This window comes from Tympanuchus pallidicinctus, unplaced genomic scaffold, assembly GCF_026119805.1.
Source record: "Tympanuchus pallidicinctus isolate F22 unplaced genomic scaffold, pur_lepc_1.0 scaffold3, whole genome shotgun sequence".
Classification (NCBI taxonomy): Eukaryota; Metazoa; Chordata; class Aves; order Galliformes; family Phasianidae; genus Tympanuchus; species Tympanuchus pallidicinctus.
This window is the reverse complement of record NW_026294747.1, coordinates 85,680,416-85,808,759: the sequence shown is the minus strand read 5'-3', so window position 1 is coordinate 85,808,759 and position 128,344 is coordinate 85,680,416. Positions and strand designations below refer to the sequence as shown.

The 128,344-nt window shown below is 36.8% G+C and overlaps 1 protein-coding gene across 5 annotated transcripts; it reads left to right on the top strand.

The window, feature by feature from the left end:
- Nucleotides 1–12,721: 12,721 nt before the first annotated feature.
- On the top strand, nt 12,722–78,036 carry ETV1 (ETS variant transcription factor 1). Of its 5 annotated transcripts, none has more exons than XM_052695395.1 (13): nt 12,722–12,922; nt 13,428–13,561; nt 14,341–14,428; nt 16,138–16,185; nt 25,966–26,019; nt 45,960–46,089; nt 47,593–47,781; nt 51,433–51,680; nt 63,178–63,246; nt 65,659–65,727; nt 68,758–68,927; nt 72,479–72,580; nt 75,099–78,036. In XM_052695395.1, exons 2-13 carry the CDS (start codon nt 13,517–13,519, stop codon nt 75,318–75,320), a joined length of 1,434 nt encoding a protein of 477 aa, XP_052551355.1. In that variant the 5' UTR covers nt 12,722–12,922; nt 13,428–13,516; the 3' UTR covers nt 75,321–78,036. The 5 variants fall into 5 exon arrangements, with proteins under 5 accessions (XP_052551355.1, XP_052551357.1, XP_052551356.1 ...); XM_052695397.1 differs by having other exon boundaries at nt 12,905–13,013; XM_052695396.1 differs by lacking the exon at nt 12,722–12,922 and adding an exon at nt 13,145–13,273.
- Nucleotides 78,037–128,344: the final 50,308 nt, after the last annotated feature.

Below are 128,344 nucleotides of genomic sequence, written 5' to 3'. Positions count from 1 at the left end.
TCCCAGAAATTCTGAAGTATATACTGTGTAAAATTCTGCAGTATATATGTGTAAATTTTAAGCAAAATTTCTGACCAAAAATTTTAAGTATGTTTTATTTTTGCCACATCCATTCTGTCAGACTGCCTAAAACTGTAGTGATAATGCTTATTTTTAACTGCGCGCTCTTTCTTTTCCAGCAAGATAGGAAAAACAAACATGTAATTCCTGTAAATTGACTCCTTAGGTGATATTCTCCCACTTATCCATTTTGGAATAACTTTATTCCTCTTCACTGTTTTACCAAATTTAATGACTACCAAAAATTTAAAGATTTGCCTATGTCACTCAGTACAAGACTAAATATATGCCTAGAACAAGTATATGCTTTTCTAGTTCTGTCTCAAGACCTTCAGAGCCTGCTAGCATTAGCTATGCTGGGCATTACCACGGACAGCATAATTGTCATCTCTGTGGAAATTTTCAGAACAACAACAAAATTAATAAGAGTTAGGCTAAAAAATCAGATTAGTATTGATAATCAAAATGAAAATCAATGCTGTTGTATCAAATTTATACTGAGAAGGAAAATGTTGATTTTAGAATAATGAAATGTGAGGCATTTCACAAAAAAAGACCAATTAAAACAACAACTTTCTTAGCCTCTTTTTCTGAGTTAGAGAATCATTACAGATGATACCAAAAGTTATCTATCATCTGACAGTCTATGAGGTCAGTTGGTTATTATGGTTTTTCAAATATCTTCTCAGAGTTGCTACATGTGGCTGATTATATATTTAACATTTTTGATAGCTCTTTCTAGAGAACAGTTTCTCTACTACTGCTTAAAAAAGAGACCTTCTATTAATAAGCAACATATGACACTGTCGTCATCACTCTAAGTAAGCAAGCCACATTTTTTTTTGTCACTGTCATTGTCATATTTACTAATTTATCTTAACAGTGATAAACAGGATGAATATGGTTTTGTGTTCGTGCTGAGGTGAGTTGTGTTTGCTGTTTCGTTCTTTAGTTTTATGTAGTATTTTTGTAATTGCTTATTCTGGAGATGTTTGTACAGATAAGAGGGCTTTTTAGCATGTTTCTGCATGCTTATATTCCACCATTAAACATTCAGAACAGCAGATGATATCCATATGGAAAGCATGACAAATATAAAAAATGCTATATTCAGACAGAAAAAATAAATTATGTTTAGTGGTCTTGCAAAACCACCACTACAGTTGGCAAGAATGCTTTCCTTGTTGACAGTCTTTGCTCAGAAGCCTAAGTGTAAATGCTCATAAAAACTCAACACTTTTGCCTCTAGAAGCTGAGGGATATTTGTCAGACACTACTGGCAGCACAAATTTCTCTGCTATATTAAACCTAATGTAAACATGCTATTCTTCAAATGCACAATATAGATACTTGGAGTTGCCATTCCAGTGTTTCCCTAAAGCTCCCAGTTTCTTACAGGCAGATGTGTTTTTGCTGTTGTTTTGAAGTAAATGAATGACAGGAGTATTTGATGCCTCTGTTTTTAGCGTGGAGGTGCTTGTGCTTTCAGAATTCAAAATTTATCCACTGATAAGGGATTTGAGTGAGCTTGCAGAATTTCATATACTGTACAGCCCTGTAAAATACATTTATCTCACTGCCTCGCTTTCAGTAAAGGACCTTTTGCTAAAAAAAGCCACAAAATAAGTAAAAACTATTTGGAAGTTACGACAAATTATCCCTAATAGGCTTGATTTACTATGCTGTTGCAGTTAAGTGGCATAGAAAGATTATTGAAAAGCCTAAGCTAGTTTATGTAGAAGCTAGTTCTGAATTATCAAACAGCTTTTGGAGAATCAAAAATCACTGGAAGAAACCGTTAGCTGGAAAATGGTGAATAGCACGGACTCATCTTACATTGCATTAAGGTATAAAAAGTGGTTTTGATAAGAATAAAAGTCAACAGTGATAAATAAGAAATTTGGATGACCTCCTAATGAGTCATGATTACTATTACTAGCATTTTGCAGAACTGTACATTTTACGAGAGTGTTTGAGACTGCAGGGAAAAGAAAAAAAACAAAAAACAAAACAACAACAAACACAAAACAAAACAAAAAAAACATTTTTTTAATAAGAACTTAAAAAATGGAAAAAATTCTTTTATAAGCTCTAACAGCATAAGTAAATCTCATGGACTGTAGGGTTCCTGACAGATCTTTGAGGAAACAAACTATGTAAATATAAAACACTAGAATTTATGGAAAGAGGTTTCATAGGCCTAAGCATTCAACTATTCAGCAATTTCAAACATTCCAAATTGTCAAATATTTGGTTTTTTTTCCCACTTTTTAAAGGTTTTTCTTCCTTCTTTTCTGTATTTTTTTTCTGTATGTCTTTTACAACTGGAATCAGGAAAATTTAATTTGGATATATCTATTCTAGAAGTTTCTTATGGGAAGATTTCAGTTCCGTGTAGTAATAGAAAGGTATTAATCTATTCCTGTGAGAATAAATGTGAAGATTATATGAAATACTGGGGGACATTTTCCCCTGCTTTCATAATAATCATTTATCTGTTTTTTGGGTTTTTTTTTTGTCTTTGAGTGATGACACTTTTTAAAAAAAGAATGTTTTTTAATTTTACTTTTTGTACTTTTCAAGTGTTTATCTCCAAGTCTTAGAGTTCTGTCCTTGCTTTTACTGAGACATATTGTTATTTTACCATAAGTTATTGACTTTTTAGAACTACTTTGGTTTCTTGTGCATAACTGTGGTGTATTGTCAGTAGTATGAGTTGAGACGAATTGTACATCACTCTAACAATTGCCTCATTCCCTAAACTTTTGAGCACAGTACAAAAACATTCAGCAAACTGAAAATTATATGTCAAGTGCACCATTTTTATTCTCTTAAGGGTGTAATTGTTAACAGAATATTTACTTGAATAATTTTACATGTCTTTCCATATAGGTGCATCTAGTGTATATTACTGCACCTTTATACCCAGGTCATCCAAAGAGCTTGTATCAAAAATGGTATCTTTATGATGATGTGACATAAATGTCCCTGGGATTTTGGACGTCCTATAGAGAGAACTTTGATAGAAAAAATAGGATGTAGTCCAAGAAATGAAACAACTAATTCATTATATCAACTAAGAAGAGTGTAGGTCTTTGGAAGAATTTTTTTCTGGCTTGTACTCCTCCAACAATCAATACACAGTCTTCTAATGAATTACTTTTACAAAATGTAATGTAGTAATTACTGTTGATAAAACAATTAAACATGAAGAGAAAGCAAGCAACCTATAGTTCAGGTATGTTTTCCTTTGCATTCTCCCTGTTGGTGGAAAAAAAAAAAAAAAAAAATTACATTGGCTCAGGGGACTGTGCTTGAGTTTTGTTTTGTAAGACATGAGCAGAAACCAACTTTCTCCCTTAGGCCATCGTCAATAGCATAGTGATGACAATAGAAGGAGTCAACAGTTTGTAATTGGAACACTGAGAATAAAGTCCCAGATTTCAAATACTCTAGCCTTTGATATAAGAAGTTCTGCACTCTCATAGTTTTCCCAAATTTATTGTCTGAGGAGCCTTATGCCAACTTGAACTTCTGTTCTTCTTTGCACTAGATCCTAACTGAATGAGAAGAGTTAGTATTAGTATTATTTTATATTTCTTTAAAGATAGCCTGGCCCTGTTCACAATGGGATTTCCTGTTAGAATGTGATTTATCAGGAATTTAATTAATCTCCAGTTCAAACGGTACTGCAGGCCTCTAAAATTAAAAAGAAAAATAAACATAGCAATTAACAATGAAAGAGAGGTAAACTTAGCACTTGAAATTAAAATTACAATAAAGATGAACCCAAACCAAAATTTGAAAAAATGAATGCACGTGAAGACCATTATGTACAGAAGACAAAAAAAAGTACCATTACTGTATTCTACATCTTAGGTTAATAAATAAAAGAGATTGCGATACGATTGGCATAATGTAATTGTATTATCTGAATCCAATCAAACATAAAGTGTACTTTTCATATTGCTGTTTTTCGTAGAGGTGTTTATTTCTTCTCTTTCCCTCTTTCTCAACCAAGATGTGATTTCGAAACACAAGCAAATAAATGTCAAATACTTCTGTCTCTATTCTGCCATTCAATTTCTGAAATTCTGCCAAATTGAAAATTTCCATTCAGTCTGACTGGCATTTGTTGAACTGATTTTGTTATTATTTTATTTTAACACTCATTTTCAAAAGTAGTGGAAACTTTGTGCAACCTTTTCTGTGTCTGTCCACGACATTTCAAGAGCAGCTGCCTCTTTTTCACAATAATACATTTTCTTCTGCAGGTGCTCTGAAAAGTCCTCAAAAAAAAAAAAAAAAAAAAAAAGAAAAAGAAAAAAAAAGTATTTGGTGTTTTCAAATACGTATGTAGAGCAGGTGCCAACAATTTAACACCACATCATGCTGAAAATACAGAGTCAAAATAAAAATCTACAGTAAATAATATCAAGTGATATCTCTACTTCTTCCTTTTCCTCAGAAACAAAATAGAGATTGTACAGATTTTGGATTCAAAATCTCTAATCTGCTACTCAGTTACACCTTTTTTCTAATGATAAAAATGAATTGTCAGAATAATAAACACAAGGAAATAGCTGGAGCAGAGTGGCTTATAAGGAATTCCTTATGTAAAAAGGCTTTTAATATTTACAGTAGATTAATTTCTCCAGTCTGCAATGTGTTAGAAAGAGACATAAGACCATGAAATGTCACTATGCTACAGGAATCTTTCTCACTCTTTATGGACCATACAGACTGCTCATTAGGCAGCAGACAGTTCTCTGAAGATGTACGTTTTTAGCTAGAACCATTTTTTTCTTTCATAAAATAATGGAAAGCTACAGCTGAATTCTTCCAAGGTTGTGCAGACCTAAAAAAACAAAACCAGTTTTGTGTGAGCCCATAACAAGATGTTTCAGAGAGCAAAATACTCATTTTCTGATCAGATTCTCTTACACTGCAGTCATCTTCTCCTGTTTACTTCCCTGCGGTGAAGTTACGCATAGCTGTAACACCAGAAGTAGGCAGGTGGGACTAGAACATGTTTGCTCTATTTGGAAAATGGAGATTCAATTTCACCTCCTGCTTTCCAGTTCTTATTTTGTGTTTGAATGAAGGAGAATTTTAAACATAATTTACTCTTTGAATCAGATAAAAAAAATGATAAAATGAAATCTAATATAACTAATAATTTATAGAAAAAAATGCCTTATTAAAATAAGATAGTTAAAGAAAAATGAAATTCCTAACATTCAAAGACAGAGTTACATGTCCTTTCCTTCTCCCCTCTTTTTCAAACACTGAAACCTAATGAATTGCAAAGTTCCAAATAATGGTAACCTTGTGCACTCTGTATGGAAGAAGCCTCTGAAATCAGAGCTGAGTTTGCTGACCCAATATTGCTAGGTTAGAGAAGCAATGAAGTCCTTGAATATGACTGAAATCCTCCCAGCATGCAACATCTGTCCCTCTTATTGATCCTTGGTGTACTTACAGGAGCCTCATTTTCCTTTTTCAAAAAACAGAGGTAATTATGCTTCCCTGTCTTGCTAACAGATTTAGGGAGGTGCAAATGAAAGGTTTTAAGCACATTAAATTCACCAGATAAAACTTCCTGCTTCTATATGTTCTGTGCCTGCTTTGTTTTGTAGTTCTGAGGGTTTAAGAGTTATTGTGTTGGTATATCCACTGTGACGTTTGTTATTTTTATGAAGTTTTGCACAACCCCTTGTGGAGTGCTCTACATCTTACACCTTGCTGTAAGACTCCATGTCTGACTCAATTTTTAGGGGATTTCACCTCACCTGGAATCCTTTCCAAATTAAGAATTTACTAGTCATATGGCTAAAAGTGTTGTTTATGCCTCAATATAAAGCTTCCTTACAAGAAAACATGATCTTTTCCTAGTCACTACTTGCTAGCAGATTTAATACCTCTGAACTTCTTTTTTTTTGAGGCATCTCTGCCTGTACACAACCTGTAGTGCTATCTTGCCCATTTTGCCATCCTTTTCTTGTTGTCCCTGGCCCTCATGCTCTTCTCAATTGTCTTTCTTAGGAACACTTCATCTTTGGCTCTTGACAATGCGGTTTACCCTCACTGTGAATATTCTCTGCTATATAGCTGTCTAATAGATATAATAGCTATTCAAGCAATAGTGAATGCTCACAGTACTATGCATTTTCCATTTATTGCTTTGTATGCAGAAAGTTCCCATGGAAATCTCAGGAACCTCTTTGTTCTCTTTCAAATTCTTCCTTCAACCTGTGGTAAAAATGCTTCTTTTTGGTGCTGGTAGAAACCATATGTTGCTGCTACCTATTTTATTACCTCTGACTCTTAAGAGTACCAGTATGGGGAGAACAAGGGATGCATAGTTTCATTTCCTTGATGAAAGAATAGAGAAAGGTATCTTTATTTAGTATCTTTACAGTAACAACAAAGTCCTGCTGCAAGGCTGGCATTCTTAGTAGCTGTAAATTATAGAACACATTCAATACAATAAAATGGAGAAATTAATCTGTATGATCTGATTATCCTCACAGAAGTTAACATTGTACTTTTCTCTCACGTTTAGCCCTCTATAACAAATATATATGCCCTAATGCAAATAGACACACAAAAATTAATTCACCACCTCAACACAAATGGCAATACACACCTCTTGTCTTCTTGCCAGCAAAACAGATTCCCAGTTTAACTGGACATTGGGTCAGTTTGTCTCTGAAACAGATTTTATTATAAATATGTACTTCAGCTAATGGTTTATCTAGTCTATATGTTTTGTTTCTGCTGTTGAGATGGGTCTTGTTTCCTATTTATGAAAGCATAAGCATACCATATTTTCCAAATTTTACATTTTTCTTTCTCTTACTAATCTTTACCTGTTTTTCAGTGTATTGTTATTTTTATGTGCTTGGAACTGGGCTTAGATTTTGTACTTTCTTTGTCACTAGCATTATTTTTCTTTGAAAACGCAGATGTTGTCGTCAAACAACTGGGTTTAAGGCATGCAAAGGCAGAAGGTTACATCTTAATGGCTGTAAGTGTTTTTAATTTCACAGGTGTAGTCCTCCAGATGGGGAGACTAGAACATGCAAAAGAGAAAGTCACAGACAGTTGGTACATTAATAGTGCAGGTGCAGCCATATCAGTAATATGATGTAATATCAGCACAGTCATTGCCTGCTGGTAGTAGTAGTTTTGATCACTGCTGTAACTGACAAAATTTATGGAGGAACGTCTATAGGGAGGTGCATCTACAAAAAAAAAAAAAAAAAAAAAAAAAAAAAAAAAAAAAAAAAGAATGCATAGCAAATCTGTAAAAATTGCTATCCGGATTTGTTGGGACCACCAGCCTTGTTGAATCTTCAGTAGATGTCTGTACATGTAAGTAGTAGATGGATGAAAATATCCACCTAGGCCTGATATAGGGCTTAAAAATGTAAACTGTCCCATAAACAATGTCTCTGGATTGTCATTTAATCAATGAATGTAGTTTATTAGTTGGCCCTATAGAATCTTTCTTCTCCATGATATATTTCTCTTCTTCTAAACTTAAGGCACACTGGCCCTCCTTTGAGTCCAGTGCTTCTTCTTTGTTTGTTGTTGTTTTGTTGGTGGGTGTTTTTGGTCATTACAGCCATTCATATAGTAAATGACATTACATTTTTTCTGCAAGCCTCTTGCTCAAGTCTGTGCTCAAGCTCTGGGCATGTCTGATAGTGATCTTGAGTGAGTCTATAATTCTGAAAGTGCTTTTTACACTATTCTTGTGTCTTCAGGATTTCAGGCTGTCAGGAAGGATGAAATCACAACCAAACTCCCTTAATGTACACTGAACAACTTCTGAATAACAGATTTTCCAGCAATTTAGCAAACACAGCTGATAAACTTTTCTCTTCCTTATCTTTCTTCCGTGTTTGTCTTAGACTATAACCACATAAGGAGATTTGAGGTTTTCTATCTCCCCCATGAGCTATAATGGGGCAAAAATCTCACATAAAATATGCAAAGGATTCTGAAGTGTTTGCATGATTTTCTCTCAGTATTAATAAGGGAGGATATGCAGATTAAAGCCATCTGTGAGATTAAGGTTTGTGCACAAATTCTTTGTCTCGCCTGATATCCAAATGACTTCTAGGCTACTTCATTGTGGCTGGCCATTTTGTGAGTGTAAGGCAAGGAAGGGCAGCAAGCTAGGAACTTCAATGAGCTTGCAAGAAACCCATTACAATTCATGTATGTGTGTACGCTTTTACTTGGTTCTACCAGAGACTCATATATTGCCATGTTAAGTTTGAGGCTAGTAGCTTTTTTATTTTGATTTGCTCAGTTTGTCAGGAAATGAGTATCACTAAGATAGTGACAGTTTATACAGGCCAATCAAACTGCCATTTCACTTGTTCTCTGGTATTTTGTGGCAGAAGATTGCTTACTGCTTTGGTTGTGATATGGTGCAGAGCTGAATGTTCTCTCCTGAGCATCAATTCAGAGGTCTGATTGACCCACTTCTGTTGTGTAGTGTTATTGAAGTTACTATGCATGTGTAGCATGACTTTTGTCCTCTACAAATTCAGAGAGAGATAGATAATGGAAATTCAAGGTGCTAGTTGCAGCCAGGATACACTTTCTATTAATAGGCTTCCTATTATTTTCAGTGATAAATCTCAAATGAAGAGAGAATCATTATCCCTTTTCATAGGAATAAAAAAGAGGTGCAGTGACAGGGGCAGCCTGTGTGGGGATTACATAGCAGACTGCCAGCTGAGCTGGAACCAGACAGCTTTCTGAGCTGCTTGTTGCTCTAGGACAGTGCTCTGACTACAAGAATAGACATCTTTCTCTTTTTGAAGGCTCCTGTGATCAACTCTAAGCTAAGATGGAGGCTGAAAATTTATTAAACTGGGTTCACTTTTCACCTGTAATAAGAAAAATGTTTGGGCTTTTTGCTTCTTGCACTGCATGTGGAATATATCTTAATTTTTGTTTTCCTGACTAGCATAAGTTTCTAGTACATAAATGTTAATCTGAAAATTACCTTGCATTGCATTACCAGGTAAATGGGCATTTAAATGCAGTTACCTAAGGAGGCCTCTAGGTTAGAGCATTGTTGACTCTAAACTACAGTGATGTATACAGTGTGTTATTAATCCATATGTTAAGTACCATTTAACTGGGATTACTTCTTTGTTTTCTTTCCTTCTTTCTTTGAAGACACTTGTTTGCATGCACTGTTAGTCCCACATCTGATAGTTTACCATATGGATATAATTATTGTGTGTTTCCTTCCTACCAGTACTTTCCTTTTTTTCTAACTTAAGGTTCAGTCTTGGATGCTGCATCTGAACCAAAGACTTTATGAAAAGACAGGCTGCCATATTCATTTATCTTTGTATTTTCTTTTTAGTTTTGTTATTATGTATTATTTGTTTGCCAATAGCATTATGATAAAATAAACACTGTTAGCATGCTGGGAGATTCAGCATCAGTAGGTTAAAAGGTGGCCAAGGGTTAATTTGTTAAAGAGAAATCTTGTTGGGATGTCATGGTTTTGCTGTAGTCGCATACTTACTTGTTATTTTATTGAGTCTGCTATAGACTATGCTTTAAATATTGCTGCTCAATAGTTGCTTAATTGATGGCATTCCTTTGTTGTACACCAGGTTCAGAAGTACATCACATTTACTGGGAACAATGCTTAGAAGGAATGGTTCAGATAACAATTTTAGAGAACAAAGTAAGATCTTTTTTTTTTTAAGTATTTTTTCGTATTGTTTTAAAATTTACTTGGTTAATATATTTCAGTTGTGACTATGGTTTTTGTTTTTGCTTTTGTTTTTGTTCCCTGAAGGATTTTATGAAGATTTCCAAAAGGGTCCTTATTTTCTGCACAAAGTTTTTTGGTGTTTATCGGATCTTCTCTTCATTCTGCCTGCCTGGATTTACTTTGATTTTTTAAGTTACAGCAATGATTTGTAGTGCCAGTGTGTGTCAAATCAAGCAAGAAATATATATTTCATTGTTCTCTTTCAGATAACTGTGTGAAGTATACGTTGCCATTATGATATGGGAATAATATGTATTTTTCAGTATATAGTGAGGGTTTGTACTGTAACTGAGTCCAAGTTTCTAAAAGAAAACAAATATCTTACTTACCAAGCACTGCTAATAGGAAAGCTGAATTATTTTAAACAATTTTTAGCAAAATAAGTTCAACACAGTTTTCTAGAATACATTCAACTTGATCAAATCTGTTGTCTTTTCAATTTTTTTTTTTTTTTTTTTTTTTTTTTCCAGAAATAGTAGTTAAAACATTAAAAGTTTATTACATAAATAAAGCAAGGTTGCAGGAATTTTTGACAAGAATTCAAAATAGCAAAATTACTAGTGTGGCTACACTAGCTTACATATAACACAAATATGACTTGTAATAGTACAAGGCTACATTTCTGCATATAGAAATTGGAGTGACTTGATGGCATATATGTTAAGGTTTTTAATACTTAATGACAATTTCCCTCAGCACAGTGGATGAACGGGGAGGATAAAGAGGTCTTCAAAATAGCTTTATTCCTTCCATTCCTCCCTAGCATGTGCAAGGGCCAGAGATGAGAAGGAGAAAGGGGAGAGACACACAGTATGAAGAAGAGCAGCAGGCACGCAGTGTGTCTCCAGCTGGGACACTTGGTCTTCTCCTGGAGACACAGCCCACCCTGGCACACTGAATACAGCCATTGCAGGTTGCTAGAGCACCAGTGAGGTGCAGGCCTCCTCCAGCTCCACTATCACCAGCGAGGTGCAGGCTCTTCCAGCTCTGTAAGCAACCAGTGAGGTGCAGACTGCAGTACAGGGAAGCACAGGATGGGATCAAGTTGTGCCAAGTCTACAGGAGGTTATGAACACCTGACATGACTGAGGTCCCTCAGGAACTTCTGCTTGGGAAACATACACACCAACAAACTTTAATGTGTTGTTTAAAGAAAAAGCCATTCATCATGATTTTGATTTAGACTAGAGAGTCCCATATTCTGGGGACTGGTTGTTGAGTAGCTCAGACATGCACCCAGCAGGAGAGCTCCATCAGCTTTGCAGAAGGCAGCTGACCTGGCAGGTCTGTAGGTTAAGACATGAACTCCTGGGGCCAGACTCTTCCAAGCCCATCATGTCCCCCCCAGCTGCTTATGTCTGGGTATACATATAAAAAAAAAAAAAAAAAAAAAAAAAAAAAAAAAAAAAAAAAGGAGTAATTATCCAGGAAACTGCATAACGTAGGGTTTTATTTTTTTATTTCCCTATTACATTACAGAAGTGTTGTACAGAAATAGCAGCTCCGAGATTTAGCCAAGAAGACATTACAATTATCATTGGGATAGTGTTTAAAATTTAATCCAATACACTCCTGTAATTCCAGGTGTCCTGGGGAATCGAAACAGCAAGAGCAAAGAAGCTAGCAGCTGGTGGAGGGCATTTACCCTGACATGGCAGCAAGGGAAGGATGGCCTGGTGAGAAAATGAGGCTGTCTTATGGACAAGACAAGTAGCGTGTGAGTGTGAACAGCAAAACTGGAATGGAAGGAGAGGGGAAAAAGTTGTAAGAGAAAGAAATATACATTAGAATAGCAAAATAACTGGAATTATCAATATAAACTAGTCTAGAAGAAACCTGAAAATTTTTAATGCCCTGCAGGCAATTTACTCAAAAGTGTTGTTATACCCTTAGGTGTGATGAAAGCCCTCAGAAAGGGCTGAGGGCAAAGCTGGATTTGGTCCCTCAGGGATCTGCCCGTTGTTGTGGAGCTGCAACAGATCATAAGAATCTGAAACTTTGTATCTCACAGCAGGTCATGAATACCCAAGTATGCCACCTGTCTGCTGCGCTATCTGCTGTTCTGTTCCCAAAGCCTGGACAAGGATGGATGCTTTGTAAAACCAAACTGCTGTTTTGCTGCGTGTAGGCAGTTCAGAGTTTTTAGGCCTTCTGTCATCCACTCTCTGCAGAGAAAGAAAGCAAGTTGGCTTGGAGAGTCTGTCAGAAATCCTGAGCTTGCACATCTTGCCACCAAAAAGACAACCCCTGTGTCTAGTGCCTGGCTGCTGACCCAGAAACTAAGAAATTGTAATGAAAGTAAAAGCAACAACTGATTTCTATGATTCAGCTAAAACAACAATAATAGCATCACAAAACAAAACAAACTTGGATGCCACCGGATCGTGGCAGAGCAGCATGAAGCCTGAGCTGTGGTCAAAGTCTCCGGGTGCCCTCATCTCTGGTTCCTGCAAAGTTTGGTGGGACTGCTGTGCCGCCAGAAAAAGGATGGTGTACATGTGTGGGGATGTTCTTTCCCTGCTTTTCTGAAGCCAGAGAGACAAAACTTGTTCAATTTCTTATTTTCATTTCATTATTTATTTTCATTTATTTATTTATTTATACTTATTTATTTATGGGGGATTGGAGGAGGGGGGGGGGGGGAACCGGGGGTGTAGGATCGTCGCGGGGTCGGTGCGGTGGCACCGTGCTGCGTATGACTGCTTATCCCCCACCCTCCCCCCCGGCCGAGCTGCCGCGGGCTGCGGTTCCTCCTTCGCGCCGGCAGCGGGGCCGGGCCGGGCAGGGGGGCGCGGGCCGGGGCCGGGGCCGGGCGGGCGGGCGGCGATCCGGTGATCCGGCGGGGGGCGCGGGGAGCCAATGGGCGGCGGGGATCCGCCGGCGCGGCTCGGGGGCCCCTGGAGGAGGAGGAGAGGAAAAACCACGGGATTGAGCTCTGTCAGTGGCGCTCGCTGCTTCCGAGGGGGAAGTGCCGGGGAATAATTAATGTTTTTATTAAATTTGGAGGGAATTTTTTTGCAGCCGATCGCCGTGCGTGGCCTTCAGGTGGGTCTTCCCCGCAACTTTGTCGGGCGCCCTGGAGGATTGCGTGGTGGCGGGGGTTGGCCAGAGCGATCCCCGAGGAGAAGGCGGCGGGGTGCGTGCTGTGTGTGTGCGTGTGTGTGTGTGCGCGTGTGGGTGTGCGTGGCCGTGGCCGGCGGGCGCTGCCGCCGCTGCCGTGAGGTGCCGATCGCCATTACAGCAGAGCACACGGCCCCAGCCGGGGCTGCCAGTAGCGCGGATGGCCCGGGGGGATCTTGCGGGAGGGTACATAAACCCCTGCCTCTCGCCCGTCTTTCGGCTGCTGCCCCGAAGTGCTTTTGCTCCGGGTTTTCTCGGCAGAAGCGTGTAGCCCAGGTGAAGGCAGAGAAGGGAGGGTTGTTTTTATGAATGGGACTCTTTGAGGTTAATTAGCTATGCAAATGCAAGCAGTTCATTCATGTTTTTTTTTTTCTTTCTTTTTTTTTTTTTTTTTTTTTAAATCTAAAAGCCATCTTGTATTCCCCTCCAGGCTGATTGGAGTCTAGATTCCGAGGAAATCTCCAGATCCAATGCCCAGTAAATAAAACACTGAGCTCAGACTCTTGGAAGAGCCACAGAATGGATGGATTTTATGACCAGCAAGTGCCTTACATGGTCACCAATGTGAGTGATCATCTTAAAGTTGGTGTTTATAAACTTGACTCCGACTTATTTATGTGGGGGAGTTGTGCAGGCAGAGTATCTGCTTTGTTGCCGCTGTAGGGGTGACTCTTCATATGAGAGCTGTGCCTGCGAGACAAGCTTATCTTCCCATTATTGCAATAAACATAATGTTCTTTTAAAGGCAGTTTAAGGATGATTAAAAAATCCCAAACATAATCATTGGATCAGAAAGGCAAGAGCAGCAACTGCATCCAAAGTTTCTGGCTGTGTTTGCATCCACCACTCAGAAGAAAGAAATTGAGTCAAACCTTCTTTTTTTTTTTTTTTTTTTTTTTTTTTTTTTTTTTTTTTTTATTTGCTTTCAGGACTTTGCAAACAGTTTTATAAGTGACAGAGGAGGGAAAGACAGAGCAGTCGGTTATAGTCTTGTGTTTGGATTCTCCTGTGTATATTATGCAGAGAGGATCTATATGCTATTGTCTAGGTTTGTGTACTTTAGATGCTAAAAAATACATGGTTAGTATTGCGTTGCTTACATATTTGTCTGCACAAATAGAAATCTTCATGGATAGCTAGAATAATATTGCATTTAGACACAGGAATCTTTAGGAGGATGTTAGGTGCTCAGCAATATCTTCTGCTAGAAGCTTGAGGCTGTAAGAAGATCATTTTCTTGTTTGAAAATGTAAAGAATTCGTGCTGGCTTTGAGTATTCTTGATTAAATGTAAAAAAAAAATACCCTCAGATTTCTAAAGTAACTGATCTTTCCTGTTTATAGAATCCGCGTGGGAGAAACTGTAATGAGAGACCGACAAATGTCAGGAAAAGAAAATTCATTAACAGAGACCTGGCTCATGATTCAGAAGGTGAGGGCTTATTCTTCTTCCCCCCCCCCTTCACTTACTAATGCAGAGAAGCTTTCTTGAGAGCTCTTTATTTATTTATTTTGGAAATATATTTATCTAGATCTATCTGAATAAACAAGACAAGAAAATCGCATTTACCGTTGCAAAACAAACTGGCAAAGGCAATAAACTGATAAAGCTGATATTCTTTCCTTGATTTACCCTGTTGCATTTTAGGTATTGCTGCGCATGCGGCACATGAATGTCATGCACTGAGGCCAAGACTTTGCAGCATCTCAGACAAGTCATGGACAGAGTGCACCTGGTTTTATCTCCTTCAGGCCTCATGAGATTCAGAGCTTTCCATGTTCCCTCACTCTTTTCCGCTGGTGTATGCTCACTGGTGAGAGTAGGAACAGAAATGCTGGTGTGGAGATGCACTTTTGCCTTGTGGTATAGCTGCTGCTGTTGTGCCAGCATAACAATGATAGGGTTAAAAACCCTGGTAAGTTCAGTTAAGGAAGACCAAGACAGAAGATATTTTGAGAGCCAAAGTTTTGTAACTTGTTCACATCGGTAGCTGACATAACCAGGGCTTGAGATCTGTAGTCTGGTTGTCACTTCTCTAGGTTACAAGGTCAGTAGACATGCTCTCTTACACCCCTCTGAGTATGATAGGCATATAGGAGAGCACTCAGGGGCTAACAATACCCCCATATAAATCGTAGCAGGGTGAGGACTCGCTGAGATACTTTTTAAAACCCTACTTATTTGCTTAGAAAAGTTTTTTTCTGATGCAAATTGAAAAGAAAACAGCTTCCTGATTTTCAGTTAAAAGATTTCTAACATGAGGTATCAATCGAGAGGAAAAATGAATAGGCTCTGTCATTTAAGTGTATGTAAATAGTAAACTGTCAGCATTCAGAAAAGAGGAAGTCACTTTCAAAATACTGTAAATTAAAAATAAACCATTTGTCAGTTCAAATATCCTACTCGTTGTCTGTAAACAGAATTTTTGTAACTGTGTTTCAGGGCTTTGCAAATGATCTGAATGCTGCTCTTGTTTGCACCTTTATAAGCGACCAATTTCAGTGAACTGCAAAAAGGTTTTTCTTCTGCAAAATGCAGTCTTGGGAGAAAGTAGTTTCACTTTAAATAAGTGTAGTATGCAGGAAATAGTGCTAGTTCTCTTGTCATATAAAGTAAAACATAAGGCGAAGTACAGAAAGAAGATTTTCCATTTCTCTTTGCTGTTGCAGCTCCTCAGGCCTTTGCTTCAAAATTTTTATATGATAGTTACAACCCTACTAATAAAAATATTCAGTCTGGACAGGGAGAACGTGTGCTGAATTCCAAGAGAGCTTTATCTGGATGGGTATTGCAGGAGGAGGCCTGGGTCATATAAGTAGAAATAGTTCACCTGTATTAGAAAGACTAGCAGACTAGCAGTTTTAGCCTCTCTGTGTGTTGCTGAATAAGCCTACAGCACTGTAGAACTTGGTTAATATTCTGTTATTATTTCAAGAACTGATAAAATAATACAGTAAGTATTATAGAGGTGTAGAGAAATCATTAACTGCAACCCGAAAATATCTTTGTCTATATGTTTGACTACCAAAATAGAATTCACATACGCTGTTCTTCAGGAAAAAGATATTTTTGAGTATATATTAATCTTAGGAAGAGATTAAAGGTATGAGTCTTTTATCCCTGTCTTCATCTTTTTGCAGAACTCTTTCAAGATCTGAGCCAATTACAGGAGACATGGCTTGCAGAAGGTAAGGGAAAAAACTGCTTGTAAAAAGAGGAAAAACAACTCTGAGGGGAAGAAGGGAGAAAAAAAAAAAAAACTCCTGAACTTGCTGTCTTAATGTTCAGCCCAATTAATTGAGCTCTAAAAGAGCCACCTCATGTGTCATGCATACATTAGAGCCTCTGATGAGTTTGTCTTTGGGGACTCTGGGGCTGCTCTACCCAGTGTCATCACAAATTACCAGGAGAAATTGCTTCCAGCTCACAATCACATCTGCTTTTGGCAAGAACTAATGCACCAAGACTTCAAGTTCTAAGCCTCTGTTCAGATTTTAATTGCAATTGATCAGGTTTATATTATTGTACCTCGAGAGACTACATACAGCCAGAACTGGGCTTGCTGTTTCCTTTAGAGCAGCACATATAATTATTTGGTGTTCTGGTGGAGTACTTTCTGATGGCAGAAATTAGTTTCTCTGGGTTCATCGGGACGGGATGCTTCAAGATTTAAGTGCAAGTGTCTTCTTTCCACCTTGTTCACAACACAGAACATTAGGTGTGTATGGAATACTTAAAAAGTATTATTTCTTGCTTTTTTTTTTTTTTTTTCTTTTATTTGCTTTTAAATATTTTGCATGCTTTTCTTCTGATTTGTAGTTACGAGATTGTGTATTGGGTGATTAGAAAACTGACATCGGTCTTTTTTGCACCTGTTTCTGCTTTTAAGTATTTTGAATAATCTTTCAGAGCACATTCTGCTGAAGAGAGAAAGCTTAAAAACAATAATTTAGAAATCTGAATTTAGAGTAGCTGTTGAAAGATTAATTTACCCAGGAAAAAAGATGAGCTGCTGTTATAAGAGAACTTTAACAAAATGCAAGGGAGCTTTCTGCTTATAAGAGCATTTGTTCTCATCTGCAATGCTTCCTGATTTCTTTTTTCCTTTATATTTACAATAAATATTTATTTATTTATTTCAAGCATAAAGATTTTTATGCATTTTCTCTTCTGAATATCACTGGATGAAATTTTAAAGTAAACTTCTGAAATTGGATTTTAATGCAAACTAAGATAATTTTTCCAAATTTATCCTGATAAAAATGGATATGGATATTCACATATGTTTCATTTTTATTATGCACTGGACTATGCATAGTTGTTTATAGAATAGATGCTCAGATCCTTTGGAAGGGAGAGACGGTGGGGTGAGCTGCTTGCTGCTGCTTTTCATAGAAAGAGGGAAATGTTGCTGGTGATTACTTGGTTTCAAACTGTTTTTGTCTTTTTTTTTTATCAGTAGCTTTATATGTGGTTAGTCAAGTTCTTAACCTGCAAATAAGGTGTGGGGGACTGTTTATTCTGCTGATGTTTTTTTTCCTAGCATTATTTTTAGCATGTAGCTATTTGGTATGTAATTAAAAAGTGCTTTTTAAATTTGTGGAGCAGACGTTATGTTTCTATGAATTAGTAAGATTCTTTCCCAAACATTGAAAACAGAATGTCCTATAAGAAGATAGGTTTTTCTAGTATAATGATCAACTACAACTGTATTTGTCTTTGTGGTAATTTTAAAAGGCTCTTTTTATTTTATATCAGCTCATTCATTTTAATTAGCCAGAAGTAAGTTAAAATGCTATTCAAAAGATATTATTTTTTGAATGGAGGGAACTTTTAGCTTGATTTTTTTAGTGGGATGAACATTTTTGTTTCTGAAAATGATTAGATTTCTTTGATCGTAAATCAGAAAAATACAGACAGATTCATAAAGCATGTGCAGATAATAATGTAAGTTTGAAAAATAATATGGAATTTAAAATTGATTTAATCATTTCTGTAGGTACATAAATTACCGTAATGGCAGTTTTTATTCTACAGGCACTGCCTACTTTAGTCTAGAATGAATTGTATCAAAGCCTTTTTTTTCCCCTTTAGTTGAGTGTGCCTCACTTAATAAATTTAGATAGGATTTGGGAGAGAAAGGTGTCTAGATCTATGTCAGCTAGGTGGAGGAACCTTTAAATGCAGGTAGCGTCATCTGGTAAGTACTTGAAAATAAAAAAAAGAAACAGAAAAAGGTTTTGTTTTCGTGTAGCAGCATTAATGTGTAAAATGTTATAACTGTGTTTTTTGACAACATCTTTAAATTAAAACTATTACTGACTTTTCTTACTTAAAGAAATTTGTATGTTTAAGGCCACGCCATGTTTTTTATCTCTTCCATAAAACTTTTCACAGCTTTCCTAAAGGGTAAGCTAAAATCCCAAAAAATCAACATCAGAAAATCAAATATTGGTTTCTTAACTTGAGCATAACAATTTATTGGAAAACAAACAAACAAACACACACACAAACCAACTAGTTTTGATAGTCTTTATAACATATTGGTGTTTGAGAATATTGTGGCTCTGCTTAAATGTCTACATGGTTGAGCTTAGCCAGGAAACCAATTTCAAAGTCAGACTTGTTTACCCCTTGTTAGATGTGTCCATTTATGTTCTTCTGGACCTTCATAGGCTCTTAGTCTGCCAATTTGGCAGAGTCAATAATGTTTACATATTTCTTTTCATAATGCTCTGGAGCCAGGGAAATGACCATGAAATTTTAAAACATCTTGACCCTTTTTAAGAAAAGCAGTGGCAGCTGACCAGGTTTCTCCCACGAGTTCAGATCCCCACTGGGGAGTAACCAGGTCAAACATCTACTTATTAGTTAGGAGAAGAAAGTGAGCTGCATTTTATTACATGCAAAGAATGCTTGCTGCTTTTGTTTTTTGTTGCTTGTTTGTTTGTTTGCTCTTATTTTTCCTGAAGTTACCCGTACTGTAACACATAATTTAGCCTGGAGATCAGTTAATGTCACCTGTGTTTACTGTTACTGTCATATGTGAAAAGTTGGTAGCAAACACAATAGAAATGTATTCTTTTCTTACTGAAAGCGGTCAAGGTTCTCATATATTGAAGAATTAATGCAAAATGTAAACAATCTAGTAACCTCTTTAATATTTTATTACTCCATAATTAACAAGCTGAATGCTATTTGCAGAAAACTTAGAGGCATATTCCACTAGCTGCATAGATCTTTATGGAAGTGAGTTTTGCATTTTACATTGTAGTATTAAGTGTGCAAGTAAGAGTCAAAATTATTTTTATATAAAACTTACTCTAAATAAGGTTTCTTCATGTTGATTGTTATTCAGGACTGAATATAGATAGTAAGTGATTTCTGATGCCAGAAATGTGAAGTTGGAAACCTTTAATAATTGCTTCAACCTTCAAACTTGAAAGGAAATAGTTAAAATTGCCTGTTGCTAACCAAGACAAATATTATTCAGATATTATCTTTAGTTTTATGTTTAAATAACTTGATGGCAACATTTTGTCATGATAAAATTAGAAGATGACTTTATTGATTTCATGTATTTGGAATTAGATTGGGTTTGTCAGATAGCAATTGTTCAGTGATTTGAAAAAATTCGTTGAAATATTAATCTAATGTTATTTCATCGTGGTAGCTGTTAGTTCTGATTCTGGAACAAAAAGAAGAGAGGAATGAAATTCTTAGTGAGTGAAAGCCTCCTTTGCATGGTAAAAGCATCTAGTTTTGGGAGAATAATAGATTAAACAAGAAACAATTTTTTTTTATTAAAGATTACTCTTTCAGATACAAGTTCCTCCTACACTGCGTTAAAGATATGTAAAAAGCATCCCAAGCAAATAAGAAATGTATGCAGTAGATCTGCTTCCTAAAGTGGTAGATAATCCATTCCTCAGATGGTAGTAAACTGAAAAAAAAAAAATAAAACTTTATGTTGCATGGCTTGAAAAAATACAAAAGGCTTAAGTGAAAACTAAGTGGTTTGAAATAATAATAGCTACAGTAACGGGTTCATGTCTCTACAACAGGCTACTGCCGGCTACCAGGATTTAAGCACTGTTTCTTGGTATCTGAAAATGAATTATTTCTCCCAGATAACTAATTCCTACATTTGAGCTGGACTTTAGGAAATGAGTTTCTGCCCTCTGGTCGCCTGTGGAGGATGCACCAATGTTGTGGTGATGTCTAATCTTGTGTTGACGTCTAGTTTACTGCTTCAACTAGGAGGTATGAAAATAAACAGTTTCTAGTTCTCAAAGCATCACTTTTAATAAAAGAAAGTTATCAAATATTTGTGTAGTTAAAATGGTTTATTTAAGTCAATGAAGCTGTGTAGTGGTTTACTATGCCTAAGTTGTTTTCTGTCAGAAAGTTGTAAAATGTAGCCAGCAAATACAACAGAGCCATATTTGGGAGCTATCCATGTTTTCCTAGGAGTAAAAAATACTCAAGAAAGGATGCTTTAATGCAGATAATAATAATAGCAGAGATCTACCCGAATGGGCATACTTTAAAAAGCAGTGAAAAAATTTTCATTTTGGGATTTGTGATTCAGAGAATAGCTTCTTTTATAGATTCTAGTAGTCTGACAGATTTGGCTTTCAGAAACTCATAACTCTTAAGTACTTGTGGACAAAAAACGGGGAAAAGTGAGATTAAGCAAAATGGGATGGGTGTCTGTGTTTTCTTTTAATAAGAAATCCAAAACAAATAAAACCACCAGAAATCTACAAGTCTAAAAGTTTGTATAGTAATAAACATTCTAAGATTTTTCTTGTTTGCTGGAAAAGTAAATTTCTTTTATTCAAAATAATAATTTTCAAAGGCGTAGTGGGATCTGCAAACTATGAGGAGATGTAGCACAGTGTTAAATGAGAGTGTTCCTCATAAGCTTTTTTCTCATTTTTAGTATAGTACCAAATGAAGAACAGATTCTGCAAACCCATCTTCATATTCCTAGGGATTATTCACATAAGGAAGAATTTTGAGATCTGGAGCTAGTTTTGAACTGCATTTAAGTTTATTAGTCAGAGCATCTCACTTATGTAAAAAGAGTTTGGGGTTGTTTTGACAGTAAATCCAGTGCTTATGGGAAATATTTTTTTTTTTTTATCATCTTGAAATTTGTCACTGTGCTGCTTCTGAATGCTCCTTTGTTAGAAACAGTTGTTCCTCTGGAAAAAAAAAAAAAAAAAAAAAAAAAGAAAGAAAGAAAGAAAAAAAAAGAAAACAAACAGCAAAACCCAAAAGGCAAACCACCCCTCTCTACCACCCCATTATTTCAGGAATATTAGAATGTATATAATCTTTCAAATACTGAGAACTGACAATCAAAGAAAACTGAGAACTAAGTAGACTCATTACTTCTGAGGCCTGAAAGTCTTATTTTAGCTCCAGCTAAAACACTACTGGCTATGTATAATTTCCTGTCAATTTAAATTTCTTCTGGCACTTTGAATAAATCTCTGATATTTTAAAACAAATGGCTCTTAGCTCTAAAAGTGTAGCTTGAGGTCAGAGAACACAGCACCAGAGGAAGTGTCATGATACTCAAAATAAAGTTTTAAGTGAAGCAAGGAGGTTTGCAGCTCCTTGTTTTCTTTAAAAAAAAAAAAAAAAAAAAGTTGATGTTTTTAAACAAGAACACCTTTCCCTGGAGTGCAGTTCTGCTTTACAAAGCTGTTTGTAATCAGGAGAAGGAAGAGTTAAATTTAAGCCCTTTGTAGCTCGCTTAACTTTTCATTTATTAAATATGTTCCTCGGCAGGTCTGTGCTACGTCTTGAGACAAAGCAGTGAAATCAGTGTGTTTATGCCTAAAGTTCAAGTTTACTTTGCTGTAGCTTTCTGGAAGGGTGTGACATGAAAAGCTTGTGGTTGGGGCCACATGGTTCGTGCTGGACTGTGTTTTTGTGAATGGAGGCAGAACTCCAGTTCTGACTGCTTGTCTTGAGGAATTGCTTCGGAGATCAGCTGTCTCATTCACTGGCAGAAAGAATGACTCATACATCTTCTGCCTTGTTTGGCTCCAGGTCATTGTTACAGTGGATAGAGCTGTTTTTAATTAAATATTAACTCCTTTTGTCCTGGATGCTTGTTCATGGGGACTTTTTATTTTTGTTTACTTGCAGGGAAAGCAAGGTAACAGGCCCTAATTTAAAACTTCTTTTTTTTTATCCCTGTTTTTGAACGTCATTGCCTCTGCAAAATGTGCCACAGTTCAGCTTTTTAAAGGCTTTTTAAAACTCTGAAAACTACAAACAAATCTTAAGCATTTTTGTGCTACAAACATTTGTTTTTCACAAACTGAATTTAACTGAGTAGATAGTGAAGCTGTAAAATCTAAACTGATAATGTCCTCGAGATTATCATTAACATTTTTCTACACTTCCCGAGTGCTCTTGAGACATTATAGCTTTAACAAGAGGAAAAAGAAAACTTTTGGTAATAGTCTAGACAGAACTGGATAGCTTGCTGCAGATGTTGTCTGCTCCAGGATTGTGAGACTTTCTGACTTTGAATGTGGAATGAACTGATGTTGCTGCTTCTGCTATTAGCAGTAAAAGCCACGTGCTTAATATCCTTCAAAACCTTTTATTACTCTTTTGGTATATGCTTCCCTTCTCAACCCCCATAATTAGGTAGCTCAGGGAATGAGCTCAGTTAGATGATTGTTTCAGGTATCTTTTTCAATTTTCCTCTGAAAGACAAAGTAGAAGAAAAAAGTTTTGGTGATTTATGCATCGTGTCCTGTACTGAGTACGTTAACAGAAGTCCAATGAAGATTTTATAGCAGTCTTGCTGAATTGCAGTATTTGTGAATAAAAGAAAAGAGGAAATGAATGTCATGCGTATATAAATGTGCAGACAGTTGCAACGTTGCAAGTTACATTTTCCTTTCAGACATTCATGTTAAAGTGTCTTTACCTGTCCTTTTAATTTGCTGCAAAGGCTGTGTGTAATTATCCAAACTGAATGTATAAAAGCCCTCTTCCCTTTGAGTAATGGGATGATGTATCCAGACCGTTTGGCTTCTCACAGCAAGATGCTGTTGGAAGAAGTCTGTGTTTTGGGCTGATGGTCCTTTGCATTTCTGCAGTATGATTATGTGTGAGTTGCAGTTTTTCTATTTAAAAAAAGGTTAACCTGATACCAGGTTAACTGAAGGAATAATTTAAGTTCTCGTCTTTAACAGATAGTGGGTCCTTTTAATTTCTGTGTTTAGACTTGCTGGCTCAGTTTAATACCATCGGTACCTCAGAAATAGATTCTGGTAGGAAACATGTTACCAGGTTGAACATTTGGACGTTATGCTTTGTTTTGTTTATATTTGGCATAGTTTTAAACACTTTTGTCTTATTGTAGTCCTCGTCCTACAGAGACTTCTAAGGCTGTGTCAATATTGTATTTAAAATACATTTTGACAGCAGTCTCCATCTCTTTCTAGAGCACTGATAAAATGATGCGCCTTAATCTCTGTTAAATATGTCTTCATAATTTTGGAGGATCAATGAAAAAAGTATTTTTCTTGTTTAATCCAGACCTCATTTACTAATATATTAAATACAAGATTTACTTGAAGTAAGTCAGGTTAAACTGCTGGAGACACAATAAATCACTGTGAAGCAGTCCAGCACACAGAATATGCTCTAGAAAGTTATATAAGATTGCTGTCCCAGTTCTGCAATCACTAAACGAAGCTTCTTGTTTTCAGCAGCATTTTTTTTGTTTCATTTAGCCTTTTTCAAATATCCCGGCTTCACAAATTGACGTACATGTATATATGCTCTTGTGTTCATATAATAAAATTAGAATCATTCTAGCCTCCTTGCTGCATGTGAAAATGATAGCTGGCTTAAGAACAATGTGTGGGATGTGCCTTCTGTAAACAAGAAATTACTTGATGGAATTACTTTTAACTGCGAATGTATGCACAAATCTTTTGAAAACAATTGGAAATATGAAAAATCCGAAACTTGATTTCATAATTGGATTCTTCAGTGATGGTCATATATTTGGCATTTTTGTTAGGAAAGTGTCTAACATTCACATGTAGTGAATTGCATGAAATGTCAGAAATTTCATTGTATTACTATTTGGGCTTGTATTGTCCTTCAGTTAATTTCTGGTAAAAGTCCAGTGTTTTCCCTATTGGAAAGAGAAATTTAATGCATCAAAAATACTAGAAATATTTGGTTTGGTAAATTACATACACAACTTCAAACTTTGAGGAGCTAACGTGGCCTCCGAGACAGACTTCTGTTAGGAGAGTAGATCACAGTAAGTTGACCGCAAAAAACTAACAAAACAACAATAGCAATGCTTTTTTTTTTTTTTCTTCTTCTTCTTCTTTTTTTTTTTTTTTTTTCAGGTAATATGAATTACTCTTCATATATTTATCTTACCTTCACTTCCTTTAAAGTCAGTGTTTGCAGAGCTCCCAAGGCCATTTGTTCTTACGCGATATTTGCTACAATTAAGAAACTAAGACTTTAAACATTTGTTTTAAAATTGAGAGCAAATAAATTTTCAGTATGATGAACCTGATTCTGGAGTCTTTACCCAGGGATATAAACCTCCCAGTTAGGTGATTAGAGCTATTTCCTGAGTAAGAGACCTAGTCCGAAAAGAGTACTGAAGAGCACAGTGAAAATAATTGTAATTAAATATGTATTTTTAATTTAAATAAATGCTGTTCAAGCTAGTAGCAATTGCATAAATATAAAGGAGAACTTACGTACCTTAAACTGGAAAGGGCTCTCTAAGGCATTGAAGTTACATTTTATCATTTACCATTTTTATTGGTTTGATAGCTACTGTTTCAATAAATTATTGTACGACCTGTATTTACCTTTTGAATCTTATTGGGTAAGCACATCGTGGCAGATGCTAACTTTTAATTAAGATCATGTGAATTATTTGCTTCTCTTTAGACAAGAAGTGTGTAAATTAAAATATGTTCTAGCAGATAACTTTATGAAGATTTGCAGCCATGAATGTAATTAGTGTGCATTGAGCAAAAGATGACGGAGTTCAGACACGGTAAGCTGGATCTCTGTAGGAAGTAGCAAGGGCCAGTTGTGCTCTGAGGATGCCACTCTCCAAATGTACTCACCTATGATATACACTTAGTGGTGTTTCAGCTTAAATGCTTCTAATGAGATTACAAGACACTACAGCTAATGTCTTAGGTACACAATGAGAAGGAGGCATGATACCACAGAAGCAATATTATGTATCAGCAGACCATGAAATGATCGTATTTTATGGCTCAGATTTGTGATGAAAGTTTCTTAAAAGCTAAGATGATCTCAGAAAAGTTGAATGGATGTTAATAATGATTCTTGTTTAAATAAGTATGGTTTTTTTCAGTGTCTGAAATGTTGTTATTGAACCAGCAATTCTGCGGTCTGCTAAAATAGCTCTTTTTGAGTATTTAAAATAATAACAAAAAGAACCCTACTGAGTTGGCTGGCTGCCATGAAAAACTGGAGTCATTTTTAAGTTTGCCAAAGATGCAGTAGCTTGGGGTTAAAGATGCATAGGTGTTAAACACTAGAATTTGGTGCTTTCCGTGCAGACGTTTTTGCAAATGAGCATGGCAGGATTTCGGCAGGTGCAGAGCGTGGTGCCAGCAGCAGCCTTCCCATCCCCAGCATCCCTTAGCAGGGCTGCACCACGCAGCTTCACCCTGAGCTTGTCAAGTACGGAACCAAGCCGCTTGCCTGATTTTCATGCCTGATTTTCATGGCCAACAATGAGAGAAACAAAAATTCTAATTTTAATCTTGGCTATGCTTCAAATTAAGCACAAGAATCTTTATTTATGCTTTAATGGCTTCTTTTAATTCTTTCCTCATTTTTTTGTTTTGTTTTTTGTTTTGTTTTGTTTTGTTTTGTCTGTTTGTTTCTCGTTTTTGTTTTCCTTTCTTCAGCTCAGGTACCTGACAATGACGAGCAGTTTGTGCCAGACTATCAGGCTGAAAGTTGTAAGTACAGAATGAATCATCACATCATGTTCTTGTATATTTATATTTGGCTCTTTGTATTTGTTATTTATTGTGTCATCCGCGGTCATGTGGTGGTGCCTTTTGCCGGGCAGTGACATCAGCGTGAGGAACAGATAAAGCAAGTGGCAACTTGACACGCAGCCAAAAAGGACTGCTTGGGCTGAAGGTTTAACCTTTAGCAGGGTCCAGCTCCTGTCCTTCCCGACCCCAAGGAAGCGAGGAACAGGTCCTGCCTGAGGGCAGAGAGGCTCTTTCTTTCCCTTGGTTTAAGGAGAAGGATGCTGGGCTGGGGGGATGTAGCAGACAATTGTCCCAGGCAGAAATCAGGCTGCTCAATAGATTTCGTATATGAATAAATAAAGAAAAGTCTTCAGATAATCAAGCACAGCCACTGCTGGGGCATTTTTAAGTCATTCTAACGTGGTATTTTGTTACTCAGATGAAACTTTGCCTTGAATCAAAAGGAGAAAGCAGTAGTTATGTCAAGCTGGATGCTCTGTGTTGGTTACTAGTTCACTTAAAGTGTGTCTACAGTTTTTTTGTTACTCCATACCCCTCAAATCTTGCTTGTTACCTATTGAACTGCTGCTGATATTCTGTTAAACGCTTGCTCTCCTTCACTGTACCTGCTGGTCTGTGTAACTGGGTGGTTGCGAGGGCATTAAAAATACGGAAGAGAAATGCTGTATGACAAAGTCACAGACTTCTTATGACTCTTCGTGCTCATCTTTCCTTGCGGCACTACTTCTCTCCATCATCAGATCTTTTCTCAGCACTGTCTGCTGACTGCAGTGGAATGCGTGGTAGCTTTCCATTTTGCTAAATAACTTAAATAATTTATCCCATCAGAGTAAATTACTGCATTTTGCTAAACCAGGTAGCTGTTAAATATAGTTGTGTACTGATATGTTGGAATTAAAATTAGAGAGATCTGAAACAATTGCATTACAATAGTATTTAACCTCTAAAAAATAAAATCAGAGCTGTTGAGTTTTCTTATAAATCTTGTATCAATTTTTTTTTCCAGTTACTTAAATATATACGCTGAAAAAAAATATTCTTAAAGCAATATGAAAATGTTTTGTAGAGATAATATATAAATATGACTTCTCCTGGATGCTGATAGTATACCTGCAGAAGAACAATTTAGTTTTTGTTTTTCTCTACAAGTTCCTGTACAAATACCAACCAACAAGTTTAATCACTATTAGGGTTGCCCTTTATTACATTTTTTTCATCTGTGCCTTCACAATTAATATTTTTTTTTATTCTATAATCTGAAAACTTAAACTGTTTCTATGTTGAAAATTAATTACCTTATCCTACATATGGAGCTGGGTTCAGATATAGTCCTGTATGCATACATCCTTTGTGTAAGAGTACAAAGTACAGTTAAGGGCTTCTATTAACCCACAATTATCGTTACAAAACAAGTCAATGATTCTTGGAAAATAATTTGTGGACTGTGAATGAAAAGCCCCATTGAAGCTTGTCATTGCTTTTGGCGATAAAGAAATTTTCCTAATATGGCTATTTCATTAATGCTGTTGTATTTCAAAGTTCCTTAGCCACAGCTTACACAGTATTATCAAAGGAACATTTATTTCTTCATTTCACTTACTTTCTTTATCTTAAGTAAAGGTCAGAAGAGCTTCCTGGAGAGTTACTCTGGCAAAGGTTATAGAGTTTCAGACATATACATGGATATAATGTATATTGCTGTGGGCTCTGCTAAACAGGAATGGAGATGAACATAACAAAAGCCATGGGGAAATTACTGTTGCAGAAGTGTCACGGTAGTGACTGTTTTCTCTAGCATCTAAACCTGCCTTCAAACTGTATTATAATTACTTACTATATAGAATCTATAAGTCTATACAGTGCACACCCTGTTACTGGCAAGAGACTGGCAGGAACATTTGGTTTTTTCATTTAATATTTTATTTTATTTTATTTTATTTTATTTTATTTTATTTTATTTTATTTTATTTTATTTTATTCCCTTACTGCTTTTTACTTTTTTGCTTTTTAACAGAGAGAGGATGGGTGAGTTTTCATTGCAAAATGTGCACCTGCATAGGCTTTATTACAGCCAATTGAGCCAAAAAATGGTGATGGACACAAATGTTACACCAGTGTTGTGGTCATTTACAATTCCAGAGGCAACCAAATTGTGGTCCACCAGCATTTTTGGTGCATTTTATTTCTCTAGCCTCATTTAAATTTTCTGGACAAAGCTCACTTATGGTGTTATGTACAGATAAGGTGTGAGTGTGGTTTGCAGAATATATAAAGAAAACTGATGGGCTCCACTATGGGCTCAACTATAGCCCAGGAACAGTCTTAGTGATACGACACTTCACTTCTAACTTCATTCCTTGCTGAATGGGCTTTACAACTAAGTTTGTGGTCTTAAATTGAAACTTGCAACACTGAAAGAAGTAAGAAAGTCAGAAAGATTGTAACAGTGTCAGTGTTGGGAAACTGTAGTTAAAATCTTGCTTAGAAATCACTCTGTCAAATCTTGAAGCAAAGATGGGGAACATAGTGGAGGAGCTGTTACTGCCAAGAACATGTACTGTGTCCTGGCAATGAGCAGGATTAAATGCCCCTTAATGTGCTGTGGGCTTTGCATTTCTTCTCTGTAATAATGATTTTAACTAGTGAAACTTCACTGGTATTAGTAACTAAGGGAAACATTTAGTTAAGATTAGATATACAGTCCACTTTATCCACTTAAGTATTTAACTTCAAAGCTAACTTGTGTCCATGAATATTTCAAATATAAGTTGTTATTAAGCTTCAATCAGTTTTTAAAAAGCAAACATAATTCATGTATTTATGGTTAGGTGTGGGCTCTAGATGTTATGAGTGAGATCAACAGCTAGCATAACTTCATGTCATATTATTGACATTGCTGAGATTACATATATTCCTACTAGCTAGGATCCAGCTAGTTGAGGTTCTCCTTAATGCTTTAAACTTAAGTTTACTTGTTTAAAGTTATTTTGTTACTCTATTATGCCTTTGGAAAGAGAAGTGAAATATGGCTTCCTCACAGAGAAATATTAGGCATGTTTACACTTCCAACCTTTCATTTTTCTCAGTGTCCAAAGACCTATCTTGTATTATCTTCTTACTATACAACTTCTATCCTTGAGTATGTATTACAAAGAACTGTTTTGTAGTTTAGATCAGTGAGTAGAATGAAGAATAGGTAATAACCACCCTGAAGTTCTGCTGAAATTTGAAAAACAAAATCACTGTTTAGGTTCTTGTAACCTTCTGCTTTCTGTAGCAACCAAACTTTGTGAGTTCTATAGGAGAGAAATGGGTTTCAAAAAGATGTTTTCAGCTTGCAATTACACAAGAAAAACTTGTGTAATGAAAATTACATATTAAATAGTGTAATAATAGTGTAATTTTCTTACTCTTTCATGTTTTTTCTTTAAAGAAATGCAAAGTCCACTAAAAGACGTGTATGTTTTGTCTTTCTGAATCCACTGCAGCCACCAACCTGTTTGCTGCATTGTTGAGTGACTTCCTCATGACTCCTCTTTTAGCAATTATGTCAAAAGTTTGATAAAGGAAAAATGTAGTTTGTTTCTCAAAAAAAAAAAAAAAAAAAAAAAAAAAAAAAAAAAAAAAGCTTTTTCTTTTCTTTCTTTCTTTTTTTTTTTCTTTTTTTTTCTTTCTTTTTTTTTTTTTTTTTGACGACATTTGTGTTTGATACTTTTTCTGAATTCTTATCTCATTCCTAAGACTTAGTTAAGCTGTTTTTTGTCTGTATAAAGTCTCTATTTACATGTCAAGAAGGATAACCTGTGTTAACTTCCTCAGATAAGGTTTCCTATTGTTGCCAGTCCATTTTCATATACTGAGGAGGAGCCAGATATTGAACGGGCTGGCATCTATGGCAAAGCTTTCAGATATTGTGGAACTGCAAGGACATTGCGATCTGGGAGTAAAAATGAATAAAAGGTTCAGTTTGCTTGAAGTTAATAGCTGTTGAGGTGAAGATTGCTTGCTCACAGTGTTTGGATGATTTCTTTGACAGACACAAGAGGAAGTAGGTAGGATTTGCTGATGTCTAAAGGATGTATCTGGCAGAGAAAACTTGGTATTGTCAACAGTACACTGATTTGTAATTTGACTTTGGTGCTACTGGTAATAAGCAGCGATTCCCTGCACTGAACCAGATTGTCTTGTGTCTTCATCGTGTTTTGTTATTTTAAAATAATTTGTATCTGTTCTTTTTTTTTTTCCTCCTTCCTTTTTTGCCCTAAAATATAGGTTACCTATTTGAAATTCTTGATAAACTCTAGCTTTTTATATTTATTATTGAATTTTTTTTCATCAGGGTTTGCACTGTGCTTCATGTTCTTGATCAGTGTCCTTCCTGCTCTTTCATTTGGTATCTATATTATTTCCCTGACCATCACAGTCTTAGCACTGCCAGGTGGTAAATGTTAATGTTACACCATAGCCTGTTGACAATAAATGGGAAGGGCTGGCTGCAAAATCCCTTCTCCTTAATGTCTGATTAAATTTTAAGATAGGGAAAAAAATAGTTTTTAGTAGTAAATTTGTTGCTGATCTTTCAAGACCTTTATTCTTTCTCTTTTTTTTTTCCTTTCCCTTTCCTCCAAAAGAGCTCTTTCAATGTAGATGCCAGGAGCCTTAAATTATTCAGGCATGTGCTTTTTAAATGCTCTGGCTTGCAATCTTTAAAAGCCTGTTAAAGAGAGATTCTTTACATAGGCTTCAGGTAGCTGTATTCTTCTGTCATTTTAACTAATGGCTTAGGATATTCCAAATGCAGTTTAAATGAGGAAAAGCTTTAATATTTATTTACGTGTTTGCAGCATGCAAAATCATGTGCAGCTTTTTCACACTATGAAGTGAAAAATGCTGTTTGTTTTCTTTCTCCCTGTGACTTAAATTTCAAAAATGAATTATACTATCTGAAAGAGCACTTTGTATCTGCTTCAGTACAACAAGAGCTGGTGAGCAATTGGCAAAGGGTAATTTTCACATATTTTGACATATTTTGAGGGGAAAAGTACACAACTAGAATGGAGTATAAAATACTAGAAAAAATGTAAGTTCTGATGTGTGTATTGAAGTCAGAAGAAGATCTGTTTGCTGGGTTTTGTTTTTGTTTGTGCTATAGAATAGTTTGATTTTGCAGCGTCTTGGAAGAAAAAAAAGTGGACTGAAAAACCCGTCAACATTTTTAACGTGATGATTCAGTACATTGGCATCTGGTAGTCATATCTTGGTAGTGCACAATGTCCTAGAAATCACAGTTGGTAATGTTTTGGTTTTCTGTATGTGGCAAGTTGCACAAAGCCTATGTGCCTTCAGGATTTGTTTTTTTCTGCTGTTCTTTTTTCTTTAGAGGCTGCTGGAATCACCTTTCCTTTAAGTTATTTCTTCAAGTGAAGTACTGCAGAACACAGTCTGACAAATATCCTGCAGAGTGATACTAGCTCTTCTTGGTGGTCAGCTGGTAGTGCTTTCTGCTGCAGCTGTGCTTTGTTTCTTGCCACTCGACTTTAAAACTACTTCCTTTCATAGGTCAGACGTTGTCAAATACACATACATTTATTTATTTGTTTAAGAGTATGCTCCGCTAAGAGATTCTTCTTAAAAGGCTGTGAGAGTTGCAGTGCTGTAAGTTTGCATGACCTTGGGCATGCTGCTTAACATCTCTGTTTCTTGGTTTGAAGTATGTGCAGGAATGCATGTATCACTCTGCTGTGAGGCACACAGCTTTCTTAATTATCACTTATCTAGAGATCTCAAAAGCATTTCACAAAGAGAGTCCAATGCAATTTCTGTTGTAAGAGCTGGAGAAGTCAGACTGAGTTGATGTTGACCACTTTATCTCCCTTCACAGTTGCCTTAGATTGACCCACTTCTTTTATTGTGTCCCTGAGCACTTGCTTCCTTTATTTAAAGCAGGACAGAACCGTTATATTTATATTTATTTATAATAATATAAATCAACTGTTAATTTCCCTTTCTCTCTCTCTGTCTTTTTATTTTTTATTCAAAAGAAATTAGTAATTGGTGTATTTCAGAAAACTTTGTGGCTTGTTTTGTGGTTGGTTGCTGGGCATTAGCCCATGTTAACATGGATGTTTTTGGGTTTTTTTCTGCTACTTCTTCTAGAGGATTCTGCCATTGTTGTGACCTATTGCATAATCACAAGGTTTAATTCTTGAAAATGTTTTACTAAGACACAAATGGTGAACTCTAAGGCATTTAACTTGTTACCTTAATAGCAGAGAATTTGTGGACAATTGTTTGTCTTAGTTTTAATAACTAGTTTCTGTTTATTTGCTTTTATGCCTGTATTTTTGTGCTATATTTCCAGTGTTGAATGAGCAAAGATTTAAGTTATCCTGAATCATACTGGTAGCACTGAGTCCGAAATTATGCAGTATTCCTCAATAGCACTGAGGAACAAATGACAGGACAGCACTGAGCCTGTGGCTTTTGCATTTTGAAGCTTTCAAAGCTGAAGCTATTCCTTTCAGAGTTCTCTGCATGCTGTGATGGGAATTTTATTGTGAAAGGTACCACAGGCATCCCAACAGTGATAGTGCAACCATGTTATTTAGATGTGGCTGAACTGCACTGGGTCACATGTGAACCTGGTGATCTGCAGTGCTGTCGTATTGAGGAGCCCAAGCAACTGTATGGGGCTGTTATTGTGGGATTTTTATTGCTCAGCGTATCCCTAGCTTTCCACTTGTGTGTCCCTGCCAGACCAAGCTGACTTGGTGCTTTTTCCTGAGAGCCCCATCTTCATTTGCTGTTTTGCAGATTAAAGGCTTAGGTTGCATGTGGAGGTTATCTGCTAATGAATAAACTTCAGTCATCCTGTCCTGTGATAAATCTGTCTCTTAGATCAAAGATGAAGCATGTAGACCTTTTTTCTTTCAAATGGTAATTTCTTAAGGCTGTCAGATCACTTCCTGAGGTCTGTTTACATAAAAACAAAAAGCATTACACATATTTTATTCAAAATGTTGAATTTTCAGTTTTGAAAAAACTTTCCATTTCCTCTCTAAGGAAGCTTCCCCTCCTTTCCTCCCCATAAGGACTCTGTGAAGATCCCATCTGTGGAAATAGAGGCAGGTTTGATGCTGTAACTTGTAGTCCTGGCATTATTTTCTTAACATAACAGTTATTTCTGTTTTAAAACAGATAGTTGTTTAGTTAATTTCATCAGGAGCATGTATATGTATTAGAGCATCTGTTAATCTCCAGTTATATTAAACTAAGTATGCAGAAATTTTTTTCTACTGCATTTTCACAGAGAAATCAAAACCAAACAAGGCAGATTGTAGGGTCTTCGTGATTAATAGAAAATAGTCACCCTCCTTAAGCTGTTTTTAATGCAGTATTTTTGCAAAACGATTTTTGTATTGCAAGAGCAGCCTAAATAATGATTTGAAAATCCACAAGCTCTGGGATGGTGTAAAATAAAGAGGTAGTCTGAAAGTGGAATCCACTTCTTTTTTTTTCATGTGTTTCCTTTGGTAAAATGTTTTTACAGGCTGTGTCATTTTTTTGTCTTGCTATCTCAGCAGCTGAAGACAGAAGTCTCTCCCACAAACTGCCATAAAGTTTTCACAGGCTATAGCAGGAAAAAAGGGAGGAGAGAGTGACAGCTTCAAAACATCAATTAAGCACTGGAGATGCATGTGGTGCATTTATAGCATGTAGTAACAATTTTCTAGCTTCTGCAAACAGGAAAATATACCCCTCGGTTTAGGTTCTGTGTCCTTTTGTTGTGGTCCTATGAACGTTAGTGCTGAGATGTACTTGGGAGGAACCATTTATAAGTTGATATGTATAAATAATGATATTTGTTGTGCTCAGCTTACTAATAGACAAGCTTTCTGAGTTGTAGAACTGGTCAATGTTGTTTTTTTTTCCTAGAAATAAGCTAAAAGTCGTATAAACTTGTGAATGGAAAACGGGTTCCTTTTTAAAGGCATGTACTCCAATCTTTTTCCTGAGAAGGATTCTTTTACTTACTCTCCTCGATCTTGTTTTTGATACATTTCTCTTCTCTGTTACTGGATTACAGCTTGACCTTGATTTGAGGTGAAGAGAAAAGTGAACTGTCTTGGTAAAGAATATGTTTATTCTTATGTGTCTATTTGTTCTGTAAGCTGAGGATTATGCATGTTAGGAAAGAGTGAATCATTAGCAAATTTATTTCTGGTTGTCTTTATTTATTTATTTATTTATTTATTTATTTTTCCCTGTGGCTGTTTATGAACTTATTCAGCAAATGTGGTTGCCAGTAAGTTAATGTAGTGAAATATTTTTTAGCAGTGACATTTACTGCCAAGTCCTGCAGTCAGTGAATAGGAAGGTTACTGACTGGCCAGGTTGTTGTCTTCAAATTTATATGTTATGAGTAGTCACTGAGGACATTTGACAATTTACATGTGCAGAAAAAATTCCTAGTCTTATTAATTGGATCCTCTTTGCTCAAATGTTGTTTCTTTGTTGTTTCTAATGTATACCTTCAAAAAATAAATTGTTTATTTTTTTTTTTGTCTTACTTGAATATCTTCATGTTAAAACTGTGCAATATTTTCTTATTAACCCATCTGTAAAGAGAATTTTACATGACCAAAGCACCAATATAAATGGAAACAAAAGAGACTGTAAAAAAAAATTGCAAATGTTCAGTAAAGACCAAATGTTTCAAATATTTGGAAGTAGAATTTATGAACTAGATTTATACAGTGTGAATACTCTGCATCTGTGTATGTTCTGTAAATAAGAAATATACATGCCATGTAATTTTCAGTCTTGCTGATTGCATGAATGTATAAAACAGTCATACAACATCAGGAAAAATGGGCTTCTGAAAAAATATGTAGAGTATACAGTGGTTCTTAGTTCTCTGTTGTGATTCCCCTATACAGTAAGGATGCTTTAAGGAGTGGCAAAAGCCTTAAGCATCTGTGCTGAGAATCAAAGCCGTATTGCAGGTGGTCAAAATTCCACCAGCTTACAAAAGAGCACTTTGCTCTTTCGTCTTTCAATATCGAGTGACTTGAAGTCCTGACTTTATGTTCCCAGAGGTAACCACTTTTGTCAATGACTTCTTTGTTTCCCTGTTGAACTGGTGATAAAAACTTGTGAGCTGAGTATTATTGTTGACTCATTTCAATGGCCGGCAGCTTTTCCACTGTGAATTTGGTAGTGAACTTTTAAAAAGATTTAGGTTATTGATCATTAGAGCTGCCTTACTGATGAGCACTCTTGAAAATTTAGCATCCCAGTGTGAAGGACACAGATGCATTTGGAGTGGTGACAGTTTTGTTCTTCCATCAAAGTAAAACAAAAATCTCATTAGCTACCCTGAGTTAGTGTGTACTTCTTTTATGAATGTATACATGTTCTTACTGATAAAGGCAGACACATTCAAAATAATTTTCTTGAAATGCAATTTGTTCCTTATAATGCCTATCACTGAGAGTTGCTAAAATAAAAACAAGTCATAAATAATCTTCTAAATCAGTTGTTTTGCTTATGCTAGAGAGCTATCTGTGTAGTCTGTTGGCTTTTCTTGCTTTCGTGTACTGTTCAGTAGCTAACTGACAGATAAGCATGATTATCTTTAAAAATAATCTATTATTATGATGCTCATTTATTATGAGGATATTCCTATTTTACAAGGAAAGAAACTGATGCACTGGTTAGCAATATCTGAAATTAGACTTGTACGACTGAGATACCTTCAAACTAGAATCAACCTTCTAATATCTAAAGTTGTTTAGGTCATGAACAAGTGTCAGAGACAGGTATTAAATCCAGTTTCTTTTAAAGTCCAGCTGCAGGTACAAGGCCAGCTGTCTTCTCATAGGTAGTTTTCTTCATACTTCTGTGTCTGCGCATCCTTTTAAAATCCAGACCTGAAAACCCTAAATTGCTAATTTACCTGAAGTGGAAATTGTATGTGTGTAAAACGCTGGGATGTTATCTCACTTGGATATTTTAGTAATGGAAGTTACGTAGTACTTAGCCATTACCTCTTACAATTTAAATTAAGTTTTGGAAATTGCTGCAAATGGAAATCCTGTCCTCAGAAAAGCACACAGACCCTGATTTAGTGGCCAGCTTTCTTCATTTAACTTTATTGATAATTCCCAGGTAGGAATACAATTTAAGTTTTCTCCCAGGCCATTAAGACTTTCAAGGAGGATTCGCTTCCCCTTGCACCCTGCCTGGGAGCCCTTGGAGCCATACACATTATAAGTAAATGCAGAAATAAATGCTCTGATCTCCCAGGACTGTAACACCACAAACTAATGCAGGTGAATAGCAACCATATTGCTCTGTGGGGTCCAGTATAGGGGATTAAAAAATTCTTTTTTTTTTTTTTTTTTCTTTTCCCCCCCCTCATATTTATCTTATGCTGCCCTCAGGTTTTACACCAATTGCTACAGATTCCAGCTGGTTTACTTTTTATGAGGTTACTGCTTCCTTCTTCAGGGAGCCCTAAGCCTCTGTTTATTTTGGGGGCAGGCAATCTCTTCCTCCTGCCTCACCTACTCTTCTCAAACATCAAAGCTAGCCAGTTTGCTCCTCTTAACTTAATCCTCCCTCTTTCCCTCCCACCAACGTTCTGCAAATTTCCTTGTATTATTCTCAGAGTTATTCAGTGTCTGGTATTTATCAGCAAGTTAACTTTTGCCCTGGAGGTCTGGGCGGGAACCCTCAGGCAGTGCTTTCCCTTGGGCAGCCTCAATGGAGCCTCATGGAGTCAAGGTCTGAAAGGAAAGGAGAGCACCGCACGGAGGGGACTGTGTGAAGCAGTGCTCATGACAGATTTCTGTGAGACCCTGCATTTGGAGGCTGAGAAACTGTGTCTGCATCTCTCACTGAAAAACAAAACAAACAAACAAACAAAAAAAAACAACAGCAAGCCCGCTTTCTGGACAGTTCTTAACCAGAAGCTGAAATCTTCTGGGGCTGGAGGAAGAGAGGGGGTCAGCTGGCCAAAATCTTGTCAAATCAGCCCTTTGCTTGGGGGTAGAGGAGTACAGACATCTTCTGATTCCATAAGGCAGTTCAGTCAGTTAGCAGCTGCCCTAATCAAGTGTCAGTTTAGGCATAAAGACCTAATAGTGTCCTAGCAATTTGTTCCCCTGCAGCCTATTAAAAAGTTCGCCTTGTAATTGCTCTTAGGGTTTGGGGAATAACTTAACTTTGTACTGATATTTTCTGAAAGCCTCTTTCCTGCTTTCTCTAGCCAGGTGGGTGGGCTTTTTATTTTTTTTATAAGCAGAATGTATTTGCAGCTTCAATTTTCAACCTACATGGTCCTCTTAAATGAGAAGCCAAGTGGCTACAAATATCCAAATTATCTCAGTGGTGCCTTAGGTACTGCCAGAATCAGAAAGCTGCAGGGGTACCCTCAGTAACTGATGAATATTTCAGAAATTGTAACTGCACAGACAAGCAAATGAGGGATATTTTGTGTGGAAAATGGGGATTTATAACATTGAAACAGTTATTAAGCTATACAGATACAGCCTCTAATATTGTGCCCTCTCTGCCACCGTGGTTAGGAGCCCTCCACCTTCAAGAAAGCTGCATCCATTGCAGTCATGTAGGATCCTGGGTTAGCTACCTATAAATAGCTAAGCTAGCAAAAATTTTCCGGAGTCCTCACAGACTCTGAGACACAGACGCAGTGCTTTTTAAAAACCATGTTTCAGTTAAAGAATGGCTTTTATTTGCAGTTCTGGAGAAGGTTCTGACAGAATTTCTTGCCTGAGAAGAGGCAGGAACGTCATATTTAGGAGTCAAATAAGCTGTGCTTTAAAGAAGTAGCATATATCTACCATATCATTATAATCTGACTGATCACTTTTCCCCATGTACAAGTGTTCTAATGTAAATCTATTCTATGGATAGTGATGCAACGTTTGCCACAACTTTGATGTGTGGTAGGTACAACAAATCTCTGTTCTCTGATTCAGCCTTCTTTTAGGTCTCACATGTTATTCTCAAAGGCTTTATATTCATGTCAGATCATAATAAAGATAGGGAATAATTATGGTTGATACATAGAATTAACACTATCTAGAGATGAGCAATTCAATTAATTTAAATTTATTTTCATGAAGACTTGTTTCTTATCTTTTAGTCCTTAATCTAGACTGCTTTGTGGTTTGATTAAAAAAAAAAAAAGTTATTATTGCAAATGGGACTTGTTAACATGGGTGCATTACTGCAGACTTTAAGGTCTAGAATTACCCAGTATCAGTTGTAGGAAAATGTGTGTTTATTTTCCATCTTGAAACTGTACAGTATTAAGCAGGAATTAATTCCTGTTTTCAATACAGTTCATCTTCACTTTTTCCTATTTCAATTTCAGAAACAATATTTTTTTTCTTCTCACACTGTCATCTTAGAATGCCTAGATTTTGAGAGCAAAATTCTACGATTTTGGACTGTCTTTTATTCTTCAATTCTGTCATCACTCTCCACCTCCTGATGATGTTATACTATTACATAGCATTCTTGTAATGCAGTATTCAAGTAGATGGTTGATTGATATGCACACTGTTGTATGCTTTAGACTGGAAGAGAAAATAAGCAATTTGCTTCTTTTTGCAGAATGAGTTCTGTTGTTAAAGTGCATTTATAGTTGTGTATTTTCCAGTAAAGGTGACAGATTACTTCAGAGCTGGTATTTTCTTTTTGTTAAACAAGGTTCTCAAATAGATCCATCTTGCCCACGTATTCTATTCTTGCCAGTTGGCTTTGAAAGCTGGTGATTGGGCTCAACGTTCAGAACTAGCTTCCAAAAAATGAGGTCCCATGCTGTTTCTATCTATTGAGCTGGTAGGGGCTGGAAGGATCTGATCTGAAGCCAAGGCAAAGACTGAATTGATAGAATCATATCTAATAGGTTTGCCAAGTACTGCCCAGTTGGGAAGTTCCACTTTCTGGGGAAGATTACCAAGACAAGGGGTGGCAGAGCATCCATAGTGATACCAGCTATCCTCAGATTTCCTTTCCAGGTCTCCCATGTAGAAAAGGGCTATTTTTTATGTTAAGTGTATTTTCACACATTGCTTCCTGTTTCTCTCTTCTGCATGTTGCTTACCTATTTTCTCCTTAGTTACAAATATGTATGTAAAGAGGGAAAATCTTAATGCTTTTTACTGCAACATTTTGCTTGTTTTGACTGTACTTAATGTATCTCTGCAGAACCATCCATGCACACTCAGAATGCTTGCTTCTGTTTGACTCTCTTTGATCACACATACAGACACCCAAACATGCATGCGTGCTCTGACTCAGGTGAGCGGTTACTACTCAGTGGGACAAATTCTCTGTTTTCCATACTTTCTTTTTTTTACCTACATCATTAAGATTGTAAGTAATGTCATATCAAGATCATATATTTCTTTAAAAAATAAATTGCTTAGGGATACATTTCTTCTCTCTCCTGGCATCTTTTGTTTGTGACATCCTGGCAGCTCAAGTCTCTCATCTAAGTTCCTTGAAGTCTATCTCTTGTCTAAGTTCCTTTTTTTTACAAGCTTTTCTGAAATCACAATGATAATACACATCTGTGTGTCAGATATCCAGTTTGTCACCAACTTCTTCCAGTATAGGGCAGAGAGTGGGACCTAAATGAAATCCAGTTGACTGCAACTCAGCTAAGATCTGATAGTGGTGACTTTGATAGATCAGATGGTGGAGAACTTGGTGGAGTCTATGTAGATGTAATCTGCTCAGTTACTTTTGAAATAGCCTTGCTTGTCTTCGCAGCTTGTCTTTGTCAGAAACAAAAGGTTTTTTTTACCATTGTCTGGCCAAGAGATTGCATATGATGAAAGCAATTGCAGATCTTGCCTTGATCCGTGATTGCAGTCACTTGTCTTCAACCACTGAAGTCTTTTATATGTGCAGGCTTTCACTGAAAATCACCGGGTGCTGTTTAACGGGAAAGACTCAGTTACCACCCTTAACTGTCTTTCTCTCCTCTGACCTCTCCTCACCTGTCACTTCCTCAGTGTGGTGTTTTTATTTAAGTTCTTGTTCCTATGCTGGACTGAATGCTGCATTCAGCTGTAGCAGCAGAAACCTCCAGAGTATGAAGGAGTGGTCAGCTTTACCTGTTTCAGCTAATTCCTCCCATACATCCTGAAGATTACCAGTAACACTTTTCATCTTAGTATATAGTGGAAATAAATGGAGATAACACTTTGTTTTGGCATCCTTTTGTCTTTCGTCTGATGCCTAATAAATGTTTGTTGAAATTTGGAGTGTATCTATTTGCAAAAGTGTGTAGCTCAAATCAAAATCCTTTAGAAATAAAGACCCAATAAATAACCTCTGGAGTGCAGAATGCAGTTGTTTCATAGGTTAAATGCATATTTTTGAAACCTCCCTAGAAAGTATATATAAATTCTGACATTCCCACCTGGGAACCATGCAGGAAGTATTTAGTTTTTTAATTCATTGCACTGAATGTGCAAATACCTATACTGAATGCACAGTTTAAATAGTAAGTTACTATACGGAGTTAGGGAATTTCAGGTTTCAGATGAGACCACAATGTTGTGGTTGTCAATATTAGGAGACATTTAAATAAATAAATAAGAGCATCTAGGGTCGTTACTATTAGGTGAGAAATAACTAGCTTTTTACCCTCCTGGATGAACAGTTCCAGATTTTCTGTCTTTTTTTTTTTTTTCTTTATGAAAATGCTTACCTGTTGTACTTAGAACATAAATAATTTCTCTGAATCATCAGGTGAGTGCTGCTCAGTTATACTGAGCAAGGAAAATTGCAAAAACACGTATTAGGGTCCCTGTCCTTAAGTGTATTTCAGTTTGCATTTTGATAGCAGTTTAGAAATGTTATCGCCTGTTTTGTCACAGACATAATTCACATCTTTCTTCAGGCACTGTAAACAAGAGAAATGGTTTAATGGCTCCATAAAAGGCACTCTGTGCTGATAGCTGAGATTAGACCTTTTAGTAATGGATTTTTGTGTGCTGGGGGAAGGGGAAGGCTTGGCAGAAGTAAATGTACTGGAAAAGAATCTCTGAGAGACTGATGTATCTGGAGTGCCTGCTGCATTTCTGCGTGTGTTGGGAGGAGGATTTAAAGTGTGACAGTATAGGCTTTATCAGTACAAGGGCCTGCTCTTCTTGTTTTTTGAATTTTACTGAGTATTAACTCGAGTTACCCTGGTTAGTTCGGCACCTGGAGTTGTGGTGGTATTAACTCAGAAATTTTTCCACATCTTCTCTCTTTTTGTCTTGCTGTTATAAAAAACCGCTCTATTCAAACCTGTTCATGAAATTTCTCTGTATTTACGTTGCATATTAACAGTTTTGTCTCAGTCAATCATAAAAATGAATCAGTTTATTTGCAAAGTTGGGTTTAGAGAGTGGTGTGAGGCCATAAATTTGAAAAGCAAATCAAAAACGCACAGCAGAAATGTTCAAGGCATTATGACTTCCAGTGACATCTTTGTTGCATCCTTTTCTCTGCAGCTATGCAAAGTTCTCAAACTTAATGCAGATGAATGTAGTATTACTTTCAGGGTCATCGAATTTAACTAAGAACCAATTTTGCTGTTGATTTTATATAATAAATTATCCTGGAAGTGTTGATAATAAGATATTTTTATCTTTTTTTGGTCTGTGGAATCAAGACCTGCTGTTTACCAGCATCATAGAATACCAGTATTATTTAATGCCTTTTAAAAATATGTTTAAATCAGTTCTTCACAAAGCAAAATCCAATTTTATATTGCATTCTAATAGGAACTTGAAGTTGGAAAATTTTAAAATATCTTTTTTTTTTTTTTTTTACTCAAAGGAAAAATGTCTTGCAATTTCATCTGAAATATGTATTGTTTCTTCATCTTGAATAATCATTTTTTGAATAGAAAAGATTATGAAATCTTGGCTTTAATATTTGATGTATTGCATTTCTTAGGCTTACTCAAAAGAAGAGCTCAGTTCTGTCTATAAAGAGATGGTACAGTTGCTGTTTGCTAGCCTAGGAAGCATGCAAAGTCTCCTCTAAGACAAACAGATTCCTTCTTTTAATTTCAGAGTTGTTAATAATAGTATTCTCCTTGTAGGTTTTAAACTGGGTGTTATGAGCAAAGTGTTTGTTACTTGTCAGCAGCAATCCCCAGTCAAAGGCACTTGAAAACAAGGGCTATCTGCATGTTCTGTGCGAGTTCGTTACATGGTGACACTGTCACTGTTTTGTGTAAAACCTAAGTACGTAAAAAACATCTAAAAAACTCAGCTAATATAAGACTATACGTTCTGTATTAGATATAACATGCAAGCTCTCCAAATATGCAGATCTAGATAGATAAACCTATACACGGTTAATATGCTATATGTATTATAACATGATCAGTTGGCTACAGATGGTAGCAGTCCTGCTTGCCTTATGTCTGCACATTGGCTTCAGAGACAGGGTCTGTGCTTTGAGCCTGTTATGGTCCTGACACACCTGACTTTCCAGTGCTTGAGATGAGGTGTTGAAGCTGGCCATCTAAATACCGGTTGTAAGGTTCTTTGCTTATCAAGTTGAGAAGTAGTTATCTGTAAGTAATCACTTGGGATGAAATCCTGGCCCTTGGTCACTTCTTAGAAAGGTTGTTTTAAAGTAGAGTACCTGTTAACTGTAATAGGGCTGAGACTGTGTTCTGGGATTAAACAAAATGAATTTACCATCAAGAATGAAGTAGTGAGGAGCTGTTTGTTTGAAATGGCAATTTTTTAATTTGGATGTGTTGGTAGCTGGGTGTGCTGTGCTAAAATTAGCAACCTTGCTCTTATCAGAAGAAAACTGATAGAAAAACGTCATATGAAATACAGTTTAGCAAAGCCGTGTACGTTTAAAAACTGTTTTAATCGGCAGTCTGTGAAATGAGTGCCGTACTAAAATGAAGAGCAGTGGATGAAGGTGGCAGTGATGATGTGAGGACCTGTTTTGAATGCTTGAAATTTTACTATTGGAATAAGTCTGTCATCTTCAGCCACACTTCAGATGTGGTTTTAAAGGTCAAGAGGCATTTGAGAATGCCCTCCCAAAGCGAACCAAGTGTTTTTCCTTTCTTCCTCTAAAAGTGTACACTTAAAAGTTACAGATAAAGCTTAGCATGGTGACTGTGTCAGGAGACTGCCTGAAGAAGGCTTTAAATTTTACAGCTACATTATCTTTCTGGCCATAGTTAAGATAAAGATCTAATATAAAATCACTTTGAACTGTAATGATTTCCTTAAATAAAATGAAGGCGTTCACCTACTTGATTTGATACACTTTACCCTGGCTTATAAAGCTGGGAGGAAGGTGAGGTAAACTTTAATTAAAACTACAGCATAGATGCCTCCTAGCACCGTGCCCTGTACCTTGCTAGGACTGTACAGTAAGCAAAATAAAAATGTACCTCGCAGCCGAGGCAGCAGGCTGGAGCCGTGTTCAGTGAAAGTAATTTAATTAGTGTTGATCATGACTCCAGATGATGGTGATTTGATAAGGAATAATTTAGTACTTAACAGCCTTTTACATGCACCAACTCCATGTGGGAAGGTAAAGCAAATTGCACAAAATGAATGTGCTGCTTTCACTTGTGCCTGTGCCAGTGAGCTGGAAAACTGCCTGTTAGCAGACGTTCAGGCTCTCAGCGCTGTGATGAAATACCCAGCCAGTTCTCCGTGCAGGGCTGTGGTGTGGGAGTCTCTGTACTCCCGTTATTTAAAAATAAATAAGGGAAGTAATTTTTCATAACAGATTAACTTTGAGGAAGTAGCAATGTTAAAATAAAAAAAAATAAAAATAAAAAGTTGAGCAGCGTGTGGCCTTGGTGCAAACATGTGATACTGGCTTTAGAGAAGAGTCTTGTTAGGGTTGTGGTTTAATTCTGTGATCCAAGTTGGGGAGCTTGCCGACCTCTGTGTCAGAGTCATCATTCTGGAGATAGAGCTTCCATCCCACACTGAAACATGCAGCACTCCAGTGCTGTCTGACCAAGGCACGTGAGGATAGCCAGCAGTGAAAGTTCACTCATGAAAACCTGAAGCAAACAGCTGGGGGTCAGCCTGATTTCTGATAAGAGTGGAAAGCTGACCATGGGCTGCAGGTTGCTTTATTATTAAATTTCAAAACCTTTATTCAGTGTTTTGTTTTACTGCGGGTTCATGTAATTTTATTCAGAAAGATTTCTTACTGTGATATTCACTACTTTTTACCTCTGTAAGTTACTGTGCTGTGTTTCTGTGCTTGCGTTACTCTCTTCTTTTACTGCACAGTCTTTCCATGAGGAATGACTGCTGTTCACCAAATATGATAACTGAGTAGAGGTCTTAGAGACAATTCTTGTGAGTTTTGTGAATATATGTGTGAAAATAATAAGGCAACATCTTTCACACTGTCTCAGCTTAGAGCTAATATTATGAGCTGTCATATTAGCAGGTAGAAGAGAACTTGTTTGGGAAAGAGTTCTTTGAATGTTGCCCAGTTGCAGGAAGACCAGTGGTGAGAATCAGAAATCAATGTCTAACACACTTGTAAATCAGGTTTTATTGGTACTGTTGTTTACTTGTAGTGTTTCATTTACCAGTCAAATATGTCCATGTTTGTGCCCATGCAGTGGTAAAAAATAGTCTGTAACCAATTGTCTTTCCTAAGGTTAGGTATAGGGGAAGGGACAAAATACCACCTAACAGTACATAAGAGGAACTTAATTTTGCAGTGAAGATTCTCTAATGGGATGCTGCATGTAAGTGGCTTCCTCCAGAGATACAAATGCTTTTGTCAGGCTGCAGTGCGATGTCTGAACTATGGTGTTTCAGTGACAAAACCACCACAAATCAGTCATAAGAGTTCCTCTCCAAACTCTAGACTGCTTAGAGTCCAAAAATTGATTTGAAATCTCATTTTATTTAAAATTTGAAGGGCATGTTTTCACACTGTTAAATATCTGTCGTTAGTCCTTTGTCCTTCTAGCCACTTAATTTAGATTTGCCTGTGTTAGGTGACCTTTGAATTTTCTTCTGCTTTAATTTTAGTTAATGTTGGCTATGAATAAGGAAAGTTGGTTGGCTTAAACTAATCTGCTGGTTAACCTTATCTTTACCTTTGTCCTTTTCCTTAATCCAAACCAACTTGTGCTTCTCTTTGATGATGCATTTCTGTCATATCCCTCTCTTCTTTTTGCTATATATAAAAAAGCATAATTTTTTCTCCATTTCTTTCTATATCCCATTTCATGTTGAATTTGGTGAGGCGAGAATTTCGAGAAAAATTACTGAAGGCATTTCTTGTGTATTTTTTCAGCTATTGCTTATAACTAAAGAAATATAATCACCCAGTTTCTTAAGGTTCACTACAAATTTGCATGTATTCTGTGGGACAAAAAGATAATGGATCATATACTTTAGGCTATTATATGATAAATGTATTTTTGAAAAATTGATGTGGCACTCATTGAAGTGAACTGCTATTGCATTTATAGATAAAAGCTATCTCACAAATATTACTTAGAAACATTTGGTTCCTGGGAAGTATTTTGCCTCTGACAACATTTACAGTAGCTAAGCCAAATATATGTGGGCTGTTATTTTCCTACTAATGAGATGGGATCCTGGCCATCATTCTATTAAACAATAAAAGTGGTAATAGTCAATGCAAAGGATCTCTGGTGTGTATTTTTCAGTTGATACCCAAAGAAATGCTTGAAATGTTTATTTCCTATATTGTTTTTAGTATTGCAATGGTTTAATTAATCATGTGTTTAATTAACAGTGTCTAGTTTACTTGAGAAAGCTCATTGTTAATATTGTACTTGGTTTTTAATTACATTTTCTTTCTCTTTCCAGTGGCTTTTCATGGTCTCCCTGTGAAAATCAAGAAGGAACCCCATAGCCCATGTTCAGAACTTGGCTCTGCTTGCAGTCAAGAGCAACCATTTAAGTTCAGTTATGGGGAAAAGTGCCTGTACAATGTCAGGTAAAAGAATCAAGAGTATGTCTACAGTGAGAACTGCTGGTTTAAATGAGGACTGACTAAAGAGTAATAAAGCCATAATAGAGATCTTATAAAAGTTACCTCTTCAGCAGAAAGCAGACTGATGAGATAATGCTCTTAGCTGATGAACACCGATGGTGTTGTTTACAGTTGTATGAAACACATAACTGTTTTAAAGCATTGTTTTTCATCAAAATGCATATTCTCCATTCTTTCTCCATGGGAGATAGCCAGAATTTTAAAACCTATGGTGCAAGCATGAAATGGAAGGAGTGTCTGGTTTTCTGTGAGTTGTGTTGAAAATACTTTCAAGATGCACTACACACATTAGGAAAGAGAGTAAACTCTGTAACAAACTGGCAGATCTGAACAGCACCTTAGATATTTGACATGTTTTGAAATGACATATGCCTACATTCAAGGATGACTGCAATTTGAAATAGTATTTCATTAGAATCTGCATCTTTGCTATCTTTTCAAAAGAAAATTGTCAGTTTTTATAAGGGTAAACAGTAAAAGCTTTAATTATTCTGAGGGGCTTGATATGACTGCATTCTTTATTGATTTTCTTTTGGCTTGCACTTACATGTCACTCCTACCTTCAGTGTCAACAGCAAAGGGTTTCTTATTGACAATTCAGTCTATTTATATCTTTAAATTTGCTGGTGAGTTCTTGTTCACATTAATGTACTAACAAAACTAAGAGCACTTAAATCATTTGCATTAACTTTTTTTATGTGGAAGAAAAGAAAAAAACAGACTGGCACCTTTACCAGTCAGACAGGATTGGTTTTGATTACAAAAATCAAACGTGTGTTAATGGATCTAATGGATGCTAGGGGACCTGACATAGGAAAGTGTGCAAGTTCATGCTTACTGTCTGCTTCACATCTGTGTTTTTACTGTTTGGAAACAGGAATGATCAAAGTGTGCTGATGCCATTTTCTCATTTGGGACACCTTTGTATTTGCAGGACTTGAACGTTATTTTTGAGAGAGAGGGAAAAAAAAAACTGTCAGGGGAGGCTGCTGACATCCTATGTGGGTAGCAAAGCCAGCATAGCATTGTTTTTCTGGGTCAGATCCCTTCCCTCTAGCTGCATTCATTGTTTTACTGTCTCACTTTGTGATTTGTACAAGTTATAAAAAGAGTTTTGACAGGCACTGCCAGCTCTTCATGCCCTAGTCCAGGTGCTTTTACATCTGTGTATATTGTGTATCCCTTGTTAGAATGTCACTGTAAGACTGAATCCTTTAAAAATACATTTCTAGGTTCCAGAGAAGAAAATGCTATGTTGAGCCACTTACCTCCAAAGTGATTTTTTTTCTGTGCTCTTTTCAGTGTAGAGAGTTTCTCTTCCCTAAACTGCTTAATAAAGTATCTGTAATAGAAAACCTGTATGTGATGCTTTTTCTCTCTCTTAATGTGCTTCATGTGTTTGCTGAGAAAAAAACCTGACCATCTTTCCTCTTGCTTTACTGATAGTGCCTATGATCAGAAGCCACAAGTGGGAATGAGGCCCTCCAACCCACCAACGCCATCCAGCACTCCTGTGTCACCATTGCACCATGCCTCCCCAAACTCAGCTCAGACTCCTAAACCTGACCGGGTTTTCCCTGCTCATCTCCCTCCTTCCCAATCCATTCAAGACAACAGCTTCCCTATGGACCACAGGTAAAATGCAAAACACATACAGGACCTGTCAAGAAGGCATTTCAGTGATGGCTGCACGTCTCTAATAAAGGGCAGCACTGACTTCAAGCCAGCAAAGTTCAGAATGTCAGAAATATGTGTGTTGTGTAAAAAAGTGGCATTCTGCTTGATGGACTTCAGTAGAAGTCGATCTTGGCACTGACAGAGTTTTAATAAGCTGGTTCTACTGCCTTGTGAAGGCAATTCACTTGAGGCTAGTAAGCCCCATGAGGTGATGAAGTCACTAGCAGACATGATCCTGGCTATAAGTATCTTGCATCCTCCTAAGAAATGTACCTACAAAGAGATAAGTGGCTGTATTACGATGTTAGTGCTTGAGAATATTCTTTGGAAGGGAGGATCATTTTTCCAACTGCTTTTGAAATATAGCATTTCAAACAAACTAAGATGCCAACATAAACTGCGCTTAAATAACATTAGTCTGAGTAAAAGCCACAAGAGTTGGAGTCTAGAATTAAAGCTTAAACTGTCCTTAAGTCACCCTGTTTTGTTTTGATGTTAGAAATCCCTAGACAACTGACTGTCTTTCTTAGCTCTGTTTTGCAACAAATATGCTCAGTGAATTTCCCTTATTTTTTGAGACCAGACACTTGTTTGTGGAATTCTATTCATTCTAACCATTGTAACAAGAACCTGTGTTTGCTGAATTGTGCAGTTTCTCAGAGCATTTTGCTTTTCAGCTATATATAGATATATAAGTTCAGCAACTTGTCTTAGTGCTTACAGTTTAACAAATTGTTAATGAATTGTTAAACTGTACCTGAAAAGAAAATCACAGATTTTGGGAGCATGCTTCTGCTCTAATAAGGGCTATTATCTCCAGGGATTTGTGCAGATCACTTCTGAAGGAGGTTGCTATGGTTTATATTGCTATTTTGTGCCCTACTAGGATAGTATTAAATATCACCAAGATTCCGATGAGCATGTCTAGCTCATTGGAGCTAGACATTGTCTAGCTCATTGAAGGAGCACTGAATTGGGCCCTTCAAATGCACTGTGTATTTCCTCCCCCCCCCCCCACCCTTGCACTGCTGTTTAACCAAGTTGACCCTTGGTGAAGCCAGGCTGCAATTCTGACTGCAAGAGTGTAGTTAAATGTGTTTCTCTGTACACACACAAGTCATTGTGTATTGTCATAAGACTAAAATCCCCCAAAGACAAGTGGATTTTGTGTAAGAGAGTATTTTACAGTTGTTTTTTTTTTTAAAATTATTATTTAATTATTATTTTAGAGCCATTTGTGAAGAGAATACTGAAACTCCATGTCAGCCTGAATTTGAATGATTATGGAGATTTATCTTTCTGTAACTGTAATAATTACTCTATGTAAGCTTTGTAAGCTTTATGGGTTCCTTACACTTTTTTTTTTCCTGTGTCTTTGAAGTTCATTTTCTTTGGGAAATTTTGCACTTGTGCTTCCCTTCGTGATGTGATAAAATATCACATTTTTGTGAATATCAAATTACCTGGGGTAAAAATCTCCTTTTTCAACCTTTACAAAGAAAAGTACAATTGTAGTGGAAGATGTTTTTCCCCCATTTTCTTCTTTACTTTGAATCTTCTCATTTGATGCTGTCTGAAACAAATGTACACTTCATATTTTTGTGCAATTCAAATCTTCCTGATTTACAAGATGGTAGCTGTAATGAGTGCATTCAGAAAATGTCATTTAAACAAATGGTCTACCTATATACATTTGTATATAGATCTGTAACTCCAAGTATATTGGAGTTACTCCAACGTGCATTGGTGGTATAAGATAGAATCAGTATCTAGAAGATACAGCCCATACATCTTCATACTGGGCATGAATATATGAGAGATAAGTGGTCCTAACAAGTACCAACAGGAATCAAATCCACTTGTGTAAACAAATGACTTGATTCCATACAAAGCTTCCAGTACAACAAGTATTATTAACTTCCTTTGAGGCTTTGTGAGTGAGTCTGTTTCTTATTTTAACTTCAAGTTGCAATTTTCTGATTCACTCCTTGACAGTTCTTAATGATAATTTCTGCTTCTTTTTTTGGCTAATGAAAAAAGGAAAAGAGGGAAATGAATACATTGCCAGTCAGCCTGTTTCATAATACATTTGAGTTTCTAAGTTTATTTTCTGCAGGTGTAGGTGGAATTGCAGAAACCAACGGTACAGTGTAATATTCTTTGTACTGCAGAATAGAATATTTACAGCAACATTAAAAAATTAATTTTATCTCTAGTTCTACATTGTAATCGTTTCTATCCCTGTAGCTCCTACAGTATTTGTAATTAAGCTATGATGGTAAATATTTCTCGGGCTAAGTTTGCAGGAGAATTTTGACAGATGTTAGGGTTTCAATTATTTCAAAAACATGTACTGCATATAAGATGATTTTCAAGGACTGTGTTACTTATGCAATCAAAACCCTGCATTCTTCTTCACTTGCTCCGTTTTGTCCAAGACAATGTCTGCTTTTGCTGGCATGAGCCAAACTCAGTTCCACTGTGGAGTACAAGAAGCTGAAGAATGACTAGTTCTTCATTTTTGGTGCGACAATGCTAGACTTGCAGAGAAAGGCGCTTTTTAAAAGAGAGGAATAGTGAGTGGTTAGTTGGGGTAGTAAGCACTTTGTTGCAAGAACATTGTTGCACCTGCTGTGGATTAGAAAAGGCACAGTTCTGGCGGTGATAGTTACCCCCAGTCTGGTAATCTGTAGATCGCACAAGACTGTGGGGTTTGTCAGAGCAGGGTGGGAAAATAGCATCCTTGTATTCTGTAGGCTTCTGAACCTGCAGATGTCCAAGTAATTACATTCAAAACTTCTAGTTTTATGAAGAGAGAAACAAATGCAAGTTCATGAGTAGTGATGCATGGAAATGAGGTTGATTTATAACTGAATGCTCAGATTTTATGTGTACTGAATAACATTTTGGAGTAGTGAATGGCAACATGGCCTGTGTGGACTTCTTCCTTCATGTAGAAATAATCATGGGAAGAAGTTGGTGCAGGATGGAAATTCTTATGCTTTATTTCTCTTAGCAAAAGTCTGTACCCTATCCTTTTTCTGGAGTGCTTAAATTCCCTTCTGAAGTGCAGTGCCACCTTTGCAGGTAGACCTTTGTCCCCAAGGGAACAGAACTGTATACTTTTACTCGGGCATGATTCCAGGAATTGAGACAGGCAATATTCTTTACTTACAATGATTGTGTTTGTTGTAGTGGTCAGAATGGTTTCTATGTAACAGAACTGCAAGAGTAAATTAGAGTACAAGCAATATGCTATTCATGCTCATGAAAGAACAGAGAAATCCATGTTACTGTTGTAGTATAACAGTCTTTTTGCTGTTTGGACTCCTCTGTTGAGAGACGTTGAAGGCAAGGAATATGGTGGTGGGGGCAGGTATTAGAGTTGGTATTAGTAGGTGGGGGGTTTATTTCTTTGTTTCTTGCTGTTCTGCAGCACTGCCATGATCATAATCCTGGTGGGGAGTGTTTAGCATTATCATAAACAAAATGTTTGCTACTGAGAAAGTGATAAAGCCATTCCCTCCTGCTAACCATAATCCGTGAAGATCTTTGTGAAATGGAATGTAGCTTAAGTCCTTTACACGACCTCTCTAACTTGTGTCCTAGATTTCGCCGCCAGCTCTCTGAACCTTGCAATTCTTTTCCACCTTTGCCTGCAATGCCAAGGGAAGGACGTCCAATATATCAGCGGCAGATGTCTGAGCCTAACATCCCCTTCCCACCTCAAGGTTTTAAGCAGGAGTATCACGATCCAGTTTATGAACACAACACTATGGTTGGCAGTGCAGCCAGTCAAAATTTCCCCCCTCCTCTGATGATTAAACAGGAACCTAGAGATTTTGCATATGATTCAGGTAGGTGAGACTCTCTTTATTTTTGCATAGTAAAGTAATAAATGAGTCCAAGGTAGTGCTATTGATGTTTTGATCATATTAATTGAAACTTGCTCTTTTGACTTTAAATGTCTCAAAGTAATTTAGGTCCAGTGAGCCTTACAAAATTATAAGACTGCCACATATAGCACCATGTTCTTGTGCCACTGTTTCCTTGTCTTGGTCTGCAGAGGATTTCACTTCCCAGAACTCTCTGTCCAGACAATGTACATATTAAAGAAGCCAGAGAAGAAAAAACTGTGGGTGTAGAACTGGGCTTTGCTTAAACAGGATCTTGCTCTGTACTGTCTCATCTCTGACCTCTAAATTTGTGCGTTCCATTTTACGAGCTCTTTTATTTGCCTGCCAGAAGCAGAGGACTCTTTCTCCTCTTGCTTGCACTACCTTAAATCAGAAGTAACTCCACTGAGGTGGGGTTTATACAGCTATAAAACCAATGAGGGAGAAGAATCAGGCAAATTGGTGTCAGCTTCTCAGTTTGTGCATACTCCTGTGTTTTGTAGAGGTAGATAATCTGTGATACCAGATTGCTGATGTAGAGAATACACTATTGCTATTAATAATGTTTATTATTATTGTGCTTTTAGGGCAACCGAAATGGAGCCTTACTGCTCTACAGATAGCATGAAATAGAGGAGATGGTGGCCCATTTTGAGTAGCTTCTGGTCAGAAAAGATAAAAATGTGAATCAAAGGAATATTATTATTAATGTTAGATTCTTTTGCCACAATTTAAATATTTATAGTGTATTTAGGAAAGGAGAAAGAAAAGGAAGGAAAAATAAAGGCTAGTGTTGAGTTCCAGGTAAAGAGTAGAGGGAAGCTGTAGGGTAGCATGGAGGTTATGCTTAGATTAGAACAGCATGGAGCAGAATGGATGAGGTAAATGGGGTAAGCATCAACTTGGTAAGTACCGTGGTGTGAAAATGCAATCAAAACACATATTTCAGCTCCTTGATCACTGTCTTTATCTTTCTTCATGTATGCTAAACTGTTGAAGGGGGGGAACTTCAACAAATCCTTATGGTGCTCCTAGGGCAAGGCATGTTGCTTTTACCAGGCATTCTGTGTTGGAGCAGGGAGAATGGATGACCCTTCATTGACTTTTGTCTAACTCTCTTCTGGTTAACTCCTGTGCTTTCCTCCTGATTTGATCTCTGGCTAGATGCTTTTGCAGTTTTGTTTCCAGCAGCTGCATGGCTGCTGAGTTGTGGTCTCCTTTGAAAGTTTAATCCGTGACAAACTGTCTTGCAAATTGATAAAGTAGAAAATTTGTTTTTATTGTTTTTTTTTCCTATGCTATCTTAACATTACCTATTTAATAGAATATTTAGTGGCGACATTGGTGTAATGTGCCTGTTTTAGGATTGATCTCCATGTTCAAACAGGTGATTTTGGAAAGTAGAGCTGCTTTTGCCTTTCTTATTCTTCACAAACAAAAAAACAATCCTTAGATAAATTTGCATGAGGCATATACAAAAAGGGACTAAGAACTTCTGAACAGAAGTATGACAATATGAAAATAGGTTTAGATTGTATGACTGAGATCTTGAACTAAACCTGTTCACTGACGAAGGTTCTGAGATAATGTGGTTCTGGCAGTCTTCTATCTTTAGTCACAGAGAAGAGCAGGGGAGAGACTGTCTGCAAAGTTAATGTGGCTGGGGATAATAAATAGGGGACTGCAGCTTCAGGCACTGCCAGTCCCCTGCAACCTTCACAAGCACCGTTATTCATCCTTCTAAATTAAAGGGTGAAAAAAGGCCCTTTTGTAAGCAGGCTTCATATTTGACTGGGAAGTGGGATTGCCTTATTGCATGCTATTACTTTGAGCCTGGGTTGTCTGCTAGCATCTGCCTTTCCTTGGAACATTCTTTATGGCAAAAAAGCAATTTTGGTTCTGAAAAGATGTGCATAGTTGTGTCCAATCCTATCATACTTTTTTTTTTTTTTTTTTTTTTTGGTGCCAAGAAGAACATTTCACTTTTTAGTAATGACATTTAAGCAAAATTGTTGTTTCTTTTGCGGATGAATAATTAGTTTTTAAAAATGTAATAGCTGTGTAACCAGTGGTCATGAAAAATTAATCTGTTGGTATCAGGAAGTACTTTTATTGGCCTCAGAATCACTGCATTTAAGTTGACACATCTGTACACTCCATAAATTGCAGTCAACAACTGTGGTCTGTTGATATTTTGTCTTGTTACCATCTGTTCTCTAGAAGCCATCATTTTCCATCCTTGCTAAAAGTACATTAAATAAGCCCTTAGGAAACATAATGTATTTGTCACTGAATCATTGATTTCATTTTTTTGCCTATGGATGTTCAGGGAAGGAGGAATACCAGAGAGTGAAAAGTCTTTTTTTTTTTTTTTTTTTTTTGCATGCTATTTTATCACAGCTCGGATAAGAATATAGAAACATATTTAAAAAGTTCATTGTAATACACTAAGATGTTCCTTTTGGGATGTTTTTGAAAGGGCCTCATAAAAGTTCATTGCTTTTGTGCACTATACTTTTATACTTTGTGGGAGGCTGGTAAATGAAAAGCATTATTATGGAATGATTATAACTCTATTAAAACATGACATTAATTATGACATGGGAAATGGCAGATCAATTAGTTGTAATTGTAATTGCAGGTATGCAGTTTCTACTGCAGAATGTTTGAGATAATGGAAAAAGAAAAATGTCAACAAAGTAGAAGTCTTCCTTATCTATCCACACTTCTAGAAGTCAGAGTGCATCATACACATTCAGTCAGGCATTTTCTGCTACTAATTTTTTTTTTTTTTTTTAGCTGTTTGTCACACATGTTAGTTCTTGATTCTGTACTTAGTAAAGAACTTGTAGGATTTGGGGATTTTATGTCATTAATGTTTGTTTACAAGAATTAATGTTCATTCTGGTACTGTTAGCACTACTACAATTCAGTTCGTGTATTCAGTTATTTAACTGAAAAGGCCAAACTTGAGCTGCTCCATCTATTCTGAGCTTTATTTTGAAGCAGGACCCTTGCAGGTTTAATCCTTCCTATTTTAATTAGTGCATTTCCAAATATACTGTGTTATTACACCATCCATATAGATTAATGTTAAAAATGTTTTGCAATGAAATCTGAAATTGCAGGTTAAATTCTCGCATTATGTTTTACCTGATTGAATTAGTTATTTTGTTTGGAATGTTCTTTTCTGCCTATGTCTTTGACTTGGAAATTTGTCACCTGTAGTGTTAGCCAGAGATAAGTGGAGGAGTTACTGCTTCCATATAGTTATTACTGATTGCTAAAAAGTATCTGTTGATAGAGGGGCGTGCTAGAGGCATTGATAGGGCTATTCTTGCATCTCAGGGTAGTCTCACAATTAATACATCAGAAATGACTCTTGAAAATTAGGATTCTAACCCTGTTGCTTTGAAAGTTTTCTTCTGAGTTGCGTTACTTACATAAAGAACTGTCAAGACACAATTACGAGGCCACAATTTGTGAGGCCTCAGGAGAGATGGATACCTTTGGCATTCAAGAATGGGTAAGAGAGATGAAGAAGAGATGGAGACTGAGACACACTGGTTATACACCTACTTATTTTGGGTGCCCAGCTATGACTGGAAAATTCTTAAAGAACATTATATATTACATTACGCTCAAGGCTTAGCTTCAAGTGATTTCCTTTGAATTTCTGGGTGAAGAAGTACAGGAACATCAGACAAAGCATCACAAAAGTAAGGCAACAACTACTTTGGCAAACTTTGGTGCTGGAATAGCCTTCGTTAGGTCCTAAAATCGGCCATTCCACTGTAATAATCTTAAGGTCATCTTTTCCTTTCTTGAAACGTTCTACCTCATTAATGGCAGAACTTCTAGCCTCTAACAAATGAAGCAGAGGCTGCACCTGCAATCTGTTCACTGCACTGCTCTTCCTCCCCCCAAAAATCTTGATTTGCTCAGTCAAGAGGCAAGAGTCCTGAGTCAAAAGGCTATATTCATTAGCAACAAAGCAGTTGCATCAAAGTTGCCCAGGAAGTTGTAATTATGACACTTCTTAACCACTAAAGTTTCCTCATATAGGTGCAGGATGTTGTTAGCATTCTACCATCCATGTTTTAAATACATATTTACCTAATGACTGGGAACAGAATAAAAAGCAAGAGTCCTTTCTAATACCTGATGTGGTGCTCTTTGAAAAGCAAATAAATGCAAATTAACGTGGAAAAAAAAAAGATCCCTAGTAGCACAGTCTTCCCTAGAGATCAGCTGACATCTCTTGAAATGTAGGAGTTGCAAGAACAGAATTAGAGAATGTGTTGATTTAAAATTTCAAGGCAAAAATAGATTTTAAATGTGTTTCTTGGAAGTATATCTGTTCGCAGATTTTTTCTTTACAACAGCTGGATATTATATTGTACATCTTGGAGATACACTTAGACATTTGGAGATTCTAGTATGAAGGAAAAAAAATCTTAGTTGGCAGTCAGAATTGTTGCAGATTTGCAGGATATTCTCTAGTGCCTTGACCAGTGCAGCATTTAAAATGACAACTCACAGTGCTTCTACTATTGGCTTTAATTATATTGGCTAATTTTTGTACAGTGCTTTGAAAATGTAAAGCACTGTGTGAGTGCTAAGTATTATTACTACAATTATTCTCTTGGGAGATTATTTCACAGACTAATAGACTTCACAGTTAAGAAATATTTCTTGATAGTAAGCCTAAATTTTCTCTTTGATCAGTCTCATTCCACTGCTCATAGCTGCAACTCTTTGGCTCATCCTAAACAATTTCTTGGTATTAATGTACCACCTCTAAATCTCTGTAGACAGTTTGCATGCATACTGTTAGCCTGTCTGTGTAACTCATTGAGATCTTGCTGCATAAATCCTCTAGCTGCTTAATCTTTCCCTGAAACATGGAAATTCTCTCCAGGTTTTCATTTTCTTTACTGTTTTTTTCATTTGCTTGTTTGGTTGGTTGGTTGGTTGTTTTTCTTTGGTATGTGTTTTGTTTTTGTTTTTTAATTTTTTTTTTTTTTGTAAGGCTTCAAATATTTGAAGTACTTTCAACATAATTTTATAAAATGCAAAAAAGAACTCATCTCATCCTTTTCCAGAATGTGATACTTCAGTATGTGTATCTCAAAACTGTAACTTCTTACGACCTTAAAAAAATTCTTTTACGCACTGCAATTGTTCTCAGTGAAAATCTGGATTGGATAAAGGCAGAAGGGGATAAGGGCCAGAGGTTTGCTCTCAAGTTCAATGATTTTAAGAAGTCTCCCCTCCTTGTTCTTGGTTTTTCTGTTTTCCTGAGTCTCGCTTCTGTGCTTTAAAATATTTCACCTTCTGGATTCAGGGGCTTGTTTTTGCTGTGTTGTTTCAGTGAGTGTGGATTTCATTCAGTTAAGCTGCACTGCGCTTTGTACTTGCTCCTAAAAGGCATAAACACAAATCTGCTGTTGGATGGTACAACAGTAGAAAATAATAGCATATGAGGAAAGGAACACGTGAAACCTGGTCTTGGGAAGATTGCTGCGGCAGGCACAATATTAACTTTTCTCTTGCTTCACATCTAGCTAATCAGTAATTCTGACTCAAAGAAATCTGTAGTTACACTAGAATTAATTTTGTAACGTTGTCTTTATGGATAAACAAAAATCTGAACACTAAGTTTAGAGCATATAGGCAGGAGGCCATACATCTATTTTTCATTTCGAAGCAGACAGTATGATCTGAAAAATTGTCCGGCAATCTGTTTTTTCAAAGAAATGGATAAATATCCTCTAAATCTACAGTTACAGTAAGTGGCACTGGCTAATGATTTGATTTGAGGATTGAGAGCACAGTCTGGATTTACTCTTTGTGCATTAACGCAGGTCAAATGGACACAGGCTGCATTTTAAATCAGTAATGGAAGGCTGAAGCCTGCCTTAAACCAATCACATCAGCCTTACCCAAGACCGATTGATCCCGGGAGACCGGGCCCTGTGAGCACAGCTTTTATATGAATGGACTCTGTGCAGCCTGAGTTTCATTCATAAAATGGATGCTGAAGGGGGGGAAAAAAAACCACACCAAACCCTGGAATGTCCATTTATGCAGAGCTGAAGGGTGTAGTGTTCCCTCAGCTGCTGCTTTTGCCAGTTGCCTTAAAGTAATGATTAATGCTCCTTGGCCGTGCCTGCCTGTAACCTGACACCATTTATGGCCTTGGTGTGTTTCTAATGTATAGTGAATGAGAAGGCTACATTCTCAAATCAGAAACATAAACAGGAACTGGTTGGTCTGAATTCCATTCAAATATGTCACTTCAGCCGTGCAGTGTTTGTCCAACTTCGATTCTACAGGCAGGGGATGGGGCGGGAGAGAAAAAGCAACACAGACGTTTTTTTGCTGTAAGATTACCAACAAAAGGAGAAAGGGGACAAAAAAAAATAACGCTGCGTTTTGTTGAATTCAAAGGGAAGCAATGTTTAAAATACATTTTACAGTTACTGAGGTTAATAAAAGCAAATACGTGATTTTAAAGTATGCTCAAATGATTGGTTCCATGTGGAATTTCATTTCAGTGCTGAATGTATGAGCCTTTGTTTTCCTGTTCTGCCGTATAAAAAGTTACACATCGCCCAGACAGGCTGCTGACATCTGGTCTCAGAAAATGCATTAGATGCTGTCATAGATCTAAAAACCAAAGTTGTGGAAAGGAAGCTGTTTGCTTAAGGTTTTCTTTCTGTGTGTGATAATTGCACTTAGAAGTGAGCTGTTAGGACCCAACCTGGTTGATTTTTATCAACTGAAATGTAAGAAAATAAGAAATACTAATTAGTAATCTTTTAGAAGGAGTTGTCTATCTTTGAGTGCACATACTTGTAGATGTTTTTGTTTGTCATGGAAGCCAGGCAAAACAAATAACAAAACCTTCAATTCTGAATGTTTTTAAGTAGCATAATGATTTGGGGAAAAGAAGCTTAATTTTCAGATGGATTTTTACAGGAGACACTGATTCATTTTTTTTTAATCTTTGTAACTTCCACGCATTTACATAGTTCATTCTGCCCTTGCTAATAAGAAATTAATGCTGACTTTCATTTTGTCAAGATTTTACCAGTTTGTAGTACTGTGTAATAGTGTAGTTTCTGAGAGGGTAGTGTTTTCAAAGGTAATTGGACTAAAATCCAATCCATCAACATTTGAGTTGTGAACATGTGGAAGTGAGTTCTGTGTAGGAAGACTGCCATTAGTTTTTGTATTTCTACATGCATTTATTTTTGTGCAGAGATGTAAGAGTTTTAATTTTGATGTGTTTCTGCATGTTTTGTATCAGAAACAATCATTTGGTACATCTCTCTGTGCAACACAGATGATGAACTTTCCTTAGCTGTGATCGAGCTTGAAGAACTGCCATTTCTTCCTGAAAAGCCATGTTCTGTGTATTGCTCTTCACCTCTAAGCTGGTCAGAGCCTCTCAGTGGCTGCAACAGCTGCTTTCTACCATGAGGCTGAAAGGGTTTTGGTGGTGGATGAAGCACTTCTTTGTAAACAGTTTGTCAGCACTCTTGGAAATTCATGAACAGAACAGTTATTTGCAGCATGACTGTGATGTTACCAAGTTTGAGGCCAAAAGTATGATGTGTTCTAACTTGATCATTTTGTTTTAAAAAGGCTACTTTTGTCTCTGCACTCAGTAGCAATCTCTCCCACTGCCCCAGCCATCTCTGCATATACCAAAGAGGAGTAACAATGTAGGGAAGCAGCAGGCAGCATGGGCTGGTCAGGCCTAGTGGCAGCGTTGGTCGGGCACATGTTGCAGCACCTGAAGGCTTTGTGCCTGCCCTCCTGTGCCCCATGGCACCAGCGAGAGTGTGCACGTGCTGTATTTCTTGCCCAGAGGAAGAAAAGTAGCAAAGCATATTAAAGTGCATGTGGAAATATACCAACTCTGAGTCACTGAAATAAGAGCCAAAGTACCTGTAATTCTTTTTCAGACCACACTGAGGACAATTCAGAAGGATATGGTATAAGTTACACGGGTGGCTGTATCCACTGCAAGTAGTCTTTCCAAACTTTTTTGAAAATTGCTTCTGTTGTTATTATGGCTGGGTTGGTAACAAAATGTAAATCAAAGAAGTGGATGAGCAGCAGTAGGTGGGTTCCAGTTTTGGCACCACTGGCATTTGCAGCGATCCTGATTTGGCCTATGTGCCAATCAGAGCCTTGGTCTCTGCCTCTCTGTGGTGCAGCACCTCGTGTCATGCTCTGCTCCTTCACATGTGGGCCCTGCCCCTGGCTTCCAGATCTTAGAACGCTGCCGTTAAAGTGAACTGAAAAGTAGTTCAGAGTGAGAGCACAATGTGTCAACTTGTTCTTTAGTGAGGAAGGCTGTGTAATGTCAGTTAGAGGAGCAGCTGAGGAGGAAATCCTGATTCAGGTTCCCAGTTTCTGCTTCATTCACAAGAAGAAAGTTGCTTCATCCTGATGCCTCAGGAAGCTTAATCTTCCCAACGTCTTCTCCTGCAAGAGACTCGGGCAGAAAATAGTTTCTGCTCTGGGTGAGTTCGTGAGTCTGAAACCTGGTCCTTGCTTCTGAATAACAATCAGAAAATGGGATTTAAAAGTTTCCTACTCAGTTACAGTTATACCAGGCTGTGACAGCCTAATCCTTTAAATTCTGGCATGGTAATTAACGTGAAATGCTTTCTTACCAAGGTCTACTCAAGTGCCTTATTCAATGATTACATCTAGAACCTCTGTCAGCTGAATTTGGCAGCAGATTTTTCTCATCCTGTGGAGATCTGTTTGGGCTTTTTCTGCTTTTTTGCTTATTTCTAGTGCTTTCTCTGTGACATTTCTAGGGGCAAAAGTACTTCTGCAGTGTCTACGTTACAGTGATTTTAAAACTGTACCTCTTGGGGAAAAAATATTTCAGACCAACATGATAAAATGTCACATTCCGTGTTTTAAGATGACTGTTATGTTGTTGCTATCAAGAGGAGCAATGAAGAATGACCTCTAAGTATTTCAGATTAGTTATAAAAAATAAATATTTTTTTTGTCTCCATGTTTTTTTAATGACAAGAAAACTGTATTCTGCTGCTCTTGAGATGTTGTAACTTCACAATATGAACTAGTTCACAGAAAGCCTGAAGCAAGAATTTTGCCTGTCCTGAAGCCAGGCACATGTTTCCTCAAAGACTAAAAATTGCTGAAAGGTGGTCAAATCAGTCACTCAGATGCTTGCATTCTTCTCTGGCAGTTTTTTATGTCCACTTCTCTCTCATTTGTTGTCTTGAAACAATACTTGAAGAAGAAGAAAACATATAATTGCCCTGTAATTTCTGTACTAAAATGTTTTCTTTTGAAGTAGCTCTGTTTAGTTAGTAAAAATACTTCTGGGTTTTAGTCAAGCATTTAGTACAATTTAAAACTGCAATGCTAAATTTCATTGGTTGGACTTTTTATTAGATAAGGTAGAAATGAAAGCAGCAGGCAATTTAATTAGCAGTAATTTTTCTGGGCAAGTCATTACTTTGATGAACTTCAGAGCAATGTTTATGGCTCCTAATTAACCATGTTAGTCATTTGATTGAATAATCACTTTGGAAATGTTTCTACAATTTGATTAGAGTCTGACCCACTCTGATACTCATAAATTAACTGATAGCACTTTAGGATAACAAGACTCTAGCTACTTTACGAGAAATAAACTTGCCTGCTGTATTTTTTCGGTCCTCTGTGGACTGTTTAAGTGCAAGCTAACCAAAAGATTAAGTAATGTTGGTAGAAACAATGCTTGTCTAAAAAAGACTCCAGATGTTAATTATAATTGACTTTAGGAGCATGAGAGATGAAACCCCAAGCTGGCTAAAAATGTAGCTTCTTAAATGCATACATAATTCTTTGTTCTCTGTACTCTGCTATATCACTTTGCAAGAGCGGAGTTCATGAGTCAAAAAGGGTTTTGCTGCCAATACTAGGGAATTTTTACCTAAAATAGAAAATAGCATCTGTTTCAGTTCTTCAGCTTCCTCTTTTTTACGTAGATTTTTCCATTCTCCTTAAAACTCAGTCTGCTTGTTAAGATGAGTGATTCTTTGCAGGTGAACCACTACTTGTAGCCTTGACTTCTAGTCTACAGAGCTATACTTGACTTCTGTGATCGCTGAGTTGTTGAAACGTGTGGCTGCTCAGAATAGCTGTCTGAGTCGTTAGAAAGCAGGCAGGCACTGAGCATTTCATTGAGAGGAGGTAATGAAGAGTTTGGCACAGATGTTCAGGAGAAGCCAGGGACTGTTGGAGGAAACTTATTGCTGTCCCATGTTTCACTTGTTTTGTGAAGCCATTGTAAAACCTTATTTTCTTATCCTGCCATATCTTTGATACTCATCACTAGGCAGTGAACAGTGAAATTTGGAATAACATTCTGGAAAAGTTTTTAGGCAGTGTTGGAAAAATAATGTCTGCTCTTTCAACCACTGTTTACATGTCTTAGAGTTACAAGTTACTGGTAACAGATTGCATACATTAGGGTAGAAATTTATCACGAGATCAAATAGACTGAGTTAAGCAAGACTTTTGATATCCATGAAGTGAGTTAAATGTGATCTAGAAGGGCAAACATGTATGGTTTATTTATCTTTGCAAGTCCCTGTGCACAGATTGTTTGTTCCCTGTGTCTTGCACTATCCCTAACAGCAAAAAAACATATAAAGAATATAATTTTCATTAATTTTTCTTTTTTTTTTTTTTTTTTTTCTTGTCATTCTTCCTGCAAATTTGAGTAGAAAAGGAACGGAAATAGATTTTTGCATTACTTAGAGTGTGTACACTATCTATTATTTTAAGAGGTTTCTTTTTTTGTTAAGAGTGCACATGCACAGGTGGAAGATCAAACTGGTGTAGCTAAATTCCTGTTTAAATGCATAGCAATTCCAGAAATTTCTTCAACTTTCCAAATCCTAAACCAGAGTCTAAAAACCAATAGCCTACTGCAGATTCACCTTGACATTACTTACATTCATGATACTGTATTTGTAGAGTTTTTAAGTGTCTAATGTGATTGGTAGGGCAGGTTTATCTGTATAATTGATTAAAAATGTTGTGTTGAATTAGTTACAAAGATGGATATACAAGAACATGGTTTAAAGTACTTGTACTGCCTTGTGTGGATTTTTTGGTCTGTAAATTATCTCAAATGTATGTGTCATAGGGCTCAGCTTGTAGCTAAGTTGATTGCAATAAGGGCTTGTGAACTGCCTATGTTGAATGCGATCTATGATCTTCACTTTATGATTTTCTCTTTCATCATGCCTTGTGCATTCTGCTCTGCAACGCTGACTGAGTTGTGAGGTTCTATCTCATTGTAACATGCATCCTCCTTGTTGCTCTTTTACCTGCAGTCTGTCTCATTGATAACCTGCACTCTTTAATTCTACACAGTAGATTGACTAGAATTGTCTTCTCCTTTCAGAAGTGCCTAGCTGCCATTCCATTTACATGAGGCAAGAAGGCTTCCTGGCTCACCCAAACAGAACAGAAGTTAAGTTTTCTATTTTGTATTGCTCAAGTATTGTATGAGAGAAATGGGAAAAAAAAATTAAAAAAAACACAACCTGGAGGAATTTGAGGTTCATCGGTTTAATCCTGCTGATGAGAAGACTCCATTGTCTTTCACTTCCCAGTTTTGAATTTCTGCTGTGCTGAAGTTTTGTAGATTCTAGTACCTAGTTTCTAGTTGACTAGAATAGAACTAATTTTATTGTGAATTTACTCATTCTGGTTTTCAAGGGCGACAGCTGTTGAAAGGAAGAGACAGTTAAAAATTTGTCCATACAACACATTCTGCTCAAATGATATTTTGAAGATTTTTGGTGTGACAGACTCAGTTGACTGCTAAGTAATCCATTTTGTACTTAGAAAGATTCAGTGCATGTTTGTTTGTTGCTTTTTTCTCCCATTTGTTAGGATTTTTTAAATTCAGTGTTCTGGTTCTTTTTGATAGCCAAATTGTAAAGCCATTTTGTATATAGCAGAGCTCTTAATGACTTCAGTAAGGCAGAGCCTAAATCATTGTCAAAATTAATAATTCAGAGTAATAGCATTTTATACATATTAAGAAGATCAGCAGAACTAAGCAAAAATGACCACTGAGAAAGAAGTTATGACGTCCACTCTCCTGCTTTGATGAATCTTTTTTTCAGTATATGATTTTTTTTGTTTAGAATTTGTTTGTTTTTCTTCCAAGGAACTAATTTCACAAACCCAAAGAAAATTAAAAGAAATTGATGGGAATTCAAACAGATGTATAAATGAAAGTCCGCTAGTAAAACTTCATTTATTAGTGAAAAGCCACAGATGGAAAGGTAACAAAAGTTGCTTAAATCCACCTGTTTCTGGTGAGGCAGAAAATAGAAATAAAAGGTGGTGCGTAACAAGGAAGGTGAAATAGGGCTGGAAATTTATAATAGTGTTGTATATGAAATTCTATGAAGTGTATAAGCTTACTAATAGAGGTGAAAGACGTTAGGGAAAAGTCCACAAAAGCAGGGCTAGGGTCAACAGATGTGAGTTTTAATCATGGTATAGACTGAGGAAAAACAGCAATGTTATGCACTCGTAAGTACTTGGAAGTGGTAAAGTTGTTATGAATGATGCAGAAAAAACAGAGATAGTAAATATTTGTTCTCAGTGTTTAGAAATCAGTCAACATGATTTTATGACATAAAGGTCATGTCAAAGAAATCTGATTTCATTCTTTGTTGAGATTAAAAGTTTGATTGGTAAAGATACATGTCTCTCTTATTGTGTAGTTGGCCTATTTTTTTTTATGGCATTCAATTTGCCACTGCATTATATTCTGATTAAGAAGTTAGCACTAACCAGTATCAGTAAAGTACACATTAAATACATTAAGACCTGGCTTACTGACAGATCTAAAAGTGGTTGTCATTGGCTAACCATTACAGAATGGATTTGTTTCTGTTAGAGCTGTAGGAATCAGAAGTGTTGCTATTCAATATTTTCATTAAAGATATAGAACAAAGTTAATTGATAACTTTATGGCACAGCAGTAAATAGTGGGCAGGACAGGGCAATCACACAAAGCGATTTCAATTGCATGGTAATCTGGACACATTAAACAAAAAAGTTTTTTCATTTCCATTTTTTTTTTTTTTCTTTAATATGATGAACATAGACCAAACCTATGGAATCAGGAAACAGTGTATTGGAAAAAATGATTTTGAGATGGACCACATGGCTTCACAATGGAAATCAGCCCAAGAAGACATTGCAGGCATATGGCAAAAAATCTTTATGCAAGATTTACATAGTTAAAGAGGGTCAGAGTGGGACAGGAGAAGAGGAGATGTTTTGCTTCTCCAGGTTGCACTAGCAAAGGTGCTACTGGCATCCAGTATAGTTCTGGTTAGTCAAAATATTAAAAATAATATTGCAAAGTAGGAATGTGCACAGAAGAAAGTTCTAGAAAGAATGCAGGGTTACAGAGAGTGTCTTTTAGTGACAAAAGTAAATTTAACAAAATTACCTGAATTGGAGTAAACATCCAATGCTTGTCTTCTGCATGGATAGGGAGAAAAATCCTGAGTAGGACTTTAGTCCAGCAGGCAGAAGACATAAAGGAACTAAGGGCTAAAAGTTAAAGCCATGCTAACTCAAACAGGAAATGAGGCAAACATTTTGAAATAAATCATAAAGAAAAATGGATGCTTTTTCATTTTTGCAGGATGCAATCAGAAGTCTTTTGGGAATGCGTACGTTAATTAAACACTCCTGTACTGTGGCCAAAATGTTGTGATTGGGTGCTGTGTAAAGGATGTGGGATATTAATTTGATTCCTGTATGACTTAGTGTTCCCTCTGGCATTAAGCCTATGGTCTCATCTTTCTCCATGCATCTTTTAAATAAACACCTCTTTGTCTTTTACTTACAGGTTGTATGTATGAAAAGGGACCTAGGCAGTTTTATGATGACACTTGCGTTGTTCCAGAGAAGTTTGACGGTATGTATGACACATCTCTCTCTCATTTCTTGTGTGTGGAGATGAAAAAGGAAAAGATGAGGGACTTTTCTCTGTTGCTAATCAAAAAAAAAGGTCAGTAATGTTCTAATTTAGGATTCCTTAACACACCATTTGCAGTGCACCCAACCAAAGCTGACCTTTGTATCTTGCAACCGAAGTCTCCTTTTCAATAGAATGTTGTTCAGATTTTGCCACTGAAGGGTTCTGTATCCAAAGTTGGTGCAGAGGAGCTCAATTCCTGTACTGTTGATAAGTAATGGGAGGATTTCCATTGCACTGATGATCACATACCTCTTCTTGTTAGAGATTTAATTAAAGCATCTCTTATAATTAACAAAACAGAGGAGAAAGAAACAGCTCTGGTTTTACTGAATATTAAGCCTCTTTTCTTGTTGTCTGTGAAGAGATGAATAGTAGGGAGTGAGTATATCAGGCATTTTTGTTTGGTATAAGTGTTTTTATGCTATGTTAGGCATTGTACTAGTGGCTTATTTCTCAATAGGATTGATAACAAACAAATCATCTACCTATTCCTACAGAATTTTTTCAAGAGGGATTCTGGGGTCAAGTAAAATAAATAGCCCGAATTATCCTCAGTTACTCCAATGTAAAATGAGTTTCCTGATGTAACTCAGTTGATTTCAGATTTATTTCATTATAGACAAAGTAGATGGACTCAGTATTTCTTGCCGATGACTCTGTTAGTCTGCAACTTTGGGAAGTAATTTGGAGATCAATTACTTAAATTTGCTAGAGTGGCTTCTTTGAGTTACTGTATGTATGGCCAGCTTTATTTATTTTAACAGGATGGGTGAGATACCTTCTGATGAACTTGTGAACAGCTCTCTGACCATAGCTACAAGGAAAGCTAGAAAACTCTTGCTATATTTTTTTTTTCTGCTTTAGTTTCTTTATTTTTCCCTGAGAATTACTTAGGTGGACTGCAAAACTATTGTGTGTCTAGCAGCATTTGTTGTGTTTACTGAAGAATGGGAGATTCTAAAATGACATTAATCTAAAGAATTACATGTTATTCAACCTGAAGTGTCATGTGTATTTCAGAGTTGGTAAGGAAGAGTAGGAAATAAATGGAGGAATTTAAATAATATTAGCCTTCACCTAATTCTGAGGATTGCTTAATCCGGTATTGCATTGTCGTAGAATTGACACATTAACTGAAAGGGTGATTTATTTGAAAGTTGTTTTTTATGCTGGCTTTAGAATATTTTTGTTCATTTCTTTTCCATCGATCATATCCTGTCATGTGGTTTGTGTCTTGTTGTTTATTTGGTTTTTCATTTTTCCCCAAACCATTGTGTGCCTGATCTGTTTTCAGTACTAGTGACCAAAATATATTTACATTTATGGGAATGGGATCAGGCCCTGTTCTAGAAAAGGTTAAACTTCTTTGTGAGGAGTACTTGTGCATTGTTTTCTTGAAAAGCCTTTTTGTTTGTTGAGTTTTGTAAAGAGGAAGGAATGAAAATAGGACAGAAATACAAATAAAATAATAAAAAAAAATTAAAAAGTATAATTAAAAGATTATATATTTGGAAATGTTTGAGTGCTTGTAAAGCACTAAGTCTTCTGGTAGCTGTGACGATGTTCACTGAGACAACACCTTGTCCTCGAGAAAACTGATATCATGACAGAAATGTTTGTGTTTATGCTTGTAGCCTGATGACTTTTGAAGAAAATGTAGCAAGTATGTTATTATGTTTTGGTCTGTAAAGCCAAAATGGGATAAGCTCAGGACTAGCTTTGATGTTTCAGAAGTAGATTCTCAAGCTGCTTGATTTGATATCAAAGATCAACACAGATGAATAGCCTGATCCTCTGTAGTATTGCACTTACTGTTTGTGCATTGCTCAGCTATCATTAAAAGAAAAATATTGTCCTTGAAAAAGAAAGCCTTTCAGGACTGGAGCTTCAAACTCGCATAAACCAAAAAGCCTTGTGTTGATTTATTTGTTTTCCACAGCTATTGACTCAATTTTATTTCCTGATTACAAAAGGAAGTGCTCCATTTTTAATATTATTATTCCTATTTTCACTACTTGGAGCCATTCTGTAATGACCATCCTAATGCTGTGGTTTGGTACTAAACAGGTCATGTGTTTTTTCACAGGAGCTGCAGGTCTGGTACTTTAAACGAGGAGTTCTGCCAGTTTTTCAAGGATTATTGTTATTGTTTGCAGAAAATCAGCATCAAACCTTTCAGCTGTTGTTGTCTGCATGAGTTGTTCATATGAATATTATTTAAAAACAAGAGGATACAGTATAGATGAAGCAGGACAGTTTTTCACTGGCAGCTTGTGGAACAGCAGAATATTGTTGTTTTTAATAGCTTCATCTGGATTTGAAATTTTAGACAACTACTTCTTTTCAGGGGAATACTGATATATAGATGCAAGTAAAAGTAATGTGTGCTTATATGCAAGTCCAATATGCCACAGAGGAACTCACATATCTGCAGGATTTGCATATGTATATGTAAAGCACATGCTGTTTAAGTCCAAGTCAAATACTTTGTCAAATTTTCCTTTAGAGAATTTGCATGCAAAAGAAGTTTCACTCAATAGTTTTGCAGCTTTTGAAGCACATATTGAATTTCCAAAACCAGGGCTTGTTCAAAGTATAGTACACAAATGCAGTTCTTCAGACATCAGTTGCTCACAAGAATAGTTCAAGCTCTTCCAGACAGAGGATATTACAAAACAGTTTGCAAGCAAGATTTACATGTATCAGAAGCAAATGGGGATAGGCTTAGAGAGACTTCCATAAAGTGTGACTGAATTTAGGAACTTGTTTGCGTATGAATATGTTACTGTAAGAGTGTTTACACTTAATAGCAGGAGAAAGGAAACTACTGCATTTGTGGACAGTTGGGTAGTAATCATTCTTTTCTTCAATTTTATTGACCATAATGATTGCCTTGCCAGCTTATCCGACAAACTGAGTGATGATGCTTTTTGCGGATTGCTCAGCTAACATTGTTATTCTGTGCAGGTGACGTCAAACAGGAACCAGGCATGTACCGTGAGGGACCCACGTATCAACGGCGAGGCTCACTTCAGCTGTGGCAGTTCTTGGTAGCTCTTCTCGATGACCCATCAAACTCCCACTTCATAGCATGGACTGGCCGAGGCATGGAATTCAAGCTGATTGAACCGGAGGAGGTGGGTTAGATGAACAAATTGTCCTGATGTCCACTACCTTGTACTGAAAATTTGACATGGTTCTTTCACAGTTAGGCTGTGTTTTCCTTCAATATTTCATTTCTTAGAACTTTAAAAGGGTAATGGAAAGAACTCACAGAGAGAGTGTTGAGACATACGTATGCTTGAGTTGAGACTTAATTTTCTAGTCCCATGAAATAATGAATATATTGCAAGTACTAGAGTTTCAAAATACTCGGTATTAATTGTTGGGCCCAGATTTTTTAGAATTCTTTTCCTGGAGGAGTTCTGTTCTACATTCCTTTGAAAACTTGTTCCTGAATAGTTTCTTTAGTATCAAATACTCTTCAGTGTAAAGGTGTGGAAAGTTGGAATGTTTTACCTGTAAAATGAAAGACTCCAAGTCTGAAACAGATGACAAAGAAATTTCAGAGTTTGAGGCAGTAAAAGCCCAATGAAATAATATAAAAAGCTCTTTTTTAAAGTGTATTCTTGGTTATCTGTATCATTAGATTACTTATTGCACATTTAGATCCTACTCTTGCAAAAACTCTAGCACATGCCTGGCTTCTCTGAACCATGAAGGACTCATTGGGTAGATAAAATTGCTTGTATTCATGAACATTTGCTGAACCATGACTTAGTTCACTAGTGTGATAAACAGGAATAAATTGAACATTTCATTGCATAAAGATTCTTGACTTGTTAACATTAAATAATCTATCCTGTATTCTAAACAGCAGTGAAAACTGTTAGAAAATCTGGTGTGTGTGAATTTTATTGTAATACTGATGTGGATGATTTGATGAGTATTGTAAAAAAGCAATATCATTCTGGTTTACATCTTGCAGCTTGGAAGGGGTTGAGCAATAGAAGAGAACACAGTAAATTCTCATTCTGGATTCTTTCTGAGTTAGAGCTGAGTGGGAAGCTTTGGGGGTGTAAGGCAGCTTCTTCATTCTACCAGATATTTCTGCCATTTGCCATCCATCTGCTGCCATAAGCAATCTGAAAGCTTTCTTGCATTTAAGTTTCATGATGCATCAACAGCCCTAAGGGTAGCTGGATACTGAGACAATACTAATGCTCCTTTTCTTCCTGACATGGTCTGGCTGATGGGCAGACTGCTGCAGAGACCATGTGCCAGCTCTTCTCTGTCCAGGTGCTCTCCAATGCTACTTATATTCAACTTGGCAGATCCTGACACTGTGCATCTAAGATTTGACCACAGAACATCCTTTGCTCCAATCTCAGTATCCAACATTTTTCATTTATTGAAAAATCATTCATTTTTCATTTATTGAAAAATCGTTCCCAGCAGATGGTGCAAAAACGTTATAGATTTTATTAGATATGGAAAGGAAAATAAAAAAAAAAACAACGCCCTAAGAGTTCTTTATTGCGTAATTCCCCAAAGAGATAGATGGAAGTTAGTCAGATCGTCTGTTTGTGAGACTGCACAGCAGTTGCTTTGTGTTTTCGAGCAATGCTGCATCTGAGATCTGGAAAAGGCAGACTACTTCAAACTTGCTTGCTCCTCTGCTCTCAGGGAGTACAAAGGAGGCTAAGTTGTTTTCACGTGAATGCTGTGGATCCAACCGAAACTGTTGATTAAAATAAGAATAGCCTGTGGGAAGTTGCACGCTTTTGTTAGTTGCCAAGTGTAAATTGAAGGGAAGTCAAAGATCTTGTTGATTCAGCTGTGGCAGGTTAGGGTGTCAATGGCATGACCTTTGTATCTCATCCCTTTCTTCAGATTTATGTCCCTGTAGAAAGAGTGATGACAGAAACGAGTATGTATCAGCTTTTTGGGCACCACAGTTCATTCAGAAAGCATGTGACTGTAAATTGTGGAGGTTTAGAACTGGCGTAGGGCCATTTCTGTTGCCTTGTCATAGACACAGTAACCTTCAGCAGGAAGATGAAGTGGAAGGCTAGAACCCCAACTCACTTCCTCAAAGCATGATTTGATATATGCTCTGCAGATGAAGGACAGGAAGACTCACTTACAAAGACTACTTCTGTACTTGCTTGCCTTTTCACATGTGTTAAAATAACATACAGTATAACATGTTCTCGATGACTGATTTGTTTTACACACTTTGCTGTATTATGCACACTTGATACAATGGTGATTTTTAGGACTGTGATTAATGCAGGAAAAAACTTGTCAGGAATGAAGAAGGATAGATGTAGGCATGTGTTACAAAGATGAATAGGCGAATTATGGTTGCATATCTAAGCCAAATCTACAGCTGGTATAAATTGACATGATTTGGATGTATGTTTTAATACAGTTACTACTTGGCTAAAGTTAGCAAAGCCTTGATAATTTACATAAGCCTGAAAGTCTTATCTGTAGAAAGGAAATAATGCTTTAAAAATAAATTTTAAATAATTACTGTCCAGATGGAGATCAAAGTCATTGGATTTTACTGTTGTTATTTAGTCCCCTTCAGTTCTCAATTCTGGATGTTGTCTATGGTTTGCATCAAAAGACTCCAGACACCTATGGGAAGGTGTTGTAGAGTTGTCTGCAGAGAAGATACATGGTTACTCTTTCCTTTTTCCAGAGCTGTATGCATATGAACCTCGCTAACATTTTTATAGAATGTGCTTTAAAGAGTTCATTGCTTCTTTTTTTCCTCCTCCATTGACATGGGTAGTCATTTGTACAGACAGTAATTGAAATGTTGCCAATGACCAGTTATAATTTTGGGTGGGAAATAAGCTGTTAAGCTCTTTAACAAAAAGTCTCTTTCTCCAGAACTATCTTTGGCAATAAAACAGGAAGAATAAAGCCAAGTAGAAATCATAGGAGCAGAAGCCATATCGCTCTCTGGAATGGTTCACAAGTTGCTAGTGACTACTTTTTGATATTATTTTTAAGGGAAATTACACAAGTACAATTGTGCAATTTCTGTCTTGTTCATTCTGCCACCTAGTTCCTCCAAGTGATTATCCTGCCTCCCTTTACTTTTTTTAATTTATTTTTTTTTTATGTAGTGGTATTTAGGACTCATTTTTGACTCCCATCTTCTAATGATCTCAGCACTGACATCATTCCAAGTTATGGCCTGTATTAGTTCATGAACTAAGCTTGTATATATGTGTTTCTAATATAATTTACTAGCTTTCTGTCAGAAAACACAAAAAAATAGTGCAATCATTCCTATAACTAACTGAAGAAGAGCTTTCATCTTTCTTTAAAGCTTTCCAGTGGAGCTTGATATTTTTTTTGTATCATATCTTTATATAACTATTTTTTCATTGTTTTTCTTTAAAAAACAAAACAAAGCAATGACAACAAAAACCAGTCCACCACTAGGTTTGCAAATGACTAAGTCTATTCCAAGTTCAATGGATGATGGTGAGTCCAATTAAAAATTGTGTTAGTACTTGGGAAATTCAGGTCACAGCAGCCTCTTCTCTTTTATTTATGCATTCCACCTGCAGGGTTCCCCTACTCAATCCCCAAATAAAATATCTGATGATAAGATCTGCTTGTGAAATGCATTTAACAAATCAATGCTAATCCATTTTTGTGGCAGGTGGCACGTCGCTGGGGGATTCAGAAAAATAGGCCAGCTATGAACTATGATAAACTTAGCAGATCACTTCGCTATTATTATGAAAAAGGAATCATGCAAAAGGTGAGCAGCTAATTCTGTACTAAATTTCACTGAAATGTTGAATATTAATCCACTAGTCAGTTTACAAGGAGTGCTTATAACTACATTGCTTAGATAGGTTTTTCATCTCTTTAGACAAACCATAGGCTTTATTCTTCATCTTCCACATCCAGTGTATGCATCAAGATATTTTTCTCTGTGTAAAAAGTGTATGTGGTTTTAGTTTACAAAATGTACATCAGGATTAAAGGGAAAGAGGTAGCATTGAAAAATATCCAAAAGAGCTTCCTCGAACATGGAAAAGGCAAATAGCAGAGTACAATAAGAATAATATTTTACAGATCTAAATTAACTGACCATTGCTTAGATACTTCTATAACTGCAAGTTAAGGGAGAAAAATGATACCTATTAAAAAACTAAATATCTTACCAATTTTTGTAATAATAGTTTTGTAATAACGCTATTTTTAAGTGAAATTCAGTATTTCATAATATACTGAACTATGAGAAATATTTAACAAAAATTTATGTATAACAGCCTGGTCTTGCTGACAGTATTCAGCCTGTTATTTTCCTGTAGTTTGCTCATTTCTGTGTATATTTTTAAATCTTGCTACGTAGAGTTATGTAGCTTGACAACATGAGAGACCTCCTACTTCTAGAAAGTTATTAGGTATGGTCAAAGATCACAATGAACACCTTGTATTATATATTTGTTCTATATCTTTGCACATTCATTTTGTGATCTGTGATGACTAACATGTTTAAACCTTCCATTGGCCAGCTGCATGAGTGAAAACAATGCCCTCAGCCCAAGTTGCTAGGTAGCTTTTCCAGTAGGACTTTTGAAGTCTGCATGGAGTTACCTACTACAGGTTCTCTTTTTATACTCTGGGATTATTGTAGTGATCACCTGTTTCACTCTCTAGGGGGAACAGCTTGTACAACCTGTGCCTGTGGTACTTCAACAACACTGCCCTATCCATTTTTGTGTGTCGTTTACCTGTGCTCTTAGTTTCTGTGAAGTGGACTGGAAACTAGGTACAGTCAGGGAGAAGCAGAAATGCTTGGATTTTCTGGGTACTGCTACAGACAGAGGTGTTTCTCATTTCAGTTTTTAGTTTTGGCTGCATGGACAATTCAAAGGCAGCCCAGAATCAAGAATATCTGGCAAAGAGGGTACAAAAAGTTGAAAAGATGAGAATAGGAAGATAATATGGACACGTCCATTTAACATGTTCTTCTGACAGCTAACTTGCTAACTCTTTAATTACTCCTTTATTATCTATATGACTGTATTTAACACACATTTTAAAAACTAATCTGATTGCTTACTTTTCTAACATAGCAATGTTTGAAACTTTCCCTTGGATCATCTTATCTGGCAACTTAGTTTATGCTAAAACTAATGGGGTTATAAATTTGTAGCAAGTTTCTTTACTGCAAAAGGTGTACGTATATTTTTCCCCTTTTGTTTTAAGTTAAGCACTGGTAATATGCTGTGTAAATATCCTGTTTCTGAGTGCAGACTTCAGTCTGTAAAATTTCCTGATGTTAATATGAAAAAAAAATTCTCCTGCAGATATTGTCTTTACCAAAATATTACATTTGTAGAAAAGATAAGATGAAAATTTAAGGAGATGCTACAGACTCTTTTGCACCCATAAGAATACAGTTAACTTTGCATTACCTTTCCATCTTGATACATTCATTTTCAATGCCTTACTAGATGGTGTTGCAGGAATCAATGATCATTTTGATTTTTATTTTCAAATAATTTTAGTTGATAAGAATGCAATATTGCTCATATTTTTTACTGTAATTCTTTAAATATGGCACTTGAGGAGGCACTACTGAGTAGCTTTTTTTCATTTTAGATTTTAGTAAGGCAGTAGTTCTGTTTCGTTTTGTTTTAATATCATTCTTTTAATTGGACAAAACACAGACATTTAGTGGTATTTCTGAGTAAGGGAAAACTGGGATTGTTGGACAAATTGCCACTCCATAAGCAAATCTAAATGTCCCAAGCTTTGCATGAGCAATTGCTAAGTACATATTAGCTTACGTATTTGCTTACGCTGTCCCTGTACAATCAGCGTGCACTATAACTAAGTGCTTTTATACTTAAGTATGAATCAATCTACGTAAAGTGAAATTCAGATCTCTATCGTGCAACGTGATTCTTTTTTCCACTTTGCACACAGTGTTGGACTTAGTCATTTTATTTTGCCTCTGTAGTGACAGTTTGTTTACATTTTCCTATACTAACAGCTCCATTTGTGGCTAAGTATAAGAAACAACCACAAACGAAGTTTGAAAGTAAAATAGCTAGTACACCTTTCAAAAGGATATCACATGTCTCAAAATCAAGACAGTTCCTCATAGTCTGCTTCAGCAGATCCCTAGTCTCAACTATAGTCCTTACCCGTTCTGCTGCCTTGTTATTAACTATATAATAAAGATGAGTTCTTCAGAAATCTGTTGAATGTGGAGTTGCAAAAACATCAACACTTATGCTACCTTTTTTTGTTATCCTAAGGTTGCTGGAGAAAGATACGTCTACAAGTTTGTTTGTGACCCTGAAGCGCTTTTCTCCATGGCCTTTCCAGACAACCAGCGCCCCTTACTGAAGACTGACATGGAGCGCCACATCAATGAGGAGGACACTGTTCCCCTGTCCCACTTTGACGAGAGCATGGTCTACATGCAAGATAGTGGCTGCTGCAACACCCACCCATATAATGAAGGCTATGTCTACTAACAACAGTGACAGTAAAGGGGGTGTTTCCCCCCTCTCTTAAGCTTCTCCTCTTTCACAAGAGCCAGAGGAAAGCTGAATCGACTTCAGTTTGTTTTTTAAATAGTACACTAAAAGGGGCTTTTCCTGTTGCATTATTCCTATGGTCTGCCATGGACAGCGCACTTTATTTGAAAGGGGAGGGTTGGAAACTAAACATTATTGTGTGTAACAGGAGGAAAAGGGTGGGTTTGCTTTTTATTAAGTTTGGGAAGGGAACATACAGGTTTTAAGTACAAAAAAGCTATATCATGTCTGTTTTGTTTCATATCAACATAAAATATTGTACATTTTCTCTGGGTATCCGTAGTACAGTTAATTCTCATTGTGCAAAATAACCACTTGCTGATAATATCAGCACAACATGCCTAGGGCAGTTGTTTCTTGCCATTCTTAATTGTCTTTCTGCAGATATAAAAGAGAAGCAAAGCATATACTGCAGCATTTAATTTAGAAGTTTGAAGTGCTGGACCTTGCAGCTTGCCTCCAAAAGCAAACAGATATCTCTAGAGTTTTACTTTGTTTGTATGCTAGTTTGTAGGGCCTCAAAAAAAAAAAAAAAAAAAAAAAAAAAAGAAAAAAAAAAAGAAAAAGAAAAAGAAAAATCCCACTTATTTGCAGAGTAGCCTTAAAAACAAGGACTAAGTCACAAAATCCCTGACTTCAGACTACAAGCTGCATGCTGTAACTGGAGTCACATTACTATACATATATGGCTAGTGCTATCACTTGGACACTCCAGGATCCATCTGAGGGTAGTAATTACATGTGATAGGCTGTCTGATGATCATGTCAGCATTAAATACGGGATCATGATCAGGATGGAGAAAACATTTCGTATCCTTCCATTTCCTTTGGTACATAAATAAGTTATTTAATCAATAGGAATTAACTGTACTAAGTCACATATCTAATTATGCTGTTTAGACACAGCAAGCACTCCTTGAGAAAAATATCCAATACACTAAATAGGTACTTTAGTAATTTTTAGACATGGTACCCATTAATATGCATTTAAACCTTTTACTGCTGTGTTATGTTGATAACATATATAAATACTAGATAATGCTAATGCTTCTGCTGCTGTCTTTTTCTGTAATATTCTCTTTGATGCTGAATTTACTATGACCATTTATAAGCAATGCTGTAACTACAGGTAGCATTTCAGGACAAAATAGATGACTTGAACCATTTATTGCTTAGAAAATAGCTTACGCCATAGCTGTGCTATAAGCAGCTTTTATGCGCATTCACAAATGACTAGTAAGCTTCAGCTTGCTGAGGAAAGCTCTGCAGAACCTTTTGTGATATTTGGTGGAACGGAGAGTAGATGAACTGTCAATACCATGAAGTCACTGTATGACATTGTAGTGCTGGCACTGATGTTACCAATCAACTTGTTTTGGACACTAAATGTAAATGTGATCAGATATGCTCGGAAGACAATTTAAATTTTGAGTTCTTTTTTTTCCCATTGTTTATATTTTTAAATTGGGTTTGTTTTGTTGTGGGTTTTCTTTTTTTTTTTTTTTTTTTTTTTGAGGGGTAATCTTAAACACAAGCCACACACAATATTCTGTATGTAAAATGAAAATGAAAAAAAGACAAAAAAAAAAATCTAAAGATTTATGAGCACCTTTTCTGAAGTGTAATATATCCTAGTTTGAGGAAAGGGAGAGCTGGTAAGATTGGGGTTTCTTTCTTTGCCCAGTGAAATTTCAACAGGTGTTATATGGAGTACATCATTATATTATGTTCTCAAGAAGTGGGAGGAAAATGAATATATTAAACAGTAATTTTCATCACAATGGATGGGTTTCAAAGACAGTCCTTGTTTGTGAATAAATTTTCCATCCCGTGTCAGTTAAGACATCAGTTAAGCTATGAATATTTTAAGAAGCAATTAATCAAAAGTAAAGAAGTAGTGATCATTAGAAACCACAGGTGCATAAAAAACATTTGAGCAGGTATTTAATTTAGTCAGATGCAGAAGACAAGATATTTTATGGGAGTGTGTATATGCCTCACTATGTCACCTAATTCTGTCACCTGTAATTTTCAATGGCACTTAAATTTGTAGAGATCAACCCAAAATCACAAGTCTCAAACTGCAGAATTAGGAAGGATGAAAAAGAAAAGGTTAAGTAAGATTGTTTAAAAAAAATATGCAGTTTCAATTCAAATAAGGTCCAAATGAAACATGCTTTGATGAAAAGTCCATGGATTGGTTTCGGTTCTTTAATGTCAGCATGAAGCGCCTCCTGCCTGTGGCAGGATGTGGGTGTGGGAGAGGGATTGGGCGAAAAAGGAAAAAGAGATTAAAAAAAGGACTAAATGCATAAAATGTGTAATATTTAAGAAGAAATATATATATATATATATATGTATCTGTATACGGTAGTGACTCACTGAACAGCAAGCAATCAGTCCAACATTACCATGATCTTTCAGCAGAAGATAAAAAAGTCTTTCACTGAACTGATTAACCCTTTTTAAAATGTACCTAAGAACTTTATTTAAAGTTTGTTTTTATTCCACTTTTTCGTTTCTTTGAGTTTGGTTTTGTTCTTGTTTTTGTTTGTTTTTTTTTTAGTTTTTTTTTTTTTGTTGTTGTTGTTTATTTGTTTATTTGTTTGGGGTTTTCAGGTAGAATAATAAATCTGGCAGCTGATTCCTGCAAGATTGTTGTGTATTGGATTCCTAAACATTTGGACTGGAGAGGCCCATGCAGTAATGCTCTTCCATGTGGAAGAGGAGATAATAATGGTCTGTTCCCAGTGCTTAGGTTGGCATCTTGCAAAATGTGTCAAAAAAAAAAAAAAAAAAAAACACAAAACAAATAACAAAACAAAAAGAAAGGAAGAGGGAAAAATGAGGAATACACACAATTCACTTGTTGTTATATACGAATCATAGCATTTAGGTTGACAGAGCATTGTATTTGACTGACAAGAGAAAGAAGGATGGACTACATAAATTCAGAGGATTGATTCCAACGGAGAACTCACACACATTTTCACAGCACTTTAATATCCTACTGAATTTTATCATGTATATTTGGGCTGCTGGGCTTTTGATTGTTTGGGATTTTTTGTTTTCAGTTGTATCATAGCAGGAGGAAAAACACAGGCTTCAGCTGTAGGTTCTCAAATGTTCTTCCTTTGCTGTGGCAGTTCAGCTACACTGGTAGCTGAAGAGGCGCAGTTAGATAAGGATGTGGCAGAGTCCCTCAGATTCCATGTAAAGGAGTTAATATTGCAGGTTTAGGGCAGTGCACAAATTTTGCCTTAGGGATATGGCTTTCCATGCTAGAGAACCAAAGCCTTTTCTTTCCAAGGTCACCAGTGCAACTCCTATACATCAGCTGTGGTGCAATTCTTAACAGTACATTTTCTAACAGCATGAAGTTCACATGCTGATCAGACCATATCTGCCTGCTTTATTTAGAGTTGGCTGTTGTGGTAATGATGACAGATGAGAGTATTGGTACATATTCTCCCATATTTCCCCATTGGCCCTTTCTTCAGGACCCTTTCTGCTTTGAGATTCTGATACCTGGGACTGTTTCCCATGGTTAGTACTTCAGAGTTGTATGGACATCAGATTGGAGTGTACTGCAAACTCATCTTCTTGGGACAATATCATCTGGTAACATTTTTGCCTTTTTTAATATTAAAAAAAAAGTATTTATTTTTCTTGTTATTAGTAGGAAATAGATCCATGTGTGCAAAGAGTAATATGATGAAATTGTTGAGTTGTTAATAGCTATATTTTTTCCTCTGGAGATTATTAGTTTCAGTTTATATATTACAGGTAATAGCACACATGAATGACCCTATTCAGTGTTCAGTTAATAGCTCTGAGGGCTTTTCCAAATAATCTACTTCAAAAATGTTTAGGGAGTCTTAATTAATGTGGTATTTTATGTTCTTATGAATCATCACTCTGAAATACCCCACTTGAATCTAGCTGTAAGAGTCTAGGAGATTTATATTTTTATTTTTTTATTTTGTTTTAACCTGAGGCAGAGTAGCTTGGAAGGAAGGTAGCAGCTGCAAGCAGGTGCCTGTACCTCAGAAATTCCATTTCAAAGTCCCCTGCATTTTGCTGAGATATCAAGCTGGGAACTGGAGCATATGTGATAGATGGCTGCACTGTCTTCCTTGTTCTTTTATAGAGAGAGCATTTCAGTGCCTCATCTTCTGTTGCTTCTGCTACAGGAGGGATAATTTCTGGCAGGGTGGAGGGGGCGGAATGGAAATATAAGGTCAGCAGCATTTTAAAGCTACAAGATTACCCAGAGAATATCTATTAGATCCCTAAGAATCCTAAGTGCATCTGCAAGAGGCTGAGGGCCACCCAGCTTTTATGACCATATAGGCACCGTAAGTTCAGGAAACTTCATGTCTTACTTCAGGAGGTTGAAATACTGGGTTCCCATTGAATACAAATTTAATATATGTGGGAAAGAAATATTTATGCCATCTTGTGTAATAGTCTGAAAATTCCCATGAAGAATCTCATTGACATTTTCCCAAAGAACTATTTTTATGTGTGAAAATGACACCCAAAACATCACTAAAAGAAGAGATAGATAAGCATACTGTTCTCCAAGACTATAGCATTATACATCCTAGAAATGTATGATGCCTTTATACTGCCACTGTATTATCCATACTGCAGACAGTCATTGAACTGACCTCAACAAAGCACAGCCTACACTGAAGTGGATTGTTTTTGGTGTTTTTATTATTTTTAAATGAACGTCCTGATATTAATAGACATTACAGGAAGGTATCTCTGAAGCAAGGTCACAATCAGGTGTTTAGACCTGATGAAATACAATTCTCTTTTTGCTTTTGCAAAGCTCTCTGGACATTTCTGCCCATGCCCATGCTTTTTGCTTGCAGAGTAGTAAGGTTACTACAGCTGTTGATATTTTTATTCTTTTTATTTTTACTGGTTTGGTAGTAGCTTGGTTCATTTTGTTTCAAAACTGCCTTTATGTGTCTCTTTTCTTACTCCAGATAGTGAGGGGTCCAAAATCATGTTTGCTGTTTGATCTGCAATGTAGGCTGTGCCAGCTCATTGCAGCAAGAACCCCAAAAAACAATGAGTAGAGGTGATTTCACCTATTTCTTTTCTCCTCTATTCAGTGATATGACACAACTGATCCACTTGGAAGATATTTTAAAACAATTCTTCACCCAAAGGAATGCCATGAATTCGTATCAGGAGAGAATCAGGCTGGGTTTTAGAAGAAGGTCCTTCACCTGGTGGTGTTCAAGCACAGGAACAGGCTCCCCAGGGTTACAGCCCCAAATTGCTGGAGTTCATGAAGTATTTGGACAGTATTCTCTGAAATAAGATTTGAATTTTGGGTGATCCTGCGTGGAGGCAGGAATTGGACTCAATGATCCTTGTACACCTCTTCCAGCTGAAGATATTCTAGGATACTAGGATTTTAGTGAACTCTGTTTTTTTTTTGTACGGTGGCAATTTATAGAAACTCAGGTATGGGAGTTGAGGTTGAATATTTTAGAGTCACCATCAAGAGTGGCATTGGTGGCTTTCAGTTTTCCCTGGGGTGTATAGGAATAAGGTTACAGAACCCAATAGAGGCAGAAGAAAGTGGTTTTGTAGAGGTACCAGCTCCTCAGAACTTGAGATGTTTGCTCAAAAACATGCAGGCAAGGCTGCTGCCTGGTAGAATGCCCTGAACATGCCCTGAGAGACATGATGAGGTCTACATTTAGGCAGAAAGTCAGAGGAGCATGATCCCAGTGTGCCCTGGGGAGGCACAGAAATGGGAGAAATCTAGCCCTACCAAATTGCTAAGCTGAAGCTGATTGGTACGGGAAGAAGGAGACTGTATGACCGATACAATAAATCACAGAGATAACTTGTTTGGAAAGACAAACTGCAGGAGGATCATAAGAAATGATGGAAAGTAATAAACTCTGTAAACAGCAATGACTTTTAAGACCCCAGTGCTTTTGGGAGTGCTTCAGGAAAAGAAAGAGAGAAAGTAAAATGCAGAAAGGGACAATAATATTAGATGAGAACAACAGGAGTCAAATCATGAGCTGCATTAGGGGACCTGGAAGATTGCAGTGTTTTAGATAAGGAAGTAAGGGACCAAGATAAATACAGAGTCAGTAAACTGAGATAAGAGGAGGAGAGAGAAGGTAATTGCAGGCAGTGCACTATGTGGTCAGTGGGCCGAATGTGCTGCGCCAACAGGACTGCACCAAGGGCGTGCTGGCCCCAGTTAGTTCAGCCCCAAGGACAGGAATATCAGAACTGCCTCTGGAGTGATTGTTGATAATTCAGTAAAACCATCTGCACAGTATTTGGCAGCTGTTAAAAGAGCAAACAAGATATTGGAATATGCAGAGAGTATTCTGGGCTATAAATGTAGTGACTTTATTGTCCCACTATAATGAAAAAAAAAAAAAGAAAAAAAAAAAGGACAACTTTCAAGGGTAATGGGTCACACTGTGGGCTGGTGTAAACCAGTAAAGTTAGCTAAGTAGCTTTGCCCTAACAGAGTCCATGGCCTGTTATTAGTAATGTGCATGCCTTTCTAGATGTGGTATCTACATGGGACACTTTCACTTGTTGCATTATTCAGAGAGATGAAAATGATCAAGACCTAGGGCGTAGCATGAGACCAATAAAAAAAAACGTTGAAATTAAACAAAAATGTATGTGTTCTGAATTCTACTGAAAACTCTGAATTCTATAGAAAACTCAATCCATTTTTATATAAAGTTCTTTGCATTGGAGCTCTAGGCATCCCCATATTACAACAGCCTTTTGTGACAAATGATCACAGAATGTATGCTATATGCTTAATGTTGGCCTCTGTGACAGCAGTAGAGACCTGTAGGGTAGGCTACCTTTCTAGCTCTCTGTGAAGATGGTGTGGCCATCCAGAAGTCTTAAGGAGTGCACTAAGCTTCCAGCTACTCTCAGGACTAGAAAATTTCAGGTATACTGCAGATGTAGCCACAAAGGCTAGACTGTCAAAGGAATTTCACCCACTGCTCTATTCCATTTCATAAGGCTCTGTGAGATCAGCTGTAAGTATTAGGATATCTAAGGACCTCCAAAAGCTTTTTCAAATGCTGGTCAGATGATTCAGGGCTTTTCTGCTTCCTCTGGGAATGAAATGTGGGAAAAAAACACAAAATGAGTGAAGACCTAGATCTGCATCTACAGAGAAATAAAATGAAGAGAACTTTTGTGTTTTTATTTTAAAGGAAGAGTTTCAGCATGACACTGCAGGAGGTTGCTCATAGAAGTTAAAGTAGTCCTTGGAGCCCAAAATACACGCCTAATCGTAGAATAAGTCTCTCAGATTTACACAGTGCTTGCATGTACTTGTTCAAGATTCAACCTTTAATATATCTGTTTTTTTGTTATTAACTTTTCCAAATGCATAAGATTCCAAATTCAACTCAGTAACAGTTTGTTAGACACTCTTACTTCACAGTACCTAATGTTTCTACGTGAATCTAGCTGTAGTGATTAAAGAAGCACTGTCCCATAAGGAAAGGTCAATTCCTGGAGCTGTACAATCCATTGAACTGAGTAGTTTGTATGATCTTTATCTATTGATAAGTGTTATAGCCTGGCTGTGGCAAAACCAGTTCCTAAAAATAAGCTTCGCTTACTATTTCTTTATGCCAGCTAAAAGGTGGGAAAACAGTCCCTCTGACTGCTGCTATAGTTCTGATCACCACATCTCAGATTATGGGAAACCTAAAAATTTTCTGAGAGAGGTCACAAGAATAAGCAAGACTTACAAATGGCTCGTGAATTTGTGGAAATATGAAAGGATTCACCTTGGGACAGATAGCTGAGAAGGGTTAAAATCACAGTCTGCAGTACCATGAATCACTGGGGAAAAAACAGAGAATTGTCATTTACTGAGTTTCATAACAAGAATTTATTTGGGGGGTAATAGAAAAAGCAGTTTGGGCATTAAAAAAAAAAAATAAATAAAGGAAGTATTTTGTTACACAGCACCATTACTAATTTGTGACATTTTTTTGACATAAACGGTTTGGGATGTCACAAGTCTTAAATGAAATAAGAAAAATTGCTTAGAAGTAATTATGAAAGAAATGGCTAACAAGGACTTTCCACAGTGATGAAGAAGTTGAATTCTCCAAGTCAGTCTCTAACACAGATTGGGTTAGCCCCTCGAAGGATGTGCTACCCTGTTATCATACTCCCTTTCTAAACACTGATTGTGGCCTATGTTGGGACATACACACCTTTGGCTAAAGAAGAGGACCTGGTATTTCCTGGAAGTAAGTATTATTTGAGACAAAGGCACAAAGTTCTGTAGGCTCAAGGCAGTGATCAGTATCTTGAATTTTGTTTGTGTCCTGTGATAGAAAAAAAAGAAAAGAAAAGTGTATAATGAAACTTTCTTCAGTAGTTTGTGTGTTTCTACACAAAATCTATAAATTTGAACCTGGAATCCTTTGTTTCTAGAATTTATTTTCCTTGCCTAGCAAGCACATCCTTTATAAAGGGCTATTGTCAACTTGCGCGTGATCACTAAGCTGCTGATATTGGGGATGGGGTTATTTTTACAGGGCAAAAAGAAACACTGCCGCATTTGTGCTTAACTAGGAACTTCACATCTTTCAAAAAAGAAGAAAGAAAAAAAAACACACACACAAAATAGATCAATCTGTGAGTGTTGTGTCCATTTTATTGTCATGCCACTTAACACCTAACATTTCACCATGATGTTTTCTCTCTCTGTGGGATTTTTGCATAGATCAAACTAAGATTGTTTAATAATATATAGGATTGAAGCAGAACTCAGAAATTATAACCTCCCAAAATATGGAGAGAAGAAACCACTAATGAATGTCTTTCTCTTCTCATATTACCTCTAACTCTATCAATAGCATATTCCATAATGCTCTAAGTTCCATTCTCAACAGATAACATTAAGCAATACATATCCTAATTTCATCAGACTTGGACTCTTACTTAAAACTGTAGGTGACTTCATGCATTTATATCAATTCTATCAACAGACCAGTGCATCTGACTCTTTGAAAGCAGGTGCGGATTCATGCAGAGATTTCTCATGATGAGATGGTTTGGATTTTGATGGGATGGCTATAACAAATACTGACAGCAAGACCTTAAAGAAAAAGCTGTGGAAATTCTATGAGCATAGTGTCTTCAGTTAGTAATATTTATGGAAGACAAGAGGCAGGTTTATTTGTCTGATTTAAGTATTACTCAGTGGTGACCCTGTGCATAAAATGTAATGGGAAGTCAGTATTTCTGAAAATTTATATGAGAATCTAGCTATAGAAGCGTGACCTGCTGACTCACTGTCCCAAAATGGTGTCAGTCTAAAATACCACTGCAAATGTGAGCTGCATTCGCATACAAGTCCTAAAAGACAGCCATTTCATACATTAAAAGAACACTATGATGTGTTTGTATGTATCTTGTAGGGAAGGGCAAAGGAAGACTCCTGAGAGCACTATGCATAAGAGAAGATTGTAGTCCTTGGTATTGCTGCAAATTGGCAAGTACAAGCTGTAAATTGTAACTCACAAGAAGTAAAATTCAGCTCAGAATGTTTTGCTCAGTGACCTTTAACTCAGGCATCAGATGAGCATAACTTCTGCTGGACTATACACTCAAAATTTCATTCTATATGGAAACATAAGTAACTTAAGCCAAAAAGTTTTTGCTCTGTATGAACTGATCTCAGATTTGATGAGACAAAGCCAATATGGAACGTTTGTCCAGATACATTACATATTCATTTTGTTAAAGACCACATATCCTTACTGTAAGACAAAAGAAAATATGGCAAAGACAGCAATGATATTGCTGAGGAAAAGGAGCTAGAGGAGTTTACATATATAGCAAAGACCACAGCAAGAAAAACAAGCCAGTCCAGTGTCCCTCAAGTATATATTTTTTTAAATTTATGCAGGGATTATATATATATATATATATATATATATATACACACAAAGTTTATGCAGGGATGGGATTATATATATATAATATATATATATATTTGCACATGACTTTGCTTTATGAGGGAAAAATCAGCTTTCCCTAAAAAGTTCAACAGATATCAAGCTTCCTAACTTTTTTCTTGATTCTTGTTCTTGGAAAGATGGAATTAAGATTTAAAGCTGAAACCTGTGACTCAAATTTTACTGAATGCAGTTGTTGTTACATCATAATGACAGAACACAACATGGACCGTTGTGGTACAGTGTTTTTATTGACATCGATGTGAGGGAGATGTATTACTCATTCCTGAGCTGCTTGCTGTTACCATGACGTTTGGTTGCAAAGGAAAAAGTACAATTTACAGCTGCTCCTCAAAAAATAAAAAAGGCTTTTATAGCAATGTTCTCATAATGTTGGCTATTTTCTCTCTGCATCAGTGCTGGAAAGCAAAGCAAACAAAAAAAACCCTATTCTTAGAACATTTATAAATTTTTAAATAACAGTGTAGGCTTCATCAATAGTCTGCATATGAGGTCGATCACTGTGACAGAAATTTTCAAGTCCTGACAAAGGATTTGGAAGTGGGATCAAGTAAGAGTGGCTTAGGAGTGTAGCACAGATGTGTTAGCGGATAATTGTGTTGAGTGAATTAATGTGGTTGAAGCTATCTCCAGCTGTTTTATTTCTTAGTGTTGTTAAAACAACAGAAACAATTCTGAATCTCACTAGTCATGGGTTGCCCAATGTGTCTGAGGAAATCTGGGGACTCCTCAGGAGGAGGCCTGTCTAAAACCTTAGCATTTGTATTGTACAAAGATGTAGACAGAAACTGACAGATGTAGAAAGAAACTGTATACCTGCAAAAAAGAGTTTTGGGGATTTGGAGACTTCTTTTTTCCACTGTATTTATTTTCTGTGGAAGAACTCAGAAATAACCAACTCATCTTAGAAATGTATCAGAATAAATTATAAAGCTTTAAAATTGCCTTGAGAATGCCGGCTTCGATGACTTAAAATTGTATTTTTTCCTATCTGAATATTTCAGAATCTAAAAGAACCAAAATGTCAGTTTTAACATTCAGAATGGTTTTCTTCATTGAGAAAAGCTGTCTAGGTAGGATTCAAACTTTAACCAAATTAGTCTATTTTGGTCATTTGTTGTAACTTGGGAGGAAACTCCAGATTTTGTGGGAAATGGATGGAAATCAGAAATTTTATCTTTTTTTTTTTTTTTTTTTTTGTTATCCATTTTGCTGGAATGTGAGTTTGCCCAGTGGAGCCAGAAAAAAGAAAGTTGAAAATGCATGGATAATTATAGTTGACATATAGCTTTTTGATTTACTACATGGATACTATTCATGTACATAGACTCTATAGGCACTTTATATAATAGACATGTAATTAATGCATACATTATTAATATATAAGTGCTTCTATTAAGAAATGTCATTAATGATCCTGCCATCCTGAACTTGTAAAGTACAACTTAGTGTGATCCCCATAAAACATTTTTTCGGCCTGACAGTATTAGGCAAAAAAAAGCAATAATAAATTCCTGCCAGTACATAAAATCTACTAATAGAACTGTACAGTTTCAGAAACAACCAGTCTCATTGCCTTAGAAAGGGAGCACACAGACTCAATTTTGGTGAAGCAGGTTGAAAAGATACACAAGTTTATCAAGGAGGATGTAAAATAAACTGATAAGTCAGATCTCTAGGAAAATACTAGAGGAAGAACTGTACCAATGAATAATGTATTCAGCGTAATACATGTAAAACTTTCTCTTTCTCCTTTGTCCCATTTCAAAGTGAATTTGGAAATTAGGAAAGGATGGAGAAGCAGTTCTGAGGGGAAGAACATTTAACAGATTTCTGTTACTTTTATAAGACAGTCCATGTTTCTGCATAATAATAGAAAAAATATTCAGCTTCCTCTGAGAACTGCAAAATAAAACATCTCCATGAGACTTAGAGAAAAAGAATAATCAGTGAGTTTAAGATTAAATGTAATAGTTATGGCAGGTAAATGGAGACTTTAGGATTGCAGATGTAATCACCTCTGTCAAAAGAATGTAGAGCAATGAATATTTAGTCACAATGTTCTAACTTGCACAGTTCAAATGCTTTCTGAGTCTGCCTTAAAGTGTATGGAATCTATGTCCTTCTGCCTTTTGATGGATTATTTTCTGACTGTGTGGACATTCTCTGGATTGGTGGAAACCAGAACTGCAAGTGAAAGAAGATTAAGGGCCAAATAGAATCAGAAGCATCAGGTTTTGTCATCTTCTGCTGGCCTCAGAATTTTTCTGCAGTGTAGATAAAACAACTCTGAAGTCTGTTGAATTCAACAGGACCCGGCCCAGATATCCCTACTTTACCTCATTATCGTACAGATGAAGCTAATCTTGTATGCTTTTATTTTTTAATTTATTTGCTTTGTGTGAGGACACTGATTCATCCCGGCTCTGCTCTTTCCTTATACATTTACACTTGTATGAAGGGTCTGAATCTAGCAAGGTCAAAAGAGTCAGTACAAATGGAAAATGAAAGTAAAAAGTAAAGCACCAGGCTCTGGCATGTTTGCTGTCTTCTCCATGAAAATTTTTCTTTCTCTATGTTTTATTTGAATAGTAGCAGTCTGTTGCCTCTTTTTATTCTATATCAACATAAAGAGAACACTGTAATCTGCTATTTTTTTTTCTTCAGATTAGAAAACTTCATTTTCTAGTTTATTCTATATTTTTCACTTGGCATTGGTTTATCTGTCTTTTATCCTCTTTCAATGTGAAAATCCCCCTTTTCAGGAAGCTAAGGTAGATGCATCATTTCATTCAGATGCATGTACACATCTTACAGGGAATACTGTGGCAGAGAAACATTGCAAAAAGTAAATATATTAATTATTTGGTTTTGATATATGAGATATTTGAGCACAAAGACCACTGTAAGTCTATACAAGGATATTATACATGATTAGATGTAGTTTTCCTTCTGAAACATACGAGCAGAACCTTTTAAAGCCCTTGCTGATTTGCCAGGCCTAGAGGAAGTATGTTCATTGCCAACTTGTTTTACCTGAGTAGCAGTTTGAAGCCAAAGGCAGCCAGGGATTTGGAGAGCCAGGTGTGTCACTCTCTGTTTTCAGTCCTAATCATCTGGCACCTGCTGTACTGTCTGCTCTCTGAGTTCTGCAGACCTGTTGTTTGGGGCACACATGTTGGGACAGGACCCTTTAATGACAACTCCCACCAGCTGAAAAGAATAAAGTTAATGTTTTTGGAGGACCTGTAAATTTAAAAAGAGAAAAGTTGATTCTGTGCTTGGATATGAGACATATTCTACATTTACTAGGAGGTTGCTCCATCCTCCTGCAACTCCATCTTTTCCCAAGGTGTTTTGTGGAGTCAAAGGAATGAAGAAGCAATACCAAGTAAGAAACATTTTTATTACCGATACCTAATCACAAAAATTGGGTTCTGTTGCATGAGCACAGTTTTTACTCATGTAAATTCAGGGTAGCCCTTTGTTTTTCACTCTTATTTTAATAAATTAATTTACTAGCTAACAAGAACAGGAGGTAGAGATCTACTATATAATTAATCCAAATCACAATGATCTTTCTTTGACAAAGTGCAGCATGAGCACAGCTCATATGAGACCTCAAAATATGTTTGCTTTTGCACCTAATGCCAGAACTTAAACTCTGTTCTCCTAAGGCTGAAAGGCTAATGTACTCATTTACAGTGTCATGCAGCTGCCTATTTGGTTGAGTTTTCTTCTCACAGAAGGTTAATTTCCATAAAAAAAGATTTTCATTTGACTGGTCTTGTTTAAACAAGATTTTATGGGATTTGGTTTCAGTCTTAGTGTTTGATGTTTCACTGCATAAAGAAATGCAGCAAAAGAACAGAGAATGCTTTTTAATTTTTCACTTAACAAGACTAGTAATGGCCTTTTTTTTTTTAAAAAAAAAAAAAGTTAAATGTATGTGCATGTCTCAGCCTAGTGGAGTGTTTTCCTCTCTGTAATACCTAGCAGCACAGAAAAACCCAGAGCTTTTTATCATTCTGGTCTTTGTGGTTCTTTTCAGAGAATGCTTTTTAGAAGATAAAACTATACTTGATTATGCTAGATGGTAAGCATTAGGTGCCAAATAGCTCTGCTTGTACTGTCTTGGCTTCATAGTGATCTAATGAAATATCTGATTTCCAGGAGGTTGCTGCAGAAGTTTCCCACAGCCATGAGTTAAAGGTGTGGTGACAGGCATGGAACCACCCTAAAAAGACAAAACAAAATTATATTTGTTGGTAGATATGCACGTGATCAAATCATACAGTTCTTCAAGAAATTTGTTTCTAATGGTTTGTAATTAGGGCTATTAACATTGATTAACAGTATAAGACAGATGAAAAGCTGTTGATTGTCATTACTCAGATCCATTTGGTTCTGGTTTCACTAACATATAAGAATAAAACTTTCCATCAACAACCTGTCATATAAATAAAACGGAAGAAAGAAAAATCTCAAAGCAGTAAACAAATCCATCTTCTCTAACTATACTGGACTAAATCTAAGTTGAATTCAGTGTACAAGTCTCTAAAATGTTGCTGAATTTAAAGCTATTTGCAGGTGAGGGTAACTGATGGTAGCATTTGCCCCTGCAACTCATTTAGAAATACATCTTCATTTGGCACAATGCAGCAGAGATGAAAGGCAACAGCACTTTGTGAGTTTTACTGAGCAAAAAGGTTTAAAGAAGCTGACAAACGCCATAAGGTATTGTTGTGCCAGTTTGTATTGATTGTGCTGGAGGGCACCTCCTTGTGGAAGAGGATTGATTTCTTTGTGTTTTCACATAGAGATTTTAATAGTCTTTGTACTTGCTGTCATGTTGCAAAGACCCACAAGCAAGACAAGTCTGATACCACAACTTAAAAACATCAGCCCCTTAGCCTCCAATAAGCATCAATTAATGCTGTATAAAAACAACTCCAAAACACTTTAACTGAAAAAGGTTTATTTAAGTTGTAAGGTGGTGCACTACCAAAGAAATCAATGCCATGCAGAAATTAAATTGGCTCATCTTTAGGGACAGATTAAGACAGAGCTCTCAACTTCTGATTATTTGTTAAGATAGTCAGCTTCTTCCTTATACTTACAAAAATGTGAAAGCTGTTAATTTTGATCATTTGAGTCATTGGATAGAAAATTGTTCCTAGAATTTTGTCTTCTGTGTCTTTGCTCAGAAGTTTAGTGTTTCTTTCATTTACCAAAGTAAAACATTCACAGAGAAGAAATGACTCACTGGTTAACTTTCAAATTTGGATAGAGAAAAACACTGAGCACCATGTGTGTTTTTATGCATTATGTATGTAAGCACGGCCAAATGACTACAATAATCATACAGTTTATCACAGATCAATATAATAGTAGTTCTCCATATGGAATATCCCTGTAGAATTTAGGAGAGTTGAAGCAATTAAGTTTCTATTAGCTTTAATATAATATCAGAATGTTGGAATTTAACACAACAGGAAGTATTTATAAATGTTGAGGAAAAGTATTTTTCAGAAATAGCATAACTGTAGTCATTATCATTGGATGTGCCATAAAATTTTTATTCTGTTCTTTTGGGCTTTTCTACAAGGTGATGAAATCTTTTTCTTGTAAGTTGACATCCTTCAGGCACAAGTTCTGGTGGTTTAGAGTGAAATGTCTTCTCCAGTATCTCCTCTAAAGAGCCCATGGTGCATTTGTTGTTTCTCAGTAGTAGGTGATGTCTCCTCCCTGAGTTAGCACTGAGAGCTGGATCTGCTTGGCTACTCTAGAAGCCAGTTCCATCCTTGATCAGCTCACTGTGTGTGCCATGAGGAGATAGGCTCAGTACCCCAGCTACATGTCAGTCCACATATCATATCCTCTTCTATTCCTCTTGTAAGTGCAAATGTCACCTTTTTTCTTCATGTGTATTACTACAGACCTACGAGAGAAACAGAGGTTTTGTCACACAGCTGACAGACATTGCAATTCTCCAGTCCTTGCTATTCTGTTTTGACTTATAAATGCAGCATTGACAAGACATCCATAAATTAGTTGCCTAATGTAAAATAGGGAAATCATCCCCTGTTTTGTCTCAGCAGTTACCAAAAAGCTTTTTGTATTTTCTGGGTAAGTATGTTGAGTTGCAGCTGTTGTAATGCAAATTAAGGATTAAGGGCAAATCAACATGGAGGTAAATAAAATTATTAGGACTGTTTCCACTGACGTCTGTAGTACGTTGGCCTGAGTTAATAAGATTTCTGAAGTAACAGCTTTATTTTACTTTTACACTCATGCAGTATTTTGTGAAGTGAGGTCTGGAATCTGTTTTTTACAGCTGTACTAAAAATAGCAGTGATGTAACGTTCTTTGGAAATACTGAGTTTTACTGTGGAACCTATAGTTGGAGTTCCTAACTTTTTCTAGTTTGTTAATTCTAGTTGCAGCTTTTTCTCCTAGCATATTCACTCAAGGAAAACTCAATTGCTTAAATGTTGGAAAAAATGAAGAATAAAGGAACGCAAAAATGAAAAATGTTTAAGTAAAAAATGTTGAAGTGAAGGTGACAGCCATTCAAAATAAATCAAATAAACCTTCAGTACATTTCTTGTTTGTACAGAACATTAAAGATGTGAAGGTGAAAGTATCTTAATTTTTCTGAAATTGTAATGTATTTCAAGATATACTATAGTCATTATTGGAACCATCAACTCTATTTTTTTCCAGAGCAAATATACAAACATAGAAAAGACTGCTGCTTTTGTACAATATTGATGAAAAAAGTAGAGAAGAAGTAGGTGTATGGGAACTGTTGAGTCATGGCCTGAACCACTGATTGATCACCTGAAGCAAGGACTGAGCCGTGGGAGGGGAGCACAGGTGAAGGCAATTCACCCGTGTGGACAGAGCCTGGCTCCACCCCTCTAGACCCCATTTAAGATCTGACTACGGGGGGAGAGGAGGGAATGTTCTTTTTCTGAAGATCCCTTCTTTGTGGAGCTTTTCTTTCAAATCTAGTTCTTCAGATACAGGTGAGCATTTTTTTCTTGCTTGTTTCTTTTCCTATTTTCAGTACAATAATCTTTCAAGCTGTAACACCAACTGTAACAGTAGAGAAAATGTGGAACATAGACAGAAATAGAATGAGTAATATGACTTTGTGAATCAGCAAGTATTGGCAGTGCATCTTAAATTCTTAACCAGCTGGATAATGTTGGATCTAACATAAGATTGAATACAGAATATTTATATTACATCAGATAGCAGAATAAAAAGGAAACTGTTTTTACTGATGCTTTGATGATGAGGTGAAATTATAAGAATGACTAGTATGCATATAAAGTTATTTGTGTATTATATATTGTATACTTGTAACTTAGGGAACAGCTACTCTTTTCTGTAAATGTGTGACTTAATCTCTATTGTAAGACAGATGTAAGGCTTTCATTATACTTCTGTGTTCATCTTCTCTTTAGCAGCTCTTTTTGGGAATGATGTGTAAGCTCTTTTGAAAGGGACTAACTGAACAGCAAAATAGTAGATGTGATGAGTTTATTCGTAATGCAAATCTTGTGCAAGAGCTTTCAATTAATTCTGAGAGCCTGTATTCTTTTACGTGTATATGTGCTACAAGCTGCAAAGTTTTCTAAAAGAAACGTGTGAGAAAGCTGCCTACATTTTGGGATAAATTTGATCCAAAGCAATTGGTTCAACTGAAGCAGTTGATCTTAAAAGTCAAGTTAAGATGTTGAGTGATAAACAGCATAATTCTGTAACTGAAGGAGTATATGTGCCTGATCATGGAAGTTTAGAAAAATTATGGAATTAGTGACATAAAAATATTGTACATGGTTTATCTCACCTAGCTCTCTGCTGTTTATTTCATACCACAAATATTCTACTCTTTTAAAAATGTCACTATTTAACTTCCAACTCTGTCTTAGAAAATACTGTTGAGTAACTGAGAAAAGATTTTGGTACAAATATGTTGTTTTATTCTTTGAATTATCATGGAATAAGTGATGAGAACTAGGTAATGAGCTGTGGTTGCATAGAATTTAGCAGATACTTTTTCATGTCTGAGATAAATATAAAATCTTTTTTCATGCAGTCATAAAATGTTTCATATAATCTTGTACAGAATCAAGCATATCTCTAGTAATCTGTTTTTAGTTCTTCTGTACCAGTAGAAATACAGTAGGATTGTGTTTGTAGGACCTGGCAAAGATCTGTATCTTGTATAAGCAAATATATTTCTCTGACAGGAAGGCAGAGCAATGGAAATTATGGGTCAACCATCCGAGAAAAGATGGGAAATGATTGAACCCAAGGGCTTGGCTCTTAACCCAGTGCATATAGGTGGAATGCTTTGTTCCTTGTCAGTCATCATTGATTTGATATTCCTAAGTATCAAATCAATGGAAAAGTATTATTTCTAAAATGAGAACTAATTATTTAGCTTTTTATGAAAACTGCAGTTTTCTAGAAGTGGCTCCAGTGTATGTTGAGGGAAGAGCAATAAGCATCCCGGAAATACTGAGAACTCATAGCTTACTAACCATTGGAGCCTGTTTCTTAATTTCCATAAGCTGTAGAAGTGTATGACCACAAGGGAAAGTAGGGAACTGGCAAGTAGAGGAATATGCATACTTCCCTAGAGAATACTGAAGAGGCAAAAGATTGAAAAAACAAGTAGAATGAGTGGCAATATAGTAAAGAAAAGAATGAGAGGATTGTTCTGTGAGTAGAGCTGAAGGAAGTATAAGGGTTATAGGAGCAGTAAAGATTAGAATATATAGAAAGGACTAAGAATTCAGGGAAACAAACTTGAGAGTTGTAAGTGAAAAGAGGTGCTACTTATTAGTAATTTCTGTCTGAAGTGCTAGCTTTGCAGCAATTTGTATGGAATACAGATTGCATTACTTATGTTTCAGGATAGTGGTTGTCCTTCATGTTGGGACAAATTGTCACCTGAATGAATACATTACAGCTGCACCAGAAGTTATCAAAGCATTTAAAAATGGAAGTGTTCAAGTGAACATCAGTCATGTTCTAACAACCCTTGGAAAAGTTGAAAAGTACGAAAATGAGATAAGGATTAATGTTGTGGGAAAAGCTTATGGGATAGTCTACTACATGATAAACGGCTCTATGAAATAAGAACTTTTTGACAGATTGACTGTTTGAATATATTGGTATAGCATTCTGGAAAGTGTACAGCACATGTTTGAAATTAAACACAAAGTTTGCATAGATTTTTGCATCTTCACTCCTTGGTTAATGTTTTAATCTGCACAGACAAATGAACTGAACTGAAAAGAACAGAATAGAGTAGTTCAGCTGGAAGGGACCTACAGGTACCAAGTTCCACTGTCTGACAGCTTAGAGCCTCCCCTCCTCAGGAAATTGTAGAAAGAAACTTGCAATAGCAAGTGTCCTTAGCTTCTCCTCATAGGATGTGCCTTCAGCCCTTTCACAAGCTTTTCTGGCCTGCTCTGGGCACTTTCAAGTATTTTAACATTACCTTTATATTGTGGTGTCGGACTGCGCACAGTATTGAAGATGAGGCCACACAAACACTGAATGTAGCAGGAGAATCACCTCTTTTGACTGACTGGCTATGCTGTGCTTAATGCATCCCAAAATGTAATTTATCCTCTTTGAAATACTTTTTACCCCCAAAATCCAAATACTAAAGGGTTTAAGCTCTTGAGTAGAGACTACAGAAGGAAAAGCTGCAAAAAATCAAGGTTAAGTTGTTCTAAATAATGAATGTTGATTCTCTTTTCTTTATATGTTTTTAATGTTCTCTTACACTTGTAATGATGTCTTTAGAGCTGGTAATTAAAAGATACTTGCCTCAAAAATTTGTCATTTGAAAGAAAGAAGGACCTAAAGTAGATTTGTAGTGAAGATTCTTCATTTCCAAAGGGAAAAGATATTACTAAATTGAATGCCTGAGGAACTAAAGAATTTCATTATAGAGAGGCTAATGTGTAGGTAAGGTTAAAAGTTGCCTTCTGTGACAGTCTGAACAGGTAGGGCAGGATGAGAGGAGCTCATAAGAAAGGATTCTAGGATTAATGGAGCTTTAATATGAGACCAGAAGCCTACAAAGTATGGAAGAATAGATAAGGCAGTAAAGATGTTCATACTTCTAATGTTGAGAAGGGTGAGGATAAAGTGAAGACTGAGAAAAGCAAAGCTGATTTTTTTGTCATAAAAAACAGAAACAAAACAACAACAAAAACCAAGCACCTTGAAATCTGTGTAAATAAAAAATTTAAAGGAAAAAAACCTAAATTTCACTTTAAAGAGAAGGAATAGTGGATGATGGGACATGAAAGCTGAATGCGTGTTTTTTCTTCTCTTTCCAGCAAAGATGCTAGTGTTGCAAATATAGCAATGGTTGTGACAATTTGGAAACAAAATTCAGGATCTTAATGTGCAGCAGGAGTATGGCCCCAAGTTCTGAAAGGAGAGGCCTCATTGTAAATATCTTTAATTCATCTATAGGATCAAGGGCAGAGAAGGTAGATTTTGACAAGTGCATTCCTATTGGTGATCTCTGCAATACTCAAACTCTTACAACTCATTCTGAAGGAAAAAAAAATTATAAAATCCTAATATTACTAAGCAGAAAGATAGTCACCATGACTCTGAATGTCTCCCTTTCCTTCTTTGTCCCAGGTTATTGAGGAGAGCCAAATACTATATAGTATGGAATATCCATTTAGCAACTCTTGTTCAGTTGTCCTGCTTCTGTTCTCTCTCAGATTCTTGGACACCCTCGATTCCCCTAGCTGGCAGGGCAGTGTGAAAAGGGGGGAAAAAAAAAAATACTGCTCTGCCACAATTGCAATACTGGTGTGTTATCACTACTGTTCTCATCATAAATCCAGAACACAGCACCTTACCAAATTCTATGGAGAAAATCCTCCCTATCCCAGCCAAGTCCACTAAATAAAGTCAGAAAAGTTGCACAGTAAAACATACAAAATGAGATTGATCGTTTATTAACAAAGACATAGAAAATAAAGACGATTACCAGATTTTTAATGCAGGTAAAGAACTGACAAAAGGAGAGATGGCAACAAGAATGTTGAGAGAGTATACACTAGGGTCAACTGTATTTATCAGTATAATTCCTGAATACATTCTTTGGATTATTTTGTTTATATTTACAATTATTACTTTCTGGTAACAATGAAAAAATTCTGACAAAATATATTCAGATGTTGACACAAAGTCAGATGACATTATCAAAATGCAAGTTGATCAAAATAATAATGGGAAGAATTCAATTAGAGTGAAGTTAAGACATAATTTGAAAGACCATGTATTTCAGGCCTATTAACAAGGAAGCTCTCTAGTATTCTGGGAAGATCAGAATTGGAATCTTTACTGCAGAAAGGTGGGATGTCATGAGAAATGAAAAGGAACAAGCGAGTTGACATCTGGAAAAACTGAAAGCCACCAGTCCTGCCATTGTGTTGTGTTCTGTAATTCCACAGAGTTCTTTAATTACAGAGGAAGTACAGAAAGGAATACTCAACACTTTGTTTTTTGTTTTTTTTTTTTTCCTACAGTGGTCAGGAGACTGGGGAATCTAAGTGTAAAAAGACGGGGATGAGATACAGTGTTGTCATGGTTTTGACTGGGATAGAGTTAATTTTCTTTGTAGAGGCTAGGAGGATGCAGTGTTTTGTATTTTTGATGATAATGCACCCATGTTTTTAGTTGTTACAAAGCAGTGCTTACACGTTGCCGAAGAATTTTAATCTTGTGTTGCCTTGCCAGTGAGGAGGTTGGAATACACAAGGAGCTGAGAGGGGACAGAACCAGGACAGGTGACCCAAACTAACTAAAGGGATAGCCCATGCCACTCCCGATGATATTTGAAAAGTCATGGCAGTCAGGTGAAGTCCCTGCAACATCACACATTTTTAAGAAAGAAAAAGGGAACTAGCAACCTTTCCATTTCACCTCTGTGCTGGGAAATGTCATGGAGCAGATCCTCCTGAAAGTTATGCTAAGGCACGTGGAAAATAGGGAGGTGATATAGGAGAACCAGCATGGCTCCACTAAGGGAAATTCCTGCTTGGATTTTCCCATGGGACTTCTATGATGATATAACTGCATCAGTGGATAAGAGAACAACTGATGTCATCTATCTAGACTTCAGTAAGGCCTTTGACACAGTGCCCCACAACAGTCTTTTTCTCCAAACTGGAAGTGTGTTTTCAATAGGTAGCAGAACTGGCTGTGGAATTGAATCCAAAGAGCGATAGCTAATGGCTCAATGTCTGGATGGAGATCAGTGATGTCCTCGAGGGGTCAGTGCTGGGGTAGATACTCTTTAATATCTTCATCAGTGATATTGACAGTAGGGTCAATTGCACACAGCAAGTTTGCAGGTGACACCAAACTGTGGGTTGCAGTTGACATGCCTGAAGAATGGGATGCTATCCAAGAGGACTCAGACAGGCTTAAGACCTGGACCTAAGAGAACCTCATGAGGTTCAGTAAATCTGAGTGTAAGGTCTTGCACCTGGGTGCAAACAGCACTACCAATACAAGCTGGGGAATGAAATGATTGAGCACATCTCTGCTGAAAAGAACTTGGGGATATAGGTGGATGGTAACCTGGACATGCAATGTGCCCTCACAACCCAGAAAGTCAACCTTACCCTTGGGCTGCATCAAAAGAAGTGTGGCCAGCAGGTTGAGAGAGGTGATCTTGCCACTCAACTCTGTGCTGAGTGTGCACAGAGTACTGTACTGTGTGCAGATGAGCCCTCAGTGCAGAAGAGACATAGACCTGTTGTAATGCATCCAGAGGAAGGCTGCAAAAATGATTCATGGGATGAAATATCTCTTCTGCGAGGACCAGTTGAAAGATTTGGGGTTGCTCAGCCTGCAGAGGAGAAGGCTTCAAGGTGATCTGATAGCAGCCTTTCGGTATCTAACGGAGAACTACAGGAAAGATACGGTTGTGATAGGACAAGGCAAAATGATTTCAAACTTAAAAGGGTAGATTCAGATTGGATGTAAGGAAAAAGTCTTTTAAAATGAGGGTAGTGAGGCCCTGGTGCATATTACCCAGATAGATGGTGGATGACCTGTCTCTGAAGACTTTTTCTGAGCAATTTGATCTAGCTGTGTATGTCCCTATTCCTTGCAGAGGAGTTGGAGTAAATGTTCTTTAAAGATTCCTTCCAGCTCTGAGGATTCTACGGTTCTACATAATGTCAGGCAGGGCAATAAGAACTGTGATAAAGAATGAAGAAAGGAAAGATGTTAGGAGTGGTAACAATCACATGTGGTGGTCCCTGTTTTCCGGGTAAGGGATGAACAGTGGGAAACAGTGAATGAATTCATTATTTTGCATTGCTTGAGTGCACAGCCACTGAATGCTCTTTGAGACAAAATCTACTGAAAACATAGGATTTAAAGTGTAAAAAGGGTTTTATAAAAGGGAAGTATTATGATTCTGAAAGTTAGAAGCTGCTGCTAGATAAATGAAATGGATTTAGTCTTAAAAGTATGTATCTGGAAATTAAAATCCTGCTATATTAACCTACTGATTTGTTACACTTTGTGTAACTGGAGAACATTCTGTGGAAAAGGATATATTTAAATGGACCATGAGAACTAATTTGTAACTAAAACACTGATGATATTTTTATGTTTATTAGTACTTATCATTTCAGAATAAGATTAAGCTTTCCACAGAACTCATAAACATTTAGTTTGTTGTAACTACAGATTTTAATGATTGAAAAACAGGCTCATCCATCTGTTGGAGACCAGCAAAACAAATACCTTGACTCACCTATATAAGCTGCCTACTCTGAAAATGTGCTTCCAAATAAGTACAGTGAGAACTGATAATGCTTTTTTTTTTTTTTTTTTTTAGACAGGATGTCAAATTTAGGGTAAATGATGCTAAAAAAATAACATAAAATGGTCTTTCGCTTCTGTCAGTGCAATAAAATGATCAGAGCAGTTTTTTTTGCTCATCAAAGCAGATGGCTTTAATGATTCTTCAAGCCATGCTTAATTCATCTGCAAACAGCAGAGATCAGTTCACAAATGTGTACTGAAAGAGAGAGATGTTACTGTTCATAAATGCTCTGCAAGTTTGCTTTGCCCCATCATTAGTAACAAATGGTGTTTACCTAAGATAAATTATTTTCGTGAACAGCCTCAGAGTCAGTGTTGCAGTTGCAATAAATTACCTGTAAAATGAAATGAGCATCACCTGGTTAATGTAGCTAGTACAATTGACTTGATGAAATAAGTAAAATTGTCTATTTTCTTTTGAATTAAAATTGCATTATAAAGGATTGCTATTTTCCCCAGTACTTGCTTGCCTTGCACTACAGAGCTGAACATTTTATTTTTTTCATGACTTTCAATGGTGAGTTTTTATTGATGTACTATTTTTTTTTTTAATAACAGGCAGTGAGAACCACATGATCAATTCACATGTGTTTGTAATTTAATAATAACTTTATTTTTGTATAGCATCAGAAGCAAGTTCAGAGAAAATCAAGTGAAGAAATATTTGTGTATGATAGCTTATAGGAAGGTAGGCATCGATACATATCGAGTAAATGAAACCATTGATTCTGACTTTTTGTCCCTAGAAGAGGACTTCTGTTTTTCCTAAGTTACATCATAGGGTAGAAGAGGGTAAATCTCAGGTTGTGCCGGGGGAGGTTCAGGTTGGATGTTAACGAAAAAGTTTTTTGAAAGAGTGGTGAGGCACTGGAACAGGCTGCCCAGGGAGTTGCTGTTCCTGGAGGTGTTCAAGAGATGTGTAGGTGTGATACTAAGGATTGTAGTTTAATGGGGATATACTGGTGGTAGTTGAGCAGTTGGACTAGATCATCTTGGAGGTCTTATCCAACTTCAGAGATTCCATGATTTTTATGACCATTCCTTCATTCACTTTGTGACTGAACTATAACAAAAAAAAAAAAAAAAAAAAAAAAAAAAAAACAACCAAAACCCTTACATTTGATTAAGCAATGGAGATACTTCTGAACACTGAAACTCAGTTCTGAAGAGGCTTTCCTGTATTAAAAACTGCTGCAGTTATCAGAAACTTGCATGGCTCTAGGCCATAAAGAAACTGAAATTTTTGTTTTTGTCTATTGATATATCAAAATTCCAAAAATAAAGTTTTCTTTTCCAGAACAGGCATTTATCACTTAGAGATGTGAGTAATGTAGTCAATTAGGCCATACAAGACTAGTTTTCTTTCTAAACTGATCTTACTTGAAGTTAAAATATGTTTCAAGTTTTATGATTGATGGCTTGCCAGCTAAGCCATTTTAAATATAGCAAGAATAGACAAAGGTGTTGGGATGACACTGACTATAATAAATAACACGAGATATGTGTTAAGAAAACTGTGAAATTAGATATTGAAGAGCATTGATGCTTGGGGTTGTAGATGTTCTTGATTTCAAACTGAAATTATAAACAAAAGAAAGTTTTATTGAATCATTTAAAAGAAAGTTAGTTACAGGTGGCATTCCCAATAAGAACACTGTTTCTTCATCTTGCTAATCCTGGACAACATAAACACTCAAACTCAAACATAATCAGAATGTTTAAGTACTACTGTAATTAATATGAATCATTCATTTCCTTTGTACATCCGTTTTCTTGTCAGGCACTCCTGACTGAATGTGTTGTGAAGTGTCATGTTTTCAACAGTGTTTGGGTCAGGAAAAAAAACTTAAACATTTGTCTGCATAGAAAATTCAGGTATGTAAAGCACCACTATTGTCAGAGGTGAGGATGCTTAAGTCTTAAGATTCACAAACAGAATTTATTGACCACCCTCATTTCATTGGGTGGTTATGCCTTTTCTCTTCTCAGAGGGCATATTTTTCTGTCTTTGGGTTATAGTCCGGAAAATATGAGCAGAAAGGGATACAAAATGTTTATATGCCACTATACAATTTTCATTAGGCAGACATTTGAAGAGAGATCTTCCAAATATCCTTGTTTCACTGTTAGAATATTTTAAATTAGTTCTTATTTCAAAACCTTCCTCATATAACATTAATCATGATGCCAGTTGCCTGGAAGGAACATAGCAAACTCCTAGGTGCAAAATTGTGACATTTTTGAGTCACAGCAATTAGTTCAGTCACCTAACAAAATTCAAGTGAAAGTGAGAAAGAATAGTCCAGAACAGGAATAATCCACATCATGCCTCTCAATTCAGACAAGGGGTCAGGGTTATAAAGATTGCATTCAAGATGTCAGCAACTGTGTTAGAGAACATAATTTAGCAGCAGCGCTCATGTTTAATGCCAGGAAAGCAGCTGGCATCCTACAAGAAATACACTTGAATCAAACACAGTTCAAGACATTTGAGACCTTCTGAGAGGTGAAAACCTAGATGAAGATGCATCCTCAGAGTGTAAATGGAGGATCTGTCTAGCACTATGCTGGTGACATTCTGATTATTAAAAAAAAAAAAAAAAAAAAAAAGGGGGCAACAAAAAAGTACAGTTGGAAAGTGGGAGGAGGGGACTGAATCCTCCTAAACTGTGAGTTTCAGTGATAAGGCTTCACTAAGAAAAGTGCAGCATAACTAAATTTAACATACATTCTAGAAGAGCAATCAAATCATATAGCCAGAGCTTCTGTGAATAATTCATGCGAAACCTGATGAGATAAAAGGACTGACATGAGAGAACACCATAAATAACATACTGTAGAAAGACTGAAGACCAAAGATCTAGTCTTTCATCAGCTGATACAAGGCAACATCCTCCTTTGGAAATGCTGGTGGTTCTTTGCTCAGTCTAGTTAACTTGCAATTTCACAGTTTTTCAGTTGGGAAACTGACAGAAGGCAAATTTCCCAGCAGACAAATTTAGTGCTGCTAACTTGCTACTAACTTCTAATTCTTGCCAATTCTCTAATTTTCTCAAATTGACATTTTGCTGAACAGCATAATAAATACAGGACCTTCTTTCCATTCCAAGTAACTGTGTGCACTGCAGCAATTGCTCCTGTTTGATCGATAATCTATGACACCTTTAACTGTTTGTTCTCCTGGCTGTATCTCAGCCTCAGCTGAGCCTCACTGTTTTTCTTGGTCTAGCTGTGTCTGCAGTACATCTGATAAAACCTGTCCCTGTGTCTCTTTCACTGCAATGTATGTGGGCTGCTCTGAAAGTAGTGCTCCTATTTATTTCTATGGAAGCTAAAATGGATACAGAGAGCCCAATAACACTCCTTGAGAGAGAAAACGCTTGGCTACAAAACACTCCTTTTCAACATAGGCACTGCCTCTAACTATGCATTTTCACCAGCAATGAATGAGAGCCTGTGTAAAAACAACAGCAACAAAAAAATAAATCAGGAATGACCTGCTGCTGCCACGGTTGAAACACACCATCCACCACCTCACTTTGTTCACATCCCTTGATTGGTGTCCTTAAATGCTCAGTGGATATCAGTGAATGTCAATGGATGCCATTTTTTCTGCATGAAGGAATTAAATTTCATTCCTTTGCTTCATGTGCGCTTCCGTGTCAGATGCCATTTTGTCAGACTGCCCCTCTGCTGCTGTCTGTTGCACAGGAACAAAATATAAGGGAATACTGGTGGGAATGTTCAACCTCTACTATCTATACCATGAACATCTGCTCCTGATACTGTGGGCCAATATAGTGAAATAAGAAGCATTGCTTTTGGAGCAGCCCTCACGGCTTTGTTGCTCTTGAGTGGAGTATTTAGTTGTGGCATTATGACTTGTCTCGCTCCAATTTATAGGAGGGAGATAAGGTTCTTTTAATGTCTGTATACCCAGTGTGAGATTAAGAAACAACAGTTCATATGTTGGTCTGACCGGTTCATTATAAATCCTAATCAGGGAGATGGGGAAGGGAAAATATGAAAGAAGCAAGAATCACATAAAGCAGGGACAGTCACCACCAGCATCCAGCAGCTGTCCTGTTACACACTTGAAGGTCCGAGGCAGAAGCGGGGCTTGTGCCTGGCTTTGTCAATCTGTGTCCCTCAGACAAAGGATTTCACAACCTTTGCCCCAGACTTGTCCATCAAGGTTGTCCAGACAAAGGATATCTCGCCCTCTGCCCAGGACTTGCCTGGACTTGTTCATCTGTGTCCCCAGCAAGCTTTGAGACAATGTAACAGAATAATATCTTACATGACTTCTGTTTTGTTTTATTTTGTTTTTCTCCTAGCAGTTGCCAGAATACTTGGGCAACATTTCTCAATGCATCCCAAACTGCAACAGGGACAATGTCTGTCATTGCTTCCCCAATCAGAAAAAGACACTTATGTTAGTGTAGTTTAACGTGAAGATGTGCTGAAGATGATGGGGAAATGTCATTACATTGTAAATGTATTATGCTATGTTGTGAGCATGCCCTGAGGTGCAACCTGTGCTCCTTCTCAAGCACGTGCCTTAATCTGCATGCTTCCAACAAGGTAGAGATGAGATACAAGCATAGACTCTGGCTTTCTTTGTAACGAATATTTATACACTGGCAATAAGGGAGCATCTGTGGCTTCAACAGGTTCCTGTGGTTAATTAGGGGACCTGGATGTGTTGTAGCCTACTGAGCATACTTCCACTGGTGGGGAAGTATCAGGTCAAATGGAGACCAGAGTGGACTGTAGAAAATGTAGGTGCAGTATAGTTCTGGACTGTTCTTGTGTTTAAATTTATTTATGTTTAAGTATATTTTTCACTGGACAAAAGCCAGGATGTGCGGAACTATGGAGGCTCAAAATCTTACAGGATTGAAACTAGATCTAGTCAGATATTTTTCATTAACATGCTAATTCTGCTAAAAAAAAAAAAAAATAAATGCAATTGTCACACAAAGAATGAATAAATTTTTGCAAGAAGGTTGTGGTGGTGAAATCAAAACTGTATCATTATGGTATGATAAAATCATTTTTTAATTAAATAAAATTTATTTTCAGATAAGTTTAATATTAAATAATGTTCTGTCTTAGTATCAGGGTAATGATTGTTCAAACAACTCACATTCACATTGCCTAGACAGTTTAGAGCATTTCTTTTGTCCAGGTTGGAAAGTGGAATTCCAGTTATCCCTGCTGCTTACAGCATCTTCAAGAATCCAAAACCACCAGGAGCTTATCACACAGCTCTATGAGGCATAAACTGGACATACAGATCCATAGAAGGAAAAATATTGGCTAACTTCTTTGCTTGCTGTAATGCAGTATCATAGTGAAATTAAGTGATCAGAAACAAATAGCTTCACTTGTAGAACCACTGAAAAAAAAGATTTTTTTACTATATTGTATGAGTAACTTTGTTTCAAATTTTCACCAGTTTGGAACTGTAAAAAGTTCTAATACATAATTCTTGGCTTTTAGAGCTTCTCCCCACTCCTAATAAGCTCTCAAAACCTTTCCTTCCTGGTCTGTCAGAGCCATTGAAACTTAGTTAACTTTTTTCTAAACCAGCAAAATGTACTCTCACAGCCCATTTGGATTGTTGTGGTGGGCCATTGGGCCAATGTCTGGTTCACTGCAATGTGGTGGTAAGCCACAGTGTCCCAAGAGGTACAAGTCTTTCTGGAATGCAAAGCTGGCATATGTCATTTTAGCCTCCTTGCATGTCATACTGAACAGCTCTGCCAGCCTCCATGGAAAAGGAAAAGGGCCGGAAATAAATCTTTACTAACTATTGGTTTCATTCCTCTCACAGTTTCCTTAGTTGATACTTTTTTTTTTTTTTTTTTTTTTTTTTTTTTTTTTTTTTTTTTGTCATTGAAGATATTTCCCAGGCTTTCTATTTATAATGCACATAATGTCCCCTACTGGTGGTTTATTTGTGGAGTGGTAGAAAAGCATATATTAGAAGCAGACAATATTAGTCCTGGATGTGCTGGTTGTCTCTGTATTATATTGAGTAATTGTTTCTCTTGCCTGCAGGCTCTGATTCATTACAAACCAATCCAAAAAACAACCTTGGATTTCAAATAAGTAACTGAGGTCAGAAATATGGCATGAAGTGTTTAAGCCAATAGTGGAGGAAATTACTTTATTACAAAGTTAGGCTGATATTTTCAGAGACAAGAATAATTCCCATTAACGTTGTTGGCAATCATGCAACCCAATCACAAGCATGTAACTTAGAAAACTTCCCCCTATGTGGGCAAGTGTTCTCAATGAGTTTCTAAATTTATAGAAGCCTCAAAAGCCCTGTCTCTATGTTTTGCTGTTAACGTCTGCAGTTAAATCTCAAAGGTTGGACTCCAACAAGCAGCATTTTTACTAGGCCAACAACATTCAGCGAAAAAATATTAACATGTAATATTATACATTCTTATTTTTACACATAATTTTCATGATTCCTTTTTAGCTCTATTCCCAGTAGATGTCTGAAGCACTATGGCTGTAATCCCTACTGTCTAAGAAAACATGCAGTAGATTAGGCAGTAGTAATGATTACCAAGAGCAGGGCCCCTGCTGTTAAACTCAAATAAGCTCATCATGAGCTCTGTTTCTGATGTTCAGCTGCTTTACTTCATTATTCTCCAAGAAACAAAGTTGGCAAGTAACCACTCTGCTCTGTGAACAGACTGACAACATAACAAGAAAACTCAAGACTTAAATCTTGATTTCCAGAAGGTAAACACTTCCGGAAAAATGACTTACTGGTTGCTATTTTCTGCTTATGACTTCCAAGGACAGTATGAAAATTACTTATAAACTAACAACAACACCAGCAAGTTGTCATGACTTTTCGTTATCATATCCATTCTCTCTAGCTCTGTGTTGTCTGAAATATGAACATAAGTCAGGCTTGCAGTGCTGCCATGTCTTGGAGTTCATGAACCAGAAGTTCCTTTTTGAGTAATTGTGCACTTGAACAGCAGAAAGTTACAAAGGCTGTTAACATGCCAGAATGAGAAGAAGCTGGGGTAACAGTCTATCATCTGGATTTATTCTGAAGAAGCTCCTGTTTTCTTAAGGAGGGTGAGGTCTTTTCTTTTTGGTACTGTGATTTCCATCAATTCTCTGTGGATAAAATTCACCCCTCCTTTACAAATGCAGTGCTGCCAACCTGTCTGTAGAGAAATCTTGAGACAAAGAAACAGGCAACTTCTCCATGTTTACTGTTTTCTGGTTTTTAGGCCTCAGTCTATCTGCACTTGTATGAAGCAACACTAGGTATATTCCAGTGGCTCCTGAGACATTACTCTGTTTGTCAACCCCCATATTCATTTACTGTAATTTCCTTTGGAAGGAAAATTGTAGAAAAGAGATCATACCATCCTCAAAATTAATAAATTTTAAAAATATACAGAATAGTCTTCTGAAGTCCTCACCTTCTTCTGTTCTGGTTCAAGCAATAAAAAATATGTGAGTCATGAATGATGTATATGCTGCACCTAGTATCTGGCAGCATGGTAGCACTCATTTGGCATTTCAACATGAGGGCCAATACAAAGACGCTATAACCAGGAGTGCTGAGGTTCCTCACTGCTTCTTGCTACCACTGTAGGAGGGGTAAAGATTGCTACTTGCTGACAGTGCCTAGATGGCAGCAAATCTTGGGGATTGATGTAGTGTCCTGAATCCTTGCCTGATTGGTGTTCTGGAGCAATAACTACAAGGAGCTGATAAAACCTAACAGAAGCAGAACTGATCTGGTATACAAAGTTAACACGCATGGTGACATGTAGGTAGAGACCTGTGTGTGCACAACCCCTTCTGTGAGTGAGAATAGTGGTGAGCTTTTGCTGTTGTTGTCTGGGTTTGGCCAGGGTATCAGAAAGGCTATTTGGTTTGGTTGAGTGAAGGACAAATATTTGGAGTGAGATAATATTTGTCTGAGAAAGACAAATAAGGTGTGGATGATGAGGTATATATGAAAGAAGATAGGAAATCTGTGTAAGTCATGCAGGACAGGAAAAATTACCAGTTGAAAGGTAAGAGGACAGAGAAGGCAAAGATAATAGCAGGGAAATGGGAAAGTGGAAGTCATTATAGGGAAGGGAATGTGAAGATTCATGAGGGTTAAAAACTGGACTTTTCAATATTTTTTACTCCATGGAGCGTCAAAAAGATAGTGAAGAACTGTGAAGCATTTCTGGATGCAGAAAGTTCATTTTTTGGATTTACTCATTCTTTAGAATTCCAGTGTTGGCTTTAGCTACGCTATTGTAAAGATGATCAAATAGTAACTTCAGATTAGAAGAACCAGCTATTATTTCCCGTCAAAATTTCCAAAATACTCTCATTGAAAATTCTTCATTAGTTTGATCTCTTCAGCCTATGCAGTAATACTTTAAGAAAGAACTGTGTAAGCAAAGTTTTCTGACATCAAGATTAGATGCAGTATTGTTTCTGTGAAGGAATCTCTCAATTGGCCTGGATTGGCCAAGGGGATTTCGACACCTTGTGATACCATGCAAGTCTGTAAGGCTGTAGGGAGTTGGCTGAGAAGGTGGCCACTGCTTGGGTGGATTGTGTTTGTGACAGTGGCTATGTGGTGCTAAGCTGCCTGCCAGGTTAAACCAGAGCAAAGGTGACTTGGGATCCTGACTCATATTTAAGTTACTGATATCCTTCAGAATCCATAGATTTTTAATGAGTCTAGTTAAAGAGCATGTACTTATTCGTAAGGCATCCTAATAGGCATAAGCTCAGATGTGCTGGTAGAATTAAACAAGGTGTTATGAACACCGCATTTGGAAAACTGGTCAAAGTCAAAGCAGATATAATTTTAAACTTTTGAGTTTTTGAAAGTATTCCTCCTATTCCCCTTCATATCTGTTACTGAAACAACAGGCTGTATACTTAACCTGAGGAATGAATTCCTGCAGATTCACAGGTAAGCTTGAAATCTTTGGTGTGTGTGTGTTTACGTGGTAGCTCAGGGTGCTCTTAGACCTTACAAACCTGCCTGCCTTCCCCCAGCCCTTAAAATAAGGTGGTTTTCTGCTGGCTCAGCTCTATATCTAGCTCATTCTTTGGTCACAGAAACACTGATGCAGGTGAGAAGAAAGGAAGGCAGTGATAAAGAGGAGAAGACACAGTGATTTGGGTATGACCTAACAATCCCATGTTTTTGACATAAGAGGGAGAATTGCTAGGAGTGGTAGCATAACCTCCCCCCACACAGGCAGCTTCCAGGAATGTGGTGATCAGGATGGGCAAACAGGGCATGTCTGTAGGGAGTAGCTTGGCAATTGGCACAGCAGTGTGCTCAGGGAGGGAATTAGGTGGTCTGTTTTCTTCCCATCTGGGAGTAGCATTCTGTCACAGCTGTTTGCACAGACAGGGTGCTGTACTTTGCTTGCAGGTTCACAAGTAGGGGAAGCGTTCTTGATCTCATCCAGTACGGTGGTGGGCAGAGGGTAAAATCCAGTGTACTTCAGGGAAATCCCTGGAGATGCCAGATACATTCACCCAGTGGTGAATAACTGAAAACTGGTAAGAAAAGAGTCTTCAATTCAGGCAGTCATTTGCACCAAGAGCCTTGTAGCTGAACAAGGTGCACACAGGTGGGTGATCTTTTACAATTGGCTGAACTGCAAGTAGCAGTTCGGATATCAGGGGGAAATTCTTTACCCAGAGTGGTGAGGTACTGGAACAGGCTGCCCAGAGAGGTTGTGGATGCCCCGTCCTTGGAGGTGTTCAAGGCCAGGTTGGATGGGGCCCTCGGCAGCCTGGTTTAGCATTAAACGTGGAGGTTGGTGGCCCTGCCTGTGGCAGGGAGGTTGGATGATGATCCTTGAGGTGCCTTCCAACCCTGGCCATTTTGTGATTCTGTGAAAGATAGGTTGTTTAAGAATCATACACCAGCAGTGGACAATACTGAGAAGCAGGCACCTTGGTCCCTGGTGACCTACAAAAGTGGGGCTCTGCTTCTGTCCCCACACTCCAGCTTCACTATCAAAAATGGCACTTTAGAAAGGCTTTTGACACTATCTCCCATAACATCCTTGTAAGTAAGCTTAGAAGGTGTGGGATAGAAAAGTAAACAGTGAGATGGGTTGAAAACTGACTGGTAGAACTCAGTGTCATGATCAGCAGCCTAGAATCTAGTTGAAGGCCTGTAGCTAGTGGTTCCCAAGGACAGCAATGGATCCAGTTCTGTTCAACTTCTTTTATCAGTGGCCTGGGTGAAGGAATAGAGTGCACCCTCATCACGTTTGTTGATTATATGAAGCTAAGAGGAGTGGCTGACACACCAGAAGGTTGTGCTGCCATGCAGTTAGACTTGAACACAATGGAGATCTGGGCAGAGAGGAACCTTTTGAAGTTCAGCAAGAGCAAGTGCAGAGCACATGGGACAGAACAACTGCATGCATCACTGCAGGTTAGGAGTTGTCCTGCTAGAAAAGAATGGAGGGTCACAAAGATTATTAGGAGCCTGAAGCATCTCTCTTTTAATGAAAAGCTAAGAGAGGTCGGACAGTCCAGAGAGGAGGAGAATGAGGGAGGATCTTACCAATGCTCATAGATATCTAACGGGTAGGAGTCAAGTGAATAGGGCCAGGCTCTTTTCAGTGGTGCCCAGCAACAAAATAGAGGGGCAGTGAGCACAAACTGGAACATAGGTAATTCCATGCAAACATAAGGAAAAACGTCTTTACTTTGAGGGTGACAGAGCACTGAAACAAGCTGCCCAGTGAGGTTTTGAAGTCTCCTTCTCTGGAGATATTCAAAACCTGTCTGGATTCTTTCCTGTGCAACCTACTTTAGGGATCCTGCTTTAGCAGAGGAGTTGGATGATCTCCAGAGGTCACTTTGAACCCTTACAATTCTGTGACAAGGTATCTATACTGAATATTAACAACAGGCTACTATAATTGCAGAATAAGGTAGAACATAAGTAAAAAGGATGTCAACTGCATTGATAGGTATTTCCTATCCAAACTTACTATCTTCTTTGATTAGTACCCTTTGGTTTTTATCAGAAGGTACAGTTAAGTATTTTTCTTCATAAGTTATTAACAAAATTGAACCAAAATTATCTTATTCCATGTCATACTCAGCCTCAAGAGTTGAACAAGCTAACTGCAGTGACTTCAGAATTAAAAAATGATATTATTAATGTAAGTAAGCAAGCATGGTAAGAAAATAAAAATGAATTAGAGTGATCAGTGGCTTGAATTTACACATTTGAAATATTATATATACATTATATACTTAAAAAATTTGCACTATATTTGAAGTGAAACAAACAAAAACACAGTAAGGTAATGTGTACTGGTAACAGCAAGTTGATTCTATATGCAGAGTGACAAGCCTGCTGTTTTTTTGCAGCAAAAATATTGCTTTAGTTACTTCATGTCAAAAAGCAATAACCCATCTGGAAATAATCATTCTATTTCAGCATGTTTTTTTTTTTTTTTTTTTTTGTGAGTTCCTCCAGTATTTGATAACCAAACCAAAATTTGTGTCATTGCAATTTCCACTATCATTGCTACACATAGAGATAAAGGCCAAAATAGACCATGCTGTAAAATGTCCTAGGTCTGTCTGTTTGAAACGTATAAACATTGCAGTCTAACACATAGCTGAGGCCTGTACCATTGGAAAGAAAGTAAGGAAGGGCAGGGATCATTTGAAAGGCACAGCTGATTAATGGAACTCAACAAAGGTAAGGTACACTCATAATGTAGTGTTTTTCCTCCAGCTACAGCAGTGAAGCACTTGCACTGCACTGAGCACAGCAGATAAGCCATCAGCTCCGGTTCATTGCAAGTCGACTGTGTCTGAGGGGTTTACAATAGTGTAGTCAGAAATTCATTTAATTATTTTATCTTTTTTCTTAATATGAATAAGGTGGCATATATTTGTGCTTGAGCACAAAGTGAATGACATACTGGATGATTAAGCCATGGGATTTATAAAATACCTGGAAATACAGGGGGACGTGTAGACAACTGTGCTGTTTATATGCTTATCATAGTCATCAGTTTCCTTTGGTAAACTTAAAATTGAACGTAAAGCAACTTTTCTATTGATTTTACTTAGATTTAGGTCAGACCTAGATGCAAGGAGGCAGGCGGTACATACATTTTAAGGATACAGAGTTCTGTAAAATCCTGAACATTTGAGCAATGAGAAAGTATGGGATGATCCCTTCAGCTTGTCACTTGACTCTAGCAAGTAATGTGAAGGCTGCTCTCTGCTCTGCTTGGTGTACCTGAAAATGCCAGCTGAACTAGGAGAAGTTTTTGGGTCCTGCAAATGTTCTTGTAAGTGCATAAACATGACCCCTGTTTTTCTTGTGGAATTGTGTCAGTGTCAGGAATTGGCAACAGTAGAGACACCTAAGACAATGTGCTCCCAGATTTCGTCCAGATTTAGGGATGGGAAGTGTTTAGAAGGAAGGCCATCAATCTGATGCTTAATTCCTCATGTTGATTTGATAAAGCTTGGGGTTTGGGTAAGAGAATGGCTTCTTTTTTTGTATACTATAATATATCTGCGAACTCTGGGTTTCCTTAAAGGAGTAGTCCAGCCTTAAGTGCAGGCAAAGAAAGTCGGAAAAAAGTGAGAGAAGGAAGGGTAGCATATGATGAATAACTAACAAGTAGAGAGAGGTAGCTTACTAGTAATTGTAATTCTTCACACAATTTTGAATAGTTTTATACTATTCAAAATTTTGGAAGAGCTTTTCAATATTTTTTAACCAGGTTAGTATTACAATCAGACTTTTTCTTTTTCAATATTGAAATTGAAAAAAACAAGCCAATCAAATAACCCTTTCGCTTCTAAGTGTTCAAATTTTGATTCTCAGTACTAAAGTTCTCTGACAACCTAGGGATTTAAGTTTCTTCTTTGGAGCTTGACTAATCTTTTACTTAAAAAGGAAACAAACACAGAAAAGAAGAAAGAAGAAAAGAAAGGGAAAAAAAAAACAACAAGAAGAACTTAGCTAAGTCATTCTGGCTTCTATTCTCCCTCTTTCTCTCCCTTTCTCTCTACTTTCTCACTCCACCACTTGAATGTATCATACTGTGTTGCTGGTTGCTGAGGTGCTGCTTCACCTTCTGCAATGTTGCTTGATCTTTGATTTCCTGTGAAGCACAATGAATCTTACATTAGAGTGTGCAGAATCAGGTGGTGTGCCATCTGTTCCCAGGCTCTGAAGACACTGAGTAACAGAGAGCAGTAGAAAGCAACACCAGTTTCATCAGAATATTCATATTCACACAGTAACAAACAGGCAGATGACTCTGTTTTCAAGCACAGAAAAGCATTTTAGTTTTCCAACAGTTACCTATTAAGCCTAGCATGTTGAGGTGTGTTTTTTTTTTTTTTTTTTTAACTTTATTAAAATATGTTTAATATTCATTAACAAAGCTCAGTCATAAAATGTTAACAAATTCATACTATTTAGGTGATTTGATGCTATGGAAACCACAGTCTGCAAAGTAGTATTACTTTAACTGTATTTAATAGTGTCTCTGCACGCAGTGACCAAAAGATAGCTGGAACAACTGCAAAACTGTGATACAAACATACTGAAGTGCAGGTAATGCAGAATGTCAGTGAATCCCTTGCTGGTCCTTATCCTTGCTGATAACTGTTTTTCTGTTGCTTTTTTTTTTTTTTTTTTAAATGTGCACTAACATCCTGGATCCTGGGCTCCATCAGGAGAGGGGTGGTCAGCAGGGAGAGGGAGGTGATTGTCCCTCTCTACTCGGCTCTTGTGAGGCCCCACCTGGAGTACTGTGTCCAGGTGTGGAGCCCTCAGTACAAGAAAGACATAGAGATCTTGGAAAGGGTCCAGAGGAGGGCGACTAAGATGATCAGGGGGCTGGAGCACCTCCCCTATGAGGACAGGCTGAGGGAGTTGGGCTTGTTCAGCCTGGAGAAGAGAAGGCTGCGGGGCGACCTCATTGCAGCCTATCAATACCTGAAGGGAACCTACACCCAGGAGGGGAGTAAACTCTTCAGAAGGGCTGACAACAGCAGGACTAGGGGAAATGGATCAAAGTTGAAGGAGGAAAGATTTAGGTTGGATGTTAGGGGGAAGTTCTTCACAAGGAGAGTGGTTAGGCCCTGGAACGGGCTGCCCAGGGAGGTTGTGGATGCCCCATCCTTGGACGTGTTCAAGGCCAGGTTGGACGGGGTCCTGGGCAACCTGATCTGAATGTGGATGTTTGGTGGCCCTGCTAGGCAGGGGGGTTGGAACTACATGATCCTTGAGGTCCCTTCCAACCCAGGTGATTCTGTGATTCTGTGATTCTGTGAACATTCTATTAAGAAAATATCATATGTACCTGGCTTGCAGTTAGAAATTTACACGCTACCTTACCAAACGTTGTTTACATATCAGAGGCTAGAACTATTTTACTTATGCATTTTCTTAGCCGTAATTAAGACAAAAAAATAAATACTTTGAGTGCCTTACAATATGCTTATCAGTTATGAATAATTCAGCTCTCAAAGTTACTAAGATGTATATCTAATTCTTTAATGTTTCACTCCATGTTAATGCTAGAGTAGCTTGTCAGATTTACAGGAACCCAAAATTGCTTTAGCTACTTTGCTAAACATTGTGCTTATTACAGAAGAAACTAGAGGAAAGATTTATCACATTTTTAGAAACCATTTAAAAAGCTTCATTGATCTTCCTGCACTTTAACTTTCCAATGCACTTGTTTTGAAGCACTATATTACAAGAGAAATATAAAAGCTTAGAAAAAATGTTTCTGGAAGAAAAATGAGGAAATGAAGGAAAGAAAGTAGCAGATTTGTAGTTCATGTTGGACAGTGTTGTATCAGTGCCCTCACTAATGCCTTCTGTCTCTCAAAATATACCACCTTGTTAATAATAAAGTGTGTCTCCTGGCTAAGTTCTACTTTTTCCAGTTGTGCTCTTAATTTGATAAATAATCTTGAGAAAGTTACTGTGTGCTACAGTTTACTTGTATATATGAGTAAGGATAACAATGATAGTAAGTTTATGCATACTGGATCTTTTACTTAGATACTGTCAAATATTTTACAATTATGAATTCATTTTTTCTTCATAATTACAAAGAATCATCGAATCAGTTGGGTTGGAAGGAACATTAAAGATCATCTAGTTCCAACCCTCTGCTGTAGGTAGGGTTGCCACGCATAGATCAGGTTGCTAAGTGTCCCATCCAGCCTTGCCTTGAGCATCTCCAGTGATGGGGCATCCACAGCATCTCTGGACAACCTGTTCCATTGTCTCCAGTGACATAACTGTGTTGAAAGATTGCACGCATACAGCTGGCATTCAGATATAGATGTCTGGATCAAAGCTAGCACAAATTAAAATTTCCTGCCTAAGAAAATTGCTGAGCCCCTCAGAGTTGCAAACAGAGCAACAGGGAAAAAAGTCAGATGATTTAAAAAGCTGACACAAACATAGTCTGTGGGCTTGGCAAACGTAGGAAGCAAAATTGATTTTGCATTGTCTGAGTTTGAAATGACTGATGTTTACATCTAACTGTTAGTTTGCAGGGAAGCTAGGACTTCTTTGTGTACAGGGATAAACTCAGATATGGAAATAAAATATAAAAGGGAAAAGTCAGATAAATGAGATGTGGCTTCTGTTTTTCAGTCTGGGCAGAGTTCGATGACTAGCTGGCTCAGCTCTATGTTTCATGTCTAATTAGGATCAATTAAATAAAAGATTTCTCATTGCTTAATGTGCAGGTATGTCCTAGATCTATGAGGCTTAGAAGTTCTGCAATCAGATATCTTAAGCTTGTAACCTTAGATAATTGAACTGTAGAATATGCTTCCTTCCCAGTCTTCTCTTTGAGGCCTTCAGGAACATGTATCAGTTTATTCTTCGTTTGTTAATTACTTATCTGAATATAACATTCTGACCCTGCAGTCACTGAATTAAGCAGCAATATTTCTATTGAGCTCAATGTGTTTGAGTGCACTGTTGCTGACTGGGGGGGTCGGTTCTCTCTGAATCAATGTAAATGTCAGACCCACATTGTCTAATTCCAAATAGACTGAAAAAAAATAAAACAGCTAATCTCAGATAAGCAGGAGAGTAGGTCTTGTATTTTTCCCTAGCCTATGTAGCAAGGCCTGTGAATAGAAAGCATAGTGAGGAGGAAGCTGAACTACTTCTGAAAGAGGAATTAGGAGAGGTCCAACTGCAATCATTTCAAGTTGCATGCTGGCTAATTTATTTTGCTCTCAAAGCAAATGAGGGATGTTTAACTAGTCCAGCTCTCCTAATACTATAGTTTGACTGCAAAAGATTTAATCTCTCAGATGCAAGAAAGTACAGTTTCTGCTCCAAATGCAAGCTACTTGAGGCAGTCTGGGCGTGAATTTAATTATACTCACCTTGGAGGTCTGTGGCAGAGCAGAAATCTGGTAAAAACAGCACTATCAAGGTGACTGAAGTCCTCTGTTTCGGGCTAAGAAATTGAGTTCTTTCTCTCACTAAATTACACATTCGTACATGTAGATTGGCCCAAGTTCTTGTGGCCATGAGATAACCCTGCTTTGTTGGAGCAAAGCTTGGGTTTAAACCTGCTTGTTCTCTTTCAGTTATGAAAAGTATATTCTAAACAACAGTGATTGCTAGGACTGTTAGCATTTACTAGTAATTAGTCTAAAAGACAGTCAATTTTAAATTGACTGAACTACTTATTGCTTTTTTTTTTTTTTTTTATCTTTAAGTAAGAGCAATAGTAGGTGCATGAAGCCAAAGAGTAGCCTGTAGGTATACAAAGTAGAGATAAAAGAGATTATCCATCACGTCTTTCAAGGTGTCTTGTATATCAGCTTCCCTTCAGGAATTACTGGAATTTTGTTATGTCAGCAATTGTTGTAGACTGGGAAGTCTATATGCAAAGATCATCAGTCTGCCAAGATATTGACACTGAAGGCAACACAAAGTGAGTATATCCATCTAGAAGAACCTGAACATATTACAAGAGTTGGATGGAGTTTGGAGGGAGAGCTGGGATAGTGTGACATTGGGCTTGCTTTATGTATCTGTTTGGATTTAAACTGTATAATCTTTCTCTCTTCCTCTTAAAAAAAAAAAAAAAAAAAAAAAAAAATTGTTATCCATTGCAGTTACAAGCTTAAATTAAAACTAATGCTGACTCATTGACTTGAATAGGTGATTGCTCTAAATTTCAGGGAGCTGAATTTTCCTATGTGCACATTTCTTTTGACTACAATGACAGTGGTTTTAATTTAGACTAATACAATCTGGTACGTATTTATCTTTCTTCTGCTAACTAGGATCTCTATTGAAGAACCTATGTGATTGTGACGTAATTAGTAATTTTCAAAATGCCAGAAGTAAGCAAAGTTGTAAGCAATCCCTTCTCAAACTTATTTTTTTATTGTTAGAGAGATTTTTTTTTGTTGCTTATCTGTCTTTCTAATGTACTAAAGAAATTTGCAGTGATAGATGCAACCTGAAGTTATCCCAGAGCTGAAAACCTGCTATGTAGCAGTTTTCACTGGGTTGCGTGATAGAAAATGCTAGCAATCTCTGTTGCTACGTATCAACCTATATATGTTTTGGTTTAAACTTACCAGTTTGGATATATTCAGGATTGGCTTGAATGATAGCTTAACATATATTTCCTTGTATTCAAACTACTGCTGGGATAAAACCTGCTCAGTGTGAGATTTCTAATTTCAGAAATACATGCTAGGATCAATTCACTCTTATCTACTTTAATTCAAGTGTCTGACAACCATCTACTCAGTGACTAGAAGAGCAGAAAGTTAGTTACTTTTTTAACAAAATTAAGTCAAATATCTGATGTAATGCTCATATTTTGGAAGGAAAAATCGCGTGAATTGTTAATTCATCTGCAAATTAACCCTTAAAAATAAAACCTCATTTTGTACTCTACTGTGTATGCTTAAGGAGAGAAGTTCATCTAGATGTAAGACTGTTGTGAATATATCAGTCAAAGGTTTTACACAGAGTTGACAAAAAACTTGTTTGTCAAGTTATGTTTCCTTTATCCAGCACAAATAACTAGTTTCATTTGCGTCAGTATCAGACAAGTATCTGCAATGATGACACTGGGATTTGCCTTTCCTGGCTGAAAACAAGCAGATGAAAAAAAGGAAAGGAAAATTCACCAGATTTTAAAGAAATTCTAATTGGATGATGTTCATTTTGCTGAAGAGTCTTCTTGCTCTGTTTTTTCAGACAGTTGATCTTGACTTCTTTTCTGACCTGTCATATCATCTTTTTGGAAGATACAACATGTCTTGAAATTGGCCCTAAAATGTAAAAAATGTAACATTGAGACATAGCAGCAGTGTGCAATATGTTGGCAATGCCTAATAACTTGTCAGCTCTGAATATTTTTATGCCTTCATACATAGGTGGTAGCTTGCCCAAGGTAAGAAAGAAGGGGTACCTTAAGAGGTAACATGCTTTGTTGCTAATAGTGCCTACAGTTATGTTGAACGTTTTGGGTCTAGTCTGAAAATATTTGCTGCTTATTATACTTGAATAGTAAGTGGGTTTCTTTTTCAGAAATTAAAGCATATAAATGCCTTTTGGCCTTCATGTGCATTTGTAACTGATGTTTGACAAATATCTCCTTTTCACTGTACTTGCTTGAACTATTTTAATGGCTCAGAGATGTGAATTAGCATTTTCAGCTCTTTAGTAGTTTGAATGGCTTTGGCTATGAAAGAGGACAAGAAATATTTTTTTCACAATTTGTTGAAGTGCTATAGAAATGCTTTAGCTTTGGGTAAATCCGACAAATATATAAGCTGGAAAATTTATTGAACATGAGCATAATTCAGAGTTCAAAGGAGGGATCATTCCCCTCTTTTTCCCTCTTCCTTCTAAGAGCTGAGATTAATACCATAGCAAACTGGAAATGACAACCCTTTCATATTTAAGATTTATGGAATAGAGTAAGGAAAAATTGGGCAAACTCTTCAAGATGGTTATGGTTCTGTGAAGTTGCCCACTCATTTGCAGGGATACTGATATTGCTCAGGTACCCTTATAAGAAGTGGGGTGACCCACGAGTTGTATATTTTTCTGTGTATGTAAATATTTTCTGAAGTGAAAAACAGAAATAACAGAAAATTTAGCAGTAGCCCATATTTGGTGTGACCAGTTTTACACGTAAACTCTTTTTTTCAGATGTTTGCATCTCTGGACATGACCACCAGCAAAATAAAACAGTACTCCTCTCAAACACGAATCATTTTGAAGGTAAAATGAGACTGTTTTTCAGCTTGTCCTCCTGTTGCAAACTATACCTTGTAGGTCAGAAAAAAAGTGTAAATTGCATGATAAAACAAACACAAGTTCAGTTCTTTCAGAACTATGTAATTTATATCACAGGAAACAAACCCACTAAGACTTACAGAAAAGGCATGCAATAACATAAGCTAATAGTATCTGAAAAAAAGTAGTACTGAGCTTTTCAGGAATACCATATTATTGTAGGTTAATACTCTCTCAATTCATAAACTTTTAACATCTCCACATGCCCTGCTGTTCTCTGCCCAATGTGTTGTTTTGTTTTTTTTTTATTCTTTGCAGACTCTTTAATTGGAAAATTGTTTAATAAATCCTCACATTTTATCTCATCAAAGAGAGACATAGCGTGTGTAAATATTCATTACCACTTCATGTTTAAAACCACTACAATAAATTAACTTCATAACCTTTAGAGAACAGGAAGAAACAGGAAGCCTGGATGTATCAGAGACAGTGCATTTAAAAAAAAAAAAAAAAAAAAAAAAAAAAAGTATTAAAAAATGTATCTCAACATGGTCATTTGAAAATGTGCTTAGAAAGATTTTGATTGTGTTTAGTAGTATAAAGCAGATTCACATCAGCTCTCTTCAGTGGGAAGACTAATTATCCTCCTGAGCTGTCAATCTCACTCTTCTGTCAGTACAAGTTAGGCCACTGGCTTCATAATGTAAGACTAAGACCACAGTATACTTAACTTCTCCAGATATTTATTAGCTTAAAATGATGTCATGGAATGGGAAAGTTTAGGTGTGCTATACAAGTTACAGATAATATCTCTGCATGTTTCTCATTCCTCCCGTTTGCATACTTGTCATCCAAGACTTTACTGATAGCATATCTTAGCCCAGATTTGAGAAGGCCTTCTGGACTCACTTAATGAAAAATGCTGTTAAGATTATTTTCTTAATTCACTTATTTGGTCAAATTGCTCTTTCCTCCACATCATTTCCCCTGGCTGTTGTATGAGGGTTGCACTGCTTGCCTTCACCTTTCATGTCTCTACACCTCTATATCCTTCCTATTCACATCTGAGTAGCCAATAATGACAACTTCACTATTCACATCTCATATCTTTCTTCTTTCTCTCCCTCTGCTTTTCTTACCAAAGAGAAACTTCATATAACTGGATGCAGGTTATTTTATCATCCTTCTTTTTCTTCCACCTTAGAAATCTTTTGGGGGGGAGCGAGGCATAAATGTTAGTAAAACAACTGTGAGTATCTATGATTTGAATGTGCTTCAACTCCTATCAGTCTTAGAGACCAATATTGTTGCTCTTTCTTTTTTCCTGATATTCCCCCATTTGTGTGTATCCATCAGTTGTCCCTTATCACACACATCTGTATATGATGCATAATGTTCACAAAGCTAGCTGCAAAATAGAGAGAAAACATCTAAAATAATTGTAAATTGAATGGTAGGGTCATGAGCAGAAATCTTATGTACAGTGTTGATGTGTCCTTTAGTTGTAAGCTCTCTGAAGCTGTGACTATCTTTATGGCAGGAGTAGCAGAGTTACAGTTTGTAAACAGGTCTCCTAAGTAAGAATTTAAATAATTATTAATGAAACCAACAGGAAAAAACATCCTGTTTGTAGACAAGTTGATTAGCAGTTGTGCAGTAAAAACAGAGGTCTTGTGTGCATAAAGTGTTGAAAAACAAGCAAATAACATATCCTTCATCACTTTGTACCAGCCCACTTCAAGTTTTGCTTGTGCTAACACTTAGCAGCCTATGCACATCATGCAGTTTCTTATGGTTTAATTAGAGATCTGTGAGGAATGAATTCTCTCGAGATAAAATCTTTGGCTTATCCTATCCGCTAATTATCTGCTTCTTCTTTGAACAGATATTTGATTCAAGAATCTACTGTTCTTGAGTAGGAAAAAAAGTTATTCTAACCTTTGATGTGACATAATATGTAGTGACTGAATATAGGGAATATGATCAAATGTAGTTAGATTGGTCTGTGGAGTGCTCAGGTATAAAGCACATATCTAAAAATAATTATGTGAGGATTTATTGGGAGTTTTCTACCTTAAAAAACAAACAATATCAATTTAGTTGTAAACCACTAGATTCACAAACCATTGAGGCTTGCTTTCATTTCTACTGCTGAACAATATGCCAGGTGTTTTACAATATAACAAGCCATTATTGGGCTTCTCTAATTAAACACTGTAAATGAGAAATATTTCAGGTGTCATTTCACATTAAAAGAGCTCTCACAAAACCTAAGGAGGTGAAAACTGTAAAACAATTATGAAAACTAGTAAGACTGGTCAATGTTAGAAAAAGGTCAATACTGATACAGTAACAATTAGCAGCATTTAGGCATTAGTGTTAATATACTATGTGTCAGTTTTGGAGATGTTTATATTTCCACATTTTCCTTTGTGATGCTACTGAATGAATCAGGTTTCATTTTTGCAATAAGGAATATAAGTATGGGGCCCCTTTCTGCACTATAATAGGTAGGACTGTGGTGTTGTGGTATTATAAATTCTCCTTCAGAGGAAGTCAGAACAAGAAGGTAGCACAACTTGTGGCTAGCCACCACCTTCTTGGCTAGAGTGAAACTACACAGCCTGCTGTTCAGCACTGGTCTTGAAAGCTGTGTTTGCTTTGCCCTCAGTCTCATGCTGCTCAGCTGTGCAGCCTTGAGTGAAGTGGGAGGAAGCATGGCCCCTCGAGCCTGGTGACTGTAGCAGCTCCTGGAGCTGCCAATTTGATGCCCCCTCAGGCTGAAGAGGACATGGTCCCTCTCTGCTCTCCTAGGGGAGTGCCTCTAACCGCTAAGCTATTACGTGTGGTTCCTCCTTCAGATTTATTTTTGAAATAAAACAATGAGATCCACTCCGAGAGCAATTCCTTAAGGAGAGGATTTCACTCTTGTGGTCCCCAGTAGAAGAGGAGTGTCTGTCTGCTCACAGTCCCAACCTGGGAACTGAAATTCCAGAAGAGAAAAGGGATATTGCAGATATGATTGGCATTTCCTATTAGCTTGAAATACAAATTCCCAGCCTCTCAGGAAGTTTTCCACCTAAAAGGCATTGAGAGACTAAGCCTCTATGTCCAGTTTTGGGTCTCCACATGAGAGGCTAGAGGTGCTTGGCACTAGAAATAGCAAAAATAGTAGCAACAGTTTCTAGCCTTGAGTCGTGCTCTTTTCCTTCACCCTGATTTATTAATTATCTTGGATATGATAAAATATGACTCTTTTCAAAGGGCGTGGGAAGAAGACATTAAGATATTAAGCTTTATTATTAGATGGTTTCAGGTTGTTATTACCCTGAAAATTGATCACTTTTTACATGGCAGCCACTGACTTAATAAATTTTTGACCTCTCCTTAATAAGCAGTACTTGTGTAACCAGGCAGAGAACCAAAACTGTAATTTTACGTGTAGGAAATCTCCAACCAGAGGCCTTGCATCAATTTCATGCTGGTGTGAATTCCTGGACTTGCAAGGAGTTGCTTCTGACATGTTCTAATCAGATGAGATAAAAATCAGGGCTATAATACAGCAAGCAGTACAGTTTCCTGCCTGCACTTCTCTGTATTACAGTCTCAATTATGAAGTTAATGTATTTATGAGGAAGACATGAATAAAATACTGTAGGAGATCTTGTGAAAGAATATTTTACTTTAGAAAAAATATATATGTGAAATAAAATAGACACAATTACTTGGCTAAATATTTTCACAAAGGTATGAACGTTAGCTCCAGTATCACAGTGGATTTGCATTTGTCTCTCTTCCCATATGAAGTGCATTAGTTAGAATTAGAAGTTAGAATTGCTCTTCCCTGCACCTGGTGTCTAATGCTTCCACTACCCACGTTGAATTTTCAAGAAGTGCATACAGGCATATAGGGAAATCATAGTTTCCCGATGAACAGGGACAACTAATGACATTTTTACAGACGAGGCAGTTCAGTCTGATAAAATGTAGATATTTACATTCAGAAAAAGGAGTCAGAGAGTCTGCTTTCTATCACTGCTTAACTCTGATGGCCAGAATGAAAACAGATAAGTGGGACAGCAAATCTTTACCTTATTGATTGAGGACTGGCATGGTGCATGTGAGATCTTGATTTTGATCTGTGTTCACTGGACTGTTTATGCCTTGTTACCTTCCACGGTGTAAGTAAATAGCAAACAGATAAACAAGACCTGACCCTGAGAGCAGGCCCTGATCTTCTGCTCAGATTATCATCAGAGGCTGACAAAGACCGCCATTGCCCCAAAAAGCCAGAATGCTCATTTAACTGCATGGTTACTGAGTGCCTGAATGTTGCCAACAAGGCATTGTGGATGCTGCAAGAGGTCCCAGTGCATTTGAGACTGTTCCTTCATCTGGAGATGAAGACATATATCTGAAACCCTCCCCAAGCACTGCTGGAGGAACTGAACCACAATTTCAGTGCTTTATAGACAGGACTTGTGTAAAAGAGACAAACTTCTTAGGAATTTTGTGTTAACCATAAGGGCAATTATGAGGACTACTATAACACAGTGATACTTGATCTCTTGATCTTGAAAGATCAGAAATAGAAAATTTTAGTTAGACTCTTGTAACTAAGTCTTGGTTGCCTACTGAGTTTGCAGAAGCATAGTCTTCTGCCTTGCAAGCCATCAGCCTGTCTTCAGAAATGACACAGGGAAGCTGGACATCTGCCTATGCAATTTTATTTACTTTTGTAGGGTGAAGGGGCAATCTTTTTAGCCGTTGGCATGCCTACATTTCATTTATTAATGTTGTCTTGAGTATAGCCTGGTTTTAAACCTGATATTTACATTTCAGCTGAGATTTCAGAAGCTAAACCTTGGAACAATATTTCATTCTGCCACTGGAAATCATGCAGTCTATAATAGGCTGAGGCTAATTTACCTTATTCAGTTTACCTGGAGACTAAGCCATATTGCTTTGAGCTACATGAAGGTGTCTCTGTGTCAGTCTGAAGTTTGTTGCAAAAACATACTCAATTGCGAAATCCTCCACAAACTTAGTTAAGTACCAAGCTGCTGAAAAGGAGACTCATGAATGAATTTTCTAGTAATAACAGTTCTGATTTTAAAAAATCAAATCACCTATAGAGATGCTGGCCTACATTTATAAAGATAAATAATTTTAAATAGAAGCTATTTTACCACTGAAGAACTTTCAGGAACAGAAAAATGTAAGAAGAGCTTGACAGAAAAAAAGATGCTGACACTGATAGACTTGATTAGAAATCCTGTAATTGGGTATCATGTCAGTTATCATGTTACTAGCAGCAATCATTGGGAATACATCTAAATCTCCTTTCTTTCTTTCTTTCTTTCTTTCTCTCTGAATGCTGTCATTTGTTTGGGTGTCTATTCATGCATAACGTAATAGCCCTGGGGTGCAATTAATTTTAGCATCTACAGAATTTAGCATGACAAAAAACAGTAGCAGTATCATCTGCTTACACATTTTATTGAAAAAATTTAAAAAGTGAATTTAATCAAGGAAACAAGTATATTAATTAATTTATTAATAGTTTACACATGAAAAAATATTTTTTTCAAAAATACATTCTACTGTTCAAATCCTTTGGATATCCTTTGCCTAGCAGAAAAGGTGTCCGGCTCTCAGAAGAATGGAGGGAAAATAACTCCAAAAGTAAGCTAAGCATAATCGAAGTTGACTGCTGTTTTCAGATTGCTGCTTAACATAGGAATCTAATTTATATGCTTTTTAAGCAGGTATGAAAGAGATGTTCTATAATTTAAGTTAACACTTGAAGCTGCAGTAACAGTTTCCCTGTGAAATAAAGAAAACTCATCTAACTGCTAAAATTTCAAGTTTTATATTAACAATTTTTAAAATGTTGTTTTCTAAAAAATCTTTATTTTCATTACCTGTGGCAGCACAGAAGTCCTGACTCACTCAATTTGCAGTTTCTTCCAAAAGAAATTAAATGATGAATAGAAATCTATTGCAAAGCTGAATTAATTTTTCATTTATGGAGAATGTAGCACTGACATGACTACCTTCGTGGCTGGCTGGTTCATCCTGATTTCTTGTAAAAAAGAAAAAGTTGATTCCCATGATGTCCTCCTAGGCGTAAAATCTACCGTTATAACAATTTTCAAAGTTTTCAAATTTTACTAATATGTCTGCATTGAGCAAAACAGTAGTTGAAGAAAGAACAGAGAATTGTGATCCAAAACTTCTCAGATTACCTCTCTGCCTCTTTCTCCAGGAGACCAGAAGTTAGATGAAGAGTCTTTCCACCTCATTGTCAAGGAGAGAGTTGTTTTCCTTCACCATCCTGTCAGAGACATTAAAGAGGTGAGTGAGTTTTGTCAGAACTGCATCATTTTTCCTGCTGTTGCCGTTACGTGTAAGAGGATGTTCTATCCATATCCTCAAGACAGAGGAAGCCACATAGACACGTGTTTTTTACTGTTCCTAGCGGTCATGGTAGAACTAGTTGTGTCTCATTCTATTTGATTATTATATGTAACAAAACAGTTACTTGCAAGGGCACTGGAAGTTGCTCAAAACTAATAAGAAAACAGCACAAACTGATCATTGAACTGATGCAGACAGTTTAAACAAACTGTCATTATAATAACAATTATAATAATTTAAAACTTACTAAGATTCAGGGGTCTTCATAAGGGTTATGAACAAGCCAATAATGTACAATGTAGTGTATATCTACTTCTATACTTCTAACTCTACTTTTCATTTTTATTAGATGAAGAAATAATTATTGCATGGTTAGCACTACTAAAACTGTAAGGGCCAGATGAAGCTCTTCATTTGAATAGTTTGAAATACAAAGACTTAAGTAAACGATACAGTAAAAGCTTGTTAATTTTCATTCTGCTAATCTGCCCACTGCATAATTAGCACAGAAAAATACATTCTCTTCTAAGCTTCTCAGCAAGGATTTGATGTTTCACTGTTATATTATGATTTTGAATTACTTACTTTTCTAGTTTTACAAGTTACAATGCAGAAAATGTAGCGCAAGATAGCATTATAATTATTAATTTTTCTATGGCAGAATGTATTACATTATTGTATTATTGTGTTATAATAGGAATATATATTGTCATAAATTGTACGGATATATTATCAAATAGAATATTGGTATAAATAGTAATTGATTTTTTAAAAATATGATTTGTTGTTCTTTTATATACCTACCTAGGTTCTGAAATAGTACCTCCTATTTATTTCCATGGAAACTATAACAGATGCAAAGATCACAATAATACTATTTCATAGAGAAAATTTTAGGCATAGACTTAAGTCCTTCATCATTTATCTGATTTCACATGATATACAATTGTGTAGAAAAAAAAAACCACAACAGATAATTTCAAGAGAAGTAAAGACTGAAATGTGAGTCTAGTTTTTCCATGGTAGTTACTCAGTGATTCATTACAGCTTATCTCTCATTTTCTCAAGAAAAACTGGGAAGACAGTGGGAAAAAATAGCATAACTCTTTATTACTGTATTATAAAGTTGCTTTAAAAATCTAATGCTGTGATTATATATGAAGTAAAAAAAAAGTAGAGTCTTTGTAAACCATAAAAAAAAAAGTCTTCAATAACTCTACTTAAAATGATGTCAGGAAATTTATATTTTGTCTGGGCTAAACTGTCTACTTTTCCAATTGGAATGGCATTTTGAAATTGCAGAATATTCAATAACTTAGGCAAGAGATTTAATAAATTACAAAGCATCTTGTAATGTTTTCAAATGCATAAGGCCAGTGAACATCAATAAGGCTAAGTGGACATCATTTTTCTAGAGAACCAAGTGCTCTTGGCTTTCTGTTAGTATATGCCCTCTGCTAGAGAAGCTCTTGACTGACAATGTCAATCTTACTTGTTGTCCACATTTCATACTGAAAAATGTTGTGATAAGATAATCCAGTCAGTCCAAATGCCCTGAGATCACATACTGCTTTGGAAGCATTTTCACCATTTTGATAGAAGGTAGTGTAGAATTCCATAGGGTGCCTACTATTATTAGTAACTTTCCACATGTGATTGGAAAAGGGAGCTTGAAAAAGTCTGTTCTGTTATGTCAGCAAGGTGCATTTTTTTGTTACTGAATCAAAATTAGCCTCCGTTGGTTCCAGAATGGGAATACCCACTCAAAGGCTTCATTACAAATTTCATGCCAAATACTGTAGTGCTCTTAGGGCTCTATTCAGCTGAAATTATACACTGACTTCCACAGATCTGGCTTTTGTACCTAGATGAGACATTCAGCAGGGAAACCACAAAGTACAAAACCACATCTTTATTGAACAAGGCAGTGTCTTCCTGGATGGGCTATATGTGTGTGTGTAGAGATGCACACATTTTATCTTCTATCTGTTATCCAGGAACAGCACTGTGGGAGAAGTTGTGTTCCCAAGTAGTTATAGGAAATGTGGTTTAATTTAAAAAAAAAGGAGAAAAAAAAAGAAAAAGAAAAGGAAAAGGATCTTCTCTTTCAGCTAGTTTAATGACAGTGTATTCCTTTAACCATTGGCACAGAAGCTCAGCACAGACACTCTCATTCCCACATACTTGGATGAGACGCTGACCTATTGTACTCAAATGTGATGCATATACTGATTCTCAGCATGCCAAAACTCATGCCCATCTGCTAGGATGGCACTATGCCCACTGCCAAGGTGGGACACATTCTCAAGAGTCCTAGGTGCCAATTGCCTATAGATTTAAAAGAATAGTTTAGAGAATACAAAAAAGTGACATATTCTTTGTATGTGTCCCTTATGATGCTCCAAACTAATTGAAACATTGCCTGTGCCTGGCAAAATTCTGCCAATTCTGCCTTAAAGAGATTATCATCAGAAGTACAGTTACAGAAACACTTTGTAGACAAAATCCTGTATGCAAAAAAACGTTCTTAATTTTTTTCTAGGCAGTCAGCAACCACACGATAGAAACTCCCCAGAGTTGCCCTTATTTTTAAAAGTAAACAATTAGAAAACTGCTGAGGGCATGAAAGCCAAGAATCAAATATATGGAAAGAGGAAAAAAAAAACCACACCCACTGCTGGAACATGAAGATTCATACAGCTGTGTCATTTTCCTCAACTCTCCTTGCTTTATTTTGGAAAATGCAGTTTCTTTCAAATCAAAGTTGTTGCACACAAAGCTCAATATGCAATCAGTCTGATTTGCAAAGAGACTATATGTGTACCAAAACAAATGCCTATGTTCCTCTCTGGGAGAAATAGAGATCTGGAATGGGGAGGAATATAATTCTCAGAGTATTTTAACTCTTTTCACCTTTTTCTTTTGGCTTAGTCAGCTTTAAGGATAGCAAGTTTCAGTTTGCTGAAGTCTTTTGGACATTAAAATCTTCCGAACTTTTCTAGAAGAAAATAAGTACCATACTTTGATATTTGATGTCTGGATGCCAATAAATTTACATTAGAAACATAATTCTGGGGGAAACATTAAAGATGGGAATGGGAAATCACATGGTTATGGCACTGCTAACATATGCTAGGGGGTATCTGGAGAGGAAAAATAGTGAAAAGTCAGCAATGATAAAAGTGAGATGAAGCAAATACAGGTGAATATTTTGCTGATTTCGGTCTGTGTCTGTTACTCATCATCACCCACATCACTGCCTTCTC

Coding starts and splice junctions, on each gene's coding strand:
- ETV1 (XM_052695395.1), top strand. CDS start 13,517: ATGGATGGATTTTATGACCAGCAAGTGCCTTACATGGTCACCAAT. Junction 16,186..25,965: donor GGAGACATGGCTTGCAGAAG/GTAAGGGAAAAA, acceptor TCCTTTCTTCAG/CTCAGGTACCTGACAATGAC. Junction 68,928..72,478: donor AGCTGATTGAACCGGAGGAG/GTGGGTTAGATG, acceptor TTTTTGTGGCAG/GTGGCACGTCGCTGGGGGAT.